The 144,179-nt window shown below is 32.2% G+C and overlaps 8 protein-coding genes and 2 long non-coding RNA genes across 11 annotated transcripts; 2 read left to right on the forward strand and 8 right to left on the reverse strand.

The window, feature by feature from the left end:
* Positions 1-18,090: 18,090 nt before the first annotated feature.
* Positions 18,091-20,497, reverse strand: LOC105788687 (exocyst complex component EXO70B1). Its single transcript, XM_012615687.2, has one exon. The coding sequence runs from the start codon at positions 20,244-20,246 to the stop codon at positions 18,288-18,290; it is 1,959 nt and encodes a 652-aa protein (XP_012471141.1). The 5' UTR covers positions 20,247-20,497; the 3' UTR covers positions 18,091-18,287.
* A 16,656-nt stretch (positions 20,498-37,153) lies between these two features.
* LOC105788688 (uncharacterized) lies at positions 37,154-39,445 on the reverse strand. The gene is made up of 5 exons (XM_012615689.2): positions 39,139-39,445; positions 38,096-38,266; positions 37,901-37,990; positions 37,590-37,706; positions 37,154-37,479 (listed from the first exon to the last, which is right to left on the reverse strand). Exons 1-5 carry the CDS (start codon positions 39,310-39,312, stop codon positions 37,468-37,470), a joined length of 564 nt encoding a protein of 187 aa, XP_012471143.1. The 5' UTR covers positions 39,313-39,445; the 3' UTR covers positions 37,154-37,467.
* A 3,533-nt stretch (positions 39,446-42,978) lies between these two features.
* LOC105788689 (probable inactive purple acid phosphatase 27) lies at positions 42,979-48,048 on the reverse strand. Its single transcript, XM_012615690.2, has 12 exons — positions 47,771-48,048; positions 47,244-47,335; positions 47,011-47,080; positions 46,786-46,908; positions 46,523-46,615; positions 45,952-46,081; positions 45,304-45,385; positions 45,078-45,210; positions 44,681-44,886; positions 44,409-44,534; positions 43,635-43,944; positions 42,979-43,469 (listed from the first exon to the last, which is right to left on the reverse strand). The coding sequence occupies exons 1-12, from the start codon at positions 47,936-47,938 to the stop codon at positions 43,164-43,166; spliced, it is 1,839 nt and encodes a 612-aa protein (XP_012471144.1). The 5' UTR covers positions 47,939-48,048; the 3' UTR covers positions 42,979-43,163.
* An 8,268-nt stretch (positions 48,049-56,316) lies between these two features.
* Positions 56,317-68,253, reverse strand: LOC128039236 (uncharacterized). Its single transcript, XR_008193703.1, has 4 exons — positions 67,641-68,253; positions 57,809-57,871; positions 57,670-57,710; positions 56,317-56,459 (listed from the first exon to the last, which is right to left on the reverse strand). It is a non-coding gene; the product is annotated as an uncharacterized LOC128039236 (long non-coding RNA).
* Positions 68,254-68,713: 460 nt separating this feature from the next.
* On the reverse strand, positions 68,714-69,553 carry LOC105788690 (uncharacterized). Its single transcript, XR_001132123.2, has 2 exons — positions 69,036-69,553; positions 68,714-68,955 (listed from the first exon to the last, which is right to left on the reverse strand). It is a non-coding gene; the product is annotated as an uncharacterized LOC105788690 (long non-coding RNA).
* Positions 69,554-73,854: 4,301 nt separating this feature from the next.
* Positions 73,855-77,271, reverse strand: LOC105788691 (UPF0235 protein At5g63440). 2 transcript variants are annotated; one of them, XM_012615692.2, is made up of 7 exons: positions 77,020-77,271; positions 76,161-76,275; positions 75,891-76,044; positions 75,568-75,664; positions 74,460-74,548; positions 74,290-74,358; positions 73,855-74,067 (listed from the first exon to the last, which is right to left on the reverse strand). In XM_012615692.2, the coding sequence occupies exons 1-7, from the start codon at positions 77,132-77,134 to the stop codon at positions 74,008-74,010; spliced, it is 699 nt and encodes a 232-aa protein (XP_012471146.1). In that variant the 5' UTR covers positions 77,135-77,271; the 3' UTR covers positions 73,855-74,007. The 2 variants fall into 2 exon arrangements, with proteins under 2 accessions (XP_012471146.1, XP_012471147.1); XM_012615693.2 differs by having other exon boundaries at positions 76,161-76,261; positions 77,020-77,245.
* Positions 77,272-79,115: 1,844 nt separating this feature from the next.
* On the reverse strand, positions 79,116-80,004 carry LOC105789671 (uncharacterized). Its single transcript, XM_012617038.1, has 2 exons — positions 79,515-80,004; positions 79,116-79,426 (listed from the first exon to the last, which is right to left on the reverse strand). The coding sequence occupies exons 1-2, from the start codon at positions 80,002-80,004 to the stop codon at positions 79,116-79,118; spliced, it is 801 nt and encodes a 266-aa protein (XP_012472492.1).
* Positions 80,005-80,061: 57 nt separating this feature from the next.
* On the reverse strand, positions 80,062-81,129 carry LOC105789672 (uncharacterized). Its single transcript, XM_012617039.1, has 2 exons — positions 80,950-81,129; positions 80,062-80,886 (listed from the first exon to the last, which is right to left on the reverse strand). The coding sequence occupies exons 1-2, from the start codon at positions 81,127-81,129 to the stop codon at positions 80,062-80,064; spliced, it is 1,005 nt and encodes a 334-aa protein (XP_012472493.1).
* Positions 81,130-82,082: 953 nt separating this feature from the next.
* Positions 82,083-84,271, forward strand: LOC105789673 (60S ribosomal protein L38). The gene is made up of 3 exons (XM_012617040.2): positions 82,083-82,150; positions 83,248-83,362; positions 84,074-84,271. Exons 1-3 carry the CDS (start codon positions 82,083-82,085, stop codon positions 84,269-84,271), a joined length of 381 nt encoding a protein of 126 aa, XP_012472494.1.
* A 13,470-nt stretch (positions 84,272-97,741) lies between these two features.
* Positions 97,742-101,053, forward strand: LOC105788692 (uncharacterized). Its single transcript, XM_012615694.2, has 4 exons — positions 97,742-98,157; positions 98,334-99,477; positions 99,561-100,438; positions 100,593-101,053. Exons 1-4 carry the CDS (start codon positions 98,131-98,133, stop codon positions 100,932-100,934), a joined length of 2,391 nt encoding a protein of 796 aa, XP_012471148.1. The 5' UTR covers positions 97,742-98,130; the 3' UTR covers positions 100,935-101,053.
* The last annotated feature ends 43,126 nt before the right edge of the window (positions 101,054-144,179 follow it).

Raw genomic sequence — 144,179 nt, forward strand, 5'->3', positions numbered from 1 at the left:
CTTCTTACTTAATTTTGTTTTAATTTCAACTAAATTACAAGTTTGCCATTATAATTTCGTTATTTTGTCCTTATCCATCAATTTGCTGTCCCACTATATTATTTAGGGCTTAATTATCACTTAAGTCCTTCCTCAATTAATAATTACACCATTTCATCACCTAATTGCTATAATTAGCAAGTTTTACATAATTTTCAATTTAGTCTTTTTCTTTAATTCACTAACTAAACATTAATATTTCTTAACCAAGTTTTAATACGACTATAATGACTCTATAAATAGTCTAAAAATAATATTTATGAGTTGATACGGCAGGAATTTATGGTCCCGAAACCACTGTTCCATCACCACTGAATATCGGACTGTTATAGTAACATGATAGAAAATAAAATATATTCTCGTCGGTTCAAATGTTTTTCCAAATCCAATTTTTTATATATACTAGTTTCTAATGCACATGTGATTTCAAGCATTTAATTCTTAATTAATTTTAAATAACATATTTTTAATTATTGTTAGATATAATTGATAATGATAGTTTCTTTTAGTTTTTAAATAATATATAAATTTAGAACTATATAAGAAAGTAAACTATAATATTAATTTAAAATTAAAAAAATGGTAAAGCAACATGCAACAATTTTAATATTAGTTCATGATAAATATGAAAAATATTCACAATTAGAAAAGAAATGATTTTAAGATTATTAGTTATAAAAAAATTATAATTTCAAATGAAATCATACATATATATATATATATATAAATTTATAAGTGAAAAATATACGTAATCCTATACATAAAACTAATTTAACTACATTTTAACTTAAACTGATTGAGTCTTAGCTTGATTGGCATAGACATTGTTGCAAATACAGGAAGACATGGGTTCGAGTGCACTAAAGCGCATTATCCTCCTATTTATGGGTTGGGGAGGAGATATGATTAGTTTTAGACATTGTGTCAGAAAGAGCAGATATGATCAGAATTTATGAGGAAATTATTAAAAAAACTAAATTTTACCTTAAAAGATGAAAATTCAAATTAATCTTTATTATCAAATTGAAGTTAAATTTAGTTTTGGAGTTAAATTAAAAATTCAAATAAGCTTACAATATCGAACTTTTTATTATAATATATTTCATTTTCCAAATAACAAATTTAAATTTATTATGGTTATTACAACTTTTATTTTAAGAGAAAATATTTGGTACATTACTAGTGGAGTTTTTAGAATCCATAAGCAAAATTAGAGGATTGACAAGTATCCTATAAGCGTATAACAAAATATTAAAAGAATAAATATTTATAAAAATGACACATGATAATGTTTTAAAGTCGCTTGGAATAAAAAGTATATTGACAGTGTACCAAATGCTAACATTTATTTTAATATAACTACTATGACATATTTTTTGCTTTTTTAATTAATTATAATTAATTTTAAATGTCAATTTAGTTGAAACTAGCTGAACGTCAGTGATGTAGGAAAGGGTAGTTTCGAAACCCTATTCTTCGATGATCGAGTCCATAAATGTTATTAATTAATATTTACAAGTCAATTATAATATTATATTAAATTTTGGTCTAACAAATTTGTTAATTGGATAGTTAGTTAAGGTACAAGTGTATTGACCCTAAAGTTAGTGGTGTTGAAAAATGACGTATTAGGACCTCATTTTCAGTAATTGAACCTATAAATATTTTTATTAAATATTTACGGAGTTATTATATAGGTTAATTGAATTTTGAATAGGTAATTTCACGAATTAGTGACTAATTAAGGTATAAAGACTAAATTATAAATGTGATAAAACTCAATCTCTAGAGATTTTTAAGTAACCAAGGGACCAATTGAGTAATTGGCCCTTTTAATTTTGAAAGACGGTAGTGGAGATGAACTATCATCGACTAAAATGGTTAAATAAGGTTAGTGTTAGTTAAAAATTAACTAAGCTAAGTAGTTTTAATTAATTATTTAATTAACTATATAAGTTAAAAATTAAAAGTTATCACCTTTGTTTTTCTTCTTCTCCACCCTCCTAGCGAAAGAAAACTTAGAAGTCATTCTTTAAAAGCTTCAAGCTATTCGGTCCTTTAATAGGTAAGTGATTTTAAATTCGTTTATTGTAATTTTTATGTTTTTATGTCCCGGGAGCTTGATTTAGCTAACCCGTATATTAATTTTTGAAATTTTTAAAGTTTATAAATATTGTCATTGTTGAATCTTGAAGTTTTTGGTGTTAAATGGTTAGATTAAAGCCTATATATGAAAAAGGATTAGTTTGTAAATTGAAAGTTGTTAGTTTTGAACATAGGGACTGAAGTGTAAATATTTTGAAATTGGTATGAAATATCTATAATTATGAACAGTAGAGGGTTATAGAAGGATGAAATTGAGATCGGTTTCGAAATCGATGCTCAAATTTGAAAGTTATAACCATTTCGGTTTTCAGGACTAAATTGAAAAAATGTAAAACTTTAGGGGCATTGAATAATTAAATTGAACTTATACATGTTTATAATTGGATGAAATAAGTAGGTTAGAAATTAACAAATTGAACTGAATAATTGTATAGATTGGGAATTGGACCAAATCGAAATTAATTAGGGAGAAAGGTAAATTTGGTGATTAGTCCTTAGAGAATTGATCATTTGTTATTTTGACCAAGTAATTTCATACGGCATGTTTGTGTTAAATTTTATTTTAAAATTATAATTGTAAATATGTTTAATTAAAATTTTGATTGTTTACGATTTGGTACAAAAGGTGATATATGGATTAAATCATAAAGAAATGAAAAATTGATAGTAAATTGAATATAATGAATTACAATCTGAGATTGATTATCTGAATTGAATTAAATTGATATGATTATGTTTGATCTTGAGATAGAGGACTAAGTTGAATAGATTTAGAAATATTGTATATTGTTGTAATTGCAAAATTGGCTTTATGATAAGATGAATTATAATGTTATGCATACAATTGTAATTGGTTGATGAAATAACTGTTGGAAACATCCGGTCTAAAAAAGGTTTTCTTGCACAACAAAAAATAAAATTTTGAAAATCGATCCGGTTTGTGATATTTATAGCAATAAACCTTAGACCGAAATCGTACATATGTTTTTAGATAAGAATGTAACACCCCAAACCCATTCTAGACGTTATGGTCGTATCTGGCAATGTCACACGATAGTGTTTTTGAAACCTCGTTGTTATGTTGAAAACATTTCATGTTATTTTCTTTAGTAAACCTTTGTTAGAACTTAGGAAGTCGTCTTGATTAATTTAAAACATTTGTTCTGAAACATCCCTCGTTGCGGAAGCTTTAATAAAACAGTCTAAGTGATCATGAGTTTAAAAACTACTTGAACTTTTTGAAAACCGAATTTCCTACGACCAACAGGTATAAATCCATAAAGTAAAATAAATAAATAAAAATCCAAAATTTAAAATCAAAGTCCCAAAGAGTCCTTAAATTACAACCCAAATAATCAAAAATAATTATATCATAAAACGTAAATTGAAGACCATGAAGTCCAAAAATTTCTATGGTCACCGTTGAGTCTTCCGTCACACTGATCCGTCTAAGTCTAGATATTACCTGTGCACATTAAACAAAAAAGGTGAGTTTACGTAAACTCAGTGTGTAATTCCATAGAAACAAATAAACAATCAGTATTCACAGTGCACAGTTGAACAGTCTTGGGCCTAAGCCCTTTTTAGTATCAGTGACAGTTTGGGCCTTAGCCCATCTCAAGACTGATGTTAAAAATGCAAGAGGGCTGAGCCCATCACAAGATCGATGCGCATACCGTTATGCTGTACCAAAATCCTACCCATCCAGCCTCTACACACCATCTCCGTCCAACCCTACACTCCATGTGGGGATATAATCAACCCACCTATCCCTACACTCCAAGTAGTACCGAATGCGGCACAAAACAGTAGTTTGCAGTTGAGCTGCCAGTAAATTAGGCTTAAAGCCTTTCAGTACACTTCCTCCGAATAACAACCCCCAACCCAATGCAACGCAACATACAATGGATGATATGCTATTATGCAATTTCAGTACATATATTCGGTTCAGATATTAACATGCTCAATACAAATATCATTCAGTCAATTTCACACATTTAGGGGTTTAAGTAGCGATTACCGACCTTACAGTAGGTTCACAGTCGACTTGGGCAACCCGTGCAACCTTAGAAACATTCCGATAAAAATGGGCCCACACGCCCGTGTGAGCCCGTGTGGCCCACTCGGCCCAAATTGGCATTGATCGTGTGATCCATTTTTAATGTAACCCATGCTAGCTAAATATTCATATATGTTTTCGCTGTTTACTTATATGTTCATTCAAAGTTGTCTACTTGAGTCATTGTCACTAAATTATTTATATCTTGAGCTACAGAATTCCAAATTAAGATCCGTTTGATGTTTTCGAAACTAGACTCAAATACCTTTCTACCATAAAATTTTCAGATTTTATAGTTTATCAAATAAGTACAGTAAAATATTCAAATCTATCCTGATTCTGCTGTTTGACAGCTTCAACCTTTCCTTACTAAAAATTATTTTTCTCTTAGTATGGAATTCGGATGATGTTTTTATTTGTTTCTCTTGAAAATATAATTTTAATTATTTAAAATATAAATTTAAGCCCATAATTATTTTTTTTACAATTTTTGATGATTTTTCCAAAGTTAGAACAGGGGAACCCGAACCCATTCTAACCTTGTCTCACAAAATTCATTATATCTCATAACTTAAAATTTCATTGCTTACACTGTTTCTTCCATGAAAAACTAGAGTCAATAAAATTTAATTTCATATTTTATTCAACCTCTAAATTAATTTCCACTATTTTTGATGATTTTTCAAAATTAAACTACTGCTACTGTCCAAAACTATTTTAGTACAGAATGTTAATTTCCAAGTTTATAACACCCTTATTTCCTTTCTCTACAATTTTTCACATCATTTTCTCTTATTTCTCGACAGTAAGCAATTTTGGCTTTTCTCCAAATCCCATTTTCTACGTTTTGGGTACACACCTGGTATCATTTTTGATGCGTAAGCACTCCTAAGCCTCCAAAACCTAAAAATCGACCAACAAATCTCAAGATTAATCACTTAATTCGTTTTTAATCAACCAATTTTAGAAGGAAATCAACTAAAAACCTAACAAATCCCTTACCTCGCCTGAGTAACCATGACTTCGCACAATCACAACGTCGATTCAAAACCACCAGCCTCTTGATTAACTCTTAAACACCAAAAAGGAATCCCCCTTTCAGAGATTAACCAAGAACGATTAACAATAGGCAAAACCGTTACTTACTGAACACACACAACCAACGATGAACAACCAAATCCATTCGAAAACAAAGAAAGAAACAGAAGGGGAAAAATAATGGAAATTTCGGCAGCAACTAGGGGAAAAAATCAGCAGAAGAGAGAAAAAAGAAGAAGAAATCGTAAGAAAAAATTTGGGTAATTGGACAGAAAATCGAAACTCTACTTTTTTTTGCAACAGAAAGATAATCAGATTTTTTTCTGATAATCTCCCCCCCCATTATCTCCTAAAATCACTCCCTATTAACCCACTAAAACACAACTACTCAGAATTTTGCCCCAACACAACTCTTAGCCGAAATTGGAGCAAAAATACTGTCTCCACGCCATCATAGAGAATTAAACACAGAATCTCCTTCACACCAACACTCCACTTATCCACCAGACCAGCAAGCCCATTCTATTAATTATTTGCCAACTTTTACTTAAAAACCTACTGACCAAAGATAGGGCTTATTCATAAAATACCAAAATTTTCCCAAGTCCTGGCTTGAACTTGGGACCTTTCACACACCCAGAACACTTAACCACTGAAGCAGATACACAGTTGTGTCACACATTCGCAAGAATAAAACTAAAAATTTTGGGACGTTACGAAGTAGATCTTTGATGTTTTTCGGCCTTCAACCACCTGATATTCTCCGCTATTCTCTTACCACGAACTCCTTCGAGTGTGGGCTTGAACTGAAACATAGAACTAGAAAAAGTTTTCCTTTTGGGGTGAAAACAGAAATTCTCTCTTCTTTAATAGAAACCGGTAAAATTGTTATTCTGGAAAATATGTCTATAAGTTGAGAATAAATTCTCTCTATTTTTCGGTAAAATAACAATCTCTCAAAATTTGTGTTAATAGCTCTCCTAGTACCATCTATTTATATAAAGAGAATGTAAAATAACCCTTGTAGAATTGTAGCGGTTTATTTTAAATGGAAAAATAACATCCTACCTAGAGTAGGAGAGGGGTGAACGACTCACCCTTGTAATTCTACTAGGGTTGTCACCCCCTTCATGTTATATAAGAGGTTTTGGGGCTCTCTTACATCGAGTCCAATTATAAGTACTTCTTAGGCTTTTTTGACCCAGTACTCTGTAATGTGATCTAACCTGATTTAGCTTTTCTATTTCCCAAAATAAACTTTAAAATTTACATATTAAATAATTTTCTCATCTCAATTTTACTCCGGTAAAATTTTGAGAAAATTCATTCAGTATGTCATAACTCAACATGTTCACTATGACTGAATGAGTTATTTTCATTTTCGGGCTTCAAATCAGTCCAAAAATACAAACTCATTCTTCTATCATTTTTTAAGTAATCTTATATATGATTGCAAGTTTTCATTTTCATTTTCAGTTCAATTTTTGAAACCTACATTCATTTCTAAATGATTTCATTTCTCCATTTAAGAGAAAACCATAATCATTCCTGAATGTTTCCCATTTCTCTTTTCTATTTGTAACAACACGTTTTTAGTGGTGTCAAAAATAGTGATTTCGGGACCACAATTTTGACGAATGAGTTGTTATTTTAATATTTATTTATTGTCTATGAGATTATGTTAGGGTCGTATTAAAATTTTGTTAAGAAATTTTGAAGTTTAAATGGTTAATAAAGTACAAAGAACTAAATCATAAAATGTGTAAAAGTTGAGTTCTATTAGTTAAAAGGGTTAAATGGCTTTGAAATTTTAAACTAATGGACTAAGATAGTAATTATACCATTTAAAGAGTTAGTGGATGTGCATGGACAAGGTTTTATTGAAATTATTGATTAATGATAAGGGTAAAATGGTAAATTAGTAATTAAAATAAAATTAAGCAAAGAAAAGATGATACAAAGTTATCATATTCTTCCTTTTCTTATTTTGAACCAAAATTTCACCATTGAATAGGGGAGAACTTCGCTTTTGAATCTTGCATTGCATGTTATGATCTTGTGCCCCATTTTTAATATTTTTTTATGTTTTTAAGTTTGTTTTAGCTTAATCTAGTTAGCCCGGGGGTTAATTCGCAAAACTGTTAAAGATTGAGGGACTTTTCATGGTTATTTTTTAATTTTTTTGATGTTATTTGATATATTATTAATCTTGGTTGTAAAATAAACATATTTTGTTAAGTGTTTTTAGTGAAATTGTAATTAAGGATTAAATTATTAAAAGTATAAATCCATGGGTTTTATTGTGAAATATTGGTAATAATGGGTTGTTTCAAGGTCCCTTGTAACATTGGTTAAGTTGGATTTAAGCTAAAATGAGTTATATTCAAGTTATGAGCTTAAGGACTAAATTGTAAAAATTTAAAATGTTAAGGGTAATTTCATAATTTTATATAAATATGAATTATGGATTAAATTGAATACTAGAAGTACTTAATTGAATGAAATTATTTATTTAGATCAAGATAAACCACAATCGGACTTAAATCGAGCAAAAGCTAGAGCTTCGGATTAGTTCAACTCTACTACTACGACCAAAGTTATCGAGGTAAGTTTGTATGAACTATGATCGTTTTAATGTTAGCTAAATTAATTATTTGCTATGTTGTTTTAATATAAATGAATCTGAATATAAATTTATCAATGTTACGAATAATTTGACAGATAACGAATCTCGTTTGAACCTTAAGAATTCTTAAGATACAAATGACATGTCATTAGGGATTTCATGTTTCGGGTGCTGGTCTTGAATTTCCTACCGATGGCTGAGGTCCTGCGTTTGTTGCAGATTCTCCACAGCTCGTGTTAGCAGGCCCACTTCACAACTCGTGTGAGCATTATTGAAAAAGAAATGTTATGGTTATATAAAAAGGCACACTATATGTGTAAGTATTCCCGAGTATCCAATGCAATTCTAGATGGTTCAACGGGTATGAAAAGAAAATGAAAGGGTAAGTATGCAAATGGAATGAATCATGATCTTGAAAAGGTTGCTGAGTTAAATGAAGTGCATTTGAAAATCTACTTATATTATGGTTAAGTTCATATGTATCATGAATGAGCTTACTAACTTGTGAGTTTGATGATGTTGTACAGGCTTATACTAAGCTTATGGCATTGGTAATGATTTTATGCTTAATCTATGAATTGTGTTAATGAAATGGTAAGTTATGTTTAAATTTATACGAGCTTACTAAGCACTCATTGCTTATGTAGTTACTTTCCTTGGTTTTATAGATAATCGAAAGCTCGATCGGTTGGAAGCTTGTCGGAGAACTATCACACTATCCAGCAACCATTTCGGTAGTTTTTGAGTATTTTGGCCAAGGTTAATAATGGCATGTATAGGATCTTTTATAATGGTAGTTTATGAGTGTGTTAATGGTGATTTGGTATGTTCATACTTGTGAATTTTATGTTTGAACTTGATGAACTTTTAATGCTTGCTTAAGTTAGGTCATTTCGGTCATTCTTAAGTACTTGTATACAAGGCTCTTTTGGTATGTATGTGATGGTTTGGAAATGGTTATTTGTGGTATCATGTAGTGGTTAAATAAATTAGGTTTGTATGCTTGGAATATGGCAATATTTACTTGTTTTGGTAAATGATGTTTTGGTTTAGTTGTGATGCCTTAGAATGACATATTGGTTAGATGAATTAAGATGTTTGAAATGGTATGTTAGGTGTGAGTGAATGATGTTTTAAATGTGTTGAATGTATGCCCAAATGGTATGGATGGTTAGGTATGATTTGGCTTTGAAATGGCTTAATTTTAGGTCATTTTTTGGGATCACGTACCCTGGGACACGGGCTGTCACACGGTAGTGTGACACACACGACCTGGCTACACAACCGTGAGTCATTTGAAATTTCTTAGTGTTTTAAGTCAGTGAGTTACACGGGCTAGGACACAGTCGTGTGTCCCTTTGTTCGAATGTTACACAGCCTGGGCTATGTCACACGGCCGTGTGACCCCTGTTCTCACAATTTTTGCAACTTTTTCTTAAAACTTCTATTTTGTTTCAAATTAGTCCTGATTTTCTTCTAAGCTATTTTTAGGGCCTCGAAGGCTCAATTTAAGGGCCAAATGTATATGTTTGATTGTATTTATTATGATTTACTTAAGTAATGTTTAATTATTATATTGAGATGTAATAAGGTTAAATGTTTTCCTATTGCACGGTAATGTTCTGTAACCCTAATCTGACGACGGAGACGGGTTAGGGGTGTTACACTATTCATCTCGTTTATTTCTATTCAAACATGCAATTCATTTTTGGTTTCAACGAGCTAGCAGAGGGACCGATTGGACATATGTGGTTGAGGCTCAAATTATTTATAATTAAGTTCTGGCTTTTCTCTCATTAATTATAAACTCATTTAGTCATGAAGTTATTCCAATATAGTATCGTAATTGAGCTCTCCCCAACGACATACCATTACAAAAACAACAACTCAATTCTCGTCCACTGACCTTGTCATAAGTGTGTTACCCTCATAGGATATCATTGATCTCTTTGGGATATTATATATTCTCTCAATATGATCCTATTTTATCTCATGGTGACCATTACATCTTCCTTAATGAAAAGTCAATCGTTATCAAAGATGGACAACCTGTGGCCACGTTTACTTTTCATCAACCATTTAATGCCAATGAAAGGATATCATTTACCCATGTTTTGGGCTATGAATTCCACTGTTGTGAATGATGCTACATACTACAAAAGTCCTACACTCAACGCACCAGCTATCGGCTCCTTATCTATTTGAACTCGAGATTTTACCTACATCAAAGTGTATGAGTCACGCATACATAGTCTACCATCCACTTAGGATTTAGGAATGTCACGCTATAAATGTTACAAGTGAATAAATCCATAAACAGATTCGAGATCTATTTTACTTGGGTCGTGTTAGATGTACTATCAGTTTAGTCAGCCATATCTATGACTCTATCTTCTGGAAGTTATCCGCTTCGATGCCCAAGACAAGGCATCTCCCCAATTTCACTTCATAGATGGCATATTAGTCTTTCAATTGGTTTGCTCATTTCCAATTAAACTAAGGATATGTTTAGGATCGTCTACTAATACAAGTTGGCTTTCTGTACTACGATCCAACCACGTAATACTGCTTAGTATTAGTTAACATTTAAACAACCAATGAGCAACATTTGTTTCTATTTTGCTTTGCATGAAAAAACCATGTGAGGATAATATACAAAGTATTAATGTAATTCATGAATAATGTTATTAACCAACTGTTTGAAAACATTACAAGTGTACTTAGACAAAAATACTACACTCAGGACACCAGATCCAACAATAAGAGCATTGAATTGAGAAATTGGCTTATAAATGAAATTCAGTAAATAGCTACCCTATTATCTGTTCGAGCAGATTCAGATATAGTTGGCATGCCATAGGATAGGAAGAGTTCAAGGTTCCTTCAACTACGTGTCAATGAGGCATTGGGTGCCAAATTACTCTGGTTCTACCGATGAAGCACTGGGTGCCAAACACACTAATGAGCACTGAGTGCAAACTATTTACCTCGGTATTGTCCGATGAGGCACTAGGTGCCAAACACACTAATGATCACTGAGTGCAAACTATTTACCTCGGCATTGTCCGATGAGGCACTAGGTGTCAAACTGGTGTAATTGGTTGGATCCGTGTTTTCGTTCGAGTCCGAGTCAAATTAATAGGGGTATAAAATGAAAATTCGATAAATGATATTTGAATTGGGTTGATATTATGATTTGATGATTTGTATACATATTGTGATTAACAAATATCAATGGCATGTGAAAAATTATACAAATCGATTATACGAGCCTAGAGGGCTGATATAGAAATCTTATGAATCAATTAATTAAATTTGATATTTAATTAAAGAAATGAAATTGTAACACCCCTAACCCGTATCCGTCGCCGGATTGGGGTTACGAGATATTACCAAACATAAAGTTTATTTCAACTTTTAATTAACATAAGAACTTTTTTTTAAACAAAATACAAAACCGAATAATGCACTATATATAAATATATATATATATTGTAAAGCATAAACAAAATGAAACAAATCAAATATACAAAATTTTCATGTTTAATAATTAATTCAAGTACATAGACTAACCATTCAAGAAAATAAAAGTGAACATTATAGTAATATGACCGAACCTATTTTAATCAAATACTACAACCGAATATGCTACATAACCAAGTCATAAATTTAACAAATTTAATAGTTCACCTATCCAAATACACAAACACATAATAGCTGAATTTAGTAACTACCTTTAATGCCGATTATATATATATAATCAAACTTAAACCTAACCGAATGAAGCTTGGTTATTTTGTCTCATTTACATATTTTATACCATCTATTACCAATCAAATTATTTAGCTAATGACTTAACATTTTCAAGTTTTTATGTAATACTTATACTTACCACACTTATGACTTAATTCATCACTCACTATTAAAACATATTAAACAAGTTAAACATAAACTCACCTTAACCAAGATTATGCACCCAAACATAAACAAAGTAATTATGTTACCTATAAAACAAACTAAAGCCAAATTCTTAAAACCGACTTCAATATGCACTTATTAAAAAAAACTCCTACCATAACCAAATATACATAATTAGCAATATCATTTCAAACTAATTTATTAAAGGCTTAAGGTCTAAACATAACTCTATACTTATATACCATAACCGAACCTATATAATACCAAAACCAAATCAATCCATCACCCAATGCATAATAATTATACATACAAGGCATCACTTAACATATAGATTTCGCCTAAAACATTCAAATTCATAAATTTTATTACATCTTAACCATGTATCCTACCATTCAAAATGAATCAAGTATAAAACCGAATATGCATAATCAAAACATCATTTAACCCAAAATTAACAAAATAATAAGGATTAAGCATAACTAAAGGAATAAGCCATTATCAACAAACCGAACACAAGCATGAAAATAGGTTATTTTCATATGGCTATTTATAAGTACATGACTTAAACTAATCAAAATTATAAGCAAACCTATACATATTCAATTTAATATCATTTAATTCTTGTATATTCAACATATAACTAATCTAAAGCCAACTCAACAAGTCTAGATCCATTTGCATCACATTTATTTACCTAACACAAAATTATATCATAATCAAACATGCATAAACATAAACTCCATTTTAGTGATTATTAAGACCATACACATAAATACAAACTCAGTCAAAAGAAAATAAGCAATTTTCGGATGGCTTGGGCTATTAATAACATATACATATTTGATCTAAAATTAACGTTTCAACTATGCTATACATGCCATATATTTGAAATCAACTTAGTAAAATATTGAAAGAAAATCTCGATAGTGTGATCGGCTTTGCTGACGATCCCTGAGCTCATAACGACTTCAAAATCTATAAAACAGAGGTAAACAAATACAAACACACACAGTAAGCTATTTGAAGCTTAATAAGTCGTAAGCAAAAATATACATTATCACTAAGTTAGTCAAAACTGAATATACATGTTTTCTAATGACAAATTATCATTTATAACTAACATACTCATACAATATAGTTAATAATACACATATACATGTATCTACTCAAATTACTTATATTAAAATCACTTATTCCACATTTAGCGAATATGCATCACCACATATGCATACACATAGTTACATCATCACATATGTATACACCTAGCTCACATTTATAATTTAACATTATACAACTAATCTAACAACTACTTACCTTACTTTTACAACTAGATATAAGTACATACCTGAGCTCTTTTAAATTCGATTTCTCATTTAATCTTCACTTAACTTTGCCCGTTGAACCATTCAGAAGTAAAAAGGATACGCGGATAGTCGGAAAGCTCGTACAATGCCAACATCCCAGACGTGGTCTTACATGTAATCACAGATCGATGCCACTGTCCCAGACAGGGTCTTACACAAAAACATAATTCGATGCCAACGCCCCTGATGTGGTCTTACACGAAAACACAAATCGGAGATCCTATGTCATGACACAAGTATCCTATCTATTCCTAGGGTTCATCGGGCTTTCAGATATTGAATATCGACTGAATCAAACTTGAAACATAACCCTATATCAATATTCACATTTGGCCAATGCATAAATAAATTCAAATAATTTAATTTTTCATATATCATATAAATATATTTATATATTCTTAAATTTAACATCATTAAAATGCTTATCGACTTACCTCGGATATCGACGGACACAGTCGACTACTCGACTACTTTCGATTTCCCCTAATCTAATTCAATTTTCTTCGTTTCTCGATCTAAACATATTCAAATTTAACTCTTTTATTAAATAATTCATTCAATTTAGTCCAAAAACACACAAATGGGAAATTATCATTTTGCCCCTGACATTTTACACTTTTTACAATTTAGTCCCTATTGCATAAAACACAAAATACACAAAATTTGCACGCATCATGCTAGGGCCGAATATTCATAGTCTTCATACAAGCCCACATATTTCATTTATTTCTCATTTTAGTCCCAAACAAATTTGTTTTCACATTTTAGCCTAATTACTCAAGTTCACCAAAAATTCAAAAACAAAACATGTTAATCTAACACATATATTTCATATTTCATCAACTAACATCCTAAAACTCAAACATTCATCAATGGCACACAAAATCATCATCATTTCACAAAATTAAGACATGGGTTTTGAAGTATTCGAAGCAACGATCTCAAAAACGTAAAAATTATCAAAAACCGAAGTAAAACATACCTATAATCAAGCTAGTTGAATGCTGAAACCTTAACAAGCATGAATGGTTTTCTTTCTTTGCTACATTCGGCCAAGAAAGATGATAATGGCCATCTTTTTCTTCTTCTTTTTTTGTTTTATTTTTTTATAACTTAATAATTAACTAAGTTACAAAATTAACCTTTAATAATATATATTTATAACATATAATCTAAGGGCAATTTAGACCATTGCCGCCCACTAACTATATATTGACCTTATTGCATCATAAATCCTCCATTTTATAAAGACAACAACAATTAGGTACTTTTAGGTTTAACCCCTAAATTTTTATTTTACGCGATTAAGCCATTTTCTTTAATCGGTCACTCAAACGACAAAATTAAAACATGAAAATTTCACACAATCAAATTCACACATAATAAACATAGAAAATAATATTAAAATATTTTTTGGACTCAGATTTTTGGTCCTGAAACCACTATTCTGATTAGAGTCAAAATCAGGCTGTTACAGAAATAGTAATTGACATTAAATTGAAATTGGATGTATAATTGATAAATAAATGAAATGATATGATATTATGAGAATGATGTCCATATGGTTAAATGTTGAATTGGTTTTGAGAATGGTATTGAAATGTGATTCTAGGTGATTTGACTTATTTCATATTTGAAATGTTATATGATGAGGTTAAATGTTAACTCACATTTTTCATATTTGATTTACCTTGTTAGGCAAATTTTAGGAAGCTAAGTAGCATGTAGTGTTTAAGTATAACCTAATGTAAGCTACTTGGTTTATTACCTGTTAACTTACCAAGCATTTGTAATGCTTACCCCATTTGTTTTCCCTTTTCATGTAGATCACTAACTTGCAGAACGTGTCTAGCGGATCGTCGAGGAGCTCACACTATCCTGTTATTGATTCGGTAGTCTTTCTATCATTTAAAGCTCGATTTTGTAGCATGTAAATTGGTCTCAATATGGTTAAGTATTTATTTTGTAAGTTGATGAAATGGTCCATATATAATGCTTGTTGGACTGTGTATATATGTGTTTGCTTGGTAACATGTGGTAACATGTTGAATGACTCTTAAACAGTATGATTGAGCATTAAATGGTTTGGTTAAATGATATTATTGAATAATTAATTGGCAAAGTTGAGTAGGTTGAATTGGTATAAGTTGCATTGATATGTTGGATGCCAAATTGTGGAATTGTTGCATTGAATGGTTAAATAGGTTGTTTGAGCCTGCATTTGGTTTGGTTTTGTGTAGGTTTAAATGACCAAATATGCATCGTTTGAGCCTTTGGTTTGTCTTGACACAAAATAGCCACATAATAGCATATTTTGTACCATACAGACTATCTACACGGCCGTTTGTCCACAGGAAACTAGGAAACATTGAACCCACACAGTTCCCGATTGTGACACAGACTAGCCACACGCCCACATGAATATTGTAGATTCGGTCATTTAAGACGGCCCAACCATATGGTTGTATGACTTTTGATGAAATTTTGCAATTTGGTCCACACGACTTTAGAGAGTTACACGGCCTGGACATACAGCCATGTGACCCCTGTGTTACATGATTATCTTTAACTTTTGAAAATGTTACAATTTAGTCATTGTTAATGCTCAAGTCTACGAAACAGATTTCGTAAGCTCAATTAAGGCTCGAATTTAATTGTGTGTTTTAACATCTAGGTATTTATGACATGATTGAATATTTGAATCGCTTGTTTATGGTATACTTGACCAAAAATTTCAAAAATGTTACAAAAAGGTCCCTATTTGATTTGGGTTGACTTTAAAACATTCGTATACTTGAATAAGACCCGGAAATGAATGTTCATAATATTCAATATTGAATTATTATTGATTGTATGATTTATTATGTGAAATGATAATTTTACTGAGAATTTTTCTGTTATTTCTTTGGCAACGAATGTAGCACTCAGTTGCTCGAATCCGATGATCGGGTCGGGTAAGGGGTGTTACATTAGTAATATGATAGAAAATTAAGGATATTTTTATCGGTTCAAAAGTTTTCCAAATTCGGTGCTTTTATATATATCATAGATATATATTATAGATACTTTTATTTTCTTTTCTTTTTTTTTCTTTTTTCTCTCGTATTTTCTCTCACCTTTCTCTAAATAAGTAAATGATGTTTGAATTGGACCGAACTAGTTGGACCAAAGTATAGATTCGGAGAAGGTAATTTAGATTGATTGACCTAGAAGTCGATATAGACCAATTGAACTGGACAAAAACTCGGTTGGATCGAGCAATTGAATTGGTTAAATTAAATTTTTAAAATTTTTTAATAATTTATTTAATCGAATTGGACAGAGCAATGAACCGATTTAACCATTAATCCGGTTGTGAAAACCTTAAAAAAAATTGACAACCCAGTTACCATGCAACTTGATGAACGACGATGGGACTATTTGACTTATTCATAATGTCCTATTTCAAACATTAAACTATGGGTAAATTACACTCATGGTACCGCTGACGTGACATGTTAAATCATATTTCAAACAAATATTTTAGGTTAAATTATACAATTGGTCCCCATATTTTTTTTATTTTGAGCAATTTAATTTTTTTATGTTCTTTAAACTTTTCTTCTTTTTTTTCCTTTTTTTTTCCATTCTATTTTGCTTATCCATCTATTTTACTACCCCATTTCTTTTAACATATCAAGAAGCTGAATTGACAATAAAATGACAGTTAGCAAATGGTATGGGTTTAGGGAGGAAAGAGGAAATATAAAAAAAAACTTTTAATTAAGAGATTTAAAAATTGACAGTTACACCAAAATGAGAAAAAGAGTTATAATTTAAGTATCAGTTGGTGGGTTAAGTCTAAGTATTATTTTCGTATGATGTTCCTGTCTATCCGAATGCAACTTCCACAGTTAGTGTTCAATGGACAACCAAGGGATGCGGTAAATGGGCCCTGCAATTTATTGTTGGATAGGCAAAATAATAAATGATCTGTCCAAAGATAGAGCAATTAATGCAAAATCTACCGAAAAGAAAAAAAAACATTTGAGTTCCTGTTCTAACCAAAGACATTGCCCGTTTGTTTGTCACAAAATGTCAGAAAACATGTGGTTATAGGCGACATCATGAGTCTGGGTTACATAGAAGCAAACTTGAAAGTAACTCTTAAGCACTCATGCCTTCCCTTTCTCCTGCTTCACTCCCATTCTCACAAAACAAGGTGGAAAATTGATACCAAACAATATCCTGTTTTTCAACTTTATTCCTCCCATTATTTCTTTGATAATTATGACATGCTGCTGCAATCCAATTTCCTCCCTCTTTTTTGAATAGTTACAGGAATTAATCAAACTGTACATTCATCACAGTATTTCATGAACAGAACCATAGAAAACATCCGCAAGGTGGGACCAAAAATTTTCACAATACTCATCAACATATCACTCCTACTCTGGTACCACCTATGCATTGCACAGAGGATAACAACAGAATAAGCTTTAAATACTGAAATGCTTGTGCCTGTTAGCTATGATATCTGGACTCGAGTGAGTATCAGTTACGGGTAGCTCAATCTTTTTTCTAATTATAATCATATTATCTAAAAGATCATACTCAATAATCACATTCATATATGTCAGACATAGATACTTAAAGAAGAATGAAAAGTTCGGGTAACAAAGCTGATCAGTGCCACAATGTTAAGCTATGTTAAACAGACTAGAATTGTCATAAACGGATATATGTCTCACATGGGTATGTTCAAATTTTTCTAGGTTTTTCCATGTATATGAAGTGGTCTTGGAAAGTCATGTCTCCATTCCGTGTAAAAAGATAGGTAACATATGGTATCACGCAGATACTTAAAAGAAATATGAGAAGTCGAAGAAACATGGATGGTTAGGGTGACCAGTGAAATAAAATACACGAACCAAGACAAATTCACGCATACGGCAACTATAGGCTATAAACATGTACAAGATGCAATATACGTAGCGAGTGAAAGTTGACTTTCACAGAATGTGTTTATTAAACATACAAACTTTAAAAAAAAAACAAAAAAACAAAAGGGGGTCAGCAGATACATATACAGATAAACTCTTGCTCTAGCAAGTCCTTGATGAGTGCAAGGGCCATACCTGCAACACGAGTCCTTATCCTATGAATTTTTTCTTCTCATATGGTGAAGAATGAGAGGTGATCCTTCAAATAAATCCAAAAGATAATTTTCCAGATCCTCTGGGGTATACTTAATGTATTTTCCAGAATTCCTTCCACTCTCTAGCTGACTCCCAAATCTCCCCATGAAGGATCTATAAGCTGGAATTACTTTCTCTGATATAGAAATTCGAAGCTCTTCACGAAGTTGAGGATCAGGGACCTTCCAACCTGTCTGAATCCTATATATTTCTTCAAAACATGCATTGAAGTTCTTAAATCTCTCCTTCAAGGTCACCTTGGAGGCATTGTTAGAGCTACCACCAATTCCTTCATCCTTCAGACAATACAGAGCTTTCATCCAACAAGCCCGAAGATAACTTGTAGCATACTGTCGTACTTGGCCACGCCGCTTACGAACCCAATTGTCTCCCAAAAGCTTACCCAGCTCAGAATCCTTCACCTTTTGCACTATATACAGAATATTATTCATCAAAAATATACAATGCAATGCACCATCCTCATACAGTTTCGATTTCTCCTCGAGATTGGACTCCAAAGAGGATATCAACAACAACAGCCGTTTAGCAAATGGAGTCGTAGTCTCAAGCTCACTATCTTCACTCTGTAATCCATCATCTTCTTCATCCTCATCACTCTCCAATAACAAATTCAAAGTCTTGCTATAATCGACAAGCAGTTTGACATAATTCATCACATAACGTGTAAGTGGATGAATCTCACCATTCTGCATAGGTTTCTTCGAGGCCTCACTCTTCACAGCATTCTCAAACTCCACAAAAGTCCCTTTCGCTGCTTCGCCTAATCCAGACAGCACTCCCTTTGCTTCACTACACAGGAATTCATCCGTAATCATCATCTCAAGATCGAGCAATGCATCAGCCAACACATCATACATATCCAGAATTCGAAACAACTTCTCAGATGATCTTTTCCCGATAGCCACTGCTTCGCCAAAATTCAATAACTGCATTACACAGCCTTTAGCAGTCTCACTAAAACAAATTTCTTTGATCGAATCGAACCCATTAAAGATCTGATCACAAAGTCTCTTTTCCCCACTCAAAAGAACCCTAACAGTAATCTTAATTGCCTGAATCCATTTCTTCATCTTTTCATCCAAAGCTTTCCACTCAATCTTCTGAACTTCCTCAATACTCAACTTCTCAACTCCAAGAATCACCAAATACTCATCCAAAGCATCACGCCTAACATTACTATAAGTTTGAACGCACTCTTTTTCATAGCCAGACCGGATCATCCGGTCTGCAATCTCTTTCAACTCCACAACAGCATCAGCATTTATCAAATCAACACATAAATCATCTCCCAAACTCGCTCCTCGGTCGTGAAAGCACCCTCTTACGCTATCAACCTCTCCGAAACTCTCAAATTCCTCATCAATTTCCCCTTCATTCACTGCGAAAGAAAGGGAAACCCTCCGGATCGAACCGTAAAGCCCCTCCGCGTCGAGTGGGACGGTGTTCCTAATCAAAATAAGCCGAAACTCATCTTCTAGCCTCGACATAGCCAACTGAACAGCGGCCTCAGCCCGGTCCATGATTTCATTATCGGACCGAATCGACACATCAACAACCAATTTAAGGATTTCGTCAACCGCTGAGAGGTACTCGGCGGCTTCATGGGGAGAGTCTTCCCAAGGAAGAGAGTGACGGGAAGTGTCAGGGTTAGATGAGGAAGAATCCCACCGGAGGATCACTTTCTCGGCGGCGTCAAACCGTACGCCGGTACTGTCAGAGTCTTTTTTTATTAAATTGGTGATGTTGGATAAGCGGTTATCGAAGCTCGAGAAAATCAAAAGCATATCTTCACGAACCTCTTTTGCAGTGTTGAGACTCTTCACTATCTGCTGAGCCGCCGCCATAACCCGGTCTTCGCCTCCCGCATCAAGGCTAGTCGTAGTCGTAGTCGTTCCCATAGTCGATGCTTCAGTCCTCTACTCGCTCCAGTTCTCCGGTTTCTGTTTAACCTTTGTAACAACCAGGGGACTAGAGGCGGCTCAGAGTGGAAGTGAAGTGGAAAGGGCCATTTTGTGATGTTCCGGTTCGCCTGTGATTACTGGTTTTGTGTGATTTCTTGACTTTTTTTTTTTTTTACGGGAACTGAAAATTTTGAAGGGAATTAGTTTGAACCGGCTGGTTTGGAGAGAGGAAATGGAAATGTGGTCTTATCGTTTAACAAGAATTTCTAATTTTTTATTTACAATTTTAAGTGTAATTATTAACATTTTCAATTAAAATTTATTCACCATATTTACTTTCTATCAATTACATCATATGCGATAACTTAGTTAAATACCAAATGGGTAAATTTTATAAAATGGGTAAACAACACTGATAATTTTTTTTTTGTTATTTATTAAGAAAAGTTATAAAATGATTATTTAATTATTTTATTTTATTTTTTCATTCAACTATATTAGATTTTTAGATGTTTTTATTTTTACATTAATCAATTGGTGATAAAAAGACAAAATTAGATTGATAAATAATTATTTTATAACTTTTCATAGTTTAATGATAAAAATACAATGCCTTCTACAATAGTTTACCCTAATATTATTGATAATTAAATTAGTATTTTTAAATTAAAATTTATTTTTCATTCAAACTCAAATATTTAAAAAAATAAAATAAACACCCACGGACTGTTAGATTTAACTTTTCTTTTAATAGCAATTTAACTTTTTATAATTACTCCTTAAAAAACTTTTTAAATACCAAAATTAGGAGCATATTTCAACTTTTTATTTTGATTTTAGCCATTCTTCCGGTCCAAATATTTGTTCTTAAATTTTATTTAAATTTCACTATCAATATGTAAAACGAACTTATATTCTTTGACAATTTATACATCTTTAAACTATGTATGAAATAACTCTTAGAAGTTCATACTTTTTCCTTAAAATTTGTTTAAACTTCACCATCAAAATGTAAAAGCCAACTTACAATCTTTGACTGGTATTGTAAAGATTTTTATTTCTTTTACAATTTTATTTAACTAATACTAAATTATAATTACTCGATTTTTAAATTATGAAAAGAAATTATTATTTATTTAAAATTAGATGCAAATTTTACAATTAATTGACAAGTTAAGATCTAGACTAATCATTTTAAGTATATTGTAAATCACTTAATAATTAATATTCTTAGTCGGTGCAAAAGTAAGGGCAAATGACCAAAAAAAGTCCTTTTTTTTCAATATTTACCGAAATGGGCCGGTTTTTTAATTATTTACCGGAATGGGCCATTTTCCGCGAAATCGCGTCCACGTAAGTGCGATGTCAGGTTACGTGTCAGGACATCGCGTCCACGTCAGCGCGATTTGCTGACGTGGACACAAATCGCGTCCTTGAGGGAGCGATTTGCTGACGTGGCATGAACAGTTTATGTTTTTAAGCTTGGAAAACTTTGAAAGGCCATAACTTTTGGCTCGGTTGTCCGATTGAGACGATTTTTTTTTATTTCGAATAACTTTTCGAGATCTACGCGCTGACAAACTGCTTAGAGATGAATAGAGACTAATTTGTAAAGTATAATTTGTTAGTTACGAGTATAGGGACTAAAGTGTAATTATTTCAAAATTAGCATGAAATTTTTGTATTTAAGAATATTTGAATGTTATGAAAGGATGAAATTGAATTTGAATTGAAAAACGAAGCTTAGATTTGAAAATATGACTATTTAGGTTTTAGGGACTAAATTGAATAAAATGGGAAATTTTAGGGAATTTCTCAAAAGTGGAATGAGCTGACTTATACCTATAACAGGATGATATAAGACAATTTTGTAAAAAAATATCCGGTGTTTACGTCAAATAAATAAGGAAAATAATGATTTGAATGTTTCAAAATTTAATTTTAAACCGAAAAAATCAAAATTTAGGGGCAAAAAAGGATCTTTTTTGACGAAAACTGCGGCAAACCGCCTTTGGCCTTTCGAAATCAAAATTTAGCGGCAAAAAAGTTATTCGAAATAAAAAAAATCGTCTCAATCGGACAACCGAGCCAAAAGTTATGGCCTTTCAAAGTTTTCCAAGCTTAAAAACATAAACTGTTCATGCCACGTCAGCAAATCGCGTCCTCGTAGGCGCGATTTGTGTCCACGTAAGCAAATCGCGCTGACGTGGATGCGATGCCCTGACACGTACCCTGACATCGCGCTTACGTGGACGCGATTTCGCGAAAAATGGCCCATTCCGGTAAATAATCAAAAAATCGGCCTATTTCGGTAAATTTTGAAAAAACATGGCCTTTTTAGGTAAATTGCCCCAAAAGTAAAGGTGTAAAGTAATTATTGAATACTAACCCATAAAACTCTGACATCATAATTGGTATTATTCCGGAAAATATGTAAGAGATTTTTCTCGAGAAAAATAAATTAAGATTAATTTGTATTTATGAAAGGTAGTTTAGGCATTGGAGAAAGTATTAAACGTGAAGTGTAATAAATTTTGTTAATTCAAAGAATATATTAAATTGAAATGTGATAAGAAGGAAAGAGGCTAAAGTGAATATAAGGATTAGTTGAGGCTAAATAAACATTACATAAGTGAATATATTTAGAAAATTCAAATTTTAAAATGTGTTGGATATTGAGTAGTATTTGTCACAATTGAATTTAAGTCGAAAAGAAAGATTTAAATTTAATTTTGACTCATTCTAGAGTTTTATTAAAAAGGAATGACAATCTTATGAAAGATAAAATAAATTTTTTTTCTCTAAGTATTCTCATCTATTTCTTGACTCCATGACAAAATCCACCCAAAGGCCCTCAAAATTCTTGCTTACTCATAGTGAAATCTTTTTTCCCAAACTCGCTTTCATCTTCATCATAAACCCTAAGGTTTATACATGGGTTGTAAGAAAAACTAGAGCTAGTGAAAGAAAGCTTGTGGTAAGATAAGAAATTATTTTCCATTTACTTCCATCACACTTATTTGAGATTATTATGACCGATGGCTATATGAGTGGTATTAGAGCTTTTGGGTATAAGGTATAGGGTGATTTGTTGTAATTTGATGCGCCAAAATAGGCTCTTTAGTATACATAATGAGTTTGTTTTGAAGCAATCTATGAGTCTCTTCTATACTTTTGGTTGATTTTTATTTTATAGTATTAATGATTGTTTTTTTTAGTTTAGTCCTTCTGAGGCCCCAATTGGCAAAATGGTGCCATTGAGACTCTAATGGTGTGTTTGAATTTGTGTAGAGAGACGACAATGGTCAAACCTTGAGGAGAACTACATCGACCTGAGTGTCGCGACATTGATGTTAGGATATCATGACACTAAGCTTCCACTACCTCAAGGGTGCAGGACTTCAACAAGAAATCAATCTGGAGTAGAGTGTTGAGGGTGTCGTAACATTAAGGGTGTTGTGTCGCAACATTGAGCCCAAAGTAGTGACACTAAGCCTCCAAGGTCATGATACCACTACTGATTATTGAAGTGAAGAAGTTATGGCCACTAACGAGGATGTCGCGACACCGATGCTAGGGTGTCACAACACTGCTGCTTGACAGGGTTATAAATACTATTGTGGTAGTCTTAAGTCCAACACAAACACAAGTCAACTCATACACTTCAAGGGCAATTTTGTTAATTTTAAGGTTAAAATTTTTGTCGTACAAAAGATGATTTTGTTGTCAAACTTAAAGGAAAGACCTTTTATCACATTTTTAGCTTAGTAGTTACTCTCTCCTTCATTTTTAGGTTTTAATTCTTTACTTTTCTGAGCTTAGTGGTTGTAGTTGGTAGTTTTCTTAGTTTTACTGTAGTTTTTCCTTTCTTTGCACTTAAATACAAAAACTTTACTTTGTATTTTGATTTCTCTTTAATCCCTTTAATATATTTAAGCTTTGTTAACCTTCAAATGGGTAAAAATCTCTACTTTAGCTATGATTTCTTCTTCATTGTTGCTGCTATCATTTTCTCCAAAGAACTCATTAAGAGTCCCAAAGATTCTTCTAACATTGCTTTTTATGATTTCCTTAATGAATCATTTGAGCATGTATTTGACTAATGTTGGGGTATTGGTTAAGGATAGTAACTAAACCTCATGATGGTTGGTTGATTGAAATGTCGCATGGTTAATTTTTTGGGTTAGGGACTAAATCGTAAAAACTAGACTAAATTGAATAAACTTCAAAACCTAGAATTGAAACCTCTAGGTGAACATTTAGATAGGTGAGATCGAAAGGAGATCCTATTGGGAACCAATTTGATTATCTCGAATTTAGCTTGGTGAGATCGAGAGATAAACTAGACTAAATCATTTAATTGGGTAAAATTGTGACTAAAAGGTAAAATTGAACCAATTAGGAGTTTGAACCCTTTAGATCCCTAATCCATGAATTAATCAGCTACATGCAAGTCAACCAACAACTTTTTCCCATTAAATTGTTATTTTTACACTTTGATTATTTTGCAATTTAGTCCTTCTAGGTGTTAGGTAGCGTAATTAATCCTTGAGAATGATTTTTCGTATTATAATACTTAACGAGTAGCTAGCTAGACTTCTTATTTTCCTGTATTTTCATTTTTAATCTCCTTATCACCTGAAATCTCTAGGGTTTGATCCTCGAAAAATTTTGTGTTCTGTTGTAACACAAAAATGTTACAACTGACCTGTCACACTTGTAGATAATCAATTTATTTTTTATTGTTTTTTGTTTATTCTCTTGCCTCGGTGCAGGCATGCTGAGGTGTGGTCAAGTTGGCACTGTTGCCAGGGATTTTGTGTGTGATTAAGTTTATTTGTGCGGTTGTTGCATGTTTTTCTATGAAGGTAATTGGTAAAAGCTAGGTGTATAGATACAACGCTTTCTTTACTTGTATTTAGTTGTTTGTTTCACTTATTCTTTTATTTATTGTAGGGGGTTTGGAATTTCTCTGAGCTACTTCTAATTGATTCAGAGTAAGAATAGCCAGTCAATTCATGGACCAAAGGCCAACTCACATTGAGGTCTACCTTATTAAAAACCTTTTTCACATATTTCTTCACACAAAATCATCAATTCACATATTTTACCATAACTTCACATATTTTCATGTCGAGAATCATGTCAATATATATTAATACATTTTATCATAATTCTTTCTAAAGTCAATATCACACTCTATAGTAACAAAACACATGGATATCAATTTTCATACACATTTTCCGATATTTATTTTCCAAGTATATTAATGGCATTAAAAGTACTCCTTTGAACGTAACAACACAACCACATATCAACTAACACATATATTATATATAATGTCAATGCGTCATGCTTCACCTATGTGTTAGCATAATTAATACATTTAATTATTTATTACTTACATTAAACAAGAACGTATAGTAATTCCCACGAGAACTTACATTCAAAAGCTCCTCTAAAAGCTCCTCTAGAAAGCTCTTTCTTTTTTCCCTCATTGGTACTTACATTAAATGGAAGGAGAGCTTCTCTAATGGTTTCACTCTACCACATTTTTTTCCCCTTGCTAGAAGCTCCTCTGGAAAGCTCTTTCTCTTCACAAATCACACAAGGCAACATAAATACGTATTAATAAAGCATGGAATCAACATTAAAGAGCCATTTTAATGGCTTAACAAGCACATGAACTCATAAATGTAAAATGAAATTATGAGATGTTAAGAATGTTAGGAAATGAACCCATATTGTAGTAAACATGTAACTGTTTTCTATTTATTTGAACGATGAATAAATAAATAAAGTTAATTTCACATTTCACTATTATGTCTTTTGTATTTACTGTCTTTTATATTTTGCATAACGAAATTGTGATAAGCAAATATTAGCTCATTAATTGTCTAAAGTTTAAATTGAAGATAAATGGCATTGTAAATAACGTTTACATTGCGAGAAAGACAACTTACTTCAGTAGATGATCTAAATGAGTCCGTAATCCTGTAAAAGAATCAAAATGAGCATTTGATTCAAATATTAAGAAGGATTATTATGTCGTCTATAATTCCAATTGGGGAGATAGCTAGTCTCAGCTATCGAAGTAGTTGACTCCACGAGTAGAGACATAGATGTATTCATTGGTAAAATGATACATTGGACTGGACCCAATATGAATTAATTTTGAATCCGTTTGTGAATTAATTCACTTGTGACATTCATGGTGTGATTTACCTAAATCCTGAGTTAGTCACTGACCATGTGTATGCAACTCATGTACTTTGATATAAGTAGAGGCTTATGCTCTAAAGATGATCAAGCCCATAACCAGTATGTTGGGTACATGACTTGTGTATGGCATGGTTTTACTAGCAACAGTGAAATTCATAGCTCAATTAAAGAGTTAATGATATCCTCTCATTGACATTGTGTAGATTGATAAATATGGAACGTGGCCACAGGTTGCTTGTTCTCAAACAAGCAATTTATCACAATCATTTGTTGGCAGTGATCATATTAATCATTAAGGAGACACAATGCTGACAATGAGATAAATATGATTGTATTGAGTGAACGGATTTAACTCAAAGGAATCAAGGATATCATATAAGGGTAGCACACACATGATGAGGTCATTGGACAAATCAATTGGATGAATTGCTTTCGTAAAGAGTGTACAATAAGGATTTTTCAATCATAGTACTTCTTGTGGCCTGACTTCATAATTAAGTAATTGCGAATTATCGGAATGATGCTTTTGGACATAATTGCAATCACTAGAGCCTAATTGTATATGTCTGATTGCTCCCTCCGCTAGCTCAACAAAAGCTCAATTAGACTAAATTTCAATTAGAAGAAAATTCTACGACTTTGGGAATAATTTAATTAAGTCGATTTATTCGATGTGGAATTAAATTTGGTGGTCGTAAGAATTGTTCAACTAGAGAATTTGATTAAAGAATTTTCTTGAAAAATTAATTTGGAAAATCTAAGTGATTTTTGAAAAAAATTAATTTTGATCAAGTAAAATTAAATTAATCAAATCAATTAAAATTAATATGATATTTTTGGAAGTTAATTTTCAAGTCAGACAATTGGCCCAATGCGTAATTGAACTTGAAAATTGGACCTGAGATTGTAAATTGGGCCCGAGAGCCCAAAATTGATACCAAGACCCAAAAATTGGTCGGACCAGGCCTGGTATGTGAAACCGGGCTGACGATCCAACCAGTGGCTAAATCGGACCAGTTGAGTCGTCTTTGACCCAAACCGAACTGACTCGGGGTGTCGCACCTGCATCACCAGACACGGTAGTGCCGGTGGCTACGACAGTGACATCCTGGTGGCTGACAACGGTTGGTTGTCGGTGGTTGAGCAGTGGAAGAGTTACACTCCTATTGGGACTCTACCAGAGAATTTGATTTCAGATTAACTATTCTAAAAATAATATTATTTTAATAGTTTAGTATTAAATTAAATTTAATACTTATCTTAATTTTATTTTATTAATTTAATATTAAAGTGATTATCTTAATATTAAATTTAATTTAATGTTTATCTTGTAGATAAATATTTTATTAACTTAATAAGATTTAATATTAAATTTAATCTAATATTCATCTTGATAAATATTATATTAATTTAATATTAATATGATTAAGTTTAAATCATAGTTGAACTCTCTAAACTCTCACTATATAAAAAGAGCCTTGGGTCATTATTTACACACATTTGAATTCAAAAGAAAGTTATAGAGAGAAAATTTTCTGAAGAAATTATTTTAGAAAATTTCTAGACATATATTTCTTGATTACAACTTGGCTCAAAAGTTTAGAGAAATTACGAAATTACCCCACTGGTAATTTTTGTGAAAAATTTTCTGATTCGAAGTGAGCCCACACTCGGCAGACGTAAGCTTGAAGATAGCGGAGAAGACTACTCAGTTGAAGCGCTCCAGTCGAAGCGCTCATCCTAAACAAATAAAAAAGATACAATTTTGATTAAGTGTTTATTATTTTAAATATCACAACCAAGATCTTGTTTTGGAAAAAAATTTAAAACTCTGACTTTTCCCTAAATTTATTTTTAGCTGTGTTTTCCAAACCCGTGATGAGTGGGTGGTGAAGTTAATGATCACAAATGGTTCAAATATGGTTTATATGAAGTGATTTTGCAAGAAAAGGAATAAAAATTGTGAACATTTAAAGAGAAAAGAATGAAAAATAGCAAGGAGAAGCAAAATGGAGTTTTTCTTCTTCTTCAAAGAGTGGTCGGTTGGTAAGGGGAGGCAATGGGGTTCTTCCCCTTTTTCTATCATTTAAAAATACAAAAATGTGGTCAAAAAGTCAAAATGGCTCAATGTAGGGCTAATATTAATTTATAAAACAAAAATTAGTTTTTAATGCTCCAAAAATCATCTCATCACAACACACACCTATAAAGATTAATATTTTAACACAAATGTGTTAAATAGAAAAAATCATCTCATCACCTTAACTCGTATTTTTACTTGATTAAGTTCAAAACTCTAAAAATAACTTAGAACGCTAACATATGACATTTCAAATGTTCAAATATGAATAATTGTAGAGAAATTCAAATTTCATATCGAATCACGCCAAATTCTTGGGAAAGCCATCATATGATAAATCAAAAAATTTTAGGTTTGTCGCTCAACTTTGAAGTCAAATCGCCCATTAAGGAGGAAAGAGCACAAATTCAACTATGAGCAGCCCAACCATCCATGAATTAAATAAATAAGACTCCCTAGACTTGTTAAAAAAAATCACAAAACAACCCCAACAATTTCTTCAAGTGACTGTTCAACTCCCTCACTTGAATCAAGCTTGGACTAGTTATTTTTCGTAAATTCATCCACCTCCCTTAAGCTAGCCCCTTCTAGTATAAATACCCCTTCCTATTCCCTCAATTCATCATCCCTCATTCATCCATTCTTCTCTCTTTTCCATTTTTCTAAAGAGTTTTGCAAGGCTTTGAGAGCAACTCCATTCAGCCATAATAGGAGCATTTTAGCTTGGTTGCTACTACAAGAAGTGAAGAACAAATGAGTAGCAAAGTGAGTTGTGCCTCGGAGAACCACTGAAAACAACTTTGCATTTCTTTCCCTTTACTCTTTTATTTTTTGTTGTTCAATTTAAGAAACATGTTTGGAACTTAGTTTTATGTTTTTAATATAATCATGGTTGCTTAATTCCTTTGGTGTTAGAATAATTGAATTTCCATAGCTTAGATTATTAATGTTGTTAATGATGTTATGTGTCTTGGTTACTTATTCATTCAGATAAGATCATAAATGTGTTATTCATGCATTATAAATGTAGGAATGCAATTGAATTAGTTATTAAATCCTAACCGGATTGTAATTAATTGACACAATATCTAAATGGTGTAAGTTTAATCTATATTTGAAAAATTAGGTTAAAGTTTGTAATAATTCAAGAGAACCTTATTACCTTGCATAATCCTATGATTTATATGGTTAAACTGTTTCATTATAGAAATATTATGTTACCTCATATAATTTGTTTTTCTGCTTATTAAAAATACTAATTTGTTGGCATAGACATATGCTAGACTTAATAGCTTAATAAGTATGAATTCTAGATGATGCCTGAAAAGGTAACCTTGAAGTCGTAACAGACATAGAAATATGCAGACAAGATGTTAAACTTCAAAGTTCGAGAGAAACCAAAGTACTTGTAATTAAAACATGGTTAATAAATAGTCGGGTTGCCATGAAATTTCTTGTAACATTAGTAGCATTATTTAAATATTTCTAAATTAGGAAGGAAAATTATTCTAACACATGCATGCTATTGTGATTTCTCTTAAAGACTTGTTTACTTATTTTTTTTCTTTATTTAATTTAATTTTAAGCATTCTTAGGTTAGTTTAATATAATTAAAAACTCATCTCTTTAATTTATTTTCATCACTGACCAATTAGATTGGTAATTAATTTTGTAACACTTGGTTTGCATAAACAGTCCCTGTGGAGGCAGTAACTCTTACTCACTACTTTATTACTTGTCAACGATTGTATATACTTGCACATCAATCGAATAATCTCAAGACAGCTTGTAAAAAGATTTTAGTTTAATTGGATATATTTTTTTAATTGATTAAAGATTGGAATACACATATAATTATACTTAATACATGAAAGGAGCAATAAGCAAAAATGGGCGGCTTAAGGAGCTCTCCTTGTGTCGCCACTGTAACACCCCAAACCCAGCCTAAACGTTATGGCCGAATCTGGCAATGTCACATTGTAACACCCCTTACCCGTATTCAATGCCGGAATAGGGTACGAGGTATTACCAGAACATATACACTTATAAACGTATTAAATTGAGTTATAAAATTTCATACAGATTAAAACTTTCAAATTATTGTCTTCGAATCGCTAATTAGGGCTTACGAGGCACAATATATACTCATTCGATCCAAGCCTTATAGCTACCACCATTGTAATATATTAAATATTCAATATCTCGTAAAGATTCGCTAATCTATCCCATATACTTTCACACAGATTAATTCACAATTCACAAGTCTTATCATTTCAAAGCTTATAAGAAACATGTACATATCTATACTAACTCGTATGAGTCTCATACTCATTCATATGCTCAATAAATCCGTTAAATCATTTCAACATCGAAGAATCCACATTATGTCAGAAAAAATACTAATAACAATCATAAATCTTTTCATATTAATTTCATGTATCATTTATGAACTTCATATATCATTTCATAAATATGTAATTCACTAACACATCTTTCCATATACAATATCCAATTGGTGAAATCACTAACACATCTTGCCATATACAATATCCAATTGGTGAAATCACTTAAATGAATTCAACTTCAACAATCACAATAAATCTATCACTTGAATATGAGTCCATGTAACACTTACCAACTTTGTCAAATTATTGAACGTCTTACGGAATTAAGTATTTATTTTCTCGATGCCATAGTTCAACTATGGTCTTACACGTAATCACATAACATATACCGATGCCATAGCCTAGCTATGGTCTTACACGTAATCACATAACATATACCGATGTCATAGCCCAGCTATGGTCTTACAAGGAATCACATATCACTTATTGCCATAGTCCATCCATGGTATTTTTCGTCAATTCGTCTTTATCACTGAACGAAAGTACTCAACCTTGCGTTCTACTCAATTTGAACTTTCATTCTAATTTATCTATCTTTATCAACAATCATAATTCAAACATGAATATGTATATAGAATAATACATTATGTCATGCATAATACTAACAAATAATTGTTTGGTTTCAGCCATATGAATTTACAATTCAATTCATAATAACTAATTGAAATGAAACATTATGTCATTTCTAATTCAACGTTTATCAAATATAATCAGGCATATGATCAATTTATATACAAATCATTCATATATTTTATATTTCCTCCTCCTCCTCTCCATTCCACATCCTTAATGTACATAACACTCTTATAAATAACATTTTCTATAATTTTACTATCCACTCACATGTATATTCAAAGCTGTCTATCCGAGTCAGAGTCACTAAATTATTTTTATCCGGAGCTATAGAGCTCCAAATTAAGATCCGTTAATTTTTCCTGAAACTAGATTCACATATATTCTTACCATAAAATTTTCATAATTTTTTCTTAGCCAATAAGTACAGTTTATTCTTTAAATTTTCCTCTATTCCATTGCTCAACAGTTCTGACCTCTATTCACTAAAAATTAATTATCTCACTGTAAAGAATTTGGATGGTACTTATGTTTATTTCAATTGAAAATAGACTCATTCAGGGTTATAAACATATAAATTTTAGCCTGTAATTATTTTTTTACAATTTTAAAAATTTTCCAAAGTTACAATAGGGATTCCAAATTCATTCTGACACTGTCTCACTAAAATTAAAATAGCTCAAAATATATAACTCTTTTGCTTACTCTGTTTCTTTTATGTAAAAATAGACTCATTAACCTTTCATTTCATATCTTATTCACTCTCTAATTCAATTTCCACCATTTTTGGTGATTTTTCAAAGTCATGCAACTGTTTCTGTCCAAAACTATTTTGCTGCTAATTCTACTATTTCATAATTTCACTTTTTCACTTTCGATCACTATTCAATTCAATTCCACACATATATTCATCATTCAATTACACTTAGTCGTTACATAATCTCATATATTTTCACTTAGTCAATTTCCCGTTGAACACTCGGAATATACACGGATACGTAGAGAATTAGCATATAAGTGCCACACTGATATGTAGCTGAAGCTACCACTGAAATGTAGCCGAAGCTACCACTGATATGTAGCCGTAGCTACCACTGATCAATAACACTAGAAATGTCCACGGGCCTGCTCACACAAGCTGTCAGGTGTCTGCAACACATGCTAGATCACCTAGCACCCGAGACTCACTGTAACACTGTAACACTGGTCTCTAGTGACATGTCACTTGTATCCACTTTTATTCCCAAGTTCAACCGGGAATTTACACTTAACACTTTATTTTAAATACTTTATCACTTGAATAATTCATGAACAATTTTCCTTCCACATTCAATAATAATAATTCACATATCAAATATAATTCACAATTTATAAAAATATATTTCTATTATTTACACATAACTTACTTTGGTGCAACAATATAAAAAATTTAGCAATTTAGTCTTTAATCTTTTCTTTTCTCCAATCAAGGTCGATTCCAGTTCTTTCTTGATCTATAATAACACATTTGAATTATTTAATACTCACACTTATCAAAACAGTCCTTGACTCAAACTTATCAAAATTACAATTTTGCCCCTAAACTTTTGCATATTTACACTTTTACCCCAAAGCTCATAAATTAAACTTCATCCCTTATTCTTATGTATTATGACATGCTGAACATTTTTCCCTTCTATGGAAACATCAAATTCCCACTCTAACACTTACTTATGAACATTAGGTATTTTTACCGATTATGTCGTTTTACTCGTTTTCACTTAAAATCACTTAGCAAAAGTTGTTTAACATAATTTCAAGCTTCATATTCTACCATAAAACATCAAAATAAACACATTTCACCTATGGGTATTTTTCCAAATATAAACCCTAGGTTAAATTATTGCTAGAATAAGCTAAATCAAGTTACCGGGACTCTAAAATCGTAAAGAACATTAAAAACGGGGCTTGGAATCACTTACTATGGAGCTTGGAAGCTTGAAAATCCTAACTATGGCTTCCCCCTTGCTATTTTCGTTCATCATGGATAGACCTGTCCATGGGCTAGGCGGCCTACCACTGCCCTTAAAATATGGGAGGTTCGGATAAAAATATAGGCCGAAATATGGGCTTGGGCAAAAAACGAGGCCTGCTTAAAAATGGGCTGGGCTCGCTCAACTTTTTAGCCAGGCCATTTTACCTACTTGGATATAATAAATATATATTTTTATTTTATTTTTAATTTTAAAATACTTTAAAAATATTTTCATTTTTATTTTTATTTTAAAATATTTTTTGTGTTTATTAAAAATCGGGCGGGCCGGGCTGGCTCTTAGGCTTATTATTTTTTCCTGGACAGCTGGACAAAATTTCACGCCCATATTTGGTAGGGCCGAGCCCGGGCCTAAGAGTCGGGCCAAAATTTTTTCCGGGCCCGGCCCGGCCCATGGACAGGTCTAATCATGGAGAAGATAAGCACATTTTGCAATCTTTTTCCCTTTTTAATTCTTTTTATTACTAAATTACCAAATTGCCCCTAATTTAAAAATTTCCTATTTCACTTATCTCATGTCTATTTTTGTCCATAACTTAACCAATGGTCTAATTGCCATATAAAGACCTCCAATTTAAAGTTTCATAACAATTGGACACCTCTAACATGTAGAACTCAACTTTTGCACTTTTTACAATTTAGTCCTTTTGACTAAATTAAGTGCCCAAGCGTCAAAATTTTCGAACTAATTTTTCACAAAATTATTTCGTGAAATCGTAGACCATAAAATATAATAAAAATAAATTTTTTCCTCATCGAATTTGTGTTCCTGAAACCACTATTCCAGCTAGACCCAAAATCGGGTTGTTACAGCCACCATGGTAGTCGATACCATACCAGTATCACTTGTTTTGGATGGTACATACCATTCCAGTCCTCAACCGGTTTTGACTGTTTTTTGGCCAAGATTTCAGTGTGTTTTGACTGTTTCATTGTGTTTCGACCCGTTTTGGCCAATATTGGTGCGTACTGTTCCATACCAATTGGTACAAAATTTTGATATTTTAAACTTAGCTTTTAAATTTTTTTACCTTAAACATTTTAAAATTTATTAAATTGAACTATAATTATTAAAAAAATTAGAATTACATTTAAAAATTAAACTATAATTATTAAATTAAGTTATTCGACCTACTTAAAATTTTAAAACTTATATTTGTATATAAATATATTTATATGGATGTAATTAAAATATATTTGTATCCATGTGTAATATATAAGTTATTAAAAAATTAAAATTTAGATGATAAATATGCATGTGAAATTTTTTTTACAAACATCGATAATTCTAAAAAGGTACACCAAAACATATTGGTACTGTTATGTATTAATATCAGGAAAAAATAGTACGTTCATCGATATTGGTACTGACTACCTTAACCCCTTTCTCTCTCTGCAGAGTCCTACTAGGACTCTGGTTTTCTATTAAAATATTGTTTTATTGCTTCTTCCAATTCAAGTCAACTCTTGTGAATTTTTCTCTATATACACATATAAGTGGGTGTCAAAATTCAGAAATTCTATTGAATTTTAGTGAAAATTTTATTTGATTTGTTTTTCTTTTAACTCAAATAAATTTTTAGTTTTCTTGAATCTTTTTTATTCTAAATTTGTGAGATTATAATTTTATTTTTTTAGAAATTATAATTCAATTTTGAAATTTTGAATTTTAGATTTGGATGCCCCAAAAGAAAAAGTCGACTACCCTCACTGGAAAGTCTTTGTGCATGTGTTCGATTCTTTGAGTTAGGGCCTACTCTCTAAGAGAGTTCAAAAATAATATATTAGTCATTTAGTTGAAAACTAAAAAGTCTAGATTAAATCGTTTAACAAATTTGACACATTCCTAAAGGCATATTGCATTTTGACCTATTTCTTTTAACTCAAAAATATATTATATTTAATAAATTTATTACTATAGAAATCACTAGAGGTGATCATAGGTTGGGCTACCCAGCCCGGCCCGACGGCCCGTCTAAAAACTGGGAGGGTTCGAGTAAAAATATAGGCTCGAAATATGGATTTGGGCAAAAAATGAGGCCCGTTTAAAAAATGGGCCGAGCCTTAGGTAAAACTTTTTTGGCCCGAGCCCGGCCCGGCCCGGCCCGAATTATATAATAAATATGTATTTTTTATTTTTAATCAAATATTCTTTTTAATCAAATATGTATATATTAAATATATACTTTTTTGGTGTTGAAAACTTTAATATAGGCCGGGCTGGGGCGGGCTCGGGCTTAGCAATTTTCTTTTGGTCACGGCTTGGACAAATTTTTAGGCCCATATTTCGAGCCAGACCCGGGCTTAAAAAATGGGCCTAAAATTTTATCCAAACCCGGCCTGGACCTCTAGAAATCACAATAAAAATCTTATTTTATAATTTTTCTTTCGAAATTTCACTGCGCCAATTAAACCATTTCTCGTACTAATTTTTCTAACAGTTGCCTCTGTCCTGCCTCTTGACCACCTCCTCTTGAAGTGCAAGAATAATTATTGGGTGAGCTTGTAAAGCTTGATCCTTTTTGTCTTGTCATTCATTCGATGCTCATAAATCAACAACGAGAAAATCAATTAAAAATGTTGAAAGTAATTTACATTGAATATGGTAAAATCAAAACATTTATGCGTAATAATATAAGGGAAAATTCTTATTTATTATATATGTATGATAATAACTAGACATAAAATAAAAAAATTAGTATAAATTTAAACTTGAAATTAAAAAATAAGTAAAATGAGAATTTTTTCCTTCTCTTTACTAAAAATAAGTCATAAAAGTGATTAAATATTATCAATTGAATTAATTTATTACTAACCTTTATACTAAAACATGTGTAAATATTAACTTCCAAGTTTAACAAAATATATATATAATCAAAGCCAACTTCAATCATGGCATTTTCTATTAGGTGCAATAATGGTTTATGATTCGATTTTGATGAACTAAATAATGTAATTAAATTGATTTATCCATAACTCTTCCTCAACTCTTAAATAGGAGGATAATACACTTCAATATACTCGATTCCACATCTTCCCACACTGACAACAATATCGATACCAATCGGCTAAAACTAATCGATAATAATTGAAAATTTTTAACTTATGAATCGAATCAAATGTTTTTAATTATTATCCGAACTAAACTATACGTTTAACTTAATGTATTTAAATGCAGCTTCCTCCTAAACATGGTTGCATGTAGCAAACTATGTTGATATACATCTAATGCATATCTGAACAAAAGTCGCAAACTATCAAATACTTCGATAAACTTAAAAACCCAAAAGGGAAAATTAAACATTCTCAGTTAATTTATGATAAAATTATACTTTGAACCCTAAAAATAAAAATACTCAACTAATTCTTTTAGAAATAATAAAATTACATGTCAATCTATGGTAAACTAGCACTTTAACCCCCCAAAATATGAAAAAGTTCTGTTTAGTTCTTTCAAAATGATCGAATTATAAATTAGTATATGACAAACTTACATTTTCATCTCTCAAAAATTTTATAATTCGATTCCGACCTAAAAAAATTCTAGCTTCACCCTTGTGAGTATATTCTCTCACACACATACAAGTGGGAATCCTCAAAATTCTTGTTCCAAGTTTTTCCACATATTTGAAGAATCATACACTCATACCAACATCTGTATACCTATGACATACGAATGTTGGACAAGGATACTTTAGGGGAAAATGAAAAGTCAACGCAACATGATCCGCTGCTTTCTTCACATACGCAGGTTTTTTTTTTTTTTAAAAAGCAATGTTCATAAAGATGAAAAACAGAGTAAATTCTAGAGAACAGTTGATTTTGAGGGAAGTAGTTTGCCTGCACTATTTTATGTGTGCCAACGGTAAATTACATTGCATTGATTTCCAGGCAGAAAAGTCCATTTTATGTCTCACCCTGAAAGAAGGAAAAAAAGAAAACATATTTATATTTTGAAACTGAAATATGTTTGCTTCTACTAAAATATGGACTGGAAGTGAAATGGCAAACTCAGCCATGGCACCAACCATATTCGACAACTGATCTCTTATACTGTACACAGACTTCAGCATTGTATCCAGTGTTTCTTTGGCTAATTGGAATGACAAATCCGACTCTTGTGGACACTGCATATCATTTTGAAGCTGCATAAAGTGCAAGTAAAAAAACATCATATCACTACTTTGGGAGAATAAAGAAAATCATGCAATCAAAGAAAAGTACATATTATGTTAACATTTTAAAGATGACAAATTACCCAATTCCATACATGTGAAAATCTCCAATCTGTAACATAAAGGCATCCATGGCACCAACTTGTCAACAAAAAGGTTCATACCTTCAAATTGATAACAGCCACCGGTTCCCTCACTTCACTGTCCTGAGTTGCCAAATTCCAAGTCATTGTCTTTAAGCGTGGCAAAGAAACCTGATTTTAATTAATTTAAGAAGTAAAATTGTTACCTATACCATCCATGATCCAACTAAATTTGGGATAAATATTCCTAAGATAGAGCAAAATAAAATTCCTGACCTTATCCATGTGTACATCTGCACGCCATTCTCTTTGAAACTTTTGCAGCAAAAGTGTCAACAGTCTTTGTAATTCAGGAAGAACCTCACTAGGAAACAGCTTTTGAATATCATCTTTGCTGATGTTCTCATAAACACATTTACGCATTAACATGCGGAGACATACTAGAAGCTGAAGAGTAGAAACATACGTAATTTATCTCACTAAGTAACAGCCAGATAAGATAAAAGATCCATGCCTTTTGAGCACACAACGCATAAATGCTAATTTGAAGAGAGATTATATAAAATATTTTTCTCAATACGAGGTCAGCAACTGCAATATTAAGGACATAAGTATATGAAACCAATATGGGAATCAATCTTTGATACAAGTGGAACATCCGAGGGATCCAACAAACAATTTGATGAGCCAAATTCCAGAGAAAGCAAAATCCAGAAACAACCCGAAGCAGTAATTTCCATGTTAAGTCTCTAGCTTCAGCATATAATACTTAAAACTGAACTTGAGAAATCTTTATACCAACTAGAGATCATTGATGGAAAGAAACAATTATATGAGCCAAAATCTAGGGAAAGCGAAATCCAGAAACAACCAGAGGAAGTAATTTCCATGTTAGATCCAGCTCCAGCATACAACAATCAAAACTAAACTCGAAAAGGAAACAATTAGATAGCCAAAATCTAGGAAAGCAAATGAGAGAAACAGATTAAGGAAGCAACATCACTGTAAAGTGCAGCTTTAGCATATAACAACCAGAACTGAACTCCAAAACTCTTTATAGCAGATACAGATCATTGAGCATAAGAAAATTAATAAAGCTGAATATTTCAAATCTTTTTATCAAATCAGAAAGTTGTTCTTACTAGTTTGCTTGCTACTTTAATCAACACTGTTGTTAAAGAGTAGTACTATTGTTAAAAGCTAGCATCTTACAGAAATAACAACGGCAATAGGAAGTACAACAAAATGTTTAGCAAAAACCAAATACTATAATCTTTACTAACAACGATGAGCATTTGAGTGAGGGAGTGGATAATTACCGGGTCAAGGTCGGACTCGTTTTGGAGCTGAAGCATTTGGCAGATGAGTCGACGGTCATCTGCGTCCAGACCAGTCTTCCAGGTTCTCCAAAGGGTTTGAAGAATATATTCCACCGATTCTTTGGAGTTGGCTCTTACTAACAAGGGTAGATGTCCCCAAAGCGTACGCTCCATTAGGTACCTCTTATCTCCTTCAAACTTTTGATATTAACTTCCCAAGGTCTTCCGGGTAAGCAAAGTGTCATTAAAAATAGCCTCCCCACAAGACCCAGAGTTGGAATTGGATTTTGCACGCTTTAACGACACAGGCTACGGCGCTCGAACTTGATGGGAGTTATGCCCGGACAAACTTGAGACTGTAGATTCAACCCGGAAGCCCAACTTGGCAACCTCTCCATGGGCCAGGCCATCCATCTTAACAATTTCTCTTTTCTTTCATTTTAGGGCCGATTTTGTTTGTGAATTTATTTTTTCTAGTCTTATTGTTCATCAAAGAAAGTAGTAAGAACGGGGAATCAAATTAACAAAATTAAAATACCTATAGAGTATGCATTATTTTTTTAAAATATATTTTATTTTATAATTTTTCATAGGATTAATTATGAAATTCATAATTTTAACAAGTTGAATTAATTGGCATGTGTTTTAAATTAAATTAATTTGTTTATTATGAGTTTTAAATTCAAGTAATCAATTTATAAGTTTATAATGATTCAAATTCATAGTAAATTATTTAATACTTTATTAAATGACATAAATCTCAAAATTATACATTAACTTTGATTTAATGTGTAATTGCACACGTGAAACTTTAATTGTGGTTCAAATGTATACTTAAAACTTTATTTTTTATTTAACCACACACATTTAAAGAAATAAATACATCAATTTATTTTTATATTGGATAAATATAATTATTTATGTATGCAATATATAAACATAAAATGATGTGTATATCAATAATTGTGTTATATATTTACAAGAATTGAATCAAATCAAAATTTCATGTATACAATCGCACATTAAACCATAGTTGATGTACAGTTTTGATATTTATCCTTATTAAATTGATACTTTTAATTCCACTCATTGAATATTGTTTTCATTTAATAAATTATTATTATTAGGATTTTCATGTAAAATTTAAATATTTTTATAGAAATGATGTTTTAATTAAGATCATTTTATTTAATAATTTATAATTAATAAGTTTTGTTTATATGAAATAGTTATAATTTTACTAAAATTTTCGACAATATGTTGTTATGAAGAACTAATTTAATAAAGAATGTATTTTATAACTATGGTTGTTATTGTTATAAGTGAAAAGTTGTTACAGAGGGTTAAAATAAAATGTAAAAATCGATTCTACTATAAACTTGGTCATTATAGCGGATGATTCATATCATACTGAGAGAGCTAACTGTAATAAAATTATTTCTTATTTAAATTTAATAAAATGTATTAAAATAAAGGGATAATATCACATTTGGTACAAGTATTTTTAAAATGCCCATTGTGATACCTAAACAATCAATTTATGTATTATTTGGTACTTGTACTTTCAAAAATGTGCAATGTGGTATGTGAACTATTAATTTATGTATTATTTGGTAGCTATATTTTTATAATATGTCTAATGTGATACTTATACTTTTAAAATGTTCAATATGTATATTATTATGTACATGGAGTTAACACCCTAAGTAAATGTTAAACTAATCAATGAAAATTCAATATGTAACTTTTTTTTTCTTAATTATCAATTCTATTATATAAAAGTTAAATAAAAAAAATAATTAGACCTAAACCACGTAAGTTTAACTTTTAAAAGATCAATTTCTTTTCTCAAAGGAGACTTGAAGAGCAGAGTAGTAATAGGTCTCGGCTTTCAATTTTAACTCAAAATTTTTTCTTTAAAACCTTAAAATTTCCGAAATTTATAAATAAATAAAGAAAACTCAAAATTTACGTCGTTTGCTTGACTTATTAAACTTGAGTGGAAGGTTTGAATAGCTTAATTTCGACTACCATGAGATTTTCTAAATTTTGCTTCAAAAATGTTTGAGTTCATCTTAAGTTAAAAATGTGAAGTTTTTGAAAATGAAAATAAAAAAATTCAAGATCAATTTTTGCAATTAAAATTTCATGAGGAGGAAACTTGATTTCAAATGAAAAGATAACATTAGTTACTTTAATGGAGAATATGGTATTTTTGGTTATGTAAGTTTGGTATTTACTTCTCTTTTATAAACTATATGTGATTTAGATTTAATATTTTTATTTAATTTAATTTAGGCCATGCTTGATAAATTGAAAATTCAAGTGTCCAAAAATAAATGTTGAAAAAATTAGTATTGAAAAATTAAGTGTTGAATTTAAGTTATAAAATATATTTGGTATTTTATTTAAAATTAAACACTAAATATAATTAGATTGTTTGATAAAGGATGATATAATCCTAAATGAAATAAAATAAAATAGAAAACCATTGAATTTATTCTCTATTAAGTGCCTACTTATCATTTTCTACACCATTTTTTTGTAAAAAATTCTATCTAGTAGTTTTATTCTGAATTATCGAACATATTTAAAAAATTAAGTTGCTGAAAATATTAATTTTCAATTGATTGAATTTTCTCAACACTTTATCAAAATGGCCTTAATTTAATGTTTTTGTTTTATTTAGTTTTCTAAATAATGAAATATTAACTATGTGGATGATTTGGAAAAGAAAGAGTTTTCTCATGTTAAATTTTAGTTGTTTGGTTTAATATTCACTAACAATGCTAACTCCATGTACCATAATAATACACAAATTAATAGTTTATGTATCACAAAGGACATTTTATAAAAATACAGGTGCTAAATAATACACAAATTAAAAATTCAAGTATCACATTGGATCGATTGTTTTATTTTATAATTAAAACTAAATAAAAATATTTTAAAATATTTAATTTGAATTTGAATCATCTAAGTGAAAAGTGAACACATTATTTAAAATCTCATATTTATTTTATCTTATTCAATTTATTTGAAGAAATTTATTTGTCAATTAAATAATTTAGTCTTTGTAGTTAAACTTTTAACATTTTCATCAAATATGGCATTGTGAATGAACAAAGCGTTTGATTAAGAATTCATTAACAATTTAGGTTTTATTAAACATTTATGTTTATTTATCAAGGAAACAAGTGCACATAAAAAAATTTTGAGGCTCGTCTACAAATGAACTAATCTCAAATAAAATTTATTTATTTAATAAATCATTTAAAACCCGTTTATTGTTCCATTATTATATTGTCTGTGTATATTATATTTCTAATATAATTAATAAAATCTGTACTTAATTATTTTTAATCTAAAAATTATATATGATATCGTTTTATTTTATTTTATTTATGAACATTATTTGTGAGCATGTTTGATTATATATAATGAATATATTCATTTAATATTCGTAAACATGTGTGTTCAATATTTATAAATAAGTTCATTTAATTTAAACAAAGTAATGAATGAATATAATTTTAAATTAAGCATGGTTGTCATACAAAGTTGCTTGTTTACTTTTACTTAATCCATCTTCAAGTATAACATAGAATTTTGGAGGATGAAATAGAAAAGCTTGTCAAATCCGGTGGATGTTACAATATTTATTGAACCGAGGATAATCCTAAAAAGTTGATAATTAATGCTCTAGAGTATAGACTTTAATTAAAATTAAATAAAATAGAGTTGAGGTATAGGGTAAATTACCTAAGATTACTGTTTACTGTTGGGTTTTGTTGATTATTAATTAAAAATTAATTGTTAATATAAGCATAAGCAATGGTATTTGAATGTTAAAAATGTTCTTAGTAACAAAAATTTAATTTATATTTTAGATTCAACCAGTCCAATAAATTGAACCAATAACTGGAGGAGGTCACACTATTTAAACCTCCAATACAATCTTTTTTAACTCCAAACTCTCCTAAATCATTCCACTAACAACATACACTTCCCCTAATGATATTTGATCAAGATGCCAATGTTGTAGGTTCACAGCCATCATGAACACAAGCCAGGACATCTTTATAGTCCCTTGAAATAGTGAAGGAATCATAAACCTTCCCATCACGGCTTTTCTTATACTCAAATAGCAGGGATGACTGGTTAAATGCTGTTAGCTTCACAAATCCAAAGTCATAATCTCTATAAATACTCCAATATGGGATGAGTTGGCTGAATTTCGAAAGATGGCTCCCTGCTCCACCTACAACGACGTGGATTGTTCCGTTCACAGTGCCTGAGTAATGATTTTTTTCTTTGTTCACACATTGATTCTGCACAAAGCATATGCCACAAAAATTAGTGAGATTATTTGTGCTTATAATATACTATCCAACTGTTCCCTACACAGGGTAACTGTTATGGTAACAGATACAAGAATCCCGGGATTTAGTTTGACACTGCAGATTTGAGGATCTCTCAGTATTTGCAATTCTTACCTGGTAGATTGGGCATGATCTTTCATAGTTATGGACATGGCCGTAGAAGGCAATGTCAACCTTGTACTTCTGCCAAAGTTTCTGCAAACCATCCCTTCCCATAGGCTCTTCATATGCGCCCTCCTGGCTGTACCAGTCATTAGATGAATATCCAAGGACACGATGAGCGGAAAAGATCAACCAAGGCTGCCTATGTCTATCTACCGATGCAAGGCATTGCTCAATAAACCCGTACTGTTCTGATCCTTCTCTCCAGTCGTGTTCACTGTCAGCTATGCAGAAGTGAAATAGGCCATAATCTGTAGAGTACCTGCATTGTCAGAGTATAGCCGAAAAGTATTCATTGGACCTGGGTCTAGGTTTTTATCAGGAAGAAAAAAGGACCAAAACACAGAGATAGTGTGTAGAGTTTTGTTAACGCCAATGCTTATTATGCCTACAGAACAAACTGTTTAGCTAAGTGAAGGTATTCACAGTTAATCGATTGAAATAACAGCTGGTATATATAATGAACACCTGTTCTTCAGAATCCTCAATCACTGTCTAAATACTTTATTTGTGTTTGACAAGTTTCAAGGATGTACACTCAACTCAACATTCTATGCATGTATCGAATTGCACTTATTTATTACTTTAGGAAACTGCATCTTACTATTTTTTTTAATTAGCTAATACCGAATATTTCATCAGCTAAGATGCTCAAATCTTACACTTGTTTCGGCCAAAAAGAGAAAAGTGGTAAGATTTATCGTAGAGGAATTTTACTAAAATTACCAAAACTTTGCCTTGTTCTCAGCAGGATAATAAAACATGGTTTCTGCTGGCACACCACATTCACCACCTGAATCCGGAGTATCATAGAACGATCCTGAGTTTGGCCAATCACGTTCATGATTACCACTGCAACACAGATGACACATTATATTTTAAACAGCATCTGAAAGTTAATTCACATTATATTTTAAACGGCATCTGAAAGTTAATTCTCAAAATATATTCTCGAAAATTACATACTAAGCTGCATAAGTAAAGGAAGCATAGAGTACCTTGCAATCATGTAGGGAACAGTTGACGCTATAGGCTCCACCTGTGCTGTAAATTGGTCCCACTGTGAAATGTATCCATTCGAATAGGTCAAGTCTCCTATGTGGAAAACTATGTCAATGTTGTCCAAGTCCCTTATCAGTTGGTCAGTAGTATTGAGTGAACCAGGCTGATAATCACTGTACTCATTTGAACCATCACGCTCCGCCTGTGAGATGTTAAGAAATATTTTCATATAACGCACAAAATTCAAAAATAATAACATAGTTGGCAGTGCATAGAAAATCGAAGCTCCAAAGAGCCAGACAAAATGCATGGGTTGGTCAATCTATCAAAATTTCCATCTCTTGACAAATCCACCCACTCTCAAACCCTTCATTATTGGTTTTCCAATATTACCTTCCCCATATCGCCGAATATAACGACTCTCTGTAATGAGTTTTGTCCAGGATACGGGGATGATTTAAACGAATATGTCTTGCTCCATACGACTGAACCATTATACAAGAGATGACCTATCCTGTACATGTATCTGAAACAACATACATAACCTTGTAAGTGGAATCATTTAAACTTTCAATTTATTATCTAGCTAGATAGGAGAATGAATATTTACGATGCTTACACGAAGTTCGGCCATAAATCTTTCAAGAAACTTGTATGTATGAAACCTGGATCCCGCCAGCCAACTGTACTTGCGGGTGAACCTGCAGATCAGTAGGCAAATTGCATGATGCTATAGGCCTAACCATTCACTCCACCAAACAATGTAAAAGGTGAAACTATTTTGTATGCAATATACTCCTCTGTTTATGGTGGAATCAAGGAAATAAAATCCGAGTCAAGTTGAACAAAAGACAATCTTGATGAGTGAGATAATAAAGAATTCACTAATATAGTCCCATAGACAGCAGGATATCAAATCTGAGGGATGAAATATAATCTTCTTAGTCTTATAATACTTCATAAAGTCAGAACCAAGGAACTTATCATTGCAGATAAGGAGATGTAATCGAATTGGAGGCATCATGACACAAAAGTATATTGCTTAAACATTCTCAGTCACGAAATTAATACAGCATGCGATTTGTCATTATATAGCCACCAGTTCAACCAAACAGGAAGAGTTACTGATCAACATAATGGATGAATTAAGTCTGATTTTTGACTGATAAATGAAAATCCACAGCAATCATGTATGTTCACATTTAAAAGCAATATTATAACATGTATTGCAGTATCGAAGTCCCATCAAAAGTAATTCCATTCATACCACACATGCTGTTCTGTTTAAATGTCAAAGTTCCTGCAGGAGATCTAACTTGCAAATCTCCTTTTCTACCCCACTCAACAAACGGCACTGCTTCATCTATGTCATAGCCACTTGTCCAGGTTACAGTCATCTGTCCAACAAATCAACTATTACTTGAGTACTAGATAAAAAGAACAGCATAGCAAACCAAAAACAATTATGTTTTAATGCAAAAAAATTCAAAATCACAATATGTTTGCTAGAATCGAGTAGCTCCAAGTAGGCAAAGATATGACATCAATTGGAAACTTTTGAAATGGTGTCTTACATAAGATAATGATCCTCAAAGGAACCATAGGTGTCAAAGTAGTGAATTAAAACGTGGATTATATCCCTTCGATTTCAAAGCTTTACAGGATTTAATAACTTATCATGGATGATACATTTGCAGAATTAGCCAATGCAAAATTATATTTAACTCATACTAATTACTTCCCTTTGAGCAGATTTATATTTTTTTCCCAGCTCAGAAAACACTATAGAAGTTCATAAAGGAATCATCATAACATAGGAGGCATTATTCCGAACTTACTTCATTCCAAGACTTCCCTTGAGCAAGGCGTGGATACAAGGGTGCTTTAGGATTTGTAAAAGATATTGGATTTGATATAGCCACCAATATTGGCTGTAATATTCAAGTATGAAATTAGTTTAACAAAAGAAAAAAAAAATCAACTTTCCTCAGAAAATAAATTAAATTAATGAAGAGGCGCTAACATGAATCAATGATTCAACATGATGTATAAAAATACTTTGCAAAGTTGTATAGCAAAAGAAAAGGAAATATGAATTTACATCTGATAATCCACCCGAAAATAAAGCAAAGGAGAAATCTGCTCGCTGATTTATAAGCTGGAACCTCAGTGAAGCAGTGCCTGTCTTTGCATAAGATGAGCAGGACTCATTTGCATACTTGTACTGGAAACGCACACAAAAGTGTAAGGTGAATGAATTTTCAAGCCATAAAATTGTAAAACACTAAATCCTGATTACTAATATCACAAATTGGACCACATTCACCTTTATCGGAGCTGAACATATATATGGAAGCTGTTTTTTCCGTTCATTCACCGGCGGACAGGCCGATGGGCTGCCAAAAACAACACAAAGTCTCTCTAAGTTCTCAAACAATGCAAAATTCACTAATGAAGCAATCAAAGGGTGGAATGACAATAAACAGGATCCTATTAAATACTGTAAGTAGGAAAAATTGATGAAAATTTTGACATGGATGAGTTGCAGATGAACATTACTCGAACTTTGCCGGGGAAAAGACTCCAACCCAGTCATCCAAAGACGGCTTCGGATTAACGAAATTCACAGTTATCCATTCAGTATCCTCCCCCTGTGATCCCACAAAAACAAGCAAAACTCACTAAACTGTCAAACTATAAAGAATGATGATTTTAATTTATATATGCTACAGGCTCACATATATAGACTCATCTATATTCGGGTTAGTTATAACTACATCATATGTCAGTTCAAAAGTTAGTTAATTATGTTGATAAAAATATAACTGCCGTAAATGAGGGAAAACCGTCGTATAAGAAGGCAAAAGACAACGAAAGAAATCACAATTCTAAATTTTCAGCCATTCTCTCTGAAACTGAATATTAACATTTTCCATCATAAATTTAACATCTTTGTGAATAACCCATATTTCTATAGATCATCAAGAAGTCATGAAAAAGTTAACTTGAAAGTTTGGATATTATTGAAAAGGAAATGCTGACAAGTTGACCAAAATAGGAAAAAGAAAAGCATAGAAAGATTGTACCTTCAAACCAAGAAGAACAGGTTCAGCTGAAATAGAAGCGGATTCGTGAAGGGCGACTGTTGTTTGGAGGATATTGATTTTAGCCAACGGTTGCTCTCCTCCATGGATGTGAGCCAAACCCAACTTTAAATTCGCAGTGAATAAAACAAGTACCCAAAACCAAACCATTTTCAAACAAGCATTCAGAAATAAAAAAGAAGAGGGTTTTGAGTAGTAGAATTGAAAGAAAGTTGGACTTCTTTCTTGCTCTGCGAATTGATTCTTCTTTTAGGTCTATTTATTTGGTTTTTTCAGAGTTTTAAGACACTACGTTGGCGTTTATGGTGTTGTAAAATTCTGATTTTTATTTTTTCACTTATTTGTTATTTTCCAATCTTTTTACTATTTTTTACAGAAATTTTCCTTTGGAAAAAGAGGACATCATCTGTCTCGTTTAGAGGTGCTCCGACGGCCCGTCCGGAATATGGGAGGGTTTGGGTAAAAATATAAGCTCGAAATATGGGTTTGGGCAAAAAAACGAGGCCCGTTTAGAAAACGGGCCCGGCCTCGGGCACCACTTTTTTGGCCCGGGCCCGGCTCGGCCAGGCCCGGCCCGATATAATAAATATATTTATTTTTAAAATTTTTTAAATTTTAAAATATTTTTAAAATACTTTTTTATTATTTTTAATTTTAAAATATTTTTAAAATACTTTTTAAATTTTTTTTAATTTTAAAATATTTTTTTTAATTTTTAAAATAAATTTTTGGTATTTATTAAAAAAATAGGCCGGGCCGGGCCGGGCCCGAGCTTATGATTTTTTTCTCGGGCCGGGCCTGGGCAAAATTTCATGCCTATATTTTGGGCCGGGCCTAAGACCCAGGCCGAAATTTTTTATGGGCCCGGCCCAAACCCGACCCGGCCCTGCCCATGAACACCTCTAGTCTAGTTGTTAGTTCTGGTTTTTTTCTTAAATTATTCAAATATTTTTTTAAAGACTATTAGTTTAAAAATAGTACTTGGTAATATTTGAACTTTTTATATTTAAAAGCGTGGTAACATTAACATTTTAAAATAATTAAATAAATACAATTTTGTATTTAAGTCAGAAAGAAATTTGAAATTTATACACTATCATGGTTATCCTGTTAAAATTTTACAATTTAAAAATAACTAAATAAATATTTTTATTTAAATCAAAATCAAAATCAAAATCAAAATCAAAATGAAATTTAAATTTTATATATTATCATTGTTATCTAGTTAAATTTTTATAATTTAAAAATAATTAAATAAGTAAGATTGTGTATTTAAATCAAAATAAAATTTGAAATTTATACTAATTTACAAGTGTCATAATTTGAACTAGAAAGATAATAAGTTTTTAAAGATTAAAACAAGTTCTAAGAAGAAGAAAAAAGAATTGTTATTTTAATATAAATTAAACAATTTTTAAAATAAAGTTTTGATATTCTTAAAATATATTTTAAATTCTTAAAATATTTTCTTAAAGATTATTAGTTTAAAAATACTAATGGATAATATTAGCACTTTTTATAATAGGTATTGATAACATTAAAAAATTTAAATTTTAAAATAATTAATTAAATAAAATTTTATATTTAAATCAAAATGAAATTTGGATTTTTTACTAATTTAAAGTGTTAAATTTTTTTTAAATAATCTCATTATAAGTTTTGATTATATTTGTTCTCTTTAAGATAATGCTTAAAATTATCTATAACCCCTCCCAACCTATAAATAGGAGGATAATGTGTTTCAGCCAACTCAACCATGCCAATCGGCAAATGTTAGTTTTTCTAAAATATATTTTAAATTGTTCAAATATTTTGTTAAAGATTATTAGTTTAAAAATACTAATAGGTAATATTTTGTTAATGGACCTACAATAGGGTTCGTTCGATGAATACTTTGAAAAAAAAAAATACTAGTATAGAAATTTTAGATTTAAAAGCAATAGATAGTGATAATATTAAAATTTTAAATTTTAAAAATAATTAAATAATAATGAAATTTGAAGTTTATACATATCATTGTTACTCAGTTAAATTTATGAAATTTTAAATTTATACCTTATCTAATTTTCAAGTGTCATGATTTGAAATAGAAGGATAATCAAGATTCTTTAAAAAAATGAAAAGTTAGTTTGAAGAAAAAATATAAATTATTATTTTAATATAATTAAATTGAATTGTTTTTAATATAATTAAACTAAATTATTGAGCTAACCTTTTGGTTAATTTTTTAATTATGTTGAAGAAATTAATTTATTATGATTTTATTTATTTTTGTGTCTTTTCTTGGATTAAATTAATGTATTTATGATTTTATTTATTTTTGCTTCTTTTCTTGGATTAAATTAAAGCGTTTATTTTTTATCAAATTTTTATTTTCAATTAGTTCCAAGAAGAAAAACTAAATTATTATTTTAATATAAATTAAGTTGAATTATTTTTAATATAATTAAAATGAATTGTTGAGCTAACCTGATGGTTAATTTATTAAGTGAAATAGAAGGATAATCAGAATTTTTTAAACTAATGAAAAATGTAACGCCCTGATTTCATAATTTTATTTTCGTAAATTTTATCATAAATGAGTGTGTGTCTCATTGGTTGTGAACTTAAGTGAGTTCTTGGGTTTGAAACTTGTGAAGGTATATTTATTTTGTTTCCACTTGGGTTGGTGGTGTAGTAGTAGTGAGGTTATGTCGGGATTCTGGTTGGTGGGAGGTGGTTAGTAGTAGGATGCTAATTTGTTTTCTAAAACTCTTCCACTATTTTTTTTCCCAAGTCTTTCATTTTTTTTAAAAAATTATTTTTCCATTATTCCAATTTGCTTTTTTTTTTATGTTATTTTTCTTTTCTCTTCCACTGTTTGTTGACTTCTATTTCAAAATTTCTTTTCAACACTTGACTGTGAAATCTTACTCCCTGTTTCGTTAGTTCCTTCGGTGGTGGGTTCTTGGTGTAAGGTAAAGTTTAAGGTTTGGTTTCTTCTTGTGCTTTTTGTGTTTTGTTGGATATGGCAAGAAGGGGGAGTTATGAATTTGATTCTGTGTATGTCTTGGATAGGTGAGGATCGGGAATCATTGGATTTTCCTCCGGCGACCTAACTTCGTTGGTGGGCTACTACTTTTGTTTGAAGGTAAGAGGTTAATTTGAGATGTTGGGTTGATTGTATCGATTTGGTGTCCATTTTGGTGATGGTTCAAGTGACTGATTTGGTGAATTAATGGTCGATTATAGGTTCTTGACGACTCGTGGGAGTTTTGGCATTGAAATAGGGACAGGTGTGTAACGAAAACGCGAGAAAATGGCGATCAGAAAAAGCTGAAAATATGGCCTGTCGACGCCACACAACCGTGTGCGACACACGGTCATGTGATGGGCCGTGCGTGAGGTCGTGTGTGACACAAGGCTTAGGCCATTTTGGGCCATGTGGGCCACACAGGCATATAGGCCCAAATTTTAGAATTTTTCCCTAGGGTCGTACATGTCAACTCGATCACCTGTGGGCTTTCTGTATGGTCGATATGTGTGGTATAAGCCTTAAAGCGTGAAATCTGCTACTTTGTTAGATTGAAATTGACGTGAATAACATTTATATGAGTATTATGAAATATTGTATGTATGATCTGCTCTGTTATGTATAAGCATGTGTAATATCTGTTATACGAGCATGCATGATATGTTAATTCTGGTATCTGTTAATCTGTTTTATTTGATAATCTGTCTGTATCTGGCTATGGGGCGGGATTTGTATTATGAGGAGGAAGTGTTTTGTGTGAGGCGATATCTTGCCATTATACTGGCAACATTGCTGCAAGTACTCTGAAAAGTGTCGTATAAACACTACATAGTATGTAGGGCTAGGTGGGTGTTTTAAACCCCACGTGGTGTGTTAGGATGGTCAGAGTTGGTGTGTAAAGGATGGGGGTAGGATTATGCATATCTGTATCTGTATGATTCTGTATAATTTTGATTTTGTAAAAGACTTACATCTGTGTCTGTTCTGTCATGAGTTGAATCTGAATTTCTGTTTATATATGTGTTACACTCTAAGTTACCAAAACTTACTTTCTGTTTCTTTGTTCTATTTAGGTAACCCTCAGACTTAGGCGGGTCGGTGCGACAGAATCTCAGTTGTGACCACTTTTCCGTAAAATTTCATTTTCATAAAATTTGCTAACGGTTTTTCTAAAAACAACAACTTTTCAGAAATAACGGTTTTCAAAGTAACAATTTGAATTACCAAAAATATAGCAATTTATGAAACTCTGCTGCAAAATACTCATTTGAATTGATAGATATAAACGAACAACAATTGTAAATTAAATAAGTATATCAACACATTTTCCAAACAAATTGAGCATACTAAGTAACAATGGTTTACAATGATTTGCGAATAATAAAGAAGTTGTTTTTAGGTTTTCTTCGTAACACTTCCAAATTCGGCCATAACGTCTAGGCCAAGTTTGGGGTGTTACAATAATTAGTTCTAAGAAAAAATATTATTTTAATATAAATTAAATTGAATTGTTTTTTTAATATAATCAGAATCGGGGCCGCTTTGTCACAAATTATAGTAACGGGCTCAACATCTTTGGTGGAGAAAACGACTAAGTTGATTATATTGGAAGGTCATTGTGCTTTTCGCTATTACTATGATCTTAGACTTCTGTATAGGTTTTATAAAGCATCCTCCTTTGATGGGGTGAAAATTGATCCCATGACCGCATAAGCACTGCCAACTAGGGCCCCGATTATACTCTATCTCTTGACAAAATAACCTTTGTAAACTTGAAGACCTAGTTACAATTCAACCCATGACCGTATAGTCACTACCAACAGGGACCTTAAGTTGCAATACGATCCCAAATTCTCAGGTGATGACTCCATCCACACACGATAAATGAAATTAGTAGGTCACCGAGCTCTACAACATCACTGTGAACCCAAACACAATTTAAAACTATGACTATGTCTCCCTCAAAGAAAAAAAGATAAATTAATCTTTAAACGCATAAATCTCAACAAACAACCAAAAGAAAAAAAACAATTTAAAGGAGACGATGGAGGAGAGAGATGATGGAGTAGGGAAAGGGAAACTCCCCTTTATATAGGCGAGGGGGTAGGGAGAAAAAATTTTCCGCGTGTACTTTTGTAAATGTTATGCTTTTTGAATGGTCATATACCTAAGGTCTTAAAGACTTGATTTAGGTTGAATATTCATGTTTTGATATAGGTGGATGTGAACATGTTGAAAGGTTTTTGTTGGAAGCTATGAAATAGGTACCAAAATGCACATTTTGCCAAAAACAAGGGCCATGTCTCGACGGCCAACATCCATCGTCGCAACGTCGGCCAATGGTAAGTGATGTTGCGACGCCAAATGGCAAGAAGTCGTGATTTGACTTACTGTGTTGGCGACGTCATGACGTGGAAGTGATGAAGTCGCGACATTAGTCCTGAATTTTTAAAATTCTACAATTTGATCCTATTTTATGCTTGGGTTAACAAAAGAGCTTTCATAAGCTTGTATAAGACCTGCAAATGGTTGTCTAGAATAAATTGAATGTGATTGAAACTTAATTGTAACACCCCAAACCCGGTCTAAACGTTATGACCGAATCTGGCGATGTCACATTGTAACATCCCTTACCCGTATTCGACGCCGGAATAGGGTACGAGGCATTACTAGAAGACATACATTTGCATACGTATTAAACCGAGTTGTAAAATTTCATCCGAATTAAAACTTTTAAATTATTAACGTGCTTTTATAATTCTTAACAACATATCCTCGAAATATTATATTCATAACAAATAGGGCCTACGAGACCCGATATTTACTCATGTAATTCAAAGCTTCATTTCCATTTCATTAAATTCACAATTTCTCATGTTCACAATCCAAATCAATTTCTCAATCCAATATATATATTTCAATCATCTAAGAATATAATTCAAGTTACACGAACTTACCGGGCTAAATTACGTAAATACCAAAATTCAATGACATTTTGGTAATTTTATTTTCCTCAATTTCCATCCAATCTTGATATAAATTAATATTTCATTCAATTTATTAATTTAAATAATAAAACAATTAATTTCATGCAATTTGGTCACTTTTTGAAATTTTTACAAATTTACCCTTAAAATATTACCTTTATTCAATTTAGTCCCTGAACCTAAAACATGCAAATTAGCCATTTTAATGAAAACTCATACTAGTTGAATAATCATATATTTCCTCCTCCTCCTCTCCATTCCACATCCTTAATGCATATAACATGCTTATATGTAGCATTATCTATAATTTCACTATTTATTTATTTGTTCATTCAAAGCTGTCCACTTGAGTCATTGTCACAAAATTATTTATATTTTGAGCTATGTAACTCCAAATTGAGATCCGTAAATTTTATCCAAAACTAGACTCACATATATTCTTACTATAAAATTTTCAGAATTTTTGGCTTATCCAATAAGTACAGTTTATTCTTCAAAGTCATCCCTATTCTGCTGTCTGACAGTTCCGACCCTTCTTCACTAAAAATTAATTATCTCCTGGTACAAGATTTAGATGATGTTTCTATTTGTTTCTATTGAAAATAGACTCATTCCAGACTTTAAACATACAAATTTAAGCCCATAATTATTTTTCTCCAATTTTTTTATAATTTTCCAAAATCAGAACAGGGGAACCCAAATTCATTCTGATCTTGTCTCACATAATTTATTATATCTCATGATTTACAATTCCATTACTTACATCGTTTCTTCTATGAGAAACTAGACTTAATAATATTTAATTCTATATTTTTTCATCCTCTAATTCGATTTCCATAATTTATGGTGATTTTTCAAAATTAGCCTACTGCTACTGTCCAAAACTATTTTAGTGCAATATGTTGATTACTAAGTTTATAACCTCCTTATTCATTTTCTCTATAATATTTTCAATCACTTTCTCTTATTTCTCTTCACTAATATATCAAGAACATAAGACTTTATTTAAGAAAACTCTACTATAACATCATTTCCATGCTTTTTCAATAATAACAAACTTAAAATATATTGAAATATTGATGTTCTTACCTTGTCCTATTAATTTCAATATTTAACTTGATTTTCTCTCTCCTTCAGCTTCTATTTCTTGAATCTAACTTGATATTCTAGCTCCCCATAGCCTTCTTGTTATTTTTCTCTCTTGATGGATATGAAAATTCTTTTGATTTCTAAGTGAAAGTGGTGAATTTTTTGTGAAAGGACCAAATTGTAAAGAAAAGAAAGTTTCTTTCTTTCTTTTCTCTTCCTACATTGGATGCATGGGAAGAAGATGAAGATTATTCATCTTTCCTTCCATATATATACTAAATAGAATAATAATAAAATAATAAAATATCATTTAAAATTAAATTAAAATATTAATAAACTAATATTTATTTAATTAATTAATCTAAAATATCACCAACATCATCATTGCCTTCTAGATTTCTCTCTCTTCTAATTGACCACTTTGCCCTTTATAATCTTTAAAAATTTTATCCTTGAGTCATCACCTAATTTGGTAAAATTGTGATTTAGTCCCTCAAAATTCTTCACCTTTTCAATTTGGTCCTAATTCATCCATTTTCCCTAGTTTCTAGATTATTCCACCCTTAAAATATTCACACTATTGGTCCTTCAAATTTTTCATATTTACACTGTAACCCCTCAAATTTTGAGTATTTACTCTTGGGCATTAAAACTTTTCACATTTTTACGATTTAATCCTTTCTTGAATTAATATGTCATAATATAATTCCCAATGTTGCCATAACTCAAAATTTCCCTTTTTGTCACTTTATTTCCTTATTTTACTATCAAGGATACCTACTTTCTTACTGTAGTAATTTTTGGGGTATTACAGTAGTAATTTTCGGGATATTACATTAATTGCATGTGGGAATGATTAATTACTGCATAATTGATTGTAGTTTCTCTGGCAACGAATGTAGCATCTTGTAGTTCAGACCCAACGATTGAGTTGGGCCTGGGGTGTTACATATGATATTGAACACTTATATAGATAAAGCCCATGGAATACATTGGGTTATGCAAGGGAAATATAATGATCTACATTTATGAGATCTTTATGCATTAAAATCGTGGTTTCTAAATTGTCCCTAGCCATCATATTATTGAGATGGGGCGTCGATGATGCTCTAAGGTCAACACATGTTGTAACACCCCAAACCTAGCCTAGGAGTTATGGTCGAATATGGCGTGTCACATCAAAGTGTCTTCTGAAAATTTAGACTTATTGATAAAACTCGTTTCTTAAGTTTAGTAACCTCTTTATTAATGTTTAACAGAACACCTAACCAAATGTTTGCCTTGTTAACTGCTATTGTTATATTAAGTTGATTTTAAACGCGGAAGCATTTGAAAACTCTAACGTTTAAAGTTCGTGTCTTTGAAAACAATAATTATTTTAAAATTTTATTTTCACCTAACTAGCAGTATAAAATATGTAAGCAAAACCCAATTAAAAATTTAAAACCAAATTAAAGGCCTTATTACAAAATAAAACCCAACTTATAATTTAAAGTAAAATAAAAACAAGTGTGAACATCAGCAGTTGTGTGGCCACCTCCGAGTCCCTCGTAGCACCGAATCGCCTAAGACTGAGGATTACCTACACAATTAAGAGGAGAGGGTGAGTTTACGAAACTCAGTGTGTAATCCCCTATCAATCAAACAGTAAACAACATACAGTAACGGTCTGGGCCTGGGCCCTATTCAGTGGCAATACAATGAAGGCCTTAGCCCAATTTAGTAGCAGTGTGGGCCTTAGCCCAATACAATATCAGTGTGGGCCTTAGCCCAATACAGTAACATTACAGTACAGAAAATGCAACCCATCCCAATCCAGCCAACACACCACTCCGTACCACCAACACACCATGTGAGGATAAAATCGACCTACCCAAATTAACACACCAATATTACAAGAAAGCGCCAAGATAGAATCGCAAAGAAAGTCGCCAAGATAAAGATATCGTGGCAAAGCCACCAGTAGGTCTGCAGTTGTCCTAGGCAACCCGTGCGACCTTATTAGTACAATACACTTCCTCCAAATATAACAACCCAACCCCATGCAATATGTCGTGACATAATATCATACGTGTATGCAAAATGTCATGCTCAATCATAGTCATACATATCATAAGGCCATAACAGTCATTTCATCTCCTAGGGGTATAAAAATCATTTTACCTTATGGGGGTATTTCGGTCATTCTACCCTATGGGGGTATTTCGATCATTTTATCCTTCGGGGGTATTTCTATTATTTTACCCTTCGAGGTATTTCGATTATTTTACCCTTCGAGGGTATTTAGGTCATTTTACCCTTCAGGGGTATTTTGATCATTTAACCCTTCAAGGGTATTTCGATCATTTTACCCTTTGGGGTATTTCGGTCATTTTACCTTTTGAGGGTATTTCGGTCATTTTACCCTTCGAGGGTATTTCAATCATTTTATCCTTTAAGGGTATTTCAGTCATTTTATCCTTCGGGGGTATTTCGGTCATTTTAGCCTTTGAGGGTATTTCGATCATTTTACCCTTCGAGGGTATTTCGGTCATTTTACCCTTCGAGGGTATTTCGGTCATTTTACCCTTCGAGGGTATTTCAGTCATTTTACCTTTCGAGGGTATTTTGGTCATTTTACCATTCGAGTGTGTTTCGGTCATTTTACCCTTTAGGGGTATTTCGGTCATTTGCCCATAACTCTCAAGTTGGGCTTGCCACTTGAGCGATCACACGCCTGTGTGGTCTCAAACACCGTGTTTATGGCTTTTCGGCTTTTTACCAATCTACGGTTGTAGTGGGTGATTACACACCTGAATTCGACTGAAGAGCGCAAATCTCTACGTACACCAACCTAGATTCAACCAAAACGTCATTTCATTAACTACCAAGATTTGTTAATCAAACAAAGCCAAACGATGCTAAGGAAAAATAGTTATCGAAGCCCTTTACCGGAATCAACCGCACCGCGCCCTCAGCTCTTTGGAGAAGCACCAACCAACTCTTGAACTCCACCTAGCACAAAAGCCACAAAACCCTTTACTTCCAACCCTTAGATCGCATTTCGCTTAACAATCCAATTAAACCCAATAATGTATATACATCCTTTCAAACCGCATCCCATACAACGAATAACAAACACTTACTCACCTACCAAACTGTTGACAAGGTAGAGTGCAACTTGAAACACAAGAAGGAGCAAATCAAAAAGGGGATCCGAAAACTAAAAAAAGGCAAAGCAGGAAAAAACAAAAAAAGAGATCAATGGATCGAAAAGCGCAAACTGAACTAGACAAAATCAACATTCAACCACGAAAACAGAGAAGAACCAACGCCAATACTCCCTTTTAGAAGAATCTATAGTGGAGAAGGGACAAGAATTCGGCAACACGGAGAAGAGGGAGGAGAAAGGAGATTCCGCAGAGGGGACTAAAGAACTATTCGGTCAAAACAAAACAAGAGAAAAAAAAAGAATAAAAGGGAAAAGCAGGAAAACAAAAGAGCAAACCCGAGAGGTACCCAAAGTCTTTAGCAAAATTCGACACAAGCAAAAGGTGAAAGAAAAACTGACCAAAGCCGAAGCAAACGGAGAGAAAAACAACCCCAAAACCAATTCCCTCAATGCCTAAAGACCAAATTCGGCACAAGCATACCCCCAAACGGCACAACTCCCCCTCACTCTCAAACTCCTTGATTTCCTCCTAAAATTTCTCCCCTTATCCCTCATTGAATCACTCCACCAATTTCTCCTGAACTCAAACCAATTCAAACTCCTTTTAGCAGTATTCTAGTCCAACTCCACCACCTACCCAGCTCAAGCAGCAAAATAAATACTCCATTGCGTAACCCAGGACTTGAACCTCAGACCTCACGGTCACACAACACGCCACATTGCCACCAAACCACATGCTCTTTTTTTATGTCATAAAACAAACACTATTATTTATAATGCCTATATGCTAGAGTCCAGATTCATTTAAGAGCAAAACTAAAAATTTTGCAGAAGCCAAGACTTGAACTCAAGCTTCTCAAACACTCTCATACACACCCAAATCACTTAGCCATTAAAGCAAACAAGCAATTTGTGACACTTCCTTGAACAACTAAATATTTATGTGCAGTCTCCTAACTGTTCCCTTGTTCAAAACCTATTTCTTCTAGGCCCAAAATTCGGAATGTTACACATGTTAAGCCTCCATACATAGGATGCATGCAACTAATCCCATAAGTTGAAGTATAAGAAACCTACGAATAACATGTGTGTGCTTGTTATGAGAACAAATGCACTAAACATAACCTGTTATGAAAGTTCTATTTGGCATTTTACTCAAGTGTCTATGGAAATAGTCTTATATTTTGGTAGTGTAAATAATCATTTAGTCTTGTGACATTGGTTCACATTGTATATTGAGTGTCACATTTTGATTCATCACAAAATAGCTTTGTATCAATGGATGCTTAAGGTAGGATGTTTTGGGTATGGTATAAGCCATACAAAGGTGATGGAGTGGTTCAAAGAGGATCTATCACCCTAAGTGATATCAGGGGACATATCCTATATGCTCTTGACTCGTATTAATTGCAAGTCCTTGGCCAAGGCAATTATTTTGGGTTAGTACAAAGAGTTGGAAGACTGATATGGATAAACAAAGGTAGATATTGTGCTATGCCTTTTAGCTTATCTAAGATATATATTGAGATTTTGTGCCCTTAGTGCAATGATTTCGTTATCATGCCTGTAATTTTTTGAAAAAAAATTGTTAAATAAAATCCAATAGTTAAATTATTATATTTTGTATAGCTCTCCTCAATGATTTTTGCATAAAAAGTTTAAATAGTACTGAGTTGCATCATGGAGATGGATTATGACATGGGAAGACAACTTATATTAGTAGGTAATCTAAATGGTCAGTAATTTGAGGAATCAAAATGAGCAATTGATTCATGGGACTATTACATTGTCTACCAAGTTCAATTTGGGAGATACCTTATTTTGGATATTGAAGTGACAATACAACGGACATGACCCAAGTTAAATTTATCCTAAATCCATTTATGGATTTATTTACTTATGATGTTCATAACGTGAGTTAAATCAATCTTAGGTAAATGATAGAATATACGTATGTAACTTATATACTTCGATACATTGAAAGCTTGTGCTCCATTAGTCTTGTAACCAAAAGCTGGTATGTTGGGTATGTGACTTATGTATGACATGACTTCACTTATAATAGTGGAATTCATAGCTCAGTAAATAGAAAATGGTACCCTCTAACTAGCATTGAATGGATTATGAAATGGAAAACTTGTCACTGGTCATTCATTGAGAACAAATGATTGTTATTATTATTTCTTAGTAAATTGAATCATATTGGGTGAATAGGTATAGCCCAAAGAGACTAAGGATATCCTATGAGGATAGCACACTAATGACAAGGTCATTGGACAAAAGCATAAATCTAAGTTGCTTTTGTAATGGTATATAATGGGGGAGTTTAGTCATGGTACTTTTAGTGGACTGACTCCTTGACTAAATAATATTGTAATTAATAGAAGAAGACTCAAAACTTAATTAAAAATTATTTAAGTCCTAATTATTTATGTCTGGCCAGTCCCTTTGCTAGCTGAACACAACTCTATATGGATTGCAAATTAGAATCGATATGATAAATAAATGTAAACAACGAATGAGAAATAGATTACATGAATTACTATATGCAATAAATGTATTTTCTCGAAAGGAATAATAGATGACTTAGAAATTAATTTGATTTCTTTGAATTGTTATTTAATTAAATAACGAGTTCAAAGTGAAAATTAAATTAACTAGTCATCGTAGTTTTCTTGAATAAGACAAATAAATTTATTTATACATATATTCTAATAAGGTGAAATTGCTATAACTTAGACGAAATTAGAATTGGGTTAAGAAAAATAATTTAATTTAATTTATTTATTTATTTAAAATAAATAAATATTGTGGGAATAGAAAACCGGTTATCGTGTTGGATAATTAAATGTGCTTGTTTTAATTTAAATTAATTGAAATTCTAGGTTTTCAATTAAAATATTAATTTTCCTCTCTTTCTATTCTAGTAGAACTCTTGTGATTTTTGTTTATATATAAGGACTATGGGTAGCTAAATACATATTTTAGCCATACATAGATACTCAGTCGAAATTTAGGGGAATTTTATTTAGCTTCAATTAAATTCTATTGTTTGTGAGTACTGGAGATACAAATTTGTGAGATTATAATTGCAACTTCCTTCGCAATTATAATTCAAATTTTGTGGCTACAACTTTCGATTTTGGTTTCCCATAGAGAAGTTTTACTTTCTCCATTGGAAAGTTACGATTTTCATTTTGTGTTAGGTTCTTGATAATAGCTCATTCTCTAGCATCCAATGGTTCGAGAATAGAAAAAATCATTCGATCAAAAGCCAAAATTCGATAGGACTCCCTAGCTTGGAAACACGGGTACTAAATTTGGTAAAAAATTATTGTCATAAATAACGCAACAAAAGTTTGGTTTTATGAAAACTTTTAAACTTCCATTGTGCAATAAAAAAACTTTTCATAAATGATATTTTTAACAAAATATGATTAAGGATCAAATTACGCATAGGTACCGGACACTAGAAAGGCTTTGTCGAAAATAAATTTTGAATCTTCCAATAATCGAGGGTCATGGTCTACAAATATAACTATTTCTTAATTGAAATAGATTATATTTGTTGCCAACATAATTGGAAGTCTAAAGTGTCACACACGATAATGGAATTTGAAAAATTAAAACGAGGAAAGACTAAATTGAATAGTTTAAGAAAATTCAGGGGTTAAATTGCATTTAATAAAAAGTTATTAAAAAACTAATCTATATATTTTATGTTAGCTTGATAGATCAAATCAAAATCACCAATATAAGGGGGTGAATTGGCCTTAAGAAAATTTTTGGAAGCAACGAATGACTATGCAACAATGAACACAACAATTTATAGTGGTTCAACCTCAATTGCCTACTCCACTACCTTCGCTTTCCACAGCTAAGGATTTTCTCAAATTCACTAATTTGATAACCTTTGAGGACAAGGTTTGACCTTACAATCTCTCTTAAAATTTCTACCCAAAATCTTAAGATTGCAACTCCTTTAAGGTTTCTACTCAAACTTTAAAACTTAACCCTCTCAAAGAGAATAACAAATAGCAAAATAAGAAGTAATCTTTACAAGCTTGATGTGTTTGCCAATTAAGCACAAATACAAAGAATAAGACTTGAGTTGAATGAATACGATGACATCTCACAAGTGTTTACAAAAAGAATATGAAAGTGTCACATTCCAAAAACCGAGTTAGTAAAAATTGGGTTAATGAACCGAGAGTGGTCACGTTCGAATTTTTTTAAAATGACCTTAGCACATTTGATAATAAATAGATATCAATTATAGTGATTGAGTAATGGTGGAGCTGTCCTTGATGATCTGAGTTTGAATCCCTTCCCTCTCGTTAATTTCTATTTGGTGCAAATTTGTTTTAAACCTTTAGTAAAGGTCATCCCATGTTTTTAAATATTTTCTGTTAAAATGATAATAAGAAAGTGAGTGGTCAAGTGGTTAAGAGCTTAATTAGTTTCCAAAAGGTTTTATGTTCAATCTCCCACACTCCCAAATATTTAATTTTTTTTGACAACTTTAGCTAGTGTGAACACTCCTTGCCATCCAACCTAGTTATCATGCATAGGGAATGATTCTTTCCAAGTGTGTGAGTCAACCTTCCCTCATTAAGCCCCCTTTCACTCCCATGATCCTCTTTTTGCTTCTTTGTCCCCTCAACATACCATTATGTTCACCCTTACCTTGTGTGATGTTCATTGAACCTAGACAAGATGAAGAACACCCTTTTGTTCTATCTTTTCATTATTTTCCTTTTCATTGCCATTCCCCTTTTTTGCTCCTCTCTTTTCTCTTCCTCTTCCCTTTTGTATCACTTTGAACCACCATTATTTTGATTTTTGCCTCCCTTCTTCCACTGTTAACCATCACCATTCTACCTAAACACCACCACTTCATTACCCATCCTCCTCTTCTTTTCTTTTTTTTTGTTCCACTGCCGCCCTTAGCGCCACCCTCTACCACCGCGACAACCACTGCACACTACTGCACAACTCCTCTCTTTTTTTTATTTTTCTCTTTTCTCCTTTCTCCTCTTTTAAGTGAGTGATCAAACCCATATTCTTTTCGTCTCCTCCGTCGACCTGTCACCTCCATCACCGGACCATCGCGGATAATTGTGTTTCCTCCTCTTTTCTTCATCATTTTTCAACCTACATAATTTCTTTTAGTAAATAAAATTATGCACTATTAATTTCACTTAGTTTCTTAAATTCTAAGTCTTTATTTCGTAAACTTACTCTTAACCAACCACCTCTTTAGATTTTTCAATTTTCCCGGATCGAAATCAAGACGATCCACAGATCTCTCCTTTTTGACCGATATAGAGGCCGATCGACATAACATAGAAAATCGTCAAACTCGTGAAAGGAATCATGATTCTTAATTCATAAGGGTTATCCATTGGAAAGATCTAAGTGTAGGCATCTTAGAGAGTTGTAACACATCGGATCTACAATCAGGTGTGGGTTCTACATTAATTAAAAAAATGAAAATGTGTTTCATGTTGTTAAAAATTTATTAGTATCACTAAATGGTGTTTATCAAGAATACTCTATGTATTCAAAAGAGGAATAAAATCTATCAAATTGGAATATCTAAGTAAGTGAAACTAAACCGTTGTTTTTGTGATTTGTATGATCATAATTATTATTATTGATATAAATGTATGAAAATATCATTCTCATGTTAAGTGATATTATGAAAATATCATTCTCATGTTAAGTGATATTATGGCATATGTGAGTTTCGCATAATTTATAAAATGTGAAATATTAATATATATGTATATATATTGTGTAAATATGTGATTAGCATGTGAAGCATGCCTATGTAATTTTAAGTGATGAGCGATATAATGAGCATGCCTTACATGCCAAAGTGAAAAAATTGATTTTTAAAGTGAAAAAGTGATTTTTGTGGTCATATCACATGCATAGGGTGAGATATGTGAAATGAAGAAAAAGTGGAAGTTTATTTGCAAAAGTGGTGACTTGTCCACAATATTGTAAAGTGGCAGTTTATCTGCAAAAGTGGTGACTTGTCCACAATTTTATTAAGTGGCAGTTCATCTACAAAAGTGGTGGTTTGTCCATAATATTATTAAATGGCAGTTTATCTGCATTACTGTGACACTGTTCACAAATTGGAGTGTTTGGATGGACAAGTTTTGGGGAACTCGATTGTGTTGTGTAGCGGTGATAGGTAAGATGTTTTAAATAAAATTGCATAAATGTTTTATAAAACAACATCGCTATAACCATGTGCATAAAGTGAAATATTTACTTGATTGATGATTATGTGTTCATTTACATTTATTTGTTAAAAGACCCACACTGGGTTTTAAAAGCTCACCCCCTTTAGTGTTATAACCTTTTAGGAAATACTCGGACATAGGGCTTGGATTCAATATTCGGTGGAGCCTCTCGGATGGTTTATTTTATGGATTTTTAATAATGGTTTTTTAAACTATGTGGTTTTTGTTTGTTGACTTTGGACTTTGGACTTTGGACACTTCTTTTATTTTGGGTTGTTGGTTATTTTATAACTTAGAATTGCTATGCATGCATGAAAATTTTATGCGACTTTAAGTATTTTAAAATATGGAGTTTATTTAAACTATTTACAATTTTACGTGGTTAAAACAAATTTATATTTCTAAGTAGTTTAATGAAAGTCCGTTGCAAAACATTTTACCCAAAACCTTTTAATAAATGATTATAATACAAAACCTTTATTTTCAAATAACTTAAAATGGCATTATAATATAATGTCGTACTTTACTTTCAAAATATTATATTTTTAATAAGTATTTTTTTTCAAAAAAACAAAATCATTAAATATTCAAAATTTTAAGTTTTCACAAAACAACTCAACCCTAGTCAATTTCAAAAAGTAAATAATTTCAAGCGTTGTTAATGTAACTTCTGAGATTCGGTCATAACGTCTAGGCCAGGTTTGGGGTGTTATAGAAAGAATTAAGCACTAAAGTTGTTTTGATTGATCTTTAAAATTGATGATCTCTCTACTTCTTGTAGGACCTTTGAAAAATGGTATTTATACCCTCTAATACATTTCCAACCGTTGGAGTTGTTGTGAAAGTTAATAGAGCCGTTGGGGATGAAAATACCATATCATTAAATTCACCTGCAGCAAAAGGTATCGATACTTTTTTTGTGAGTATTGATACTATTAGCATTTAATGCCTGATTCAGTGACCGTTGAAATTAGTTTACAACGATACCAACAATAAATTATCGATACATGGTAAAAGGTATTGATAATTTTTGTAAAGGTATCGATACTTTTTGTGTAAATTGAAAATAGAATGTCAAATTAGTATTGATTTTAGAATGGGTAGCGATATCTTGAAAATTATTGATACTTGGTCAAAAAGCATCGATACTTTTTGGCTTGGAGCAATACTGACTTGTTTAAAAACAATTTTAACATGATTGAAAATTTTTAGCTCAATTGAAATCATTTTAACTTGATTTTATCAATTTTTCCAATTTTGTTCAACTTTAACTTTTATTCAGAAACACTTTAATTTGTTATATCAAAAGATATTATTAAATAAAGCTTGGTTTAACATTTTAACTTAGCCACACATCACAAGTCTGTTGTTGTTGTTGTTGTTGTTGTTGTTTTGTCTATCTCTTCTTCTCATGTACAAACAAAAAGAAAATTGAACAAAAATTATTTTATGAATTTTTTCTTCTAGTTTTCTTTTCAATATTGAGACTGAAACTAAAAGAGGATGTGGATCTGCATGATCAGATAGCTAGCGCTATCTTGGCAAAGTGGATCTCAACCTTACAAAGGTTTTCTAAATTTCTAGTGTGGGTTACCATTAAAGGTCGGACATGTGGACATCAGTTGGTTTTCGACAATTGAGCTCAATATTCTTCTGAAAATAGAGAAATAAGTAAATGAGGATGGTGACCACCCTTGTTTCAGGTGTTATTCTTCTATTGTATTTTGTGTTTCATAATGTGATAAAATCGTTCAAATTTATCCTTGATAGAATATGATTTGTTGTATGTTTCATGTTTCCACTGCATTTAATTTGATTCTTGTTTCAATTTTATTTGTTGGCTATAATTAGGTTTCATGATTTTATCTCATTGAATTTTTCCTAATAAGATTTTAATGAGACACATTTTCGTTGATGAACATCCAAGAGAGCTGTTGTAAACCCATTGTTAAATGGACGTCCATATAACTCTCAAAACCCTCTAAGAACTTATTCTCTTGTAACCCCTAAAGATTTGATAAGGTTTATTAAGTTTCTTATTTATGTATTTGTAACATATGGTCATTGAGACCCTATAAATAGAGGGTATATATAAGCTTATTGCATTCTAAGTAAAAGATGAATTATACTTTCACTTTTTGTCTAATCTTCTCTTATTCGTACTATAATTCCTCTAATTTCATAATAATATATAAATTTGAAGCAACACCTTATATTTTGCTTTAAAGTGTGTTTGCTGCAGATAATCTTATATTCCTAGAGCTAATGTAAGATCTTGGAATAACATTTTCCGTTTGGATTCAAGATTATCTTAAGCCAATAATCCTAAATCCCTAACTTTTAGAATATGATAATCTCAATAACACATTTTCCTCAAGTAATCTTATATTACCTTGATAATGTGAAATTTTTACTATTTTACCTTTTTATTGACTTTTATCAAATTTACTTTAACAAAAACAAAATAATAATGAAAGTAACATTTATATTGAAATCATTAATGAATTTCTTAAAAATCAAATGAATTAAAAAAGTAATGTAGCTACCATCCAATTAAAAAAAGAACACATCAGTGGAGTTCTCTATAACTGAAATTTTTTTTCGGCGATGAGTGATTCTGAAAATTTGTCTGGTGATCGGGTTGGGGCCGAAAATGATACCAATGGGGATCGTAATACCAAAAAAGTCAGGTTTAAGGATGTGGGAAAGGATTCCACAGAAAACATACTGGTAGATATACATCTAGTGAATGGTGTTTCATGGAACGATAAGCTTTTGGGAGGGAGAGGTTCGAGACCCTCAGATGGTGCTACTGATATGGATCTTGAAATCGAAGATGGCGACATTCTTCGATCCATATTTAATGGTATCCCCACTATTGATTTTTCGGAGCGGTTAAAAAAAATCTTGGTAAAAGGCATGGAATCGACTGTTGTCGTCAAGTTGCTAGGACGCAATATTGGGTATGGGGTCTTGCATAATCGGATCTCCAACCTTTGGAGACCTTCTCAACCCTTTCGTCTGATGGACATGGAAAACGGGTACTATCTTATCTGAGTCCAAAATAGAGTAGATTATGATATGGCTCTAACTCAAGGTACTTGGATAGTGTTCGGGCACAATCTCACAGTCCAGCCATGGACGGTAGATTTTGACGCTCTAAGACCTTTTCCAAGCACGATTTTGGCTTGGATCCGCTTTTCGGGACTGCCGGGATTTTTGTACAAAAAAAAGTGTTAAAGGAGATCGGAAACTTGGTGGGAACAGTGGCAAAAGTAGACATAAAAACAAATAGTGGAGTAAGAGGGCAATTCTCCAGAATGGCAGTGTTTGTAGATCTGGAAAAATCGCTTACCTCGTAAGTGTTGATCAATGGCAGAATTCAATGAGTGGAGTTTGAAGCTCTACCCATGGTATGTTTTTTCCTGCGATAAATATGACCATTTTAATATGTTTGTTCTTCCTTTTTGACAGATCAAAGTACTCGCGGTAGAAAAGAGGACTTGGTCGAAGTGATGTACAATGAATCAACTCAAGCAAGGATGGGAGGTCCTTGGATGGTAGTTGAGCGCAAATATAGGTAAAATCAATCTGGAAAATAGAATCAACATGCAAGATATTCGGAGGAAAATTCAATTGGAACCAGACTTACGGCGTTATCCTCTCTAGAAGATCAACCGGTGGGATTGTTGGCTGATATTTCGGACTTGGAAGGAACGAAGTTTAAGTAGGGATAGTTTACTAAGAAGGGTAAATTACACCAACAATCACTCAACTTTGGGGTAGCTAACAAAACAGTCACCTAGTTTCATTTCAATCAGTCAACTTTAGAAAAATAACAAAACAGTTACTAACGTTATTTAAAAGTGACAAATCAGTCACTCATTAACATTTTCTGTCATAGGCTTAACGAGATAGATGACGTGGCCAATTAACTAGATGATGTGGTCAGATAATTTACCAAGTTCGACGAGTAGTCAAAGAGTCAAAGAAGAAAAGAAAAGATGATTGGTCCTTCTCTGTGTCTTTTTTCTTATTCTTCGCATCTTTCTCTTCATCTTTTTCTCTCCCAACCTCTTTTTCTATATACTTCTTTTATTTTTTTCTTGTTCTTCTCTCCTTTCTCTTCATATTCTTTCTCCCTCAACCTCATCTTTTACCATCTCTTGAATTTGGGTCTTTTTCTTTCAATCCAAATGGGTTATTGCTAAACAAAAACCAAAAGGTCAAACCCATAACAGAACAGTGGCTACAAATTAGGAGCCACAACAACAGTTGCTGAACAACCCCAAGCCACCCGCATCCCTAAAAAACCAAGCACTCAAGCACCATGGAAGCCAATGGTTCCAATCAAACATGAACAAACTATAAGATTCAAAGAAAAAGAAAGGACCAATAATTGGTAAATACAAATTTCAAAGCATTAGATGACATAACATGGTACTGATTTAGATTTCAATTTCCATAGGAACAAGTAAAATAGGTCCATAATACAAAAATCCAAATGGATATTCAAAAGAAGAATGAACTCAACATTACACATTTGAAGTTCAACGGCAAACAATATAAATGGAGGTAAATAAGTAGGGGCTTGATTGTATTGCTGCACGAAACTTAGTTCATATCTATGGGGATCTCACTTTTTCTTTTGCAGCCTCTCCAGCTTTGGTCTGCAATGTGGGAAAAGTCACAAATAATAGATAAAATAATTTCAAGAAAAAACAGTTGAAAAAACAAACACCCCAATTACCTTCTTTACACCTCTGACTTTTTTAGCCCTGTTTTTCCTTTTCTTCATCTATTTCTAGACTTTTCAACCTTGGCATCAAGTCCATTCTATCATCAGAAGAGAAAAACTTCAGAATCAATGCACAGACTGCATATGTGCATTAGCACATGCATTCAACTTGTGCAGCGGAGGGCGTTGGCCATGGAGGTGTCGGTGCTGTAGAAGCGTAGTCGTCTTTGAGTTCCTGAATTTTGACCATTGGCAATCGCTGATACGAAGCTCCTTTCATTTTCTCTTATTCTTCTTCTTCTTCTTCTTCTTCTCTTCTTCTTCTATTGCCCAGGGCTCTTAAATGGGTTTAAGGTTAAAAAGGACTGTTAAAATAATAGCTAATTCACCATTAAATGCCATGTCATTTTTCCATTACGTCTGTAACGGAAAATGGTTAAAAGAATTGTTTTGTTATTTTTCCAAAGTTGAGTGACTGAAATAAAACTAGGTGACTGTTTTGTCAGCTACCCCAAAGTTGAGTGACTGTTGGTGTAATTTACCCTATTAAGAAAATCAAGAATAATAGGCTAGATGTTGGGTTAGTGGTGGAAAAGAATAAAGAAAAAAAAGTGGTGGGCCATGGTCATAATGAAGGGCTTGTGGTGGAAAGGAAAAAAATAAATAAGTGGTGGGCCAATGCATTAATGAAGTGCATATGGTGGAAAAGAATAATGATGAAATAGTGGTGGGCGAAGGCATTAATGAAGGGCCTGTTGAACGGTCAAATGGGTTGCTAAGAAATGAAATTGGGATAAATGGGTTATTAAGAAATGAAATTGGGCAAGATCCTTCATGTTTGATTTCAAGGTGCGCCCGAGATAGCCCACCTTTGGGGGAACATTTGGGTCCAAATCGTCAGAAGCCCAATGCCCATTGACAGTAGAATCGGTTTTAGAAAAATTTAGGGATAAGGAATAGACGGTATTGGTGGGCCCTGTTTTAAAAAATAAGAAAACCATCATTCTTTGCACTTCAATCCCACCTTCGAAGAACAATTGGAATCGGTGGTGAATTTAAATTCAAATTTTTTAGATTCCAAACGACACTCAATAGTAACTTTCAAAGAGAATTTAGAGCCTAATTCGAACCCACAATAGGTGAATAAAAGAGGAAGTGGGCGTAATGGAAGATCTTTAAATAAAATGATTCGTGGATGTAGGGAACGTTTTAAACTTGTTGGAAATTCACAAGTCTCTCTCTCAGAAGCCATGAATTCTATGGCAAAGCTTATCGGTGAGCAAGTTGAAATTCTTTCTGATAAGACTGACGTCAAAGACGGGGGTGAATATAATAAAGAGCATAGGCCAGATTTGGTTAGCCTATTAGAAATGAGGGTTAGTGGAGAAAAAGCAGATTCAATTATCGCAAGGCTTAGTTTTCAGTTTTCTCATCGAGTAGAGGTTATTGGGTTTTTTGGAGGTATCTGGATTGGATGGAAAGAGTCAGTTTTTGTGGAGGCACTTAAAAATCATTCCCAATTTGTTTTAGTGAAAGTTTCTGATAACTACTCCAAGCAGCACTTCCTGGTCGCCTTTGTTTATGGTAGCCCTAATACAGAGATATCTTTGGGAGGCTTTACGAAGAACTATTCCAATTGATTGGACTCCATGGATGGCGATAGGTGACTTTAACGCCATTATTTCCTCTAATGAAAAGAGAGGCAGACGGATTTTAGGGAAAAGCTATCCTTTTTTTGGTGAGTTTATGGATGCAGGCCAATTGCAAGACTTGGAATTTCGAGGTTCATAGTTCACTTGGCAAAGAGGGGGGATTATGTAGTGTTTAAACAGGGCCATCTGCAATAATGTTTGGTACTCTAAGTATCCAAATTCTATGGTCGCTCATTGACCGCTACTCAAATCTGATCATAGGCCTTTAAAATTGTCTCTGATGTCTGATCACTATGCCCTCAAAGGACGTCCATTCAGATTCTTAGAAAGTTGGACTGTGCACCTAGGTTTTTTGGATTTTGTTAAGGAAAATTAGAGAGTCTCTAGTAATATGTCGATGGTGCATTCTGAGTTTACAGAACAGGTTAAAAGGTGGAATAAAGATGTGTATGGTCATATTTTTACTCGTAAGAAGCTTCTGACTAGGAAGCTTAAAAGCATTAAGATCGAGCGGGATAGAAGGGAATCTTCTTATCTTAATCAGGTTGAGATGGAAGTGGGAGAGGAATTGGAAAATGTATTACACCATGAGGAGGTTCTTTGGCGTCAGAAGGCACAATGTGATTGGTTGGTTTTAGGGGACCGAAATACAAAATTTTTCCACACGTGTACGCTAAGGAGGAAGAAACAAAATAAAATTACCGCCTTAAAAAATGATTTGGGTGATTGGATTATGGATAAGGATCAACTGAAGACTGAAGCGGTTAATTTTTATAATACTTTATATGGTGAGCACCCTAGCCCGATGAGAGGTCTACCTCCTAATTCTTTTCCTCGCCTCAATGATGAGGATTTTAATCTCCTTAATAGACCAGTCTCTGATGAGGAAATCAAAGATGTTCTTTTTGACATGACACCTCTGAAGGCTACAAGAAGTGATGGATTTCATGCCTTATTATATCAGAGTCAGTGGGATTATGTAAGTGCCTCCGTTTGTAGATGGGTTAAGGGTGTCTTTGATGGCAAAAGCATTGATTCGGAATTGAATAACTCATTTATCGTGCTTATCCCTAAAATTTAAAATTCGAAGGGCTTCGCTCACTTTCGACCTATTAGTTTATGTCCCGTCCTTTACAAACTGGTTATGAAGGTCATTGCAAATCGGTTTAAGGTGGTTTTTTCGAGAATTATAGCTCTTGAACAGACAGGTTTTGTAGTAGACGGAACATCACGGATAACATCATCACACAAGAGGTTATACACTCTATGATGAGCACGCAGAGGAACAGGAGATGGATGGCCATAAAAATTGATCTAGAGAAAGCTTATGATCGGGTACGATGGGATTTCATCGACTCATCACTTCAAGCTACGTGTATTCCTAATTTTATTCGTAATGTTATTATGTCTGCAATTTCTAGCTCTACTATGCACATTTTGTGGAATGAGATTCCAACTCCTAAATTTCGTCCAGTTAGGGGCATTCGCCAAGGATGTCATTTATCTCCTTATTTGTTTATCTTGTGCATGGAATGGTTGGGCCATAGAATCCGTGTTGCTATTGATGCTGGTAACTGGTCCCCTATTCGATTGACTCGTAATGGTCCACCACATCTTTTTTTCGCGGATGACTTGATTCTTTTTGGCCAAGCTGAGGAACATCAAACTCGGGTAATAAAAGACATTCTCGATGAATTCTGTGGTTACTCAGGCAGAGGATTAATATGAGGAAGACAAATATTTTTTTCTCTAGAGGGGTTGATGGCAGTGTAGGGAGGAGTATCAATAGATTTTTTGGTTTCCAGGAGGTGAGTAACTTGGGAACGTATCTGGGTGTGCCCTTTTTCCATGAGAAGGTTACCAACAATACATTACACTTCGTGGTTGATAAGGTGCGTAGTAAATTGTCTAGCTGGGATGCAAGACAACTCTCTTTAGCAGGAAGGGTGAACTTAGCTCAATCGGTTCTGCTTTCAATTCCAAGTTATTTTATGCAGACGATGATGGTCCCCAAAGGCCTATGCGAAGAGATTGAACACATTGTATGGAAATTTGTTTGGGGATCTTCTAGTGGCAGTGCAAAGATGACCTTGGTAAGTTGGGATTCGGTGTGTCAACTGAAAACTCATGGTGGTCTAGGCCTAAGGTATTTGAAAGATCACGACACCTCTTTTATGATGAAGGTTGGTTTCAATGTTAAATCAAATGGTGATGCCCTTTGGGTTTGGGTTCTTCGGTCGAAGTACGGGGTTTTTAGTGGATTGCCTGAGAATTTAGCATGAGGAAGCTGCTCTTTTTTTTATGGAGATCCATTTCTAAGGTATGACACCTTATTCGCAAAAACCTTTTATGGTCTGTTAGAGATGGAAATAGTATTCAATGTTGGTGTGACCCTTGGATTCCAAACTGTGGTCCTTTATTTGTACAAATTCCATCTCTTTCTAACCTTAATATGGATTGTCCTCTTAGTAGTATGGTTGCAGGTAATGGATCATGAAATTTGTACCTTTTCAGATTGTGGGTCTCTAAAGAGATTATTGACAAAATTGCAAGTGTTCCACCATTGCACCCCTTTTTGGGTCCTGATAAAAATAGCTTGGGGAGCTACTTCGACTAGTTCCTTTTCTCTTAGGGTTTAGGAAAAGCACTTATGGGAAGGTTTGAGAATGTACATCGAATTCGAAAGATCAAATTTAGATCAAATTTGAGAGATACCTGGGAAATTTAAGTACTAGAATTTTGGTTAAAACTTAATAATAAAAAATTTTAAATTCATTTTTACAAAACATATTTTCAAAAAAAAATTCATCTAAAGGCGCCAACTTTTAAAAATCTGAGAAATAGATGAAATAAAATTTGACAAAGCATATTTTCTTAATAAAAGAAATTATGTAATTTGTATCCTCAAAATCAGCATCAATATCAAAACGTACAAGATTAAGTTGCACCTTTGACTATGACTAATAATATTTAACATACAAAGTGGGTAGTATGTAAGGAGACACTTCTTAATAAAACATATAAGCATTTTAACATTAAAAAAACTAATAAATTTTCAAATTAATATTTCGTTGTGTTTTAAAATGACGCATGAATCATTTCTTTTGTTCCTATATATGGTTATAACATTACCCATATCCAAATTATCTCGTTGTAATCATCGACAAAAGAAAGAGATCTATGGTCTGAAAAAATAAACTTTAGGCTGAAGTTAAGACAATTCATCCAAGAAAAATCCAGTGTACACCTATGATACAACTGAAAGGACTCGAGAAACAATGGATTCTATGATTTGCCACAGAATCTGAACCCAAAGATATTACAAAAATGCATCAAGGTTGAACAGCTTCTAGAAGTTTCTCATACACCTGTCTGGCAGACAAATCCTCAACCTGATGCAACAATCAAACGTTAACGTCCTTGCCTCGTCCTTGAAAATGGAGTGCAAATTATGTAAAAGTAAAACAAACTATTTTGCCAGGATAGAATTTAAGGTGAAATTTTTACCAGACAGCAATGACAATTCAACACTGAGAGATCAAATTCAATAAGGGAAAGGATGTGAGATTAGCATGCATTCTAACATGAAATTACGGGCATTTGATTCAACTTACCACGAGAAGCTTTGATTTGTTATTCCATCCTCTCTGAAGAGTCATCTGGCTAAGTCTCAGTCCAAGCACCTGCGTAAAAGACACGGATGATAACTTCAACAACTTAGCTTCCCTATACTACATAATAGTCGATCTTAATTGAGTAGCTTTGGATAAATACTGAAGAAAACCTTTCCCATGAATTCCAAAAGTTCATTGTTAGCTTCACCACGGGCTGCAGGTGCAGCCACAGTAACACGTACATCATCTGCATTTACTCCTGGAAAGAATAAAAGGCCAGGACAAAGTTATACAACCATGACTATTTCAAAATATCTTCATCCTTCATGGTTTTAATAACTAACACATAAAGCATCATTAAGGGTTACAGATAAGATATCAAGAAAAGATGGATTCTGTCTGTAAAGGTAAAATATTTGCTTAGCTGTGATAAAGCATTTTTCAAGAATTCTAAGAGTCTTAGTCACTAATATAGTATTGTTTTTCCTTCGACCTTGTTTTAAGTTAATTGTTCCAGTGAAGGTAGCATGTCCATGGAGGTCTCAAATCCTGCCTCAGATTGTGATGCTGTGGGCTTTAATGTTTAACAGTCCAAGAAGGGGCAGTGATGGGACCAAGAAAAGGAGATCATAATGCTGGTACCATTCCCTTTGAATGCCATTATTCTAGAACCAAAAGCCGAGCTAGGAGCACTTAATGTTTTCCAAGGCTCTAGTGACAGTCAATAACAAGTAGCACTACAGAGATAGTGGTTCCAACTCCGTAAATGTTAGATAAGTTTCCAAACTCCAGAATTAGTTGTGGGCAAAATCATCCCCTTCAATCAAATCTCTGAATTGGTCACTTTTTTTTTTGGTATAACCACAGGTGTCCTCATCTGTTTTATGGTCTGAGCCTAGCTTGTTCGGGCTGAGATGGTATTCAGGTAAAGCCCTCCCAAAAATGTCGACTCCAGGATTCAAACTTGGTCCAAATACATGGAGAGGAAATCATTTCCACTTCATTCAACCACTTGGTCCACTTCATTCAACCACTTGGTCTGAATTGGTCACATTAAGTGTGAAGAAAAAGGTCCCAAAACACATATATTGGAAAATTAACTAAATGATATATTAAAAAAAAGGAAAAAAGAAAATTAACAAAATGATGAGAATTTGACTTAGCTAGTAAAGTCGTAACACATTCAAGTATTACAAGAAAAAAAATTCAGGAAATATATGACTCTAAAAATATGGTGTATGTAAAGAATATAAATAGGTGATTGAAGAAGCCTATTACTTGTAATTGCTGAACGTTGTGCACGATCTTCCACCTCTATCGCCACCTGAACAAGTCCTCCCTCTAACTGGGATATGCAAGGTGGCACAGGAGCATCCTAAAACACAAAATAAAGGAAACCACAAAAAGGAAGTATTTAAGTTGTACTGATATTTATAGTAGCTGTCCCTTGCAGAAAATCAAATAGGAAATGAATTTGAGCCAAAAAAAGATGTGTGCACCAGACCTAGAGACAAGGTATTGGAAAATTCTAAATAACTAAAGAAACAAAGATGATGATGACGATGATGATGATGATGAAAAAATATTGTTCGTAATTGTACCTGAGGGTTGGTTTCTGCTGCAACTGTACTAAGGGCACCATCAACAGCATAAATGAAAGACGCAGTTTCCAGATCTTCTTCAGCCCGATAGCAAACAAATAGGCCACAACCTATACAATTCATACGGAATTGCTTCTCCAATTTCCCTTCTCCCCTGAAAGAAGTTAACAAATATAAAACATTGTGCAACTGTAGTTTAATCACTAAAAGTTAAAGCAAGCAAGCATCATAATTATGCACGTATATTATAAAAAAATAATAAACACTTACCTCTTCAAGAGAACTTTTCCCGCCTCGCTGATGTTAAGCCTAGCAAGGTGTTTTTTCTTGTCTAGCACATATGCTTTGTCAGTCTTTCGCTTGGGCATTTTCTGCAATTGGGTATCTTATAACAAATATTTTTCAGCAAGAGAAAAAGCAATATGTAAATTAATCAAGCAACTAAGACATTCAATCTATAAAAGATTAATCAACCAGACCATGTCAAAAAAAAGAGCTTTAGCAAGATAAAAGGAAAGCTTTCTATAGCAGTCAATTCCACTGCCATGCTTTATGTATCAAGGTAGAGGTTTAGGCTGCTCCATTAGGATGCATATGATTTATTGAGTCACATACAGTCATTTAGAACGTAACTACTTGTCCATATGTAAAATCACATAAAAAGGAAATATTTTGTAACAACGCAAATAGGAATGAAGTGGACCATTCAAGAATCTAAATTTCATTAGGCATCCTTACGGTTGCATTTATATTTAATAATGTCTTAATCATTGCAAAAAACTCACGACAAGGTTGTATCACGAACGACATTTCAAAAACCTTTTGAACCTATTGTAAACTCATACCAAAGATAACAGTTGGATAACACAATAAACTAACGGCCACCTAACTAGACCCGTAATCTCACTAATGCAAAGAGAGCAAAGATTAATAATCCTCACATAAAAACAAGGTGAAACCATTTTATTGTTCAAAAAATGTTTAATCTAGATTCGGAATAGGTACTAATGGAGCTATTAGTACAAGATTTCTTTAAAATAAAACCTAGAAATCGAATTGTAGACCTAAACAGCGAAATTAGAATATTTGGATAAGATAGAGAGAAAAGAAGAAGGGGGGAAGAGTAAACCGGTAATAAGGACGTGGGAACCGCAGTGCTTGCAATAGTAGACGAAAAGATCAGAGTCAGGTCCATCCGGCGCTGCGTCTTCGCTTGAGTATGTGTGCGTTGTTCTCTTCGGCATTTTCGCCTTTTTCTTTTTCCCTTTTCTTCTATTGCTTTTTTTTGCCAAATTATATTTCCGCCGGCGAAAAAGAGGAGGAGTCAACTCGCGACCTAAATCTGATAACTAAGGTATTGCGTTATTGAGGTTTGGTTAGGAAAACGGGTAACTAAGGTATTTCGAATTTAAATTAAGTTCTGTTCGTTTCATTTAAAAACAATTTTTGAAAACTATATTAATTTTATACATTTGCATAATGTTACTTAAAATAATTTTTATTGTTTCACAAATTTTAAAATCATTTTCTAAACACAACATACAAAATATTATCTCTTTTTATAATAAAATAATGTTTCATAATATTTAATATCATATATTTAAAAACTTAATAATAAACAATGCCTAATTAAAACTTAATTTAAATACAAAATACTAAATCTAACTTAAACAAATAATATATTTATATAATTAAAATATTCATATTTTAAACTATAAATTTTTTAAATAAAAACATTTATTATTAAATATTTATAAATTGTAATATATTTATTATTAAAATATTAATATAAATATTTTTCAATAATATATTAAGAAATTAGTTATTAATTTATTAATTTATATTATTAAATATACAAAATTTAAATATATATATATATATGTTTAATAATATTCAACATTATAATATTTGATATTAATATTTTAATACTTTTAAATATTTTAAAATTAAATTAAAATTTATTTTAATATAATAATATTATGTTTGATTCAAGTTAATTTTTATATAAAATATAAGTATTCATAAAGGAATTCTTCTCGAAAAATACCTTATGCTTTTCAAAAGGGCAAAGTCAATTTACATGAAAATTAGTTTATTTTTCATTAACCAAGTTGTTTTTCATGAAACAAACATAGGAAATATAGAAAATATTTTCCTAAGTCATTTTTTAAAACAAATGCACCCTATTTTAATTTGAATCATAAAAATAAGGTTTTGTAATTTTTAGTGTTTAATTCTCACCATGTGAATTTAAAAACATTAAGTTTAAATTTTTTTAATTTTGTTATATTAACTAAATTAACTTATCGATCACTCAGTCCAAAACTTATTATTCAAGTGTATATATAAGAGTGTTTTTTTCGCTATTTTACCCAAATAGCCCAAAAATATTTTATTTACAAAAATAACCTGAGTTTAAAAATAATAACGAAAATAACTCGAAATGAGCAGTAAAATCGGGTTGTGGCTCATCAATGGCGGAACCAACTCGTATTTTGGACCCATGATTGCCTAATAATTGTGTCGGACTAAAAAATTAATTTTTTGGTTACGGCTTCATCAATGGCCTAACCAATGTATTTTTTAAGATTGTATAATCTTGATATCTGAAGAAGAAAAAATTAAAAAATTTTGGGTCTTTGGTTCATCAATGGCGGCACCCTATACACACAAAAAATTTCGATTTTTGGTCCATCAATGGCGGTGCAGTACGAGAAAAAGTAAAAAAAAAAATTGGTGGTGGCTTGGCAATGGCCGGCACCACCTTTTAAAAAAAATTTACTTTTTTTGTTTCAGATAAGATATCAGTATACAAAAAAAGTAAAAAAAAATTGGTGGTGGCCTGGCAATGGCCGGCACCACCTTTTAAAAAAATTACTTTTTTCGTGTTAGATAAGATATCAGTATACAAAAAAAGTAAAAAAAATTACTTTTTTCGTGTCAGATAAGCTATCGATATCTGAAAAAGTAAAAAAATTACTTTTTCATGTCGATAAGCTATCGATATCTGAAAAAGTAAAAAAATTTGGGTGGTGGCCTGGCAATGGCCGGCACATTGCCAGGCCCCACCTTTTTAAAAAGAATTATTTTTTTTACTTTTTTCGTGTCAGATAAGCTATCAGTACTTCTATACTCGAAAAGTCTCCAAGTCACGCGAATACAATTCTGCGTTCATTGTTTGTGCCCTTCGACTATTTACCGCCATGGCCTTTTGGACGACCTCTACTACACGTGCCCGGCCTCGATCTGCTTAGCTTGTTTCAACCCAATCTTAGGCATCAATGTCGCCAACCTATAGAATGTTACCGAGAATACAACAGAAATCGGGAGATGGCGTGTGCGCCTCAATACAGAGTTCACCGCCTCCACGAGGTTAGTCGTCATCTGCCCATACCGATACCCTTCATCGTAACTCTGAGTCCATTGCCAGTTTTCCATACTCCCCAACCATGTCCGGAGATTTGTTGGTAAAGATGACATCTGAGATTCAAGTGTTGCGAACCTCAGTCTGAATCTTCTCGGTTCTAACTCATAGGCTGCATATTTAATTTGACTCCACCAAATTAAAAACAAAAAAATATTTGAAAAGTAATTTTTGAAATAAATACAAACAAATATTTTTACTCATGTTCACGAGCTCTTTTTTCCAATCTTTATTCTTGTAATCTTTATGAAAGTTTGCCGCGATGTGCCGGATGCAATAAACTGACATCCACGGAACCCCCAATCGCCTTATCGCAGCAAGTAATCCTTTCGATCTATCTGATATAAGGCAAAAATATTTGTCTTCTCTAACAACGTGCCTCCTCAGATTTGTGAGGAAAAATTCCCAAGACTCGAAGCACTCAAGCTCCACAATGGCAAAAGCGATCGGAAGTACATTTCGATTGTCGTCTTGTGCAACAGCAATCAAGAGGATTTGCGTGTATTTGCCATACAACCACGTCCCATCCACCTGCACCATTTGCTTGCAATAAGGGAAGGCCCTAACACACGGTTCGAACGTCCAAAACTGTCGGTGAAAAACTCGTTTCCCCGGTTGTATCTCCCCATCAGGGCTTTTATACGGCAGTGTTTGCAAATCAGTCACTGTACCGGGCACATACACATGCATTCCAGCTATCCACCCTTGAAGTTCATTGTATGACACATCCCAGTCACCATACAACTCTCACATCGCCATTTGCTTTGCCCACCAAGCCTTTCGGTACGACACTTTGTACTTGAATTGAGCTTGCATATCCGCAATAAGGACCGACACTTGAATGGTGGGTGACTCTTTCACCAAAGGGATGATGCAGTTGCATATAGTTTTTGCATCTAACTTTCTATGGTCTTGCGACATACGAGCGGACGTGCATGTGTGTGGACCTTCTAGTTTCCTTATCATCCACATCTGTGTCCGCTGCATTAACGAGGCTCGGACACGCCATTTACAACCACTTGATGCTTTCCAACATTCTCCTGCGTACAAAGACTGCGTCGACTTCGTTACTTTATAATCCACACCTAACTTCAAGCTAAGTTGTTTGATAGCATGTAAACAGTCTTTTTTGTTATCAAATTGTTGCCCTACAAACAACTCTTCTTCATCAAATTCATTGTCAACTAAGTGAGTCGGCACAATATTTGGGAATTTCGGGAACTCACGTGCAAGAGCCGCATCAGGATCCACGTTGCTCATGAAGGTTCCTGGATTATTTCTTATAACTATACCAGGGCCCGTGTTTCCAGATGAATGGGGGTTCGCATTTTCACCCTCTATCGGCCCTTCCTCGTCTATGTCTTCAGGGATATCATCCAAATCAGGGTCACTAAATTTATCGTTGGGATCACGGTGGGACTGGTCATCATTATCGGACCCTTCATCACAATCTTCTATGGTGGCCAACACCTCTAGATGGATCTCTAGACAATGACTCGAGTATGGGGTGTTATACGAACACCCACCAGTGTTTGGATTTTCAGGAGTTGGCGCTAACCGTACAAAACCTGACTAATCCTCCCAAGAGACGTTAAGATCAAAATCAATTCCGGAGCGCTGGCTTGCTGGAATTACCATTTGAATAGGATCCGGTTCAACTATCTCCGCGAACAACTCAATTGGACTGGGATTTTTTATTCCAAAAGGGCAATAAATTGCTATCATTGTACCTAAATCATCATCATCTTCAAGCTCTATTTCTGAGAACTTTAGCAGATCAGTTGAAACCGGAAATCTGTAAAACAGTCTTGACATTTGCTTTCCGCAACGGCTTGCTATCTTTGTACTGATTTTTCGTTTGAAATTCGATAGCGAAATCTGTTTGTTGAATCTCATTCTTATTTTTTTCCGGCTTTGAAATACACATCCTTCTTCATTTGTATTTATCATTTCACCATCGAAATGAACATAAACAAACAATAGTTGAGAACTCATTTTTTTTAAAAAAAACTGCTTTTTTCTAAACAGAGGGAAAAAAACTTTTCAAACTAGACAAAATGGAAGATTAAATACCCTATATATTTTTAAAAAGGTGGTGCCGGCCATTGGCAGGCCACCACTAAATTTTTTTTAACTTTTTTCGTATACTGATAGCTTATCTGACACGAAAAAAGTAAATTTTTTTAAAAAGGTGGTGCAGGCCATTGCCAGGCCACCACAAAAAAATAATTTTTTTTACTTTTTTCGTATACTGATACCTTATCTGACACGAAAAAAGTAATTTTTTTAAAAAAAAAGGTGGTGCTGGCCATTGCCAGGCCACCACCAAAAAAAATAATTTTTTTTTACTTTTTTCGTATACTGATATCTTATCTGACACGAAAAAATTAAAAAATTTTTTAAAGGTGGTGCCGGCCATTTCCAGGTCACCACCAAAATTTTTTTTTTACTTTTTTCGTATACTGGTATCTTATCTGACACGAAAAAAGTAATTTTTTTTAAAAAGGTGGTGCCGGCCATTGCCAGGTCACCACCAATTTTTTTTTTCTTTTACTCACTGGTACCGCCATTGATGATTTAAAACTCAATTTTTTTTTTTGTATGGGGGATGCCGACCATTGATGAAAGCAAAGACCCAAATTTTTTATTCTTTTCTTCTTCGTATATCAGTATTATACAATCTTAAAAAAATTACACTGGTTCCGCCATTGACATGCCAGGACCAAAAAAATTAATTTTTTTTAGTCTGACACAATTATTAGGCAATCATGGGTCCAAAATACGAGTTGGTTCCGGCCATTGACAGGCAACAACCCGATTTTACTGTTCATTTCAGGTTATTTTCGTTATTGTTTTTAAACCTGAGTTATTTTTGTAAATAAAATATTTTTTTGGGATATTTGGATAAAATGGCCGTATTTTTCCATTTGAGTGATAACATTAACAAGTGGTTTAATGGAATGGAATAAATAAGGAATGTAATACTTATAAGTAAGAATAGAATGTAATAATGGAATATAAAAATAATAGATATTACATTGTTTAGTTGAATGGAATAAACAAGTAATACTATTAGCTTGTATGGCTGGCTAAGTTGATGGTAAGGAATAGATAAAGAAAGAGCATGTTTGGTTGGGTGTATTGGATTAGCCAATACACCCCTAATCTGTGGCCCCACTAATTACCCTGTTTGGTTGATTGTATTGCCCTAATACGGGCCTATTACGCAGCGCACCGATTCCCCATTTTTCCTTATGCAGCGCCGATTTGTAATCCCTTCCAAAAGAAAGGATTACCTAATCGGTCCTCTTTTACCCTCCAACCCGTTGCAGCATCTTCTTCTTTTTTTCATTTTTCTTCCCATTTTCCTTCCAACCTTCTCCCTCCTTTTCATGCTTCTATCCTGACCAACCCTTTAACAAACCCTAACAACCTTCAACAAGGCCTTCAATTACGAATCGTATGAGGTAACAGAGTAACAGAGAGTAGTAGCAATGGTTCCTAAGTACGCTTTTCCCTTCTTCTATTCCTTTGATTTCAATTAAATTTCTTTATATATACCATGAATTTAATGATCTTTTCTTGAAATATTGTTTCTTTATTTTTGTTTTTTGGGGAAAAATGGATTTGCCTTTCATTTCATTCCATTTCGGCCTGAAATCTGAAAATATGATTAATTTTTTGGTTTTTTAGGTTATATTTACATGTAATTTCAATGTTAACCAGTTTTGTGTTTAAATTTCGTCTTTGAAATGTTACACTTTCAATCGATCAACTGTACATAGGATTTGATTGATGAAGCTAATAGTTGTGAATTAACGAAAGAGAAAGGTTTTAATGCCTGCTGTAATTTGATTGATTGGAACACTATATGGTGTTTAAGGCAATCGATTATTTTCATTGTTAAAATATACCTCTGTTTGTCTGTTTTAGCTCATTGGATAGTAGCTCTATAAATAATTATTTTTGTTTTGTCGGCTATGTTGCTGCTGATGAATGTTGGATATGGGTTCGAGTTTTCTCATTTAAGTTTTACATAAATTTGGAGGTAATGTTAATTGGACTCAGGTGTTTTTGTAAGATATGTGTATGTATACTTCATAAGTGTGTTCTTTTATGTATTTGGGAATCTTTGGAATATATTAATGTCATATCCATGCCCAAGAATCTGTTGAACATTGCTTGAAATACAAGTTTCTGATACGGTTATTTTTGGAAAAATGAAGAGTACGAGAGCACCTTACAAGTTGGAAATGGGAAATTAACTGTGTTTGAAGATGGGAAAAAGTTGATAATTTTGCCCGTGTTTTTGCTGCATCATTTAATGATATTTTCAGTCTAAAACATCTGAATATGTTTAAGAATGTGTGTGCGCTGTTCTCAGATCTTGAGTTGTAATTTGTGTTTTTACTTGCTCTGTGTGTTGCTGATTTGCTTATTTGCAAATAGTCGTCCTAATGCAATGTTATGTCTTTTCTTTTGGATTTGGCTTATGTTTGAATGAATTGCACATATTTTTACTACATGTTACAACATTTTAATTCTAGAATATCTGATTATGATATCATTTGTTAAGAATGTGTATATTCTTTTAGTTTCAATCTGTATTTTCCTTGTTCATTGAGTTGCTTATTTACTTATTATGATCCTTATTTTGCGATTTTGGCTCTCACCGGCCTCTGTACTATAATTGATTTATGCCTTAACTATTATTTGACTTCCTGGGTTAAATGAATGTTTTCTGGGTTATGGTTTACAGCCTAAGCAGATTCATGAGATCAAGGACTTCCTTCTGACTGCCAGAAGGAAAGATGCATGCTCTGTAAAGATCAAGAAGAGCAAAGATTTTGTCAAGTTCAAGGCCCGCTGCTCCAAGTACTTGTACACACTTTGCGTGTCGGATGCTGAGAAGGCTGACAAGTTGAAGAAGTCCCTTCCTCGAGGTACATCTATATAAATGATACAATAATCATTTTTCTTGTTTCGGTTCAACTAGCATCCTTATTTCAAATCAACAAATATATTATATAGAATTGTAGGTCCATAACAGGAACAAACCATTATTCTCGTTGCTGCTGTACTAACAGAATTACAATCTGTCTTACTGTTCTTTCTTACCATGTAAATTACATCTCAAAGTTTCTTGGTCTTTGCTATGATGGTGGAGCCTTGTTTTTCTTATTTTGTTTCAACCAGCATCCTTTTTTGAAATTGAGAAACATGCTATAGAATCATAAACCCATAGCAGAAATGAATCATTGTTTCCCACTGTTATCATACTGGTATCAGTACAATCAACCCTTATCATTATACTTATTGGATGTTATTACAACTTACTGCACTAATTCTGAATAGATGTGTATTCTAATTTCAGTGAGATGAAGTGAGTCTTGACATGTATCCAAATGTTTCTATTTATGTATTCAAATGTTCAAACAGAAATATACACAAATGGATAAAATTCTTGGGCCATGTAGTAGAAGATTCTTTTAGAGTTGGGTCATACATAATGTCATCAAATTTTCACTGCATGGGAACCTATGTGCTAAAATTGGCCTTACCATATTTGCAGGAGCAAAACGTCTAGTTCCTGTGGGTCTTGGAGATGATGATCAATGCATTGAAGATGACTTTACTGCCTGGTAAAAAGAACATCACCTCTGTTCGAATAAAAAGCTTTTTCATTCTTTTACATTTACCCTTTATTGAACCATGTTGCTCTTCTAGACGTGAATCAGTGTGGCCCGAGTTAGATCAGCTTCTGCGTGATGACGATGATGCAACAACTGTTTCTACCCCATACACTGCTGCTGTTTTGGAATACCGTGTTGTATTTTATGATCCTGCAAATGCACCTGTCAAGGATAAGAACTGGAACAATGCAAATGGCCACACTGTTTATGATGCTCAACATCCATGCAGGTATACAGGAATAGTTTTTTCAGATATCCTGGTGGCCATTTTTTTAGTATTCTTCTTTGATGAAATCTAACTTGGTTTTTTGTTTCTAACTTGAAGGTCTAATGTGGCTGTGAGGAAGGAGCTTCATACTCCTGCATCTGATCGTTCTTGCATCCATCTTGAATTTGATCTTACTGGCACTGGACTATCGTAAGTTACTACTTTCCTAAATATTCTGTTCTGTATTGCTAAGTTTTTTTTCTCTTTTTCCAATTATGATGACCTCCTCTCCTCTCTTATCCTCATCTTAAAACTAGATGCTACATAATAGAGAACTTCACCAGCTCATACTTGTCTTCCTTTTCAGATATGAAACAGGTGATCATGTTGGCGTTTACTGCGAGAATCTAGACGAAGTTGTAGAGGAAGCATTGAGATTGTTGGGGCTATGCCCAGACACCTATTTCTCTGTTCATACCGATAAAGAGGATGGCACTTCGCTTTGTTGCAGCATTGCCAGTAAATTTGATGTTAGATCTAAAAGTTTTTAAATGCATGTTTATATATTTTGGAATTATGTTGCCACTAGAATCTTGTTTTTCTCCTATTGCCTATTGGGAACTGAGGCTTGTAATAGGGGGTTGACTTGTTTGTTTATGAGGATGACTGGATCAAATGCTATATTTGGAAGTTGTTTTGCTGCTCAGGATGGCTTTTATTTTGCTGATAAATGGAGAAATCAGTTGAAGTATTTGAAGGATATAAGAAAAGAGCTTTACATTACTACTTGTTCAATATCATTAATATAGCATTTGGAAAAGCTTGCACGAAAACTAATTCGCAACCTTGATTTCAAAGTAATGTTGTATTTTATCACACTAAATTTATCTTTATTCCTTCTAAATATATGAATTATTTATATGTTAATTTATCTTATATATTATTTACTATTATTTTATTTATAATATTTTAATTGTATACTATAAATTATTAGCATTTTAATCGTATACTATAAATTCGTCATTACTATATTTATCTCTATGCTATTAATTAGTCACGAAATATTAATTATACATCATATATTATTAAGGTTATAGTTACACGAGAGTTCATTGATTTTTGCTAGGTAAATACACATTCAAACTTTAGATTAAATTATATATTTTATTAAATTATATTTAATAATAATTATTTTAAATTATATTTTATAGTATTATATATTATGATTTTATTAAATTCATATAAGAATATTTAATATTAAGAATTTTATTAAATTATATATTTTATTAAATTATATTTAATAATAATTATTTTAAATTATATTATATAGTATTATATATTATGATTTTATTAAATTCATATAAGAATATTTAATATTAAGAATTTTATTAAATTATATATTTTTATTAAATTATATTTAATAATTATGTTAAATTATATTTTATAGTATTATATATTATGATTTTAGAAAATTCATATAAGAATATTTAATATTAAGAATTTTATTAAATTATATATTTTATTAAATTATATTTAATAATAATTATGTTAAAATATATTTTATAGTATCATATATTATTATTTTAGTAAATTCAGATAAAAATATTGATTATTAAGAATTTTATTAAATTATATATTTTAATTAAAATATATTTAATAATAATTATGTTTAAATATGATTAAATTATTTATTTTTGATAATAATAATCTTATTAAAATTTAAATAACAATAACAATAATCATTTACCAAAATAAATTTATGCTAAGGGTATTCTAGTCATTTTAGTTTTTTCCATTATGCTATTACACCTCTATTCCATTCAACCAAACACAAGATTACTATTACGCCTATATTCCATTACATTCAACCAAACAGTTGATTTGCTATTACACCTCTATTCCATTACACCTCTATTCCATTACACCTCTAATCCAATACACCTCTAATCCAATACAGCGAACCAAACGTGCCCTAAGTGTTAAGTGATATTATTACCCTTAAATTAAATAATAATATTTTTATTATTCTATTATTATTAAATGTTTATATAAGTTTTATTTAATTAATATAATTCATAAAAAACAATAAAAGTAATATATGAAAATTTTAATATTATGATTGAAAATTATAATTTAGTAATATATAGTATAAATATATTTAGTAGTATAATATATTATTTATGAAAATATGATTTATTTCTTAATAACTTTATAAATATTATATTAAAAATAATATTTAAAATAAATAGTTCTAACATTTTATATTTAATAATAGAAACATTATTTAACAATAAATTTAATTTTAAAATTTAAAATAAATCTAAAATCATATTTAAAATTATTTTATTATATTTAAATATTTAAAATATTATTAAAATTCTACCTATAAAAGTATAAAATTTTATTTTAATATTACTTTAGCTCCTTTTTTTTTTCTCTAGAGTTCTATTTCTCTCATTCTTCTTTGATTTTTCCAAAGTCTTCCCATTTCTAGCTCACCACGATCGTAGTTGTTGTCATTGTCAAATTCAACCACTGTCAAACATTGTCGGGGCTTCACGAAAATCCTTTTTCTAACTGGTATAATAATATATCTAGTTCTCAATACTTACATAATCTATCGATTTAATTCCAATTCTAAATAATTCAATAAATTTAACCCTTCACATTTACAAGTTTTATCAATTTGATCCTCACACTTCCTAACAGAAACTTTCAATTTTTAAGAGGCATTCCACATTTATAAATTTGTAAAACCCCAAAAAAGAAAAAAAACCTCTCTTTTTGAGTCAATTCCTAATACCAATAAGTTTATCCTAAAACTTTATTCTTTTATTTTATTCTAAATATGATATTCTATAACTCTTTGATTGATAAAGTTTTAGTTAAAGAAAATGGGAAAACCTTTAAAAAAGAGCACTTTAGATTTACTCTTGTTGTTTACGGTATGTCATTTCCTTCAAGGTACATAAAAATAGTCTTGAAGTTGATCCTTGAAATTAGATATTAAATCCAAAGTTAAAAATTATGGCTTTGAAAAATCCAATTGTTCAATCAATAATTATATAAGAAAAATTATGAAAATGTCTATTTTCTTAAGAAAAAATGTGAAAGAATTAATTGAATTTCCTTTTCTACATTGATAATGATTTTTTAATTTTATAAATTGATTAAAAGATTATTATGTTTTCTTTTCTTTTTAATTGTTTGTTTTAATTTTAAATCAACAACAAGCAATATGTATCACTAATAATTTGATTTAGTGTCAAATCATTTACAAAATTAATTTTAAACTAAAATTATGCTAATCATAGTGAAAAATATTTTTTACAAATATTAAATTATTTATATAATTTTATTATATATATTATATTTTTAAATTTTTATTTTCTATTATTTTAATGGTTTTAGTTCATTTCTACCACTAACTTCTTAAAAATATAAATAAAAATGGTTATGCACAGAATTGGATAATTTCCCCCATAAATAAAACAATTAATAGATGTAGAATGTCTTTGTTTTAAAACCTGAAAGCTTTGGTTAGGAAGTTTGAAGACCAAAATGATAGAATTTGTCAATGTGAAGGGTTAAATTTATTGAAATATTTAGAATTAGAATCAAATTGATAGAATATGTAAGTGTTGAGGACTAAATGTGTTATTATACCAGTTAGAAAAAAAGCTTTTCGTTATCAATTTAAAGGAGAGTGACCAAAACAGGAACAAATTTAGACGTTAGTACCTAAATTAAAAATTTTTAAAGTTGAGTGACCAAAACAAGAATGCAAACATACTTGGGTGACCATTTGTATACTTTACCCTAAATTTTAAAAATTAGGGTAAACTACAACATTAGTCACTAATCAATGGATAAGTTTTCGTTTTTGTCACTTAATTAAAAAAGTTACAATTTGGTCATTGAACTATTAAAAAGTTTTCATTTAAGTCACTGGGCTGTTAAAATCGACGTTATATGACTTTCTCTGTTTGCACTACCTGCACCAATTGAAAGATCTCTTTCTTCTTCTTTTCAACAATTTAGTTTTTTTTTCCATGAAATAGTTTTGGACATCACAAATTTGCGAACCAAAATTCAAACAACTTTTTTCTCCAATCTTCGACATTAATCGTTAGATCGATTGGGTAGGGGTGAGCATTCAAATGAATCCAGTGAAAAAATTTTGCGTTAATCGAGTTGACAGGTCCTATTTTATCATCCTAACTCGATTTGAAATTTTTTTGAATCGAGTCTTGTGAAATGAAATTCGAGTCAAGTCAAACCGAGTGAAATTGTTTGAGTTAAATTAAAATCTTGTTACAGTATAACTAATTACATATTAGAGCATATAAATTTGAAACCATATATATTTGAAAACTTTTTCAAAGCAAAAAAAGAAGAAGATACTTTAGTATGATAAACTTAAATCATTAATTAACTTATTTACGTCCCTAAAACTTGAACCATATGTATTTAAAATTATTATTTAGGTACCAATCGTTGAATCACCGCTTGAAGCTCACTAGCGGAACTAAAAAAAAACTTAACAACCCAATGACAAATAAAAACTTTTAAATAATTCAATAACTTAAATAAAAAAAATTTAAATAGTTGAAGAACGAAATTATAAATTTTAATTAGGTGACTAAAATTAAAATTCACCCATAATTTAACGAGGATGTACAAATGGTTTTAGAATAATTTTAACTAGACGAGTGAAGAGTAAATGAGCTCTCAATTATTGAATATACTAGTAGTAATGTCAAAAAATTAGTAAACGTCATTTCAGACAAGTGGGATCCATATTGAGCTGCATCATTAATATAAAAGAGAATATGACATCATTAGATAAAATAAATAAACGGAAATTAGAGCCTTAGAATATTATATTCCTCTAACTTTGATTGCTTCACCTACAATCAAACGAATTTTCAAGAGCAGAGCTTTGGAATATGAGGAGAATCAAAGTTAGGGGATTTGGAGGGGTGCTCTCATTTGCTTTTGTATAAGCAGATTTAATACAATGGATTTGCATATCCTTTCCTCAACAAGTTCCTGCTTTACAGGTCTCAATCATGGAAAACAGAGACCTTAATAACTCTGGACCCATGAAGAATTGGCTTCTTAGGTGGCTTCATCATGAGGGCTATGAACTTCATTGCTTCCTTCTTTGTTTACCCCATAATGCCCAAGAGGACCTTTCACAAGTATTAAATTCTATCTAATTGTTGGAATTTGGGATATCTTTCAGGTTTTAAGACGCAATTGATTGATTTAAATTTAGGTAAAAGTGTTATACGGTTGTTTGCGCGAGGAGTTAGATTTTATTTTATTTTATTTTTATTAATTAAAAATAAGTAGATTAATTCTTGTACATTAGATGAGAAAATCAAAATTTTTATTAAAAATTTCATTTATTTTCTGTTAAAATTGATCTCTATACATCAACGTGAGTTACACTTGAACTATCATTCCATCAACTATGCAAATTTTAATTGTACTAATGAATAAAATTTTTAATAGAAATGTCTAATTTACTCTTTAATATAATGTACATGAACTAGTTCATCCATATTTTAAGTAAAATGAGCAAAATATAATTTAACTCTTAATACATGAGGCTACGAGATACTTTTCCCTAAATTTAATTAAAATTTAAATCTATTAAATATTTCATTTTGAAAAGGTGAATGTGATGCTAAAAGATTTTGTAAGCTGGCACCTAAATTCAAGGTGCTTGTTCTTTTCCCCAGTTTAAATAATATTAAAAATATTATATGAATAGATAGATGATGAATTTTGTTTTAAAAGTACTGTTGAAGATTTTTTCCCTTTTGTTCCTTTTAACAGCTTGTCTACAAAAATAATGGTAATGTATATGACTTGATAATGTGGTCCAGGCAAAAACTTATATGGTTCATATTTGTATACATTTGATATAATCTAAGTATTGGTTAAATGTTATAGGTGGGTAAGAGTTGCAGTTCATTCTTTTTCTATGGTCCCAATATCATTGAAAATGGATATACGATTCACTTTTTGAAATGGTTGTAATTTATTGGATATTCAATACCTTAAAATAACCCATAAGTTTTTATACTCTTTATAAAAGTGAAATTTAGTTATTCTAATTTCTTTAGAAATTTATTCTCATATTTTTTTAGATACTAAAATTCATTAACATTGTTATTTTTGGTTAAATTGATTGGTATGACATTTTAAAATAAAAAAAATGTTAAAGTACACCTATGGTCACTTTAAAATAGGGTTTGTCTTATTTTTGTCACTTAAATTTTTTTTTCAATTTAATCATTCTAAATAAAATAATTGTGCGTGTAACACCCCAAACCCGGCCAAGATAGTCTGGTCCGAATTTCGAACGGCACATTAGCCACTGAGGTGACTCTTTGAAAAACTACCACAAATCACACCAACCAGCCATACTCACCATATGTATACATAATATTTCACACAAGCATTTAGTCCCAAGAGCATGCTTTTTTAAATCAAACAATAAGTCATATAATAAACGAAATAAGACGTACCTGAATTTCGGCATACTCTACTAGTTGCAAAATGTCTTGTTAGTTCTTATAGGCAGTATCATATAATTCAAACAGCAATTTCAGCCAAACAAGCAAACACAGAGACCAAAAAGTCCCAAAAATTAAACAGACCAAAAAGTCCAATTACACCCTTTAAAAAAGAATTATTTTTAAATTGTCTAAAATTATCTGAGTCCCATTCTAAGTCTCTAGCTCGGGTATGTCCTACATTGCCTTCCTGGGGTTTTATAAGCTCAGCGCACATACTGTAGAAAGAAAGTTTGTGTGAAGGATTACTGAGCTGTCACCCTCCTCGCTATCCCACGCACTACTTATCTAAAAGGGGAAAGAAAGTAAAGAGAAGAGCTTGGGAAAGCTCAGTGAATACAAATGTAAACCACACTAGAAAGCATAGCAATAGTCCACATACCAAACAACCCCATATAAACAAATCACATATAACAATTCGAATATAGGTGGTTCGCATTCAATTAGTTCGCATATCATCAGTTCACATATAACAAACCCAGTTCAATTCAGTGATATAATGGCAATTCGTGAAAAGGAAACATAATAAAATGTTATACTCATTGGATAAACGAATATCCCAAAACACACCCTAAGACTCATAGAGTCACTCAAGTCGCTATATAAGTGTAACACGAATGCTCACACTCCCCGAAAAACACACCCTTACGATCTCCGAGGAATGGAGTATTGCTCAACATTCCCTTATTTCTCCATCGAATCACTGGTTCACAATGCCCTTTCACACTATATGGGTGGGCACTCACAATTTAATGTTATGCCAACTATATCTAATGGTTCTAAAAATTCACAATGCCAACATATCACAATATTACACATTTACAGATCACGTCATTTTAGACTGAAAATTTTAATGAGCTTGCATAATATAGTTCACAAAGCATTAAGCTCGCATATACAAAACATCAAGTATAAAATAACAGGGTTCACATATGACATATGTTCGCATGCAATGTGGGTTTTCATAATATTATAGGTTCAACGACATGGTAAACCTCACATATCACATGGGTTCATAGTTCACTTTTAAAGGTTCGCACATAACATATATACATTTATATACATTAGACAATACAAAACCTTTTTAATGCAAAGATATATATTATTTATAATAAAACCTGCATAAGCATTCATTGTATATAGTAGTACCCTTTTACATCATGATTATATATTATATAAATTAAGTCCCAAAAACACCTATATAATATATATAACAGTACACATATGTATATTATATAACAAAATTTAGACGCCTATACATAGAGTATATATTTAACCTAACCCTGGATGCATATATACATTTATTTCAAGGTTCGCATAACATGTAAAAACTCACGTTTACAGATTCTTGCTAAGGGTTCGCACAATGCGTAGAAAAGGTTCGCACATGCACATGTTTAATTCACAACATGAAAATAGGGTTTGCACGTCTTACTTGGCTTCTAGTAGAGTGCGATCTCATTTTCAAGTGCAATCTACAGAGTACTCACCTTAGTTCACCGCAATGTTGACAATGTGACCTTCTCCTTGCCTTTATCTCTGCTAGTCGATGCTCCTCCAAAATTCTCAGCTTCGCATGAACAATTACACATCACATAATTGTTTAAAATAATTTAATTCATTCTTCGTTCAACTGCAACCCCTTATTTACGTTAACTATGACAGATTCTCACTATGCTATTACTTGACTTTATTTTTCTAATTTTTTGACCATCCTAACTTACATATATTTGCAAATCTAGACTATTAATTAAAGGTAACCTCACTAAATCCTATTCTTTCAAAATAACCACTGTTCATCATCTTCTTCAAGAGCAAAACCCTTCTGTTTATAAGTTTTCTTAAAAACTTTGCTAAACAGGATCGTAAACCTTTTATTTATTTTTTATTAAAGCTCTTTGAAAATCATTTTAGAAAACATTTCATAGATTTTCCAGCTTCGATCCACCATTTTCATGAAGCCAAACATATAAAAAAATAAAGTTTATTTATAATTATTATCTAAATTGTAGATACTTTAGCCAAAATCATTTCATGCGGATTTGATATGAAAATAGATTGTTTACATTTGATCTTGCTATCCTCCGTGACTCCCGAGTGGTCCGCTCAATAACCGAACCAAACCTTAAGAGAACAAATGGTGTTTTGCTTGAGAATTTAAAGAAGAAAAGGTTGCTTGGTTGCTCAGAAAATGCAATGCGCAAGAAAATTTTGAAAGAAAGTTAACTACCAGTTCTAACAACTTTTGAAATGAAGAAAGTGTGAAAAGAGAGAAAATTATAATAAAAAAAAGGAAATTATATAGCCAAATTCATTTATAAAGTTGGTTTATTTATCCTATAGATCCCTCCTAACTCTACCATTGTTTTAATAAATCCCCCACTAACCATTAGTCCTAATTTGCCTATTTAAGTTCCCCACTTTAGCTTCTATTCCTGTTTAGTCCTAATTACTAACTTGTTTTCTATTTACTCTATTTTTAATCTATAATTTAATGTCAATACTACCGACCCTGTTTCTAGGATGTGACAGTGCAAATTAATCACTGTCGTTAAATTTTCTATTTTTCTCTAACGGATTGCACAATCAACAATCCACCTAATTATTTTTCCACATAATACATAAATTTTCTTTTTTCCTTTTTTCCTTTTTCCCTTTCTTTCCTTTTATTATTTTGTTCTTTTTTTTCTTTTTCTTCTCAGCCCTAGCTGTTGTCATTGAGGTTGTCCACCACTGCCGAATCCAACCTCCGTTCAGGCCATCAATACCATTGGAAGAAAGCATGTACTCTCCTCTCTCTCAATCTACCAATGCCTATCTTCCAAGAAACCAACTCCAAATCTTCTAACAACATTTAAAGCTTTGAACCACTCTTTCTTCGATCTCTGTTTTGCACCGTCAGATCATCGTCGGTCAGGGATATGTTGTTCCCCACGATTAAATACTCCTCCTCACCATTTGGATCATCGAATGGGAATTCAGTGCTTAAGAATCCGGGTTCAAACTAAGATAAGTACTCTGCCTTTTCTTTTTATTTTTGCATCTCCTTTTTTATTCTCCAAGTTTTTCTTTTTCTATGCTTGCAACTAAGGTTCAAAGATTGTCGAATCTTTTTTTTTTCTGTTTTTTTATTGTGTTTATTGGCTTCCAGTTTTTTGGTATTCTAGGCTGTTGAGGGTGAGTCAGGTTAGGGGTAAGATTGAAGTAGCCAAATGGTTGTTGTGTTAGGATCTAGTGCCCTTAGTGTAGTATATTTGTCAATTTGTATCAGTAATTTTTTGAACATATTGGTTTAAATAAAATTCCATTATACATTAATATCATTTCTATATGTCTTCAATGGTTTTTGCATACAAAGAAAAATGTAAGCAAATATTAGCTCATTGATTATCTAATATTTAACTAATATTATGTTGCATTATGTGGTCAAATCATAATGCGAGAAGACATATTAGTAGATAACCTAAACAGTCAATAGTCTAATAGAAATTGAGCAAATCGATTGAAAGACTATTATGTTGTCTATCAAGTCAAATTAGGGAGATGTCTTGTCTTGAGTATCGGAATGAATGACTCCCAGAAGATAGAGACATAGATGTCATTATCTAGACTGAAAATACATCAGACTTAACCCAAGTTGAAATTATCCTAGATTCGTTTACGGATTTATTCATTTGTGACGTCCATAATGTAGCATACCTTAATCTTGAGTGAATGATGGACAATTTATGTGTAACTAGTATACTTTGATCTAAATGAAAATCTGAGTTCAAGTAGATAAGGAACTAAAACTTGGTGTGTTGGGTATACGACTTCTTTATAATATAGTATCATCCCACAATAGTGGAATTCATAGTCCAATAAAAGGGTAAATGATATCCTCTCATTGACATTACATGATTGATGAAAAAGGAATGCGATTGTAGGTAATTTGTCATAAGAAAAATAATTTAATTACTATGTGTTAGTAATTGACTTTTCATATAAGAAGATGTAATAGAAACTATGGGATAAAATAGAATCATACTGAGAGAATGAATTTATCCTAAAGAGATTAAGGATATACTATGAGTGTAACACATTTATGACAATGTCATTGGACGAACACTTAATAAAGTAACTTTAGTAATGATATATAATAAGAGGGCGTTCAGTCATGGTACTATAGTGGAATGACTCTATGATTAAATGAGTTGTAATTAATCGGCGAAGAGCTAAAACTTAATTACAAACTATTTGAGCCCTAATTATATATGTCTAATCGGTCCCTCAGCTAGCTCGAGATAACTTGAAATGAATTGCATGTAGATTTGATAGATTGTGAAATGAATGAAAACAACAAGTAAGAGAAATAAATTGCATGTATCACTATGTGCAATGAATGCATTTTCTCACTAAGTACAAAAGGTGACTTAGAAAATTAATTTAATTTATTCAATTATTATTTAAATTGATTGTAATTAAATCATTGAAATTTGAAGTGAGAATTAAATTAATTAGTCATAATATATTTGTTGAATAAGACAATTAAATTAAATTTCTCATAGATTCTAGTGCGGTAAAGTTGTCATGACTTTAGTGAATTTTAAATTGGGTTGAGGAAATAATTTAATTAAGAAATTAATATAGTTAATTAAATTAATTGATTAAATAAATAATATTTTGGGTAATAGAAAATATTTATTGTGTTGGATAAATTATACATGTTGAATAAAAGTCCAAATAACATAATTAGACCCAATACATGAAAGACCCAAATAGCCTGGAGAATATAAGGGGTGGCAAGCCTTAGTGTATACTTGGGCATGCTGCCGTCCCCTAGTTCTACTTAGTAGAACTCGTATTTTTTATTAAAATATTATTGTTTAATTAGACCTTATTCGAACAGAACTCTTGTACTGTTTCTCTATAGATAGGAACTATGAGTTAACCTATTGACATACACTTTTTGAGCACTGATATTCTGTCGAAATTAGTGACAATTTATTTTAAGAATAAATTTTATTTTTCTCAAGAATACTCATAATTTTCGATGCATATAGAGAACAAACATTCCTACTGAAAGTTAAACAATTTTTTTTTTTATTTTGTGTGCTAATTCGATTTGTTTGAGCCCACATTCAAACAATTCGGGGTTCAAGGATAGCGGAGAAGATCGATTGGTTGAAAGTTGGGAAACAACCTAGATTAACTTCAAGCAAAGTATAAATATAATTTCAGTTAAATTTTATTACTATAAATATCACAATGGCTTAGTAATTTTAAGAAAAATTTCAAATTTTCGTTAAGCTTAAAAACATTATTTTCTAAATTGATTTTTCCAACATGTTGTCGTGTATGGTGTAGGGCAATTCAAGTTGATGGCGATGAAGGGAATGGTGGTTAGGGTTGATTACGATGAAGGGAATGCCATTTCTTTCTCTCTCTCTCTCTTTTAAGCAGTCGTTCTGGCTAGTTCATTCAGTTAATTTTTTTTAATTAATTAGAAATATATGTATTACATGGAAAAAATATATTAGGTGAATTGCTGATTGTGCAAACCTTTAAAGGAAAACGAAAAATTTAACGGCAATAACTAATTAGCATAATTATTTTATTAAGAGTGATTAAATTGAGAAAAAATTTGAGTGACCGAAATAGGACAAACCTTATTTTAGAGTGATAATGGGTGTAATTACCTAAAAAATAATTACTTGGTAGCCATGTAACTAAAAAATGATGTTGTTATGAACTTGAATTTAATAAAATAATTTAAAAAAGGGTTATGGACCTGAATTTTGAAAGTTGAAAAGTACATGAACTAAATTCTTAAAAATAAAAGTACAAGGACTAAATTCCAGCTTTTTAAAAAGTAGAGACTTATGACATATTTTAACGTATTTTATATGTAATAACTGAAAAGTACTTTAAAACTAATTTCGTAGCCTTTTCAGTATTCATTTTGATAGCTAAACTTTAGAGTAGATTATTGTTTACAGTTTCAATCAATCATTTTATACTTTGAATAAGTGAAAGACACTCTGGAAAAAATAAAAAAATTCCCAGGATTGTTCCAAAGGAAGATTTATGTATTTTCTTCTTCAACGCTTTTTTCTTTGTTATTAATGGTGACAAACCACCAGGAATCTATGAGCAGTGTTGGAAGGAGGCATGGATGAAAAAAAAATAATGGGAAACAAGTGGGGTTATCACTGAAAACCAGGCTTTTTTGTTTTCCCTGATAGTTTATTATGGATAATTTTCCAAATCAAACAGGCCCTTAAAAAGATCTTCCATGGATCACTAAAAGTTGTAGAACCTGCTGTTCTGGTCTGGGTTTGAATCCATGAAAGCATTTCACCCTTTTCTTCTTGTAAGTTTTACATTATTTTTGTTATAGATTGTACAGTTTCGATGAGGTTTTTGTGCTGCTAACTGTGTAGGGTATTGTTGTTCCTCCATTATTGTAATGTTTTTTGTGTTAAATTATTTTGATTACATGGAAATGTTTTTTGCTTATAACTTCATTGTTGTTCTAAATTCCTGAAGGTGAAGAAGCAAGTTTATAAGGCAATGGATGAGAAGAGAATTTCTGGTTCATGTCTAATCATCTCCGAAGACAATAAAAGTGACAGCTTGTATCCAATGTGTTTTGGTGTTTCTTGTGCTTTCTTTGCTCTCAGATTCCTCATAGGAACCGAAAAGGGTGATGAGAAATGGTGTGAATTTCGTGATAAAATGGTTCAAGGAAGTGCCCAGCTCTTGGGGTTGCTTGCATGGAGAATCCACAGAGAAGAAGTCAATCTAGCAAAGGCTGAACTTGTTCAAAAGCTTGAGACGGCTGAGAAAGAGATTGAGGAGTTAAAGAAAATGAGACATGAAGATGCAAAAGCGAATGAGAAGGTTGTCGGCATCTTTGCATCACAAGAGCAAGGATGGTTGATTGAAAGAAAGAAGCTTCGGCTGCAAATTGGAGCCCTTATAAATGAATTGAGAGTCCTGGAGAAGAAGAAAGATGATGAAATTGCTGGCTTGAAACAAAAATTGAATGAAATGGAAATCTTGGTGAAGTCTAAGGATAAGATGATTGAAGAAATGGAGGTGAAAGGGAAGGAATTAGAAGAGAAGGCAATGAAGTTGGAAAGTGTTGCTCAAGAATTGAGGGAAACAGCAAAGCGTGAAGCTCAGGAGCATTCCAATGAGATTTGGAAACACAAAACTGCTTTCATTGAGATTGTTTCAAATCAAAGGCGACTTGAAGCAGAGATGGGGCGAGCCTTTAGGCAAGTTGAAGCTACAAAAATGGAGCTTGATGCTGTCCTAGAACAAAAGGCGGAATCAGTTGTGTTGGCACAAAAGCTGTCCATGGAAATCACAAAAATGCGCAAGGATTTGGAGCAAAAAGACAAGATTTTGTCCGCAATGTTAAGGAAATCGAAGTTAGACACAGCAGAGAAACAATTGCTTTTGAAAGAAGTTAAAGTATCAAAGGCAAAGAAGAAGCAAGCTGAGCTAGAAACAGAAAGGTGGAAAGCAGTCTCTGAGACTAGACACGAGAGACATTCATTGAAGGGTATGTTCAGTAACCAAGCCCAAGCCAGTGCAAAATTGGATTATCCAGAACTGAAAACAGACCCAGAAGCCTTTTCTCTTCTTCCAGATTGTCAATCTCCACAAGGAACTGAGGATTTAGGTGAGAACTGAGAGCCTTTATGCCTTTATGTCTCATTGTGTTTATGATCTAATCGTTTCTGCATTGGGTTTTTGTTGAAACAGTGGTGACAGCTGATGTTAAAAGGCTGGAAAGTTGGGTTCGAGCGGAGGCAGAAAAGTATGCCAATGTGATTGAGAAAAGACATCATTTGGAACTGGATGCATTTGCTGAACAAATGAGACTGAAAGATGAGAAGTTAGAGGGTTTTCGCTGGCGACTGTTGAGCATGGACCTAGAGTCGGAGCGGTTGCAGTCCCATGTTGAAGGACTGAACCAGGATGTGTCTCAGCTCAGACAAGACAACATGAAATTGGAGGCCATGCTATTGGAGAGAGAAGAAGAATTAGATTCCTTGAAGGATCAGTTTGCATCACAATTAAAGCCTATGAGTTGTCAAAAGAGTGACATATTAAATATATCTCTGCACGATCCAGCTTTGACACATGATTCCTTTTGGCCTAAAGTCAGGATTGTAAAGAAAAAGGCAGCCGAGGAGCAAAAAAAGAAAACAAGCTTGCTAGATAAAGAAGAGGTAATCCCATCTTGCAAAGACTCCAAAAACATCAGATTGATTGTTCAATCACCTGAAAAGGATTTTGAAGAAGAAAGAGAGTCTGTCGACCCTGATTCACTCCAGAAAGAAACTAATGATTCATTGGTGGTGGATTGTGTTGACCAGTCGAGAGGTGCTAGTGCTAAAACCAAAAACAACCCATGGAGGATGGATCTTCAAGCTCTTGGAGTTTCTTACAAGATCAAAAGGTTGAAACAGCAACTTCTCATGCTTGAGAGGTTAAAAGGAAAGCAAGAAAGTGGAGAGGATATGGATGGAGGTGACAATGGGATCAAAGGGTTTCTATTGTTGATCTCTTTGCTTAATAAACAAGTCAGCCGCTACCAGTCCCTTCAAGGGAAGACTGACGATCTCTGTAAACGGATGGTAAGCAATGACATCAATGACTTTCACTGGTGATCTGCAAAATTTTGAACATTTTCTTCTTTGTTTGTTGCTAGAAATGAAATCAAACGCTACTTCATTACTTTACTGTGGTCTATGACTACTTTCTCATCACAATCTCATCTACAATTTTCAGAATGAGAATGAGGTAGACGCGAGTCAAGGAGATTGCAGCAATGCGAAAACGAAAGTAGGAACCACCAGAAGCCTGGAGCATTTCCTAGAGGAGACATTCCAGTTGCAGAGATATATGGTTGCAACGGGTCAAAAGTTGATGGAAATTCAATCCAAAATAGCCTCTGGGTTCAATGGGGTGGAGCTAGACAAGACAGCCACCTTCGACATGAAGCAATTCTCTGATAATATTAAATCTTTGTTTCAGGAAGTTCAAAGGGGTCTTGAGGTCCGAATAGCTCGAATCATTGGAGATCTTGAAGGAACATTGGCTTGTGAGGGAATGACAGATTTTAGAAGGTAGGAACAGCATTGTAGGAAAGTAAAAGCTTAAATAAGGATTATTGTACCACTTGTTCTTCTCCATGTTGAATATCTATAATCCAATTTGTATATATAGTAGCATTTACTGATTTTGGTTTATGATTATTTCTCACCCCTTAGACTGAAATTGCTCAAATCCTCAAAGCGCTCCTTTCCTCACCTTTCCCCTTTTGAAACTAAAACACCATTAAAAGTAGAAAAGAAAAAGAAAAAGAAACACTTAACAATTAAATATGTTAGGGGATGTAGATACTTAGTTTTGACTATTTGTATTTTATCTCTTCCTTGATATAAATAATATTATATTTTAAGAAACTATGCTACCAAACCTAGAACAATTAACATCCTCGTTTCACTTAATATCTCTTCCAGAGCAATAACTCTTGTTTAGAAAGTTGTTGTTCAGAATAATTGTTGTTGGAGAATAACTATGTCCAAAATCGCTATGTTCAAAACATAGCTTTAGTTGTTATTTGAAAACAACTCATATCGATAACAACTAAACTTTGGAACAACTCTTATTCAGAATGATGACATTTCGAGAATAGTTATGTTTAGAACAACCATTGTTTGGAACTTGTATTTAGAACAATTGTGTTTTTTTTTTTGGAATGATCATTATTCAGAACAAGCTCTATCAAGAAAAGCATCACCACAAAACAACTGTTGTTTGAGACCTCTACATTGAGAACAACTATGTTGAAAACAACTCACTTCTGGAACAAGTCAAAATAACCATTATTCAAGAATAACACTCATCCAAAAAACAATCATTACCTTACGTTTCAAGAGATGTTCCGCGAAAGATGTTTCACATGGTACCGCTTCATCAAAGTAAAAGAAGCAGAAGTAACCTTGAAATATGGCAGGGTTCTTGGGTTATATTCACTTTTAGTATGTTTTGGAGAGCTTGGAATTGTGGATCAAATATGGAGATAGTTACGATTTTTCCTAACTTTTTACTGTAATGTTGAGTGCTTTTTTCCTCCTTTTAGAAACATAATGAATTCTTATTCACTATTCACCATTACTGACAAAACCTTTCACCATGCCTTCTTAATTATTAATGCAATGTAATTGAAAATTAGTTTCATTACTCGTATTAATTACCTAGATTTCTAAGTCCTAATTTCAAATATATATAAATAGGAGGCCTTCACAATTAGTGAGGGGACTTTTGGCATTTTGGCATTCTAACTTTCAAAGCTCTCTCTAAAATTCTCTCTATAGGGGTTATTTCCAAAAATAAAAATTGATGGGGACTGAATGTCACTCTTGTGTTGTTAAGTCAAGTATCTTTTTGACAAAATATTAAAGGTGTGAATACGATAACACGATTTGAACCCGTGTCAAACAGGTGTCTGATAAAAACTTTAACCACTGCTCCATACAAATCAAGACTTAACTTTATTATTTTAAAATTAGGATAGGGATAAAATTAATAAGGCTTTCACATAACGGTTTGATAGATTGATTAGCATTAAAAAATGTTAAATATTGAACAAGTAATTTTAATGCTAATATTAATTTATTAATTTTAGAGGGGAAGCACGTTAAGGAATTCTCTTGGTGCATTTTAGCAAGGGTTTTTTGTATTGGACAAATTCCTTGTTCCTCCTAATTTTTAGCGATTTTTCTTGATTTTTTTAATTTCTTTCTAATTTCTTGCTTTTGCTTTGATTTCTTGATTTTCTTCCCTGTTTTTATCGTGTTGTCAAAACCGCTTGACTATAAAATGTTGTTTGACTCAAATTTAGAGTAGAATTTAGAATTTTTCCCTCTTTAGATGTAGGATGGTTTTGCAACTTTCAAGCTCGGAGTGAGGTTTTTGAATAGGGAGCTTGCATTTGGCAATTCTCTTTAGTGGTGCAATTTCTAGGTCGACCTCCAAACTTTGGTTCAATGTAGAGACTTGTTAATCTTTTTTGGAGCAAGCTGGGAAATGTAGAGGTTAAGCTTGCTAGGGAAAATTTGTATATTTTTCAATTTACTAATTCTAAAGTGAAAGACTGAGCTTTAGAACATGGGCCTTGGCACATATAAAATAAGCCAATGATTCTATGTAAATGAGAGCCAAACTTGAAGAAATTGGAATTTAATTTGGATCGGATGCCTATTTGGATTCAGTTGAGTTGTGTTCCTTGGGAGTTTTTCACACAAAATGGGTTGAGTTACATTGCGAGTGCTATTGGATCTCCTTTATACATGGATAGTATAACAATTTCTTAGAATAAGCTTTCTTATGCGAAGGTATGCATTGAAATTGCTGCAGATTTTGTTGTACATGTATCTGTTAATGTTGAGTTGAATGATGGATCTATAGTTACAATTGATGTTGAGATTCCTTGGATGTCTTTTAGATGATTCGCTTGCCACTTTTGTAACACCCCAAAATAGGGCCTAGGAGTTTTAGAGGTAATTTAGGAATTTTAGCCTTAGAGTGTTCGATATTTTGTGACATGATTTATCGATAATATTTTTTACTATGGTTTTTAGAAAATTAAATCAATTTTTGAAAACAAGTTTTAAAGACCTTGAATTTTGAAAATTGGACTAATTTGTAAAAGAGTCAAAATTGTGATTTTTAAGAGGCAATTAAACCAGAATTTAAAATTCAACCTAATACTTCCCCCACCTACATATATTTCATGTTAGTTTCTTCCCCTTCTATTCTTGTTGCCGTCCCTTTGTTTCTCCTCACCATCTCCATTTTATTTTTGATTCCAAACTCTAGTCTTTTGATTTCCAAATAATATTAAACCTCCATATTACTTTAATAAAAACACCCAAAAACACCATAGATTTCTCAATTGTCAAGCTTGTGAGTTTTTCGGGTGATGCGATCCCGGTCGCATCATGTTACGACACAACTCGATGCTACCGGGATTGGTCCAAACTCGAGGAGCCCAATTGCAAAATGAAGTTTTTAATTTTAGTTTGTCAATTTGGCTGCTGGAAAATAAGGACTTTGATTCATTAATTTTTAGTTATTTTAGTTTGTGTTTTTAATTATGTCATAGTTTGCACATCATTAATATGTGTTCTGCATTTAATAAAGTCATGCATTATGTAACTTTCATGTTAGTTAAGTTTGCATCATTAAATTAAGTCAAGTTAGTTTAATTATGTAACTTTCATGTTAGTTAAATTTGCATTTCAAAACCATGCATTTTAGCATCTTAGTTTAATAAATGAGTTCTTGGACATTTATTCAACTCATCTTAGTTTTAATTAATAAGTGTTTTTGTTGAACTTTATTTAATAAGTGTTGTTCTTAATTGATCTAGTTCCTAGGATTATTTATTGATGCATAAATTAAGTTTTTTAAATTATGCTTCTTTAATTAAACTAGTTCTTGGAATAATTATTGCATATATGTTTTAGTTCATTTATTTAAGTAAGTTTAATGTTTGTTATGATTAATAAGTGTTTTCATTTGTTTAATAAACTCATTTTAATGTGTTTATTGCAGGTGACTTTTAGCTTATAGTGGTTACAATTCAAGGTCATTACACATTTAATTAAGTGGTCATTCAAGTTCTTTTGAGTTACAATTAAAGGGTCATTATAAAGGGAGCTTAAAAATCATTAAAGGAGTTTTAAAGAGCATTTTATGCCCTTTAAAATTCAGCACAACTCTTCCACTTCCAGTAGTTTTGGAGCTTTCAAGAGAAATTAATCAAGCCTTTGAATGTCATTAAGGAGCGGGTTAAGAGATGGTGACTATTCACTAGCCAAGGACAACTCAAGAGTCATTTTCTAAGCCATTAAAGACATTCAAATCAATTTGAATTAAAGTGATTTTATGGAAGGAGTTATTTGGTTCAAAGAATAAGAAAAGACATCAGTTTTTTATGGCACATTAAGTGGATGTTTTTGACCATTCGGTTACCTTGTTCTAGCATTATAAATAGATGTAATCAGCCATAGAGGGAGGAACTTTTTGCTGAATATAGATGAAATATTTGAATTGTGAGCTATCCAATTCTCTTTGTTTTTTCGGAATTGATTTGACTTATCAAGCATAGCTTGTGGCGTCCATCTATTCTTTGTTGCTGAACTTATCACCTTTGGTGTGGCGTTCAATATACCTTTGGTTCCTATCATAGTTGATAGTGGGTCAAGGTTCCTTTCTGTTTCCTTTAACAGAAAAACACCTAAAGACCATTTTGAGATTCGGGTCAACAATTCGTTATTGTTGGTTCATTTTCGGTCTTAGCCAATTAATTTGTTATTGTTTCCTCTTTATTTTGTTTATTACCTTTGTTTGAAGCCATTATCTCTATTTTGTTTCATTTTAAAACTGAAACGAATCCATCCTTACTCAATTCATGATTGGGCAACACATACGACTCAAAACATCACGAGACGAGTTCGTATCATCGGGTTTTTGATCAAATGCTCGATTTTTCATCAACTAAGGTAACGATTCATCTTCTCATTAGTTTTAAATGTTATTTAGTCTTTAAAACCAAGTTTTTAGCCATTAAATCACATGTTTTGAATAAAAGCTGAAAATTGGATTATTAATGGTGAATTTCAGGATTTTGCATAAAAATGTGGTTTCAAAGTGTTTTTCAACTTTTTTTAACATGATTAGAAGGTTTCTAAATTTACTTTGACGTTTCGTTAAAGAATTCTTGAGTTTGAATGAATTTTCAAAAAATAGCCATAAAACATGTTGAAAAAATTGATACTATGAATTGAGTATTTTATTATAGTTTAAAGGTTGAGAATTAGTCGTAGGTGAATTATAAGATGGATGGAATTGGTTTTAAGTGAAAACATTGAGTATACACTAAGATATTTGAGTTTTAAGTTGGCTATGTTAAATGTTTCGGTTATATGAAAACTTTGTATAGGCTTATGTTTTTGGATTGCTTGTGGTGAGTTCTTAGCTGATTATTGAATGCATTATTGTGTTGATGTTCTGAATTCGATAGGACCTTCTACAAGTAGAGATAAAGGCAAGGAAAGGCTAGTTTAAGCTTTCGACTTTTCGGCGAAAGCGTAATTGATGAGTGTTTGGGATTGCTACTCATAGACATGAGTCATGTGTTAATTGGGAATTCAGTAGTAGTATAAACCCCTACTCTAAATTTTGAGTGTAAGTTTTCGTGTATCTATACTCGTTCTGTGGTTTTGTGCTTATATGATTATGAAATTATGCATGGTAATGAGAATCTCAAACATGTGATATGTGGATATGGTAAGTGTTGTGAAAAGTGCAAATGTATACTTGATATATATATGTTAAATGAAAGTGATAGTGTTTTGCAAAAGATGCTAACATGCAGTGATTATGCACGGATAATCGGTAAGTGATATGTTATTATTTTTCGGATATTTTGGCATTGTGATCTTGAAATCGTTGGATATAATTGACATGCCATAAGATCGTGAGTACTCACCTATATGTACAGTGATTTTGGGCATTGAGGCCTTGGGACATGTTGGAAGGATAAGGGAATGTGAGGTAAGCTCTATTCAACGGGATATGTGAGGGGAAATAAGGAGAGTGTTAGCTATATGCTACACTTTTGGGACATGTTTGACTCTATGAGTCTATGTTTGGTGTGTTAGAGATTCGTGTATCCGATGAGTGATGATAGAGCTAACTTTTATGTTTCATAGCTCAAGTGCCAAATTATCTTAAAATGTATATATGTGTAATGTGATGTATGCCTAAATGAGTAAGTGGTTGTTATGCAAATTATCTTAAATTATGAATATGTGTGCATTGTGATATGTGTTTATATGACATGTGACCATTATGCAATTTATCGTTATATGTGACTTGTGTGAAATGTGATATATGCTTAATTAAATATGTGTGTTACATGATTTATGTTTGCATGAGCATGTAAATGCTTTGTAGATGAACCAGTAGATAATGAATGGATAGGTACTCTATGGCACTAGACATAGAACTATTGTAATTGTACTTATAAATGGTCGTCTTGAAGATACATGATGATATGTTTGCAATGTGGTTATTCTAATCATTCGCTGAGCTTGTTAAGCTCATCCACTCCATTCTTTACCCATTGCAGATCAGTTGCATACTAGTGTGAGCGGTGTGGTTTTCTGAGAGCTGATCCAAGCCAATTTTCTGTTATTCCGTAGGTGTTCTATATTTATTTACTTTTTGAGGAAAAGGCAATGTGGTAGACTTGTTTATAGCCATGTTAACATCTAGACATTTTGCTAGTTTTTGGTTCGGTTTATAAGGATTACATGTTATTGTTATGCTTGGGTTCATGAACATGAGGATGGATTGACGTTACTTGCTCAAACACGATTTTGCGATATTGAATTGTTAATTAGGCTGTTGAATGATTATTTGTCGAAGTAATTGATGCATGATGTTTAGGAACAAAATTGTAATGGATTAATTGCTTATGTATGCTGTATTTTTTAGGTCTGGAGCAAAGGTATTGATAATCAGGTTTTAAAATCAATACTTCTTTGTTTTGAAACGTGCAGGAAGTCGAAATAGAGATTTGGTATCGATACCTTTGCTTGAGTATCAATACTCGGGGTTAAAGTATCTATATTTAATAATAGGTACTGATATTTTTTGAGACTTTAGGGTTTTTTATCGAGAAATAGGATGCAAGTTTGGTATCGTTTTTCCAAGTGGTATCGATACCCTAGTGTCAGTATCGATACTTACGGACATGTTTTGGAAATTTTACTAAATAGACCTTATGCATGTTTTAAATTGTTTATAAGACTAATTATTGTAGGATTTGCAAGAAACAATGATAACTATCAAGTTTGAGTGCCTTAAGACCTATGCAGATAATAAAATGATGGACATATTGTTTAGAATGAGCTTTCTACTTGATGTATGCGACATGAGACGTTGGTGTGACATCCCGTATTTGGACTTGGCGACCAGGCCGAGTATAGGGTGTTACAACTCTTTTGGGTATTATAATAGAGGTTGCCCAAATAAGGCTAATTGTAAGGAGAAGGTATTGAGGCCTAAAAATCTTGATAGTGCTAGTAATGATATTTTCGAATGTAATTTGTTTTTGTTAGAAGTACAGTTAAATAGAATAAGGCACCAATTATTTTATAAAAGCATTTTTGTGCTTGGATTTATGTTTGCAATTATAGTGTTGCAGTGAATGGAAGGATATGGATTACTTGGAATAATTATCTTATGCTAGAGCCAATTTTGATCACTTGTCAGAGTATTTCTTGTAAATTGCAAGTTCATAATGAGACTATTTTCTTGTCTGCCATTTATGCTAGTAATGATAGTGTTGAAAGAAGAGAGTTATGGTCTCATCTTGAGGCTGTGAGAAACAAGTTGGTAATTGCTTTTGATTTCAGGGGGTGATTTCATTGTTACTATCCTACCAAAAGAGAGTTCTACATTTGATGGTACTCAAGCTTGCACTAGTGATATAAGAGACTCTTTGGAAGTTGTGAATGGTTTAGGAATCTTAGACCATGCTTTCTTTGGACCAGATTACACTTGGTCTAATTGTAAGCATGGTAGGTATCTTTCGAGGAAGCTTGATAAGGTCTTGGTGAATCCTGAATGGATGTTGTGTTTTCTTATTTTTATGGTTGAATTTCTTGCTCTTGGTGACTCAGATCATTGTCCTCCATTAGTATGGTTGGATAAGCCTATCTACTCTTCTTCCAAACCTTTTAAGTTTTTTTTTTAATTTTTGGATTAAGCATAAGGATTGTATGAATATTGTTGCTGAATCTTGGTAAGATGAAGTGAATGGGGACCCTATGATGAATTTTTTCTTAAGTTGAAGAGATTGAAGACAATTTTGAAGGCCTTTAATAATGAAACATTTGGTAAGATTTCTTCAAGAGTAAAAATAAGAGAGTTGAATTGGATAGAATGCAACTTGATGTGTTGAGTGATTGTGGTAATCCTAATGTCTTGAAGTAGATTGAGAAGTTATAAGTTGAGCTCAAGAATCTGTAAAGGGAACGAGGAAAGTTTTTTCAGACAAAAGGCAAGAGTAAGCTAGCTTAGACAGGGGGCCAAAGTATCAAATTCTTTCAAAATGTTGTTGCAATAAAGAAGAATAAGAATACTATTAAAACATTGATTGATGACAGAGGAAATATATTGGAATCTCATGAGCAGATTGCTTCTAAGACTATTCAGTATTACAAAGGACTTATTGGTATTACTGATGACAAAGTTGCTGGTTGTTCTGATCATTTTCTCAATGAGCTATTTCTTCTATTTTGCCTATGAATGTTCAAAATGATATGGTTAGGCCTATTACTATTAAAGAGATTAAAGTGGCACTATTTGAGTAGGGGAATGATAAAGCTTCTAGGCCTTTTTTCTTTAAATTTGCATGGCACATAGTTGGAAAGGATTTTGTTGATGTAGTATAGTATTTCTTTACGTATTCCAAGTTATTGCTTGCTTTTAATGCTACCATTATTGCACTTGTTCTTTAGTGTGAAAATCCTAATCACGTTAAGGATTCAGACCTATATCTTGTTGCAATATAGTATACAAACATATTTCAAAGGTCTTGGTGAATAGAATTACTCAACACCTTCTTGATTTGATTTCTAGCAATCAAAGAGCATTTGTTAGAGACAAAAGCATTATTGATAACCCCCTTCTTGCTCATGTGTTGATGAAGGGTTATAAGAGGAAGAATATTTCTCCTAGGTGTGCTCTAAAGGTAAATATGTAGAAGGTATTTGATTCTCTAGATTGGGTTTTTGTTCTATCTTTTTTCAGACCCATTAGATTCTCTAAGCAACTAGTAAAATGGTTGAAGCTTGCATTGCTACTCCTAGATTCTCCATCTCTCTTAATGATGAACTTATTTTAATTTTTATAAGGTTTAAAAGCTTAAGACAAGGAGACCCTCTTTCTCCCTATTTGTTTTTCATTGCCATGAATGTTTTGTCTAGGTTCTTGGAAATAGAGGTTGAGTAAGGAGTTTTCAAGGATCATCCTAAGTGCAAAATCACTCACCTTTCCTTTGCAGATGATTTTATTATTTTTTTAAAGGGTATTGTTGGTTTTATTATGGGAATTTGGTGCATTTTAAAAGAACTCTATTTTGTTTTTGGATTGCAGATAAATGCCTCCAAAAGTGAGCTCTTTGCGGCTGGTGTTTCAAAAGATGAGTTGGAAATCATGAAGGATATTAATGGATTCAAGATTGGTAAAATACCAATGAGGTATTTTGGGATACCTCTTATGTCCAAGAAGTGTTGATATTTTGTTTGTAGTCTTTTGATTGAGAAGACTACTGCTAAAATTAATGGCTAGTCAGCTAGGTGTATTAGTCATGCTAGTAGACTTCAGCTAATTAAAACTGTGATCTTTAGTATGCAAGCATTTTGGTGTAGACACTGTTTCTTGCCAAATTTTGTTCTTAAAAGAATTTCTCAGCTTTGTTTAAGATTCTTTTGGAGAGGGAAAGATTATGCTACTTCCGTATCTAGATTTGGATGAAAACTTATTTGTTCATTAAAATCAAAAGGTGGCTTGGGGTTGAGGGATTTAGATGAAGGGGATAAGGCTTGTATATTGCAATGAATTTAGTCCATTCTTGAAGGAGAAGGGTCTCTATGGTTATTTTGGATTCATGAATATGTTCTGAAAGGGAGAAGTTTTTGGGATGTCAATCTGTTGCGAATTTATTGAATGATATGCAAGTGTACACAATCGTCAACAAGTAAGAAAGTAGTGAGTTAAGAGTATCATAGGGATTGTTTAAGTAAGGTAAATATTGTGAAATTTATTAATGACAAGTTGGTGAACAATAAAAATATGGTTAAGGAATGAGCTAATTAACTAAACGAAACTTAACCTAGTTGAATACACAACTCAACAACACAAAATAATAAGCAAATAGCAAGCGTTAACTACAATAGCATGAATGACTAGAATAGTTAATCCCCTTTAACCTATATTCATTAAAACAATGATAAAGACTTTTACGGGTTGACCGTGGCATAAATGGTGAATTACTAACCTTGATTTTACAAGTGCTCGACTTCTCTCGACCTAAGCTTAACCTATTAGTCTCTTTGCATATGCCTATGTCGAGTCTAACTTCAAGATTACCTTTCTAGGCTTCATTCTAAAGAATTAAGTGAGGTAATATTGATATGTCTATGCTGAAGCAAGTTTAATCACATTAATTCTAACAGCTCGATTTTGACCCTAATCGGACATAGTGGTTTTGGGACCACAAATCTGAGTCAAAAAATATTTTAATATTATTTTCTGTGTTTATTATGTGTGAATTTGATTATGTGAAATTTTCGTGTTTTAATTTTGTCGTTTGTGTGACCGATTAAAGAAAATGACTTAATCGCGTAAAATGAAACTTTAGGGCTTAAATCTAAAAGTGCCTAATTGTTGTTGTCTTTTTAAAGTGGAAGATTTAAGATGCAATAAGGCCAACATATAGTTAGTGGGTGACAAAGGACAAGTATAACCTTATATATATATGTGTTTATTTATTTATATAAAGGTCAATTAGGTAAATTAATTATTAAAGTTAATATAAGTTAAATATAAAAAAAATTAGGCCATATTCTTCATCATTTGACCGAAACTAAGAAATAAATAGAAAGGCTTTAAGCTTTGGTATTTTCGGCACATGCAAAGCTTGATTAAGGTATGGATTTTGTTCGGTTTTTGATTATTTTTACGTTTTTGAGATCGTTGCTTCGAATACTTCAAAACCCATGTCTTAATTTTGTGAATTGATGATGATTTTGAAATGTGCCATTGATGAATGTTTGATTTTTATGATGTTAGTTGATGAAAAATGAAATATATGTGTTAGATTAACATGTTTTGTTTTTGAATTTTTGGTGAATTTGAGTAATTAGGGCTAAATTATGAAAATAAATTTTTGAGGGAATAAAATGCAAAATAAATGAAATGTTTGGGCTTGTATGAAGACTATGAATATTCGGCCCTAGCATAATGTGTGCAAATTGTGTGTATTTTGTTTTCCCTGCAATAGGGACTAAATTGAAAAAAGTGTAAAATTTCTGGGGAAAAATGGTAATTTTCCCATTTATGTGTTTTTGGATAAAATTGAATGATTTGATTAACAAAAGGGTTAAATTTGAATATGTATAGATTGAGAACTAAAGAAAACGAAATTAGATCGGGGGAAGTCAAAATTAGTTGATTAGTCGATTTCGTCCGTCGATATCCGAGGTAAGTTTATAAGCATATAAATACTGTTAAATTTAATATTATATATAGATTAAGTGAAAAATGAAATTTTATGCAATTTAATTGGTGATGGCCGAATATAAATTGAGCAAGAGAGACGTATTTTGAGTTTGATTTGATCAGGTTTCAATATCCGAAAGCCCGTACGAACCTTAGGAATAGATAGGATACTTTTGTCATGACATAGTATTTCTGAAATGTGTTTTCATGTAAGACCACGTCTGGGATGTTGGCATCGACTTGTGTTTACGTGTAAGACCCTGTCTGGGATAGTGGCGTCGATTTGTGATCACATGTAAGACCACGTTTGGGATGTTGGCATTGTACGAGCTTTTCGATTATCCACGTATCCTTTTTAATTCCGAACGATTCAACGGGAAATGTTAGGTGTGAGACCGAATGTGAAAACGAAGTAAAAGTTTCAGGTATGTATTTATACCATGCTATGAAATTTAGGTAAGTATGTTTGTATTACCAAGTAAATTGGCTTATTGAAGTAATTGTGATATAAGAAGATTTGGCTTATTATTATAGTTGTAACTTATAAAATGATGAATAAACATGTATATGAGTATTTAGGCATCTAACTTATTAAAGTTAAATGCTTAGTTATAGTTGATTTAGTTGGCTTGGCAAATTGGTTTGAAATTAATGTTAATATGAATAATGTTTGCTTATGAATTACTAAGCTACGAAAGCTTACTGTGTGTATATTTATTCTTCGTTCTATAGATTTTGGAAGTGGTTACGAGCTCGGGGATCATCAGCAAGACTTATCACACTATTGACAGTTTGTTTCGGTACTTTACTAAGTTGATTTTGAATATATGGCTTGTATAGCATAGTTGGAATATTGATTTTGGATTAAGTACTCGTAAATGTGAATAATAGCCATGCGAAAATGGCTTATCTTCTTTTGATCGAGTTTGGTGTCTATGCATATGGTTTTAATAGTTATTAAAATGGAGTTTATTTTTATGCCTATTTGATTATGGTATAATTTTGTGATAGGTAAGTAAGTGTGATGTTTATAACTTGTACATAGTGATTTTGGTTGAGTAATTAGTATATGTATATTTTTATATATTGGTTGATGTTAAGTGAAATGTATGTGTGGATAGGTATTAGAAAAATATGTCTTACTTGTGTGGTAAATTTTGGTTTTGGTATTATATTGGTTTGGTTATGGTAAATAGGTATAAAGTTATGTTAGGTCCTTAAGCCTTTGATAAATTAGTCGAATTAATATTGTTAGTTATGTTTATTCGACTATGGTATAAGCTTGTAATAGACAATTAAATGTGATGCAAATGGATTTGGTTTTGTGTTTTGTCGATGAAATTTGTTATAAGATCAAATGTGTAAGGATCATGGATCAAATGTTATTAAGTTGAATGTGTATAGGTTTGCTTATAATTTTGATTATTTAAAATCATGAACTTATAAATAGCCATATGAAAATAACCTATTTTTTTCATGCTTGTGTTCGGTTTGTTAATTAAGATATTGAGATGAGGTAATTCGGTATCTAGGAATATAGTAATTATTAATGGAGTATAATTGAACATGTTTGATTCGATGATGTATGTGACTATGGGATTTGGATTGGTGCTTATATTATATTAATGAGCATGTATTATATCTTAATAGATAAAATGGTATAATTGGCTAAAGCTTGAATTTTTTAATGATATATATATGTATATGTATATGTTTTGGTAAATATCATGAAGACACAAATATACTATGGTTTGAGAGTTTATAATAATCGTATATGCATTAATTAACTTTGTAATGATCTTGAATTATGGGTTTACTGAAATGGTTAATGGTATATATATATATATATATATATACATAAATAAGTGTCTGAGTTAGTAAATAATTAAATTATATATCTTTGGTTCTTTGAAATGTTCAATATAGTATATGTTGTTTTTTTATCTTAGTCATTTGTTTTAGGTTATGATTAGTTTTAAAATGTTAACAATAAGTATATTTTTAAGTATAAAAGTTTTTAGTAAATTATTATTATAGGTTCGAATAAGTATAGTGTACTTTGATTTAGTTGTATTGGCAAAATGTGCACTTTTATTATGTTTGAATGATTAGTATATGTAATTGGATTAATTATTAAGCATGCAAATTTTGTATAATTTATTTGTTTCATTTTGTATATGCTACATTAATGAATATATATACACAGTACATTATTTGATTTGGTCAAAAAAAATTTGTAATAGGTGTTATGTCCAGTAATGCCTTGTAACCCTAATCTGGCGACGGACACGGGTTAGGGGTGTTACATTTTATTGGTATCAGAGCTCTACTTGCCATATTTTTTGCTGCGATAGTGTGATGACTTCTGACATATAAAAATGTGTTTTCATATAGTAATGGATCCCGATCGAGTCGTAGCTAATGATGTTGAGAGTATAGCGCCTTCTCCCCTGCAAGGGACAGAGTCGATAGATTCTAGACCGACCTCGAGTAACTAGGAGGGAGAGGCTAAACAAGCCTTTTACCAAATGATGAGCGACTAATTTACTCAATATATCCGGACCAACCCAGCTGCGCAACAACCTCCACCCCCGATTAAACCATCTTCGATACCTGTTATACCTCAAGTGGGTGATTCGTTGAGATTGCTTAAGCCTCCTGTTGAGAAAATCTAAAAACACGGGGCTGAAGAATTCAGAGCCACTGATGACAATGATGCTGAATAAGCTGAATTCTAGCTCTATAATACTATTCGAGTGTTTGATGAGTTATCTTGCACCCCTGATGAGTGTTTAAAATGTGCCATATCTTTGCTACGGGACACTGCATATCACTGGTGGAATACATTGGTATCGGTGGTTCCGAAAGAGCGAGTGACCTGGGAATTCTTTCAGACTGAGTTCTATAAGAAATACATCAGCCAGAGATTGATTGATCAGAAACGCAAGGAATTTCTCGAATTGAAACAGGGTCGGATGACAGTGACAGAATATGAAAGAAAATTTGTGAGACTCAGCCGGTATGCCTGAGAATGTGTTTCGACTGAAGCTTTTATGTGTAAAAGATTTGAAGATGGGCTGAACGAAGACATTAAACTGTTAGTTGGCATACTTGAGATAAAAGAGTTCGTGGTACTTGTTGAGCGAGCTTGTAAAGCTGAAGAGCTCGGGAAAGAGAAAAGGAAAGCTGACTCTGAAGCTAGAGATTCACGTAAAAAACCATTCAGTAAGTCATTCCAGTCGACATCAAAGAAGTTTCGAGATGATACTAGCCGTTCAAAGGCTGCCGCAGTGTATTCACGATGGGATCGGGATAGACCACCTGTGAGCTCGAGAGGTATCTCAGTAGCTAATGTGGGTAATGTCAGATCAAATCAACTCGAATATGAACATTGTGGTAAACGACATCCTGACAGTTGCAGATTGCATGATTGAGCCTATTTTAAATGTAGATTGAGGGATCATTTCATTCGAGAATGCCCAGAGTTAGCGGATCAAAATTTGGTACAAAACATGAGATCGGGTAACACTGCAGCTAGAGGTAGACAACCCAGAAACACGGGTAATATGAGTGGCAGTCAGAGAGGCACCAAAGATACAACTGTTAGACCCGAGGCTCGCGCACTTGCCAGAGCCTATGCCATTCGCGTACGCGAAGAGGCCTCATCCCCAGATGTTATTACTGGTATTTTCACTCTCTATGATACTAGTGTTGTTGCATTGATTGACCTTGGTTCGACTCATTCTTATGTGTGTGAAACATTAGTAACTAGTAAGACTTTTTCTGTTGAGTCTACTGAGTTTGTAATTAAAGTATCGAACCCCTGGGCTGGTGTGTTTTGGTTGACAAAGTGTGCAAGAATTGTCCGTTTATGATTCGAGATTCATGTTTTCTGGCTGATTTGATGTTGTTTCGATTCGTCGAGTTTGATATAATTCTGGGTATGGACTGGTTAACAGTACATGATGCTGTTGTAAACTGTAAACGGAAGACTATTGATTTACGATGTCAAAATGGTGAGGTTATTCAGATTGAATCTAATGATCTGAATAGTTTACTAGCTGTGATATCTTCGATGTTAGCTCAGAAATATGTAAGAAAAGGTTGTGAAGCTTACTTTGCATACGTGCTTGATAATAAAGTAACCGAAAGAAAGATTGAATTAGTACCTGTTGTGTGCGAGTATCCGGATGTGTTTCCTAAAGAATTACCGGGTTTGCCACCGATACGAGAGGTAGAGTTTGGGGTTGAATTAGTGCTGGGGATGACTCCGATATCGATAGCTTTGTATAGAATGACACCTGCAGAATTAAAAGAATTGAAAGCTCAGTTGCAAGAGTTAACAGATAGATGTTTCGCGCGACCGAGTTTCTCTCCCTGGGGCGCACCAGTTCTGTTTGTGAAAAAGAAAGATGGGTTAGGAGTGTTACATTAATCCTAAGGATATGCACGGTAAGAAATATCCCTTGATAACATTACACATTTAATTAACACATGATTAAACAAGCACCAATCAAGTATTTTGTCAATTAATAACCATATTCTCAGATCGATTTACTAATTCAATTACTTACCAACATCAAGTATGCGTTAGGAAGTATGATCATGATAGTACTTGACTAAGTAAAACTACCAAATGCGGAGAACATCTCTATTAAAACTTCATTGAATTTAAAATAAAGTTGCATAACCATTCCAACCTCAACCAAATTAGTCATTGTAATTAAAGAGAAAACACAAAAACAATAAGCAATCATGTTTTCAATGTAAGAACAAAGTAAACAGATAAAGGAAAGAAGAAACTGTAAGGTGATTCCTAGTGGTTCTCCGTGCCGCCTCACTTGCTTCTCACTTGTGGAATTGCTCTCTTACTCTGTAGAGTAAACTGTGTATTTTCAATGGATGAATGCCCCCTTTTTATACTAATTTGAGCTCCTAACTCCCTTTCTCTTTTTATCTTTGATTCCCTTGATTTCCTCTATGTAGGTAACGTCCCCATGCACTTCTCAAGGGCTGGTAAGTTTGCTCCTCAAACAAAGGGATGTGGTTGGGATGTTCAAGATCATATCTTTCATTTTTGATTTTTTCTTCCTTCCTTTCCTTGTGCATATGGTTTGGGCTCTCATTGGGTTAAAAAAATTTTCAAGCTCCTCCAAAATTGGGTTGGACATGAGATTAGGCCCAAATAAAGCTCTACTGGACATCCATGCATGTGAATTCTTAAGGCCCAAACCGTTGGAATGATGTTCTAGCAATAGTTGTAGTAGTGAGCCTTTATCTGCCAACTTCCATTATTTATGTCCATTGTCTTCATTAAACACCTAATAGATGAAAAATCACGATTTTAGCATAGTAATTAGTAAAAATAAAAAAAATTTCATATGATTGCTTTAGTAAAACAAAATTATAGGTGACACTATGAAAATTAGTTAGAAATCACTTAAAATTTCCATGAAATATGAGCTGTAAAGTACTAAAAATAAATCTATATTTTAGAGTTATCACAATCCTAGCTCTACAAGTATTTGGAATTGAAAATGGTTGATCAAGCTTTGGGACATTGATGCTTCTACTATCCAAAGCTTTTCTTCAGATGATTAGATTTCTACTTCCAAATTGTGAGAAGTAATTAAAGTTAAAGGCACCAAAGTTTGTTGGCATAAGTTAATATGGTTTCCTTTACATATTCTATAACATGTAGTTATCACTTGGATGGCGGTGTTGAATAGGCTTCCAACCAGAGATAGATTGCACTTCTTTTGGCTAAATATTGATGTTTGTTGCTTATTTTGTTCTAGCGTGACTTAATCTAGGAATCACATTTTCTTTGAATGTGTAACACCATACATCCGACCTAGAAGGTAGGTTCGAATACAAGTTGCTACATTAGATGCTGAAGCATCTCAAACAAAGAATCACTTAAACAAATAATTATCAATATAATTTATTTAGCAATGAGAATGCATGCAAACATAAAGAATGGGGGCCACATAAGAAAGTCCGGGGTCTGAGGTATCCAAAAATAGGGCCAAGATACGAACCTTGGGCTGAATTATTAAATTTCGTAGCCATGTCCAGAGACATAGAAACCATGTCTCGGGACATGCCTCCCTTGACAAGTTAATTTAGCTTTGATGTTTGGTTTCTCGAGACAATATCCCGTATGTCTCTATGTAAGACTACTTGTCTCGAAACCTTGGACCTATTTTATCCTAATTTAGTTTTGATGTTTTGTGTCTCAATACAAAGGCCACAATTTCTTGAGACAAATCACCTAATGTATCGAAACATGTTCTCGTGACACTTACACAGAAGTGCACCGAATGGTCAAAATGTTTTTGATGCCTCGACACATAGTTGTCTTGAGACACTAGTGCAAATATATAGAATTTGACAATTTAAAGAATGCAACCAAACTTTCATGCACAAGTTACACATACTAAAACCAACTCAAAATAGTCATTTCATTATAGTATTGTGACTCAACACTCCCTAATTATATATCATTACAAAAGATACTTAAGAAATGCTCGTCCAATGACCTTGTCATAAGTGTGTTACCCTCATAGGATATCCTTAATCTCTTTGGGATAAATTCATTCTCCCAATATGATCCTATTTTATCTCACGGTAACCATGACATTTTCCTTCATGAAAAGTCAATTACTATAAGATAGTAATCAAATGATTTATCACAAAGACAATAACCCATGGGTGCATTTACTTTTCATCTACCATGTAATGATGATGAGATGATATCACTTATCCATTAATTAGGATATAAATTCCACTATTGTAAATGATGTTACATACTGTAGAAGTCGTATACCCAACACACCAGCTTTCGGTTCCTTATATATTAGAACACAAAATTTTACTTACATAAAAGATACGAGTCACGCATACATAGTCTATCATCCACTCAGGATTAAGGTATGTCACGCTATGAATGTCACAAGTGAATAAACCCATAATCGGATCTAGAACCAATTCTGCTTGAGATCTTTCTCTAGCTTTTGGGAGTTATCCGCTCTGATGCTTCAGACAAAACATCTCCTATTTGAAATTGATAAATGAGATATTAGTCTTTCAATCAATTTGCTCTTTTCCAATTAGACTAAGGACATTTTCATATAATTTGAAATGTGAACATCATTTATCGCATTTTCTTCTTCATTCTTTTCAAGCATGTCATTGTCAACATCCTCAAAATATTCAGTACGAAGTGTACTTGAAGAAGGTGCCCATGCTTTATCACCATGGCAACTATCCCCATGAACATCTGGTCCAACTTCCCTTCGAATTCAGGATCAATGCCCAAAGTTCTAAATTTTTGAGCTTCAAGTACAACCTACATATAAATTAATAATTTAATAAGAAATTATCAATAACCTCATAAATAAGAAAAAAACAAAAATATGATAAAAATTATTAATATACATTTAGCCTACTTTCCCACCAACCATTTGATGCATCAACGGTTATTTTTATAAGCTTCCATCCTAGACCAATATCTTTGCCTTTAAACTTTTTCCAAGCCTTCCATTCTTTTTTCAACGGTTCTTTTCGAAGTTGGCCATTATTTCCAACCATCCCCTATTTTATGAAATGAGTACCAGGTCTATTGCTTTTCAATATATCTTTAATACAAAGATCACAAAATATTTCCACCAATCTCTTATTCCACATTGTTTTGACCTTTTTGGCACTAATTTCAACCATCGAATTCATCTATTACATAAATAAGAAAATTATTGACTCTAGTTAAAACCATGACCATTTCACTCAGCTCAATCTTCCATTTCAATCCACTGAAAAAATAAAATCAAACAAGATATTTATTTGGTTTAATTAAACATTATTTTCGAAACACTTTTCTTCAGCTTTAAGTTTCTCAAAAATAAGCGTTACCTTTAGAAATAGCGAGTTCTCCACCGAGTTAACACACTTTCTCCACTTTGCTAACAACTTCAAAGAGTTAAATCAAATAGAATAAACATAATTTTTAAAGAGAAAATAGAATTACAAGGAAACACACACAGTGAAATCAATGGCACATAAATAATAAATTACTCATACGTGGTGTGTCAGGTAATTTTGTGTTAATGCTCTCAACTTAAAGCCAAAATCCTTTTCGATATCACTGATCTCCTGAATGAGTCTTTTCTCCTGAGGTTTAACAGTCCGATGTTAGTATTAATTTTTATCCTTCTTTCATTTAATACCATAAAAATTTTCTAAAAAATATCCTGTAGAATTTCAATTAAGATAAAACAGTCATACAAGTCTCATTGGAATTTGATATTGAACTTCCCAGAAACAATCATACAAGTTTCAATGCAATTTAATACAAGTCTCAATTAAGATAAAAAGTTTCTAAGCATAAGTTTGGGTTTTAGCTAGTTTGTTAGTTAGAAGGAATATGTTAAACTTCACAAGGCACAAGTAATTGAGTGTATTTGACTGGCTGGTTACCTGACAGACTTTAGAGTTCAAGTAGTTTCAAAAGGAATAAAATTTTCAACATTTTATGTATATAGTGGAGATAAAGTTGGATAGATAATTTACAAGAAATGTTGCATTAAATCAAGCATTAAAAACTAATCAACAGAGAACTAGATCCCTGTGGAATTTGACCACATTATTAAATTACAAATTAATATGCTAGTAGGGCGAATCTCTAAATTCGACATAATGTTATATTTACTTCACAGTTTTATTATTATTGTTTTGTCTTATAATTTTGCTTGCATGTTGGAAGTCAACTGCAATCAATAATTTATAGTACCATCAGTTTACCTCAATTAAGAGAGCTTCTATATAATTACTAATTAGGGTTACACTAAATTTCCAATGTTTTCCATATTTTTCTAATTAATTAACTAAAACAAGGCATTAGCAAAGACAAAAACAAGCCACAAGCCACAAGCATTTGAATATGAAACAAGAAATTATTTATGATACTTTCTGCATTGGTTGGGGGAGATAAAAATAGATATCTTTATATTCTATGTTAACATGGAAGACAGAAAATTAAAAGTTTTCAATATTGTAAAAATTACTCATATGTTTTGTAGAATCTTTGCTCATTCTTAATGGCCATTGGCATTTGTCACAAATGTAACACCCTATACCCGATTTGGTCGCTAAGCCCGAGTAATAGGACGCTACATCAAACATCGAACTCATGCATATGCACACAATCTCAAATACATGCAACCATCATCACTTTGAAATATTTAGAGGAGTAATGAGCCTTAAACACCTTAGACAACATTTAAAACGACTTAACATAACTAAGTCAACATTAGAAATAATTTAAAAATATGCTTAGGGACCATTTGATAAAATTATAAAGAACCCACGTAGGTATTGATATGCCATCACAAGTATCGATATTTATGTCCTGAGTATCGATACCTCTGCCCAGATTCGTAAAAACAAAGCAAAACAAAGTATTAACATGCTTAACATAACTTTATTCTAACTTGCATTAATCATCACAATGTCAAGCATTAAATTTACCCAAAACACAGTCAACACAACATCTTTACATTGTTGATCCAAATCATGGTGATAACAATTAAAAATAGTAATAATTACCAAGAAAAAATTCTAGAAGTTCACAATCATGTTAAACCAACAAGAACATAATAATAACCAGCCAAAGTTCTAACCACATTGCCTTTATTTCCACAATACAATGACTAACAGTATCACTTACTTAAATACTAAAGCCTAACTTGGATCGCTTCCTTGGAATTTTCGAACAATAAATGCTAAATATCTACAGTGGTTAGAAAGAGTGGGTGAGCTTAAGCAAGCTCAGTGAATGTCGGAATAACCACCAGGTACACACAACATCAAAGGTTAAATAAGAGCATACTACCACACATTGAAAACCGTATTCTAACCAAATCAAAATAACATATTCACGCTTCATTCTATCATAAAACTAGCATATACTCTTACATGCAATTACATTTAACTCGTATATATAATTCACTTAACGATAATTCATCAAGACAAAACAACAAATTCATACTTTAATGACCCACAAGTATAGCTTATATATTCACATGCATTTACACACAACATTTTCATGTATTAATCAATTAATGATAATTTGGAAACTTGGAAACATGAAACATAAGAGTGGGCTCTATCACCACACATTGGATACACAAATCTCCATCTTCATCACACCAATGACTCGAAGAGTCTAACATATCCCATAAGTGTAGCATAAAGCTGAACACTCTCCAACTCACCAACATATCCCAATGAATGGAGCTTAGCTCGACATTCCCTTATCTTTTCGATCTGTCCCAGGGCCTCATTGCCCAAAACACAAAACACAAAGGTGAGTACTCACAATCCTATGGCATGCCAGCTATATCCAACGATTTCACGAGATCACAAGGCCAAGGTATCCACAAATACATACATTTAATTATTGTTTTTATGCACTTAATCTTTGTTCATAAACATCAATTCACATCACAATTTGTACACATAGAAAACTTATCGGATTCACATTTAATTGCACTTTAAGTGCCACAACTATGCTCATTGAGCCATCACATATACGTTGACATATGAATGCATTAAAAATCAGATTATCACATGCCACATACCAATATTCACTTACTTTACCTGTCACATCAGTATCACATTCCATAATTCAACACATATGTATTTATCAATTTCTGCACACTTTCACTGCACATTTATATCCCTAACGCAACATCATTACTATCAGTCAGTATGTTTAATATGTCCACAACTAAAAAAATTCACAGGGGCTATCACAATATATATCACATTTCACATTATCACAATTGAATACTCAATCCACATCACACAATCACATACTTTTCAAATTAAATGAGGGGTATAATAGAGCTTACACTCGAAACTTAGAGTAGGGGTTTAGTCTACTCCTAACCTCCTGATTAACACTATGAATTGTGTCTACAAATAATGATTGCAAATACTCACCATTCGCGCTTTTGCCTAATTGCTGAAAGCCTAAATTAGCTTTTCCTTGCCTTTCGCCTTACTTGAAGAAAGTCCTAACGGTTGCGAAGCTTTAACAAAATTAACCACACAACAAACATAATTAATTTACAACTATAAACACACCCAAACAATAAAAAAATGTAGGTCTAAGGTTTCTTCCTCTTGGAACTGAAACTTTTGACTTGCATATTTGAAACTCAAATATCTTAATATTTACTCATTCCCTTTGCCTAAAATCAATTCCAATGATCTAATTATTTATTTAAGAATTATTCTCAACCTTCAAACTACACAAAAAACTACACAGATTCGAGGTTCTAAAATTTCGACGTACAATGACCTTTTTTCATGAAAACTTAACAAAACCTTAGCATCTTTTAATGGAAATTTAAGGAGAGTTTGGAAACCTTCTAATTACATCAAAATGAGTTGAAAAACACTTTGAAACATTGATTTCATTCAAAATCTAGAATTTCACCATTAACGCCCCAAATTTTGACATTTACGAAAAATCGTTAATTCAATAAATAAAAACTTGATTTAAACGTTTAGATTACATTAAAAACTATTAGGAAAACAAAGAATTACTTTTATTGAGAGAAAAATGAATGTTTGATTGAAAATCTGAAAAACCCACAAGTTTGAATGATAGTTAAATCATTGGTGTTTTTGGTGTTTCTCTTTGAATTTGGGAGGGATTTGGTGTTTGGGATTTGATGGAAATAAAAAGGATTAGAGTTCTGAAGATCAAAATAGATGAGTGAGGTTTGGGGTTTCAAGGAACAACACAAATAGGTGAGAATGCTCTTTTTTTTAAATGGTCAAAATAGGGTGAAAAGGGAGAAGAATTGGGCTAATTTAAAACTTAGTACATTTGCTTAAAAACTACTTTTAAGTTAACCCCTTTTACAAAACATTCATCTTTTCAAAATTGAAGGTCTTTTTTTACATTATTTTCAAAAATTGATTTAACTATAAAAAAGCCATAGACAAAGACATTTACGGTTTACCATGCTTCAAATTTTCGAACATATTTTGAGCTAAAATCCCTACATTACCCTCAAAACTCCTAGGCCTAATTCTGGGGTGTGACAACAAATGCTTCTTTTTCTTTAGGTTAAAAGTATTATTTTTTCTATTGACATGTATGTATGTGTTGAGCATCATGTTTGTTGATGTTTCAATTTTTCCAGACCAGACATGAAAAATTCAACTCAATAAAACAAAGTTAACAACTTGTTCAAGGTATATTCATAATGATGATACTGTCCTTACATAGTGACTACAATATGACACACTGAAAGGCTAAATTTTTGACAGAAGGCAAATAGATTTATATATCAAAGGCATAAAAGCACTAACTGATGATGGAGAGTAGAAGTAAAGAACCAAAGATTGAAATGGAAATCTTTCTTAATAAAAGTTTACAGTGGTAAGTTGAGGTGGCAAATATTATGCATAACTAAAAATGTTGGCTAGTATTAGTCAATAGAGATGTTTTTTTATAGAACACTGAGGATAGAAAGTATGTTTAACTTTGCGAATGGTTTTTTTTACAAAGCACTGAAATTTCAATTAGAAAAAAGAAAAAAAATAGTATAAAAATTAGAAAGAGAAGAAGGGCAAAGTCATTTACCTCTCACGGAGAAGAAGAATGGCAAGCCTCTTCCACTGCTACTTCACAAATCAGGTACATGCTTATATACCAACTTCCATACTTGATCATCTTATACACAATTTACCTTATAGACATATTTTTGAATTCACTAACCAATACAAATCTTATATCTTTTACAAAAAGCATATACATTTATCAGAAAAATACCCCTATGAAACTTACTTTCAGCAGATCTTCACTCAGACGGATAATGTATACTCTTTCAGGATTGGAGTACTCACAGAATACCAGTCAGATCATATATCAGAACAACCCAACTCACACCTTATTATGACGGAGGTAACATTTTAAGTCAATTTAAGATGTCTCAGAGAATTATATCACGTCATAAGAACGCCAAGTTTGGCGGATAACTTAAACTTTAGATAACCTTTTTTATACATCATGAAACTCTCAGATTTAGCAAATACTAGATAATTCAAATTACTTCTTTAAATAGCATAAACAAATTCAAATCTAACAACTCTTAAACTACTCATGATTTTGGTTACATTAAATTACCTGTACTGACATACTACTATGATAGATTCAGCCTACAAATTACGCCACTGTGAACTCTTTCAGGAGTATCCCTTAGGTCATATTCAAATTTTGCCATAAGACTAACCAAACAGAGATACCATTACACTTACCAGAACTTTATCATAGCATCAACTAGTAGAAAAGTCTTAAAGCTTACCCATATCACGACACAAAAGCATTTGACCAAACTTCACCTCAAGGACATTACATAATACATCACAAAAATATCACATAGCATGCCACACAGGCTTCACCGAATACGCCATTACAGAATATGCCATACTGGCTTCACCAAATACGCATTACAGAATACGCCACACAGGCTTCACTAAATATACTATTATAGAATACGCCACACAAGCTTCACTGAATATGTTATTACAAAATACGCCATACAAGCTTCACCGAATAGACCGTTACATAATACTCGACACGGGCTTTATCGAATACGCCATGAAGGTCTTACAGAATACGCCATGAAGATGCCATAGAGAGTTACGTGTTTACTGTCCCATCGGACTATCTCAGAGGATGCTATGTTTTCTCCCACATGGTCTTATACATAACTTCTATTGGATTTGGTACCCTAAGTGTAGTATTTTTGTCTAAGTACACTTGTAATTTTTCAAACATATTGGTTAATAAAATTATTCATGAATTACATTAATACTTTGCATATTTTTCTCACATGGTTTTTGCATGCAAAGTAAAATAGAAGCAAATGTTGCTCACTGGTTGTCTAATGTTTAACTAATACTAGGTGGTACTACGTGGTCGGATCGTAATACGAAAAGATAGATTGTACTAGTGAAAAAAAAACCTAAACATGTCATTCGTCTAATCGAAAGTGAGCAAATCGACTGAAAGACTAGTATGCTATCTATCAAATCCAATTTGGAGATGCCTTGTCTTGGGCATCAGAGCAGATGATTCTCATAAGATAGAGACATAGATGTGACTGACTAGACTGATGGTACATCGGACAGGACCCAAGTAGTATAGATATTGAATCTGTTTATGGATTTATTCTCTTGTGACGTTCATAGTGTGACAAACCTAAAACCTGAGTGGATGGCGGACTATGTATGTGTGGCTCGTACATTTTTATGTAAAGTAAAAGCTTAAGTTTAAATAAATAAGGAACCAAAAGCTGGTGCATTGGGTGTACAACTTCTGTAGTATGTAGCGTCATTCACAAAAATAGAATTCATAGCTCAAAATATGGGTAAATTATATCCTCTCATTGGCATTACATGGTTGATGAAAAGTAAACGTGGACACAGGCTGTCCGTTTTTGTGATGGATGACTTGATCACTGTTTGATAGTGATTGACTTTTCATGAAGAAAGATGTAATGGTTGCCATGAGATAAAATAGGATCATTCGGGAGAAAAAATATTATCCTAAAGAGATCAATGATATCTTATGAGAGTAACACACTTATGATAAGGTCATTGGACGAGCACGTAGTAGTTGTTTTCGTAATGGTATGTCATTGAGGAGAGTTCAGTCATGATACTATAGTTGAATGAATTCGTGACTAGATGAGTTTATGATCAATAGGAGAAAATCTATAACTTAATTATAAATCATTTGAGCCTCAACCACATATATCCAATCGATCCCTCCACTAGCTCGTTAAAACTAGAAATGAATTGTGTGTTTGAATAAAAATGAACGGAATGAATAGAAAAAGAGAAATGAGAAACATTCAGTAATGATTATGGTTTTCTTCTAACTGGAGAAATGGAATCATTTGGAAATGAATGTAGGTTTCCAAAAATGGAAATGAAAATGAAAGTGGAAACTTTCAATCCTGTATAGGATTATTTAAAAAATGATGGAAGAATGAGTTTATGTTTTTGGACTATTTTGAAGCCCAAAAATGAAAATAAATTATTCAGTCATAGTGAACATGTTGAATTTTGACATATTGAACGGATTTTTTTTAAAATTTTATTGGGGGTAAAATCGTCAAAATTTTATCGGGGGTGAAATTGTCAAAATTTTACTGGGGTAAATTTGGGGTGAGAAAAGTATTTAATATGTAGATATTAAAGTTTATTTTGGGAAATGGAAAAACTTAACCGAGTTGGATCATATTATAGAGTACTAGGTCAAAAAGTCCCAATAAGTACTCGTAATTAGACCTAATATGAGAGAGGCTAAAAGCCCCCCATGTAAGGAGGTAGGATCGAAACACCCTAGTTTCATTAACTAGGGTTGCCACCCTTCATATCCTAGCCCTAAACCCTAAACTTTATATCCTAGTTAAACTAGAATATCATTTTTCTAGTGGTAATAAACTTTTACAACTCTTTAAGGATTCTACCTTATCTTCCTATAAATAGATGGCATTGGTAGAGATATGAACACAACTTTTGATAGATTGTTATTCTACCAAAAAATAAAGAGAATTTATTCTCAATTTATAAACATATTTTTTTAGAACAACAATTTTACCGATTTCTATTAAAGAATAGAGAATTTATGTTTTCACCGTTTCACCACAAAAGGAAATTTTTTTTCTAATTTTGTGTTTTGATTCAATTGGTTTGAGCCTACACTTAAAGCAGTTGTGGTAAGAGAATAGTGGAGAAGATCATTTGGTTAAAAGTCAAAAAAATCAAGGATCTGCTTATCAGAAAAACACAGGTGCGTATTCGGTTAAGATTTATTGCTATAAATATCACAAACCGGGTCGATTTTCAAAATTTTAATTTTTTGCTGTGCAAGAAAATCTTTTTCAAACCAGGTTTTTTCCAACAACTTCATGTTGTGATCTACCAGTCTAGTCCATATCTCACTAGAGGCATCACCATGAGTATTTTTATTATCATATATGCCATGGGTCTTAGCCACATGGTCTTACACATTTCATTCTCATGTCATGTTCTGCCAGTCTAATTTACATCTCATTGGAGGCTACACCATGAATGTTCTTATTATTATCGTGATCTGTCTATCTAGTTAGCAATATACCTGCCTTACGGAGACATCACAAATGGATGTTTACTCAAAAGCCACTTACCAAAATTTGCTCACATACCTGACTGATTGATACTCTTTCATAACATATTTCACATGCATACTTACCTTACATCCTCTTATTCCTACAGTAACTATTTTACCTCATTTATGAACATGCAGCACATTATGATACTTCATACACACTTAACATTTATCCAGGATAACATCAGTATACGAATTCCAATTGTAAATTAATATACATGAGTTAGGTTAAAGACTCACCTAGAACTCACTTATACTGTAGCTCAGAGTCCCAAATCCAATTGTCCTTCTCAAACCAACAATAGTAACTGCTTAAAAGAACATGAGACTTCTATTAAAATCTCATTTACACACGGTTTACTAACATCTTGATTACAGATGACCCCTATGTAGGGCCTCTTATCCACACCCTACTGTTCTTATGCTTCTAATATCCTTACTCTTTCAAAATTATAATATGCAGAGTTATCAGACTTACTAGGATGTTGAAACATCCACTGATTATCCTAAAATCTTTAGCTTCCAATTTAACAAAGAAGGAAAGAATATTTGAGTTTAACAAGAAAAATCCAGAACTTGGATTTGAAGGAAGGAGAAATCCTCTCAAATATGCCCTTCTTACCATATATATACCCAGTTCCTCTTAGTGGAAGTTGACAAGTGTCAATTGTTTACAAAAATTTTCCTTTAAATGGCTTACAAGAATGGAGAGAAATATACAAGAGAGTCATGTACAGTTGTTATTTGACAGTCAATTCAGTTGGCTCCTAACCATATTACTTCACAAAATCCAATTGACACAATATTCAATCAAACTAGGCGTACCATACCTTTGGTGGTACCTCTCTCAAGGCTTACTCTTCATTTTTTGTACTCTTCCTTTGACTAAAGCATACCCCGAGATGAAATCTTTAGATACTTTTACAAGCGGATACTTTATGCGCCAAACTTTAGTTCGTCAAAAGTCTGTAGATTGGCAGACTAAACTACCATTGTGCGCTAAAATTGGTAACATTCATATCTACATGCCTTCTTCTCGGATTCGTTAAATTTGGGGTGTTACAAGTGCTTTTCATGTCAAAAGTGCTTCTAAAAAGCATTACTAAACACAACCTAATATGATTATTTGTTCAGGATTGTATAGGTGCAATTGATGGTGCACATATTATCGTTATTGTTCACCAAATGAACAAATTCCCTATATTGGAAGAAAAGATGTCCCGACTCAAAATGTTACGGTAGTATGTGATTTTAATGTGTTTCACCTTTGTGATGGCTGGATGGGAAGGACTGACACATGACACTAGAATATTTCTTGATGCCATTCGGGATCCAAAATACAAATTTCCACACCCACTAAATGGTAAGCTATTTCAATTACTTATTTTTTAAATAATAAAGTATAAGTTATTTAAATGATAATTTTAAAAAAATAAACAGCCCTTGAATTATTTGGTTATCATATTATGACATGTAGAAAAATATTATCTTGTTTATTCTGGATATCCTAAAATGAAAGGTTATCTTGGACCATATAGAGGACTGCGATATCATTTGCCTAACTTTTGTAGAGGTAGACCTATATCTGGTAAAGAAGAGGTATTCAATCATTCACATTCATCATTACGTAGTGTGATTAAACAAACTTTTGGTGTTTTGAAAGAAAAGGGTCATTTTAAGGGATATGCCAAGTTATAGTTTTGAAAAGCAAACAATGATTGTTGTTGTTACAATGGCGATACACAATTTTATCGGAAAACATGTAGGTTGAAATGATGCAGATTTTTATGGATTACGAAAATATTGATAAGGAATATGGGAATATCATTGATCTAGAAGATGTGCATGATGGTGATATGTTGAATCAAACAATTTAAGTGGTTATGAAATGGAATTACCAAGAGATGTCTTAGTTTTTAGTTTAATGAATTCACTTTAAATAGAAATTGCTAATGTAAAATTTTTAATATTTATATCGGGTATACAATTATTACCCTTTTTGAAACTTAATTTAAATATATAGAATATTTGAAATTGTTAGGTTTATGTTTTCTATGTTATGTTAATATCTAATATGGTTTATATATTTAAATTACATTTTACGAAAAAAAATACAAGTTATCTTAAATATATTTAACTTCTCTAATTCATGTATTAAAATATTAATAATAAGTTATAATAATTTTTTATATTTTATTATAATTTAATTTGATGTATTTCATATATAATAACATTAACGAATTTTATTATCATTTAAATATATCTTTTTTCCTTAACATCATCATATCTAAAATAGACATTTTATCTTTTAAAAGTATTTTTTCACCCATGTTAAATACTTAAATATTAAACCAAACTTTTCAAAATCGCTTGCGATGTACTTTTCCACATCACTTTTAAAAGCATTTCTAGACAACAATACTAAACTAACCCTAAATTATACATACTAATAATAAGGTACATGTTACATCCAATTCTAGACAATTATGTCTATAAATATTATTACATATAATTCAAATGTCGTTGATCCTCTTTTTCTAACATAGGATATTTTTTTGCTAAAAGTAAAACCAATTATTTCTCAATAATTTTGTGATATATATTGACAGGATTTTAGATTTTTAATTTCATTGATCAAAATATAATTATGAATAATTTTAAATAAGACACGATTATTTGGCCGCATATAAAATTATTGCTCATTGGGTTTCAATTAGTATGGATAATTTTCAAATTTCAGTTTATTTTTTCTTCATATTAACGGTGCAATATAAGTGTTATTTACAAATTTGATGTTAAATGAGGGAGTCAACGTAAGTTACCCTTCTAGATTTATGAAAGGAGCACCAAGCTTCCTCTAAATAAATGTAATAAATTGTACTAAGAAAAGCATTCGACATTTTCAAAAGGGTGAATTGATAAAAGAAATTTTAAAAGATGAGAAAAATGTAATGCCCCTTACTCGATTCAATTGTTGAATTCGAATAACGGAATGTCATATTCATTGTAAAAGTAATTCACATAAAATAAATTCAAATTTAAATACAATTTATAATTATTACAAATCACATACCATACATGCATAGTAAATTGAGATTATGAATGACTTAATTATGAAAATCTAGACATGAAATGGAATTAGATTGTAAAATTTCAAAGTTTTAATGTTAATATAAAAGTTCATAGTTGGTTTCGATCATCGTATCGATACCTTATTAAAACCAATATCAAATTACGATTTTGTTTTCTTGGCAAATCAAAGTTATCGATATTTATCAACATGTATCAATATTTTATGAAAAATTATCGATACGTATATAAATATTGTAGGGGATAAACCCGATTAAACAACGAACAAAGTAAAGAAAATAAGAATCGAAAAGATCAAACACACAAATTTTATGTGGAAAAACTCTTCAAAAGAGGATAAAAAATCATGGGCAAAAGGAGATTTCACTATATTAAAGGAGAGTCCAAAAGATGGAGAGAATTAACAGAAAAAAATCGAAACCCCACAAGAAAAATCCTTCGAAAAAAATAACAAAATTCTCTCAATCTAAATATTTTGTTGTGTAAAACCTAGAGTAACTAAAACCTATTTAAAGGTTGAAAGTCGTAGCATATATGACTACAACAACCATAGGTTAATTAGAGTTTAAGTGAGAAAATAAAAATAAAGTTTAACTAAGAGAAGAAAAGCCAAAATAAATTTTGGTCAAAGTAAGAGGCACTTTCCCACAAATCTCCACCTTGACTCGTATTTGGACCAACTCCCTTGTCGAGCCTTGTTACGAGCTTAACTGATTCTTCGTCAGATACTTACCAAGTCCAAACAACGCTCGAACTTTGAAACTAGAACGCTCTTTGTCAACATGTTGGCTGGATTGTGTTCTGTACCAATTTTAAGAATTTGAATATCCTCTTGAGTGATCACCTCTCGACCAAAATGATAATGAATGTTTATGTGCTTCATTCTCTCATGATATATTTGATCTTTGGTGAGATATATGAAACTTTGACTATCACAATATACGACAATTACCCCTTTTTCATTTACCAATTCATTGAATAGGCCCCTTAACCAAATTGCTTCTTTTACTACTTTTATAATTGTCATGTATTCTGCTTCAGCAGTTCACAAAGTAACGTAGCTTGAAGTGTCGCTTTCCAACTAATGATACAATTCTCAAAAGTAAATAAGTAACCTGTGAGAAACCTTTTTTGATCTAAGTCTCCTGCATAATCAAAACCAACATATCTGACTAGACCCTTTTGAGTTCTTCCAAAATCTAAACACATGTTAGAAAAACCCTGTAAATATCTGAAAATCCACTTAATTGCATTCTAGTGTAACTTACCATGATTTTCCATGTATCGACTAACAACAGTAACAACATGTGAAATATCAGGACGAGTGCATGTCATTGCATACATCAAGCTTCCAACTGCGCTTGAATAAGGTACTTTTGACATGTACTTTTCATCTTATTCATTTTGTGGGGAATCTGAAATTGAGAGTTTAAAATGTGCAGCTAAAGGAGTACTTATAGATTTTGCATTTTGCATCTCAAATCGCTCAAGGATTTTCTTGATGTACCTTTGTTGCGATAAAAATAATTTCCCGAAATGTTTATCCTTCAAAATTTCCATCTTCAAAATTTTATTTGCTGCACCTAAATCTTTTCTCTCAAACTTAGAGTTAAGCATGATTTTAAGACGATCAATTTCAGATTGATTCTTAGCCACAATTAACATATCATCAACATAAAGCAACAAATATATAAAAGAACCATCACCAAGACATTGTAGGTAAACACAATTTTCGTACTTACTTCGAGAAAAACCAATACACAACATGAATGAGTCGAACTTTTTATACCACTGTCGAGGAGACTGCTTCAAACTGTACAAGGACTTTTGTAAGAGACAAACATTATCTTTTTTACCTTCAAATTTCAAGTCTTTTAGTTGTTGCATGTAGATGTCCTCCTCAAGGTCACTGTGAAGGAAAACAATCTTTACATCTAACTATTCTAACTCAAGATTATTTGATGCAACAAGGGCCAAAAGCTCCCGAATGGACGTATGTTTCAGAACAGGAGAAAAAACATCATGAAAATTAACTCCCTCCACTTGACTGTAGCCCTTTGCAACCAGTCTTGCCTTCTACCTAGTGTCGTTAGGTCTCGAACCTTCCTTCTCTTTAAACACCCATTTGCAACCAATGATTCTTTTATCGATGTGAGTTTTAACTAGCCTCCAAGTATTATTCTTTTGAAGCGATTCCATCCCATTGCAACGAGCCATTTGCTAACATTAGAGGCTTGAACTGCCTCATAATAACACGAAGGATCAGTTGAACTGCCACTAGGTTTCCTTTATAATATTTCTGTAGTGGTCAGATTTCTTGTCATTTCTTATCATGAGCCAACTTATAATTAGTTAACTGAGATGATGAGGCTACCTGAGGGTCGGATGGAGCCCCAAACAGATCCGAAACAACTTCAATCTTGTAAGAACTAGAATTTTTCATGTCGTAGCAACGTCGTGTGACTCTTCGTCAGGATGAGACCTCTGTTTGTCACGTCGTTGTGACATTGGGAATTTTCTATTTAATACGTTGCCTCTTGTTTCAGCTTTTCAATGCACCTTGCTCAAGACACTTTGATTTGTTGTGTCTTTAATTGTAAAAGTCTCATTTTCTGATCGAAATATGGTAGATTCATCAAACGTAACATCCTTGCTAACAATTATTTTGTTGGATTTCAAACATCACAACTTAAAACCTTTTGTACTGGCAGAGTATCCCAAAAAGATGCATTTAACAACCCTTGGTTCGAGCTTTCCCTGGCTAACTTTAGCAAAAATAGGACAATCGAAAATTCTAAAATTAGATTAATTGGGAGGATTACCTGACCATATCTCCTCTAGAACTTTACCGTTCAATTCTTTATGAGGAGATCGATTTACAAAATAACTTGTCAGGTTTACGGCTTCAGCCGAAAATTCATTCCCTAAGCCTACATTAGAAAACATTCATCAAGCCTTTTCCAACAAGGTTCTGTTTATTCTTTTTGCAACTCCATTCTGCTGCGGAGTTCCAAAAATGATTTGATGTCTTTCAATTCCTTCTCGTTTGCAGAAATCATTAAACTCTGACGAACAGAACTCAAAACCATTATCCGTTCTTAAACTCTTCACGAATTTTCTAGTTTATTTTTCTCATAGTGTATTCCACCATTTGAAGATTCCTAAGACTTCACTTTTCTATTTCAAGAAATAAACCCAAACTTTTTTGGAGTGATCATCAATAAAAGTTAGGAAATATTTATTACCTCCTTTTGAGATGTGATCTGCCGAAATTCGGTGTAGTAGATTAAACTAGATTTCACACTTAAGGAGCCTGAATACAAGCATTGTCATCACATTTTAGTTAAGTTTCTTTAGTTTTACTTACATTAAATAAAATGTGCAAATTGAGTCTTTTATTGACCCTAATGGTCGAATAATGTCTAAGGGAGAGTTAACGTACTTTGTGAGTATACGGGAGACCATCAGAAGGCATTTTAGAACGATACTGGACGTTATTTCGTAACACGGGAGGACTAATGTAACACGGGAGGACTGATGTCGCAACATAGGGAATAGAATGAAGAAAACTCAAGTTTTCCTTTGATGTCGTGACACAAACTGAGGGTATCGCAACATACCCCTAAAGATGGCTATAGAGGAGCATATTGGTTGCTATGTCGTAACACAGGTCCTGGTGTGTCGCGACATCAACTTTGGTAAGGAAATTAGACACGAAGTAAGGGCATTTTTGTCTGCACAATCAAAATTAAAGCTCAAGAACAACAACCACCTGAAGGCTATAAATAGGCTTCTTTGGCACATGTTAAAGACACATTTTGATTAACCTAGTTTCTTCCTTTATATTTAGTTTCATTTTCTTAGGGTTCTAGAGTTTTATTTTATTTGGTCGTTGTTTTCTTTTTAGAGATTTGGATTGAGGAATCATTCAACTCTGTGGATTTGCGCTTAATATCAATACAATTAGGCTCTTTCATTTACTTTATCTTATCTATTTAATTAGCATGCTTTCTCTTTACATCAATTATATATTTTTATAAACGCCATGAGGAACTAATCCTTCTATGGGGGATTAGCAAGTGGAGGTATGATTTGTTAACTGTTTTGTAGGGTTACTCAATGAATCAGCTATTTGGGAAAGGGAGAACGTGGAACAAACCCTAGGCTTGACAACACCAGAAAGTCATCAAGGTGGGAATTAACCCAAAATTAGTATTGCCCATTCGTGAACACCTTAACCCCAAACCAGCCTGGACTGTGAGGTTAAAAGATAAGTAGTTCTTGTTGACTCGTTATGTTAGTGGAAGATCGAAAGATCCTACTAGGGTAACGACTAGTTGATTGACGAGGAACCCAAAGCAGCAGTTGATGGAGATTACCGAAGCGAGCTAATTACCCATAATCAGATTTGATTTTTTCTTCCTTTTTGATCTCTTGAATTTTATCTTTTTATGCTATTTTATTTTAATTATTATAAAAACCTCAAAAATCCTTTATTTTATATTTTTTGTACTATAATTAAATTTAAAAGTACTAATTAGATCTTTCAGTGTTTAGGTTAGAATTGATCTAGAGCTCGCCTCTCTTAGGTATGATCCTTGGAGTATTCACCCACTCCGTTGTAAAACTATATTACAACTAGACACATATACTTGCGGATACCGCCTCGTAATTCTATATTTTATTACAATATTCACACTCTGGATGTTAGTACGTCCGGAGGCGGTCAAGATGTTAGAAGATAAACTCCATAAATTGGAATTAATGTAATCTAGAGCCCCTTTTGCTCTGTAAATTGTTGAATCGAAACTGGTTCGAGTTTGTTTCCCAAAAATGCAATGCCTGCAGAAACCTAACTTACCAACTCCAGTGTCTTTGAGAAGACCTCTATTGCACAAGACTGTCACACCATTCTCGCTCATATGACCCAGCCGCATGTGCCAAAGTTTTGTTGAATCGAAATCGATGGAAAAAGAGTCACATTGTGTCGTACGACGTCAGGTTGATTCTCGTTGTGACGTGGTGGTGATCGTAGTCGTACCAATAACCATTAACCCTTACAAAATTTTAGGCTGCCCTTTTTCTGTCCTCTAATCATAACAAAAGCCCTATGAGAAACTTTTAAGCCATTTGACTCAATGACTATCCTACAACTGTTAGAATCCAAAATTCCTAATGATATAAGATTTTTCTTTAAATTAGGAACATACCTAACATCTAACAATGTCCGAATAATTTCATTGTATATCCTAATTTGTACTGTTCCTATTTCGGATATTTTACATGAAGAGTTATTGCCCATCAACACAACTCCATCTTCAACTGAATTGTATGTGGAAAATAAGTCCCTGTTGGGACAAATGTGATAGGAGCACCCTGAACCTAAGATCCATTCAGAAGTAAGATGAGAGCTTTCACTCATTGACACCAATAAGAAATCATCACCTCTATCTTCGACTACACTAGCATCAGTAACTTCAACTTTCTACTTATCTTTTTCATCGTTTTTGGTATCCCTTTTGATTTTATTTTGAAGTTTCCAACATTCTAACTTAACATGACCCACCTTTTTACAATAGTCACAATATTTGTCATAATTTTTGGATTTGGAACTTGCTTTAGACCTGTTTCGATCTGTATTTCTAGTTTGTTGTCTGCCTCTTGCAATTAGAACTAAGGCTTGCCCGTCTGATTTTTTGTTTGGGCCTAACTCATTGCCAAGTTTATCCTTGCTCAGAAGATTTCCCTTCACATCATCGAATAAGAGATGATCTCTCCCATAAATCAGAGTTTCCCTGTAAGTTTTATAAGAAGAGGGCAAAGAGCATAACAACAACATAACTTGATCCTCATCACTAATATCTGCTTCGATTTTTTTTAAGTCATTAAGAAGGGTAACAAACTCACTAATATAGGTTCTAAGGGCTCACCTTCGGCCATTATGAACGTGTAGAGACGTTATTTTAAAACTAACTCGTTGGCTAGAGATTTCGTCATATATAAGGCTTCTAGTTTCTTCCATAATACATACGTTGTTTTCTCCTTCAGAACCTCCTATAACACATTATTCGTGAGGCATAATTGAACAATGGATAGAGCATTTTCATCAAGCTATTCTTATCCTGACTGATCTATATTTGCGGGCTTTTTTCCTGTAACGACTTTTTTCAGAGCGTTATGAACCAGTATTGTCGTTATCCGAATTTGCCACAAACTAACTTTGTAATCATGTTGAACTTCTCAATATCGAACCTTGACACTTCCATCGTTGAACAGGTTGATTACGAAAATCAAACTAGCTCTGATACCAATTTGTAGGGGATAAACCCGATTAAACAACGAACAAAGTGAAGAAAATAAGAATTGAAAAGATAAAACAAGTAGATTTTATGTGGAAAAATCCTCAAAAGAGGATAAAAAACTACAGATAAAAAGAGATTTCACTATGAAAAAGGAGAGTACAAAATATGGAGAGAACTAAAAGAAAAACTTGAAGCCCCATAAGAAAAACCCTTCGAAACAAAGAACAAAATTCTCTTAATCTAAATATTTTGTTGTGTAAAACCTAGAGTAACTAAGGTCTATTTATAAGCTGAAATTCATAGCATATATGACTACAACAACTCTAGGTTAATTAGAGTTTAAGTGGGAAACTAAAAAAAGAGTTTAACTATGAGAAGAAAAGCCAAAAAAAATTTTGGTCAAAATAAGAGGCATTCTCCCACAAATATTGATACCATTTTGGCATTCTGTTGGATTTAAAACTGTTCATATGGTCAAGTATCGATACCAAATGTCAAAATATCAATACCTAAGTCCAGAAATGGTAAAATCTCATCTTTAAAATGTCAATTTCATGCCAAAATCACCTAGACTTCAATGGTACCTTATAAACACAATTATAACATAAAAATCATCAACTAATGACCTTTCCATTAATTTCCAACATGATAAAAAAAATCACTTTAACAATCAATCTAAGTGTCTAACCAATATGCCACAATTGGCACCTTAATTAACAATCCAAAACCAAACAAAAGAACACATTCAACTATATTAATATGCCTTCAATGGCACCTCAAATATCAAACCTAACATACAACCATTCAACCATTCAAACCATCTTTCAATTGGTTCCATATTAGCCATATAACTTAGGTACTAGGATTACCAAATCATTTCAAATATGGTATATAATAAGAATCATCTTTCCATACCTATATCCTAGCATACCACCTAAATACCTTATAATCAAATAACATGCCCATCAACTACTTAACAAGTTATCATTATCATGATTTTTGCCATCACACACAAATATTTACTTATGATTCATAAAATGTTAACGTAACCCAAAATGGACATCATATAACCATAAGACTTATTAGGTACATGCCAAGACCAAAAATGAAACACATTACCAACACTTTGAGTCTTGGATTGTCGGTGGATGTTGAGGTTGATGATCGAATCGAAAGTACCTAACTTGCACACGAAAAACAAAACCGTACGATTAGCAAGCTTAGTGGTATTTCTATAATCCAAACATTAAACATAACATAACTCATTTTAAATGCAAAAGTTGATTAAATTAGCAATTGAATGTAAAATTGTTTGTGTATTGATGAAATGTTCTGTTATTTTAATCTATAGCATGTTATCCCTCGAAAAACAAAAGAAAAGATAAGGTTGTCGGCGAATAGCTTGGAGTTCATGGTTTGTATTTCTATAATCTGAATTGTTTCAATTGTTGCATTTTCACATTGCATTACGTGGTAAGTTTATAAGGTGAATTAATTCTTTAGAAGATGTTGTGAAATGATAAAATTGAATTGAATAAATTTGACTGAATGATTAAATATGGTAAGGGACATAATAACAAGTATATCCTATAGTTAAATCAATTTTAGGTTAATATAAAGCTTACGAAAACTTTAGACCAACCCGACAACAAACAGGGTTTAAATTGAAATTAAAACGAAAAGATGGTAAAAATCTGCAAACAAGGGTCACACAGCCGTGTCCCTTGGCCGTGTGCGAAAGCTTAGCCTGCGTGTGATGAACCACACAGTCGTGTCACTAAACCATGTATTAGAGTCGTGCTCGTGTGAGATAGGTCACATACCCGTATGAATGGGTCACATAATCGTGTGAGCAAACCATGTAAATCTTTGTGCCCATGTGTACCAAAATCACTTAAATTTTTACATACCACACGGTTGTACCATGAGCCCATGTATGGCACACGACCATGTGCCAGGCCATGTGTCAGCTTGTGTGTACTTGAAAATGCCTTTTTAAGCAAGCTATTCAACCATGAACAGTTAAGCCATAAAATATCATTTAAACCACATCTTAACCAATTCCAAAACATTCAAATCAACCAAAATCATCATTTATATCAACCATCCTAAGTGCCTAACCAATATGCCACAATTGGCACCTCAATCGACAATTTAAAAACCAACCAAAAGACCACATACATACCAACCCATTAAGCCTTCAATGACACTTTCACTATCATCTAATCAAGCACCAAATAGCCATTCAAACAATCTTATGCTTAAGCATCAAGCTTGCCAAATCATTTCAAACATACCTAAACTTATAACTCATCTTTGTGCACCTATTTTCTAGCGTATCATCTAGACACCATCAAAGCAAGCAAATATCTAAGTCAAACTTCTCATCAAGATACCATCTTCATGACTAATTCCATCATACACATATTTACATAAACATAATATCAAAATGACAAAATCACTCAAGATATAACATTTGCACAAGCTTAAGATTTCCTAGGTACATGCCACGCATAACCAAGCCTTAATATGGTCAAAAGACTACAAAATCAATACCGGAATAGTGTGAGCTTCTTGACGATTAGCCTAACACGTTCCGTAAGTTGACACTACAGAGAAAAAGGAAACAAATGAGTAAGCATTACAAATGCTTAGTAAGTTCACAAGTATTTAAAACCAAGTAACTTACCTCAGATTATAATTATACACTACATGCTACTTAGCTTGGTAAAGTTTGTCTATCATGGCAAATCAAATATAAAAAAGGTGAGTTTAAAATTTATAAAACCATATAGTATTCAATCATATAACATTTTAATTCATTTAAAGTAATATTTCAACATCATCTACAAAACAATCAATCATTTGATCAGTTCACTATCTAAGACATATCATACAATTTATTTACCCACAATACATCCCATTTCAAATTAATGCCAAACATTATTTTCATTTCATAATTTGAATTTTCAATCAAATTCATATTAGATCATATGAACTTCATTCCCATATCATATCAGTTCATCTTTATACCAAATATACAACAATTGCCAATTTATTTTCAATTACTACTTCGTTTCATAATATGAATTTTGAATCACATTCATTGATTTGCCATGTTTTCATATTGGCCCCTTGGGCTTATATAACTGATTCTCAATATTTATATGCATTATTCAATCAATGTATCAAATCAATCTAAAAATCATTTATTACAATTACATTATATATATCCCCATTAACCTGACTTGGACTCGGACTAATACACGGTTCCAACCAACACACCAATTTGGCACCTAGTGCCTGACAGATAAATTCGTAATAATGAATTACACCTTGTGCTGGCCGATAAAATTGAAAAAGAAATGTGCCTAGCATTGGTCGATATAACCGAAAAATGGGGTGCCCAACACTCCCCGAAACGTAGTCGTATAACCCTAAACTCTTTCTATCTTATGGCATGCTAATTATACCTAATCCTGCCCGAACAGTTAATAGGGTAACAAGTTTCTCATATTCATTTAAAACCAATTCTCAATTTCAATACTGTAATCTAAATCAACCAATTCAAGAATTTCATATATATATATAAAATAGTTCATCACCACATTAGTGTAATTCTACATTTTAAATAATATTTAAAATTTTCGAATCTACTCAATTTAGTTCTTTTCACATGCAACCAATTTAAATCGAATCAATTCAACTCATTTAATCAAACCATCACTTTATCACAAAACATATCCTATTTCAGTCCAATTCAAAGTCAATTCCTTAATTTGTCGAATTATAGTATCTTCAATTTCGTTCAATTTAATCTTCTATCTCACCTTTTTTTTTACCAAATTGTAAACAACTAGAATTTCGATTAACATATTTACAATTATAATTTTAAATGCGTAACAATTTAACACAAACATACTGTATGAACTTACTAGGGCTAAACAACAAAAATTGTAATGTCAGGGACTAATAAGAAAGTTTCTCTTCTCCACGATTATCTATTGGCTCTTGATCTAAAAAATAATTTATTTATCAGCCCAAATACTTAATAATAATCCATTTAATTCATATGACATCTTTATTGACATTTTCACAATTGCTTTAAACTTTTACTTTTTATTCAATTTAATCCCTAATATCAAAACAAGCTTATTTTCACAATTAACCCATAAAGCCATAGAGCCAATTCTTAAACATCCATAATCAGCCCTCTAATACTAAAATTTTACAAGAAAACCATGCCGATTTATCATATTTTCAATTTAGCCCTTAAGCTTAAAAACTATACAAAATCACTTTATGAAATAGTCCTATCTAGAAACCAAATTTAATTATTTATCACAAAAATTCAAAAAATTACCAACTCATTCATGGAAAAATTATAAAATTTAAAAGTTTTACTAATTAGTCCCTAAATTAACTAGATTAAGCTACAACAATCTCAAAAATATAAAAGTCACTAAAAACGGGTGAGAAAATACATACCATGCACACAAAATAAACTTGGCCGAAAGCTTCCCAAGGTTAGCTATGGAGTTTTTGGTTTCTAAACAAAGAAATGAAGAAGATGATAGTTGTTTTACTTATTTGTTTATGTTATTTATTATTTAATTACTAAATTACCCTTACATCAACATATATTATAAACTAAAATGCATATATGAAACTGTTCAACAAAAATATCCTTGGCATAATTGTCACTTAAAATCATTTAATCATGCCATTATTCCTATTAGCACCTTTAGTTTAACAGCGATTAACTTTTGTGACTTTTACAATTTAATCCTTTTTACTTAATTAACTACCTAAACATTAAAATTACTTGACCAAATTCCAATCCAATTATACTACAACTCCGTAAATATTTTTATAAAAATATTTGCGAGCTTGGTCTATGAAAATTAGGTCTCGATACATTATTTTCGAAAACCACTAACTTTCAGTACGTACCACTTATACCTTGACTAACTGACTAATTTAATAAAATCAATAAATCACGTTTTACTATAACACTATTTTTAACTCGTAAATATTATATAGATAATATTTACTAACTTACTCATCGTAATTGTGGTCCCGAAACCACTGTTTCTGACACTATTGAAAAACAAGTTGTTACAACTCTCCCTTCATAAGAAATTTCGTCTTCGAAATTTTTACCTACGAAACGGTTAGGGTATTGTGAATCTCATGTTTATTTTTCAGCATTCTCATATTCTCTTCTGTATTGTGACAATATCATATTACTTTATCTCTGGTTTGCAATTCAATACCTTTTCTCTACAATTCAACACATAATTCTGTCGATCTTAGGCGATTTTCAACTGTCTCATATAATATGAATTTTATTGTCTGTCTCACAAATCAGATCAGTCTCTATAATATTTCTTTTCCTCATCTCTAACCAGTACAACAGGTTTATGCATTTATGTTCATATAAAACCTCGTATAGTATCATTTAATACTTAATCGATAACTATCTTTATATACGAACTCTGTTAATGGTAGAAATTTTCTTTAGTTGTTTTCGAATTCAATTATACAGTACTGTAGTTTGTCTTCTAGTATCCAAATCATCCGTTCTGATTATCTGTCAATCTAAGGATGAAATATTGTACTGAAATTCAGTTTCATGCCTAGAGTTTCATGCAATCTATCTCAAAATCTAGCGGTAAATCTCAAGTCTTGGTCAAAATAATATATAATGACATATCATGTAATCCGACAATCCATAGTAACTCATTTCTTTTCCCATTCTGCAATCATTATAGACTATAGCAAACCTAATGGAACCTGACGTTCGGCTTTGCCTTACGGGCATATATGACATATAACCACTTATTCTGAAATTTTCTCAGTACACACAATGATTTCAAAAGCATAGATTCCCGTCATTACCAATACTGAGCTCTAAAGTTTGATCATTTTTAACAAGTTTTCTTTTAGCTAAGAACTCCAAATTATATTTCTATAGTTTTTTTTTGAATTTTCTAAAGGAATATAAATTTTTTTCTCAAGTTGGCTAAAATAGAATCGTCACTTATAATTGTTAAAAGCTCTGTTAGCATTTATCCTGCCAAACAAAGGTAATGTTTTTTAAAACTATGACTAAACTGATAAAATATGTAAAATTTGATTGCTAAAATTTTTATTATATTGAATTTCTTAATTGCCACGTCAGCTTGTCATTAGTGATTTTAACAGTAGTGACCAAAATGACCGAATTATGTAACGCAGGTGCTTAAATTGCAAACTTTTAATTTTTTATGCCTAAAATGATTTTTTTATAGTTCATTGACTACTTGTGTAATTTACCCAAAAAAAAATACAATCAACTTATAATGGTTTGGCCTTAATTGCCTAATTCTATTACCATAGTTT

The sequence above is a fragment of the Gossypium raimondii genome, chromosome 2 (assembly GCF_025698545.1).
Source record: "Gossypium raimondii isolate GPD5lz chromosome 2, ASM2569854v1, whole genome shotgun sequence".
In the NCBI taxonomy this organism is placed as follows: Eukaryota; Viridiplantae; Streptophyta; class Magnoliopsida; order Malvales; family Malvaceae; genus Gossypium; species Gossypium raimondii.

Coding starts and splice junctions, on each gene's coding strand:
- LOC105788687 (XM_012615687.2), bottom strand. CDS start 20,246: ATGGGAACGACTACGACTACGACTAGCCTTGATGCGGGAGGCGAAGAC.
- LOC105788688 (XM_012615689.2), bottom strand. CDS start 39,312: ATGGAGCGTACGCTTTGGGGACATCTACCCTTGTTAGTAAGAGCCAAC. Junction 37,991..38,095: donor CAGATGTACACATGGATAAG/GTCAGGAATTTT, acceptor AATTAAAATCAG/GTTTCTTTGCCACGCTTAAA. Junction 37,707..37,900: donor TGGCTGTTATCAATTTGAAG/GTATGAACCTTT, acceptor CACTTTATGCAG/CTTCAAAATGATATGCAGTG.
- LOC105788689 (XM_012615690.2), bottom strand. CDS start 47,938: ATGGTTTGGTTTTGGGTACTTGTTTTATTCACTGCGAATTTAAAGTTG. Junction 47,336..47,770: donor CTGTTCTTCTTGGTTTGAAG/GTACAATCTTTC, acceptor GTGGGATCACAG/GGGGAGGATACTGAATGGAT. Junction 43,945..44,408: donor GAGAACAAGGCAAAGTTTTG/GTAATTTTAGTA, acceptor CTGACAATGCAG/GTACTCTACAGATTATGGCC.
- LOC105788691 (XM_012615692.2), bottom strand. CDS start 77,134: ATGCCGAAGAGAACAACGCACACATACTCAAGCGAAGACGCAGCGCCG. Junction 76,276..77,019: donor TTCCCACGTCCTTATTACCG/GTTTACTCTTCC, acceptor ATTTGTTATAAG/ATACCCAATTGCAGAAAATG. Junction 74,068..74,289: donor ACAAATCAAAGCTTCTCGTG/GTAAGTTGAATC, acceptor TTGTTGCATCAG/GTTGAGGATTTGTCTGCCAG.
- LOC105789671 (XM_012617038.1), bottom strand. CDS start 80,004: ATGCATGTGTATGTGCCCGGTACAGTGACTGATTTGCAAACACTGCCG. Junction 79,427..79,514: donor AAAAGAGCTCGTGAACATGA/GTAAAAATATTT, acceptor TTAAATATGCAG/CCTATGAGTTAGAACCGAGA.
- LOC105789672 (XM_012617039.1), bottom strand. CDS start 81,129: ATGTCAAGACTGTTTTACAGATTTCCGGTTTCAACTGATCTGCTAAAG. Junction 80,887..80,949: donor AACCGGATCCTATTCAAATG/GTAATTCCAGCA, acceptor TGGGAGGATTAG/TCAGGTTTTGTACGGTTAGC.
- LOC105789673 (XM_012617040.2), top strand. CDS start 82,083: ATGGGTCCAAAATACGAGTTGGTTCCGGCCATTGACAGGCAACAACCC. Junction 82,151..83,247: donor GATTTTACTGTTCATTTCAG/GTTATTTTCGTT, acceptor TGTCTGTTTTAG/CTCATTGGATAGTAGCTCTA. Junction 83,363..84,073: donor AGTTTTACATAAATTTGGAG/GTAATGTTAATT, acceptor TATGGTTTACAG/CCTAAGCAGATTCATGAGAT.
- LOC105788692 (XM_012615694.2), top strand. CDS start 98,131: ATGAAAGCATTTCACCCTTTTCTTCTT. Junction 99,478..99,560: donor ACAAGGAACTGAGGATTTAG/GTGAGAACTGAG, acceptor TTGTTGAAACAG/TGGTGACAGCTGATGTTAAA. Junction 100,439..100,592: donor ACGATCTCTGTAAACGGATG/GTAAGCAATGAC, acceptor TACAATTTTCAG/AATGAGAATGAGGTAGACGC.